Source organism: Coturnix japonica, chromosome 6, assembly GCF_054131305.1.
Source record: "Coturnix japonica strain WE chromosome 6, WE-NBRP24, whole genome shotgun sequence".
Classification (NCBI taxonomy): domain Eukaryota; kingdom Metazoa; phylum Chordata; class Aves; order Galliformes; family Phasianidae; genus Coturnix; species Coturnix japonica.
This window is the reverse complement of record NC_140668.1, coordinates 5,862,102-6,006,280: the sequence shown is the minus strand read 5'-3', so window position 1 is coordinate 6,006,280 and position 144,179 is coordinate 5,862,102. Positions and strand designations below refer to the sequence as shown.

Genomic DNA, 144,179 nt, shown 5'->3' with positions numbered 1-144,179 from the left:
AGGTTTCTAAGCAGTGAGGATTCTTCGCTAAGCACTGAGGATGCTAAGTATTGAGGTTTCTAAGCATTAAGGACTGTGCATTGAGGTTTCTAAGCATTGAGGATTCTAAGCATTGTGGATTCTAAGCATTGAGGATTCTAAGCATTGAGGATTCTCAGCATTGAGGATTCTAAGCATTGAGGATTCTCAGCATTGAGGATCCTAAGCTAGGCATTGTGGATTCTAAGCATTGAGGATTCTAAGCATTGAGGATTCTAAGCTATGTAATGAGGATGCTACGCATTGAGGATTCTAACTATTGAGGATTCTAAGCAATGCATGGAGGATGCTAAGCATTGAGGATTCTAAGCATTGGGGATTCTAAGCATTGAGGATTCTAACCCAAGCATTGATTTTTCTAATCTTTGAAGATTCTAAGCATTAAGGCCTCTATGCATTAAGGTTTGTAAGCATTTGGGATGCTAAGCAATGAGGTTTCAAATAATAAAATTTCTCAGCATTGAGGTTTGTAAGCATTGAGGATTCTAAGCACTGAGGATTCTAAGCTAAGCATAGAGCATACTAAGGATTGAGGATGCTAAACATTGAGGTTTCTAAGCATTGGGCTTTCAACGCGTTGAGGATGCTATGCACTGAGGATTCTAAGCATTGAGGTTTCTAAGCAAAGGATTCTAAGCTAAGCACTGAGGATGCTAAGTATTGATGTTTCTAAGCATTAAGGACTCTGTGCATTGAGGTTTCTAAGCAATGAGGATGCTAAGCATTGAGGATGCTAAGCATTGAGGATGCTAAGCATTGAGTTTTCTAAGCTAAGCATTGAGGATGCTAAGCATTGAGGCTGTTAAGCATTGAGGATGCTAATCATTGAGTTTTCTAAGCTAAGCATTGAGGATGCTAAGCATTGAGGATTCTAAGCATTGAGGATTCTAAGCATTGAGGATTCTAAGCATTGAGGTTTCTAAGCTAAGCATTGAGGATTCTAGGCATTGATGATGGTAAGCATTGAGGATGCTAAGCATTGAGGATTCTAAGCATTGAGGATTCTAAGCTAAGCATTGAGGATGCTATGTATTGAGGTTTCTAAGCATTAAGGACTCTGTGAATTGAGGTTTCTAAGCATTGAGGACTCTGTGCATTGAGGTTTCTAAGCATTGAGGATTCTAAGCTAAGCATTGAGGATTCTAAGCATTCAGGTTTCTAAGCAGTGAGGATTCTAAGCTAAGCATTGAGGATGCTAAGTATTGAGGTTTCTAAGCATTAAGGACTCTGTGCATTGAGGTTTCTAAGCATTGAGGATTCTAAGCATTGAGTTTTCTAAGCTATGCATTGAGGATGCTAAGCATTGAGGATTCTAAGCATTGAGGATTCTAAGCATTGAGGATTCTAAGCATTGAGGATTCTAATCTAGGCATTGAGGATTCTAAGCATTGAGGATTCTAAGCATTGAGGATTCTAAGCATTGAGGTTTCTAAGCTAAGCATTGAGGATTCTAAGCATTGAGGATGCTAAGCATTGAGGATGCTAAGCATTGAGGATTCTAAGCATTGAGGTTTCTAAGCATTGAGGTTTCTAAGCAAAGCACTGAGGTTTCTAAGCATTGAGGATGCTAAGCATTGAGGATTTTAAGCATTGAGGATGCTAAGCATTGAGGATGCTAAGTATTGAGGATTCTAAGCATTGAGGATTCTAAGCTATGTAATGAGGATGCTAAGCACTGAGGATTCTAAGTATTGAGGTTTCTAAGCTAAGCATTGAGGACGCGAAGCATTGAGGATTCTAACTATTGAGGATTCTAAGCAATGCATGGAGGATTCTAAGCATTGAGAATTCTAAGCGTTGAGGATTCTAAGCATTGTGGTTTCTAAGGAAAGCATTGACGATTCTAAGCATTGAGGATTCTAAGCATTGAGGATGCTAAGCATTGGGGATGCTAAGCATTGAGGATTCTAAGATTTGAGGATGCTAAGCATTGAGGATTCTAAGCATTGACGATTGTAAGCATTGAGGATGCTAAGCATTGAGGATTCTAAGCATTGAGGATGCTAAGCTTTGAGGATTCTAAGCATTGAGGATTCTAAGCATTGAGGATTCTAAGCATTGAGGATTCTAAGCCAAGCATTGGGTTTTCTAATCTTTGTTGTTTCTAAACATTAAGGCCTCTATGCAATGAGGTTTGTAAGCATTAGGGTTGCTAAGCATTGAGGTTTCAGAGCAATAAAATTTCTAAGCAATGAGGATTCTAAGCATTGAGGTTTCTAAGCAATGCATGGAGGATGCTAAGCATTGTGGTTCCTAAGCAGTGAGGATTCTGAGCTTTGAGGATTCTAAGCTAAGTAATGAGGATGCTAAGCAATGAGTATGCTAAGCATTGAGGATGCTAAACATTGAGGATTCTAATCATTGAGGATTCTAAGCATTGAGGTTTCTAAGCAAAGCATTGAGGATGCTATGCATTGAGGATGCTCAGCATTGAGGATTCTAAGCATTGAGGATGCTAAGCTTTGAGGATGCTAAGCATTGAGGATTCTAAGCATTGAGGATTCTAAGCTATGTAATGAGGATGCTAAGCATTGCGGATTCTAAGTATTGAGGTTTCTAAGCTAAGCATTGAGGACACGAAGCATTGAGGATTCTAACTATTGAGGATTCTAAGCAATGCATGGAGGATTGTAAGCATTGAGGATTCTAAGCGTTGAGGATTCTAAGCATTGAGGTTTCTAAGCAAAGCATTGATGATTCTAAGCATTGAGGATTCTAAGCATAGAGAATGCTAAGCATTGAGGATGCTAAGCATTGAGGATTCTAAGATTTGAGGATGCTAAGCATTGAGGATTCTAAGCATTGAGGATGCTAAGCATTGAGGATGCTAAGCATTGAGGATTTTAAGCATTGAGGATTCTAAGCATTGAGGATTCTAAGCATTGAGGTTTCTAAGCTTAGCATTGAGGATTCTAATCATTGAGGATTCTAAGCATTCAGGTTTCTAAGCAGTGAGGATTCTAAGCTAAGCACTGAGGATGCTATGTATTGAAATTTCTAAGCATTAAGGACTCTGTGCTTTGAGGATTCTAAGCACTGATGATTCTAAGCATTGAGGATTCTAAGCATTGAGGATTCTAAGCTATGTAATGAGGATGCTAAGCATTGCGGATTCTAAGTATTGAGGTTTCTAAGCTAAGCATTGAGGACACGAAGCATTGAGGATTCTAACTATTGAGGATTCTAAGCAATGCATGGAGGATTGTAAGCATTGAGGATTCTAAGCGTTGAGGATTCTAAGCATTGAGGTTTCTAAGCAAAGCATTGATGATTCTAAGCATTGAGGATTCTAAGCATAGAGAATGCTAAGCATTGAGGATGCTAAGCATTGAGGATTCTAAGATTTGAGGATGCTAAGCATTGAGGATTCTAAGCATTGAGGATGCTAAGCATTGAGGATGCTAAGCATTGAGGATTCTAAGCATTGAGGATTCTAAGCATTGAGGATTCTAAGCATTGAGGTTTCTAAGCTTAGCATTGAGGATTCTAATCATTGAGGATTCTAAGCATTCAGGTTTCTAAGCAGTGAGGATTCTAAGCTAAGCACTGAGGATGCTATGTATTGAAATTTCTAAGCATTAAGGACTCTGTGCTTTGAGGATTCTAAGCACTGATGATTCTAAGCATTGAGGATTCTAAGCATTGAGGATTCTAAGCTATGCATTGAGGATTCTAAACATTGAGGATGTTAAGCATTGAGAATTCTAAGCATTGAGGATTCTAAGCTAAGCATTGAGGATTCTAAGCATTGAGGATTCTAAGAATTCAGGTTTCTAAGCAGTGAGGATTCCAATCTAAGCACTTAGGATGCTAAGTATCGAGGTTTCTAAGCATTAAGGATTCTGTGCATTGAGGTTTCTAAGCATTGAGGATTCTAAGCATTGAGTTTTCTAAGCTAAGCATTGAGGATGCTAAGCATTGAGGATTCTAAGCATTGAGGATTCTAAGCATTGAGGATTCTAATCATTGAGGATTCTAAACATTGAGGATTCTAATCTAGGCATTGAGGATTCTAAGCATTGAGGATTCTAAGCATTGAGGATTCTAAGCATTGAGGTTTCTAAGCTAAGCATCGAGGATGCTAAGCTTTGAGGATGCTAAGCATTGAGGACGCTAAGCATTGAGGATGCTAAGCATTGAGGATTCTAAGCATTGAGGATGCTAAGCATTGAGGATGCTAAGCTTTGAGGATGCTAAGCATTGAGGATTCTAAGCATTGAGGATGCTAAGCATTGAGGATGCTAAGCATTGAGGATTCTAAGCATTGAGGATTCTAAGCTATGTAATGGGGATGCTACGCATTGAGGATTCTAAGTATTGAGGTTTCTAAGCTAAGCATTGAGGATGCGAAGCATTGAGGATTCTAACTATTGAGGATTCTAAGCAATGCATAGAGGATTCTAAGCATTGAGGATTCTAAGCATTGAGGATTCTAAGCATTGAGGTTTCTAAGCTTAGCTTTGAGGATTCTAATCATTGAGGATTCTAAGCATTCAGGTTTCTAAGCAGTGAGGATTCTAAGCTATGCACTGAGGATGCTAAGTATTGAGGTTTCTAAGCATTAAGGATTCTGTGCATTGAGGTTTCTAAGCATTGAGGATTCTAAGCATTGAGTTTTCTAAGCTAAGCATTGACGATGCAAAGCATTGAGGTTTCTAAGCATTGAGGATTCTAAGCATTGAGGATTCTAATCATTGAGGATTCTAAACATTGAGGATTCTAATCTAGGCATTGAGGATTCTAAGCATTGAGGATTCTAAGCATTGAGGTTTCTAAGCTAAGCATTGAGGATGCTAAGCTTTGAGGATGCTAAGCATTGAGGACGCTAAGCATTGAGGATGCTAAGCATTGAGGATTCTAAGCATTGAGGATGCTAAGCATTGAGGATGCTAAGCTTTGAGGATGCTAAGCATTGAGGATTCTAAGCATTGAGGATGCTAAGCATTGAGGATGCTAAGCATTGAGGATTCTAAGCATTGAGGATTCTAAGCTATGTAATGGGGATGCTACGCATTGAGGATTCTAAGTATTGAGGTTTCTAAGCTAAGCATTGAGGATGCGAAGCATTGAGGATTCTAACTATTGAGGATTCTAAGCAATGCATAGAGGATTCTAAGCATTGAGGATTCTAAGCATTGAGGATTCTAAGCATTGAGGTTTCTAAGCTTAGCTTTGAGGATTCTAATCATTGAGGATTCTAAGCATTCAGGTTTCTAAGCAGTGAGGATTCTAAGCTAAAGCACTGAGGATGCTAAGTATTGAGGTTTCTAAGCATTAAGGACTCTGTGCATTGAGCTTTCTAAGCATTGAGGATTCTAAGCATTGAGGATTCTAAGCATTGAGGATTCTCAGCATTGAGGATTCTAAGCATTGAGGTTTCTAAGGTAAGCATTTAGGATTCTAAGCATTGAGGATTCTAAGCATTGAGGTTTCTAAGCTAGGCATTGAGGATGCGAAGCATTGAGTATTCTAACTATTGAGGATTCTAAGCGATGCATGGAGGATGCTAAGCATTGAAGATTCTAAGCATTGAGGATTCTAAGCATTGAGGATTCTAAGCCAAGCATTGAGTTTTCTAATCTTTGTGGTTTCTAAGCATTAAGGCCTCTATGCATTGAGGTTTGTAAGCATTTGGGATGCTAAGCAATGAGGTTTCAAACAATAAAATTTCTCAGCATTGAGGTTTGTAAGCATTGAGGATTCTAAGCATGGAGGATTCTAAGCTAAGCATAGAGCATACTAAGGATTGAGGATGCTAAGCATTGAGGTTTCTAAGCATTGGGGATTCTACGCGTTGAGGATGCTAAGCACTGAGGATTCTAAGTATTGAGGTTTCTAAGCATTAAGGACTCTGTGCATTGAGGTTTCTAAGCATTGAGGATCCTGAGCTTTGAGGATTCTAAGATATGCATTGAGGATGCTAAGGATTGAGGATGCTAAGCATTGAGGATGCTAAGCATTGAGGTTTCTAAGCGTAGCATTGAGGATTCTAAGCATTCAGGTTTCTAAGCAGTGAGGATTCTAAGCTATGTATTGAGGATTCTAAACATTGAGGATGTTAAGCATTGAGAATTTTAAGCATTGAGGATTCTAAGCTAAGCATTGAGGATTCTAAGCATTGAGGATTCTAAGAATTCAGGTTTCTAAGCAGTGAGGATTCTAATCTAAGCACTTAGGATGCTAAGTATCGAGGTTTCTAAGCATTAAGGATTCTGTGCATTGAGGTTTCTAAGCATTGAGGATTCTAAGCATTGAGTTTTCTAAGCTAAGCATTGAGGATGCTAAGCAGTGAGGATTCTAAGCATTGAGGATTCTAATCATTGAGGATTCTAAACATTGAGGATTCTAATCTAGGCATTGAGGATTCTAAGCATTGAGGATTCTAAGCATTGAGGATTCTAAGCATTGAGGTTTCTAAGCTAAGCATTGAGGATGCTAAGCTTTGAGGATGCTAAGCATTGAGGACGCTAAGCATTGAGGATGCTAAGCATTGAGGATTCTAAGCATTGAGGATGCTAAGCATTGAGGATGCTAAGCTTTGAGGATGCTAAGCATTGAGGATTCTAAGCATTGAGGATGCTAAGCATTGAGGATGCTAAGCATTGAGGATTCTAAGAATTGAGGATTCTAAGCTATGTAATGGGGATGCTACGCATTGAGGATTCTAAGTATTGAGGTTTCTAAGCTAAGCATTGAGGATGCGAAGCATTGAGGATTCTAACTATTGAGGATTCTAAGCAATGCATAGAGGATTCTAAGCATTGAGGATTCTAAGCATTGAGGTTTCTAAGCTTAGCTTTGAGGATTCTAATCATTGAGGATTCTAAGCATTCAGGTTTCTAAGCAGTGAGGATTCTAAGCTAAGCACTGAGGATGCTAAGTATTGAGGTTTCTAAGCATTAAGGATTCTGTGCATTGAGGTTTCTAAGCATTGAGGATTCTAAGCATTGAGTTTTCTAAGCTAAGCATTGAGGATTCTAAGCATTGAGGATTCTAAGCATTGAGGATTCTAATCATTGAGGATTCTAAACATTGAGGATTCTAATCTAGGCATTGAGGATTCTAAGCATTGAGGATTCTAAGCATTGAGGATTCTAAGCATTGAGGTTTCTAAGCTAAGCATTGAGGATGCTAAGCTTTGAGGATGCTAAGCATTGAGGACGCTAAGCATTGAGGATGCTAAGCATTGAGGATTCTAAGCATTGAGGATGCTAAGCATTGAGGATGCTAAGCTTTGAGGATGCTAAGCATTGAGGATTCTAAGCATTGAGGATGCTAAGCATTGAGGATGCTAAGCATTGAGGATTCTAAGCATTGAGGATTCTAAGCTATGTAATGGGGATGCTACGCATTGAGTATTCTAAGTATTGAGGTTTCTAAGCTAAGCATTGAGGATGCGAAGCATTGAGGATTCTAACTATTGAGGATTCTAAGCAATGCATAGAGGATTCTAAGCATTGAGGATTCTAAGCATTGAGGATTCTAAGCATTGAGGTTTCTAAGCTTAGCTTTGAGGATTCTAATCATTGAGGATTCTAAGCATTCAGGTTTCTATGCAGTGAGGATTCTAAGCTAAGCACTGAGGATGCTAAGTATTGAGGTTTCTAAGCATTGAGGACTCTGTACATTGAGGATTCTAAGCATTGAGGATTCTAAGCATTGAGGATTCTAAGCATTGAGGATACTAAGCAGTTAGGATTCTAAGCATTGAGGTTTCTAAGGTAAGCATTGAGGATTCTAAGCATTGAGAATTCTAAGCATTGAGGTTTCTAAGCTAGGCATTGAGGATGCGAAGCATTGAGGATTCTAACTATTGAGGATTCTAAGCGATGCATGGAGGATGCTAAGCATTGAAGATTCTAAGCATTGAGGATTCTAAGCATTGAGGATTCTAAGCCAAGCATTGAGTTTTCTAATCTTTGTGGTTTCTAAGCATTAAGGCCTCTATGCATTGAGGTTTGTAAGCATTTGGGATGCTAAGCAATGAGGTTTCAAACAATAAAATTTCTCAGCATTGAGGTTTGTAAGCATTGAGGATTCTAAGCATGGAGGATTCAAAGCTAAGCATAGAGCATACTAAGGATTGAGGATGCTAAGCATTGAGGTTTCTAAGCATTGGGGATTCTACGCGTTGAGGATGCTAAGCACTGAGGATTCTAAGTATTGAGGTTTCTAAGCATTAAGGACTCTGTGCATTGAGGTTTCTAAGCATTGAGGATCCTGAGCTTTGAGGATTCTAAGATATGCATTGAGGATGCTAAGGATTGAGGATGCTAAGCATTGAGGATGCTAAGCATTGAGGTTTCTAAGCGTAGCATTGAGGATTCTAAGCATTCAGGTTTCTAAGCAGTGAGGATTCTAAGCTAAGCACTGAGGATGCTAAGTATTGAGGTTTCTAAGCATTAAGGACTCTGTGCATTGAGCTTTCTAAGCATTGAGGATTCTAAGCATTGAGGATTCTAAGCTAGGCATTGAGGATTCTATGCATTGAGGATTCTAAGCATTGAGGATTCTAAGCATTGAGGTTTCTAAGCATTGAGGATGCTAAGCATTGAGGTTTCTAAGCTTAGCATTGAGGATTCTAAGCATTGAGGATTCTAAGCATTCAGGTTTCTAAGCAGTGAGGATTCTAAGCTAAGCACTGAGGATGCTAAGTATTGAGGTTTCTAAGCATTGAGGATTCTGTGCATTGAGCATTCTAAGCATGGAGGATTCTAAGCTAGGCATTGAGGATTCTAAGCATTGAGGATTCTAAGCATTGAGGATTCTAAGCATTGAGGTTTCTAAGCTAAGCATTGAGGATTCTAAGCATTGAGGATGCTAAGCATTGAGGTTTCTAAGCATTGAGGATACTAAGCATTGAGGATTCTAAGCATTGAGGATTCCAAACACTGAGGATGCTAAGCATTGAGGATTCTAAGCATTGAGGATTCTAAGCTATGTAATGAGGATGCTAAGCATTGAGGATGCTAAGCATTGAGGATTCTATGCATTGAGGATTCTAAGCATTGAGGATTCTAAGCCAAGCATTGAGTTTTCTAATCTTTGTTGTTTCTAAACATTAAGGCCTCTATGCAATGAGGTTTGTAAGCATTAGGGTTGCTAAGCATTGAGGTTTCTAAGCAATAAAATTTCTAAGCAATGAGGATTCTGCGCATTGAGGTTTCTAAGCAATGCATGGAGGATGCTAAGCATTGAGGTTCCTAAGCAGTGAGGATTCTGAGCTTTGAGGATTCTAAGCTAAGCAATGAGGATGCTAAGCAATGAGGATGCTAAGCAATGAGGATGCTAAGCATTGAGGATGCTAAGCATTGAGGATTCTAAGCATTGATGTTTCTAAGCTAAGCATTGAGGATGCGAAGCATTGAGGATTCTAACTATTGAGGATTCTAAGCAATGCATGGAGGATGCTAAGCATTGAGGATTCTAAGCATTGAGGATTCTAAGCATTGAGGATTCTAAGCATTGAGGATTCTAAGCTATGCATGGAGGATTCTAAGCACTGAGGATTCTAAGCATTGAGAATTCTAAGCCAAGCATTGAGTTTTCTTATCTTTGAGGTTTCTAAGCATTAAGGCCTCTATGCATTGAGGTTTGTAAGCATTTGGGATGCTAAGCAATGAGGTTGCAAACAATAAAATTTCTCAGCATTGAGGTTTGTAAGCATTGAGGATTCTAAGCATTGAGGATTCTAAGCCAGGCATTGAGTTTTCTTATCTTTGAGGTTCCTAACCATTAAGGCCTCTATGCACTGAGGTTTGTAAGCATTATGGATGCTAAGCATTGAGGTTACAGAGCAATAAAATTTCTAAGCAATGAGGATTCTACGCATTGAGGTTTCTAAGCAATGCATTGAGGATGCTAAGCATTGAGGTTCCTAAGCAGTGAGGATTCTGAGCTTTGAGGATTCGAAGCTAAGAAATGAGGATGCTAAGCAATGAGGATGCTAAGCATTGAGGATTCTAAGCTATGTAATGGGGATGCTAAGCATTGAGGATGCTAAGCATTGAGGATTCTAAGATAAGCATAGAGCATACTAAGGATTGAGGATGCTAAGCATTGAGGTTTCTAAGCATTGGGGATTCTACGCATTGAGGATGCTAAGCACTGAGGGTTATTAGCATTGAGGTTTCTAAGCAGAGAGGATTCTAAGCTAAGCACTGAGGATGCTAAGTATTGAGGTTTCTAAGCATTAAGGACTCTGTGCATTGAGGTTCCTAAGCATTGAGGATTCTAAGCATTGACGATTCTAAGCATTGACGATTCTAAGCATTGAGGATTCTAAGCATTGAGGATTCTAAGCTAGGCATTGTGGATGCTAAGCATTGAGGATGCTAAGCATTGAGGATTCTAAGCATTGAGGATTCTAAGCTAAGCATAGAGCATACTAAGGATTGAGGTTTCTAAGTATTGGGGATTCTACGCATTGAGGATGCTAAGCATTGAGGATTCTAAGCATTGAGGTTTCTAAGTAGTGAGGATTCTAAGCTAAGCATTGAGGATGCTAAGTATTGAGTTTTCTAAGCATTAAGGACTCTGTGCATTGAGGATTCTAAGCATTGAGGATTCTAAGCAATCATGTTTCTAAGCAGTGAAGATTCTAAGCGAAGCACTGAGGATGCTAAGTATTGAGGTTTCTAAGCATTAAGGACTCTGTGCATTGAGGATTCTAAGCATTGAGGATTCTAAGCATTGAGCATTCTATGCATTGAGGATGTTAAGCATTGAGGATTCTAAGCATTGAGGTTTCTAAGCTAAGCATTGAGGATTCTAAGCATCGAGGAATCTAAGCATTGATGATTCTAAGCATTCAGGTTTCTAAGCAGTGAGGATTCTACGCTAAGCACTGAGGATGCTAAGTATTGAGGTTTCTAAGCATTAAGGACTCTGTGCATTGAGGTTTCTAAGCATTGAGGATTCTAAGCATTGAGGATTCTCAGCATTGAGGATTCTAAGCTAGGCATTGTGGATTCTAAGCATTGAGGATTCTAAGCGTTGAGGATGCTAAGCGTTGAGGATTCTAAGCATTGAGGATGCTAAGCATTGGGGATGCTAAGTATTGAGGATGCTAAGCATTGAGGATTCTAAGCATTGAGGATTCTAAGCATTGAGGATGCTAAGCGTTGAGGATGCTAAGCGTTGAGGATTCTAAGCATTGAGGATGCTAAGCATTGAGGATTCTAAGCATTGAGGATTCTAAGCAATGAGGATGATAAGCTAAGCATAGAGCATACTAAGGATTGAGGATGCTAAGCACTGAGGTTTCTAAGCATTGGGGATTCTACGCGTTGAGGATGCTAAGCACTGAGGATTCTAAGCATTGAGGATTCTAAGCATTGAGGATTCTAAGCCAAGCATTGAGTTTTCTAATCTTTGTTGTTTCTAAACATTAAGGCCTCTATGCAATGAGGTTTGTAAGCATTAGGGTTGCTAAGCATTGAGGTTTCAGAGCAATAAAATTTCTAAGCAATGAGGATTCTGCGCATTGAGGTTTCTAAGCAATGCATGGAGGATGCTAAGCATTGAGGTTCCTAAGCAGTGAGGATTCTGAGCTTTGAGGATTCTAAGCTAAGCAATGAGGATGCTAAGCAATGAGGATGCTAAGCATTGAGGATGCTAAGCATTGAGGATTCTAAGTATTGAGGTTTCTAAGCTAAGCATTGAGGATGCGAAGCATTGAGGATTCTAACTATTGAGGATTCTAAGCAATGCATGGAGGATGCTAAGCATTGAGGATTCTAAGCATTGAGGATTCTAAGCATTGAGGATTCTAAGCTATGCATGGAGAATTCTAAGCACTGAGGATTCTAAGCATTGAGAATTCTAAGCCACGCATTGAGTTTTCTAATCTTTTAGGTTTCTAAGCATTAAGGCCTCTATGCATTGAGGTTTGTAAGCATTTGGGATGCTAAGCAATGAGGTTGCAAACAATAAAATTTCTCAGCATTGAGGTTTGTAAGCATTGAGGATTCTAAGCATTGAGGATTCTAAGCTAAGCATAGAGCATACTAAGGATTGAGGATGCTAAGCATTGAGGTTTCTAAGCATTAAGGACTCTGTGCATTGAGCTTTCTAAGCATTGAGGATTCTAAGCATTGAGGATTCTAAGCTAGGCATTGAGGATTCTATGCATTGAGGATTCTAAGCATTGAGGATTCTAAGCATTGAGGTTTCTAAGCATTGAGGATGCTAAGCATTGAGGTTTCTAAGCATCGAGGATGCTAAGCATTGAGGTTTCTAAGCTTAGCATTGAGGATTCTAAGCATTGAGGATTCTAAGCATTCAGGTTTCTAAGCAGTGAGGATTCTAAGCTAAGCACTGAAAATGCTAAGTATTGAGGTTTCTAAGCATTAAGGACTCTGTGCATTGAGTATTCTAAGCATTGAGGATTCTAAGCATTGAGGATTCTAAGCTAGGCATTGAGGATTCTAAGCATTGAGGATTCTAAGCATTGAGGATTCTAAGCATTGAGGATGCTAAGTATTGAGGATGCTAAGCATTGAGGATTCTAAGCATTGAGGATTCTAAGCATGGAGGATTCTAAGCATTGAGGATTCTAAGCCAAGCATTGAGTTTTCTAATCTTTGAGTTTTCTAAGCATTAAGGCCTCTATGCATTGAGGTTTGTAAGCATTTGGGATGCTAAGCAATGAGGTTTCAAACAATAAAATTTCTAAGCATTCAGGTTTGTAAGCATTGAGGACTCTAAGCATTGAGGATTCTAAGCTAAGCATAGAGCATACTAAGGATTGAGGATGCTAAGCATTGAGGTTTCGAAGCATTGGGGATTCTACGCGTTGAGGATGCTAAGCACTGAGGATTCTAAGCATTGAGGTTTCTAAGCAGTGAGGATTCTAAGATAAGCACTGAGGATGCTAAGTATTGAGGTTTCTAAACATTAAGAACTCTGTGCATTGAGGTTTCTAAGCAATGAGGATGCTAAGCATTGAGGATGCTAAGCATTGAGGCTGTTAAGCATTGAGGATGCTAAGCATTGAGGATTCTAAGCATTGAGGATTCTAAGCATTGAGGATTCTAAGCATTGAGGTTTCTAAGCATTGAGGATTCTAGGCATTGAGGATGCTAAGCATTGAGGATGCTAAGCACTGAGGATTCTAAGCATTGAGGATTCTAAGCATTGAGGATTCTAAGCTAAGCATTGAGGATGCTAAGTAATGAGGTTTCTAAGCATTAAGGACTCTGTGCATTGAGGTTTCTAAGCATTGAGGATTCTAAGCATTGCGTTTTCTAAGCTAAGCATTGAGGATGCTAAGCATTGAGGATTCTAAGCATTGAGGATTCTAAGCATTTCGGATTCTAAGCATTGAGGATTCTAATCTAGGCATTGAGGATTCTAAGCATTGAGGATTCTAAGCATTGAGGATTCTAAGCATTGAGGTTTCTAAGCTAAGCATTGAGGATTCTAAGCATTGAGGATGCTAAGCATTGAGGATGCTAAGCTTTGAGGATGCTAAGCATTGAGGATTCTAAGCATTGAGGATTCTAAGCATTGAGGTTTCTAAGCAAAGCATTGAGGTTTCTAAGCATTGAGGATGCTAAGCATTGAGGATGCTAAGCATTGAGGATGCTAAGCATTGAGGTTGCTAAGCATTGAGGATGCTAAGCTTTGAGGATGCTAAGCATTGAGGATTCTAAGCATTGAGGATGCTAAGCATTGAGTATTCTAAGCATTGAGGATGTTAAGCATTGAGGATGCTAAGCATTGAGGATTCTAAGCATTGAGGATTCTAAGCTATGTAATGAGGATGCTAAGCATTGAGGATTCTAAGTATTGAGGTTTCTAAGCTAAGCATTGAGGACGCGAAGCATTGAGGATTCTAACTATTGAGGATTCTAAGCAATGCATGGAGGATTCTAAGCATTGAGGATTCTAAGCGTTGAGGATTCTAAGCATTGAGGTTTCTAAGCGAAGCATTGAGGATTCTAAGCATTGAGGATTCTAAGCATTGAGGATGCTAAGCATTGAGGATGCTAAGCATTGAGGATTCTAAGATTTGAGGATGCTAAGCATTGAGGATTCTAAGCATTGAGGATGCTAAGCATTGAGGATGCTAAGCATTGAGGATTCTAAGCATTGAGGATGCTAAGCATTGAGGATGCTAAGCATTGAGGATTCTAAGCATTGAGGATTATAAGCATTGAGGTTTCTAAGCTAAGCATTGAGGATACGAAGCATTGAGGATTCTAACTAGTGAGGATTCTAAGCAATGCATGGAGGATGCTAAGCATTGAGGATTCTAAGCATTGAGGATTCTAAACTATGCATGGAGGATTCTAAGCATTGAGGATTCTAAGCATTGAGGATTCTAAGCCAAGCATTGAGTTTTCTAATCTTTGAGGTTTCTAAGCATTAAGGTCTCTATGCATTGAGGTTTGTAAGCATTTGGGATGCTAAGCAATGAGGTTTCAAACAATAAAATTTCTCAGCAGTGAGGTTTATAAGCATTGAGGATTCTAAGCATTGAGGATTCTAAGCTAAGCATAGAGCATACTAAGGATTGAGGATGCTAAGCATTGAGGTTCGAAGCATTGGGGATTCTACGCGTTGAGGATACTAAGCACTGAGGATTCTAAGCATTGAGGTTTCTAAGCGGTGAGGATTCTAAGCTAAGCACTGAGGATGCTACGTATTGAGGTTTCTAAGCATTAAGGACTCTGTGCATTGAGGTTTCTAAGCATTGAGGATCCTGAGCTTTGAGGATTCTAAGATATGCATTGAGGATGCTAAGCATTGAGGCTGTTAAGCATTGAGGATTCTAAGCATTGAGTTTTCTAAGCTAAGCATTGAGGATGCTAAGCATTGAGGATTCTAAGCATTGAGGATGATAAGCATTGAGCATTCTAAGCATTGAGGATTTTAAGCATTGAGGTTTCTAAGCAAAGCATTGAGGATTCTAAGCATTGAGGATTCTACGCATTGAGGATGCTAAGCATTGAGGATTCTAGGCATTGAGGATGCTAAGCATTGAGGATGCTAAGCATTGAGGATGCTAAGCCAAGCATTGAGTTTTCTAATCTTTGTTGTTTCTAAACATTAAGCCCTCTATGCAATGAGGTTTGTAAGCATTAGGGTTGCTAAGCATTGAGGTTTCAGAGCAATAAAATTTCTAAGCAATGAGGATTCTGCGCATTGAGGTTTCTAAGCAATGCATGGAGGATGCTAAGCATTGAGGTTCCTAAGCAGTGAGGATTCTGAGCTTTGAGGATTCTAAGCTAAGCAATGAGGATGCTAAGCAATGAGGATGCTAAGCATTGAGGATGCTAAGCATTGAGGATTCTAAGCATTGAGGTTTCTAAGCTAAGCATTGAGGATGCGAAGCATTGAGGATTCTAACTATTGAGGATTCTAAGCAATGCATGGAGGATGCTAAGCATTGAGGATTCTAAGCATTGAGGATTCTAAGCTATGCATGGAGGATTCTAAGCATTGAGGATTCTAAGCATTGAGGATTCTAAGCCAAGCATTGAGTTTTCTAATCTGTGAGGTTTCTAAGCATTAAGGCCTCTATGCATTGAGGTTTGTAAGCATTTAGGATGCTAAACAATGAGGTTTCAAACAATAAAATTTCTCAGCATTGAGGTTTGTAAGCATTGAGGATTCTAAGCATTGAGGATTCTAAGCACTGAGGATTCTAAGCATTGAGGATTCTAAGCATTGAGGATTCTAATCTAGGCACTGAGGATTCTAAGCATTGAGGATGCTAAGCATTGAGGATTCTAAGCATTGAGGATTCTAAGCATTGAGGTTTCTAAGCTAAGCATGGAAGATTCTAAGCATTGAGGATGCTAAGCATTGAGGATGCTAAGCATTGAGGATGCTAAGCATTGAGGATTCTAAGTATTGAGGATTCTAAGCATTGAGGATTCTAAGCATTGAGGTTTCTAAGCAAAGCATTGAGGATGCTAAGCATTGAGGATGCTAAGCATTGAGGATGCTAAGCATTGAGGATTCTAAGCTAAGCATAGAGCATACTAAGGATTGAGGATGCTAAGCATTGAGGTTTCGAAGCATTGGGGATTCTACGCGTTGAGGATGCTAAGCACTGAGGATTCTAAGCATTGAGGTTTCTAAGCAGTCAGGATTCTAAGATAAGCACTGAGGATGCTAAGTATTGAGGTTTCTAAGCATTAAGGACTCTGTGCATTGAGGTTTCTAAGTAATGAGGATGATAAGCAATGAGTATGCTAAGCATTGAGGATGCTAAGCATTCTAAGCATTGAGGATTCTAAGCATTGAGGATTCTAAGCATTGAGGATTCTAACCATTGAGGATTCTAAGCATTGAGGTTTCTAAGCAAAGCATTGAGGATGCTAAGCATTGAGGATGCTAAGCATTGAGGACGCTAAGCATTGAGGACGCTAAGCATTGAGGACGCTAAGCATTGAGGACGCTAAGCATTGAGGATGTTAAGCATTGAGGATGCTAAGCATTGAGGATTCCAAGCTAAGCAATGATGATGCTAAGCAATGAGGATTCTAAGCAATGAGGATGCTAAGCATTGAGGATTCTAAGCTATGTAATGAGGATGCTAAGCATTGAGGATTCTAAGCATTGAGTTTTCTAAGCTAAGCATTGAGGATGCTAAGCATTGAGGATTCTAAGCATTGAGTATTCTAAGCATTGAGGATTCTAAGCATTGACGTTTCTAAGCTAAGCATTGAGGATTCTAGGCATTGAGGATTCTAAGCATTGAGGTTGCTAAGCATTGAGGATTCTAAGCATTGAGGATTCTAAGCATTGAGGATTCTAAGCATTGAGGATGCTAAGCATTGAGGATGCTAAGCATTGAGGATTCTAAGCATTGAGGATGCTAAGCATTGAGAATTCTAAGCGTTGAGGTTTCTAAGCTAAGCAATGAGGATGCTAAGTATTGAGGTTTCTAAGCATTAAGGACCCTGTACATTGAGGTTTCTAAGCATTGAGGATTCTAAGCATTGAGTTTTCTAAGCTAAGCATTGAGGATTCTAAGCATTGAGGATGCTAAGCATTGAGGATGCTAAGCATTGAGGTTTCTATGCACCGAGGATTCTGAGCTTTGAGGATTCTAAGCTAAGCAATGAGGATGCTAAGCAATGAGGATGCTAAGCATTGAGGATGCAAAGCATTGAGGATGCTAAGCATTGAGGATTCTAAGCATTGAGGATTCTAAGCTATGTAATGAGGATGCGAACCATTGAGGATTCTAAGCATTGAGGATTGTAAGCCAAGCATTCAGTTTTCTAATCTTTGAGGTTTCTAAGCATTAAGGCCTCTATGCATTGAGGTTTGTAAGCATTGAGGATCCTGAGCTTTGAGGATTCTAAGCTAAGCATTGAGGATTCTAAGCATTGAGGATGCTAAGAATTGAGGATTCTAAGCATTGAGGATTCTAAGCCAAGCATTCAGTTTTCTAATCTTTGAGGTTTCTAAGCATTAAGGCCTCTATGCATTGAGGTTTGTAAGCATTGAGGATCCTGAGCATTGAGGATTCTAAGCTAAGCATTGAGGATTCTAAACATTGAGGATGTTAAGCATTGAGAATTCAAAGCATTGAGGTTTCTAAGCTAAGCATTGAGGATTCTAAGCATTGAGGATTCTAAGCATTCAGGTTTCTAAGCAGTGAGGATTCTAATCTAAGCACTGAGGATGCTAAGTATTGAGGTTTCTAAGCATCAAGGACTCTGTGCTTTGAGGTTTCTAAGCTAAGCATTGAGGATTCTAAGCATTGAGGATTCTTAGCTAGGCATTGAGGATTCTAAGCATTGAGGATTCTAAGCCAAGCATTGAGTTTTCTAATATTTGAGGTTTCTAAACATTAAGGCCTCTATGCACTGAGGTTTGTAAGCATTAGGGATGATAAGCATTGAGGTTTCAGAGCAATAAAATTTCTAAGCAATGGGGATTCTACGCATTGAGGTTACTAAGCAATGCATGGAGGATGCTAAGCATTGAGGTTCCTAAGCAGTGAGGATTCTGAGCTTTGAGGATTCTAAGCTAAGCAATGAGGATGCTAAGCATTGAGGATGCTAAGCAATGAGGATGCTAAGCATTGAGGATTCTAAGCATTGAGGATTCTAAGCATTGAGGATTCTATGCTAGGCATTGAGGATTCTAAGCATTGAGGATTCTAAGCATTGAGGATTCTAAGCAAAGCATTGAGGATGCTAAGCATTGAGGATGCTAAGCATTGAGGATTCTAAGCATTGAGGATTCTTAGCATTGAGGATGCTAAGCATTGAGGATTATAAGCTTTGAGGATGCTAAGCATTGAGAATTCTAAGCATTGAGGATGCTAAGCATTGAGGTTTCTAAGCACCGAGGATTCTAAGCTAAGCAATTAGGATGCTAAGCATTGAGGATGCTAAGCATTGAGGTTTCTAAGCATTGAGGATTCTAAGCTATGTAATGAGGATGCTAAGCATTGAGGATTCTAAGTAATGAGGTTTCTAAGCTAAGCACTGAGGATGCGAAGCATTGAGGATTCTAACTATTGAGGATTCTAAGCAATGCATGGAGGATTCTAAGCATTGAGGATACTAAGCATTTTGGATGCTAAGCATTGAGGATTCTAAGCATTGAGGATGCTAAGCATTGAGGATGCTAAGCATTGAGGTTTCTAAGCACCGAGGATTGTAAGCTAAGCAATGAGGATGCTAAGCATTGAGGATGCTAAGCATTGAGGATGCTAAGCATTGAGGATGCTAAGCGTTGAGGATGCTAAGCATTGAGGATGCTAAGCATTGAGGATTCTAAGCATTGAGGAATCTAAGCTATGTAATGAGGATGCTAAGCATTGAGGATTCTAAGTATTGAGGTTTCTAAGCTAAGCACTGAGGATGCGAAGCATTGAGGATTCTAACTATTGAGGATTCTAAGCAATGCATGGAAGATTCTAAGCATTGAGGATTCTAAGCATTGAGGATTCTAAGCCAAACATTGAATTTTCTAATCTTTGAGGTTTCTAAGCATTGAGGTTTCTAAGCACCGAGGATTCTAAGCTAAGCAATGAGGATGCTAAGCATTGAGGATGCTAAGCATTGAGGATTCTAAGCATTGAGGATTCTATGCTATGTAATGAGGATGCTAAGCATTGAGGATTCTATGTATTGAGGTTTCTAAGCTAAGCACTGAGGATGCGAAGCATTGAGGATTCTAACTATTGAGGATTCTAAGCAATGCATGGAGGATTCTAAGCATTGAGGATACTAAGCATTGAGGATTCTAAGCATTGAGGATTCTAAGCATTGAGGATGCTAAGCATTGAGGATGCTAAGCATTGAGGTTTCTAAGCACCGAGGATTCTAAGCTAAGCAATGAGGATGCTAAGCATTGAGGATGCTAAGCATTGAGGATGCTAAGCATTGAGGATGCTAAGCGTTGAGGATGCTAAGCATTGAGGATGCTAAGCATTGAGGATTCTAAGCATTGAGGAATCTAAGCTATGTAATGAGGATGCTAAGCATTGAGGATTCTATGTATTGAGGTTTCTAAGCTAAGCACTGAGGATGCGAAGCATTGAGGATTTTAACTATTGAGGATTCTAAGCAATGCATGTAAGATTCTAAGCATTGAGGATTCTAAGCATTGAGGATTCTAAGCCAAGCATTGAATTTTCTAATCTTTGAGGTTACTAAGCATTAAGGCCTCTATGCATTGAGGTTTGTAAGCATTGAGGATTCTAAGCAATGAGGTTTCAAACAATAAAATTTCTAAGCAATGGGGATTCTACGCGTTGAGGATGCTAAGCATTGAGGATTCTAAGCATTGAGGTTTCTAAGCAGTGAGGATTCTAAGCTAAGCACTGAGGATGCTAAGTATTGAGGTTTCTAAGCATTAAGGACTCTGTGCAATGAGGTTTCTAAGCATTGAGGATCCTGAGCTTTGAGGATTCTAAGCTAAGCATTGAGGATGCTAAGCATTGAGGATTCAAAGCATTGAGGATGCTAAGCATTGAGGATTCTAAGCATTGAGGATTCTAAGCATTGAGGATTCTAAGCTATGCATTGAGGATTCTAAACATTGAGGATGTTAAGCATTGAGGTTTCTAAGCATTCAGGTTTCTAAGCAGTGAGGATTCTAAGCTAAGCACTGAGGATGCTAAGTATTGAGGTTTCTAAGCATTAAGGACTCTGTGCATTGAGGATTCTAAGCATTGAGGATTCTAAGCATTGAGGATTCTAAGCATTCAGGATTCTAAGCGTTGAGGATTCTAAGCATTGAGGATTCTAAGCATTGAGGATGCTAAGCATTGAGGATTCTAAGCTTTGAGGATGCTAAGCATTGAGGATGCTAAGCATTGAGGATTCTAAGCATTGAGGATGCTAAGCATTGAGGATTCTAAGCTTTGAGGATGCTAAGCATTGAGGATTCTTAGCATTGAGGATGCTAAGCATTGAGGATTCTATGCATTGAGGATGCTAAGCATTGAGGATGCTAAGCATTGAGGATTCTAAGCATTGAGGATTCTAAGCATTGAGGATTCTAAGAATTGAGGATTCTAAGCTATGCATTGAGGATTCTAAGCATTGAGGATGCTAAGCATTGAGGACTCTAAGCATTGTGGTTTCTAAGCTAAGCATTGAGGATTCTAAGCATTGAGGATTCTAAGCATTCAAGTTTCTAAGCAGTGAGGATTCTAAGCTAAGCACTGAGGAAGCTAAGTATTGAGGTTTCTAAGCATTAAGGACTCTGTGCATTGAGGTTTCTAAGCATTGAGGATTCTAAGCATTGAGGATTCTAAGCACTGAGGATGCTAATCATTGAGGATTCTAAGCGAGGCATTGAGGATTCTAAGCATTGGGGATTCTAAGCCAAGCATTGAGTTTTCTAATCTTTGAGGTTTCTAAACATTAAGGCCTCTATGCACTGAGGTTTGTAAGCATTAGGGATGCTAAGCATTGAGGTTTCAGAGCAATAAAATTTCTAAGCAATGGGGATTCTACGCATGAGTTTTCTAAGCAATGCATGGAGGATGATAAGCATTGAGGTTCCTAAGCAGTGAGGATTCTGAGCTTTGAGGATTCTAAGCTAAGCAATGAGGATGATAAGCAATGAGTATGCTAAGCATTGAGGATGCTAAGCATTCTAAGCATTGAGGATTCTAAGCATTGAGGATTCTAAGCATTGAGGATTCTAACCATTGAGGATTCTAAGCATTGAGGTTTCTAAGCAAAGCATTGAGGATTCTAAGCATTGAGGATTCTAAGCATTGAGGACGCTAAGCATTGAGGACGCTAAGCATTGAGGACGCTAAGCATTGAGGACGCTAAGCATTGAGGATGTTAAGCATTGAGGATGCTAAGCATTGAGGATTCCAAGCTAAGCAATGATGATGCTAAGCAATGAGGATTCTAAGCAATGAGGATGCTAAGCATTGAGGATTCTAAGCCATGTAATGAGGATGCTAAGCATTGAGGATTCTAAGTATTGAGGTTTCTAAGCTAAGCATTGAGGATGCGAAGCATTGAGGATTCTAACTATTGAGGATTCTAAGCAATGCATGGAGGATTCTAAGCACTGAGGATTCTAAGCTATGAGGATTCTAAGCCAAGCATTGAATTTTCTAATCTTTGAGGTTTCTAAGCATTGAGGATCCTGAGCTTTGAGGATTCTAAGCGAAGCATTGAGGATGCCAAACATTGAGGATTCTAAGCATTGAGGATGCTAAGCATTGAGGATTCTAAGCATTGAGGATTCTAAGCATTGAGGGTTCTAATCTAGGCATTGAGGATTCTAAGCATTGAGGATTCTAAGCATTGAGGTTTCTAAGCATTGAGGTTTCTAAGCTAAGCATTGAGGATGCTAAGCATTGAGGATGCTAAGTATTGGGGATGCTAAGCATTGAGGATGCTAAGCATTGAGGATGCTAAGCATTGAGGATTCTAAGCATTGAGGATTCTAAGCATTGAGGATTCTAAGCATTGAGGATTCTAAGCATTGAGGATTCTAAGCATTGAGGTTTCTAAGCAATACATTGAGGATGCTAAGCATTGAGGATGCTAAGCATTGAGGATGCAAAGCATTGAGGATGCTAAGCATTGAGGATTCTAAGCATTGAGGATTCTAAGCATTGAGGATGCTAAGCATTGAGGATGCTAAGCATTGAGGATTCTAAGCTTTGAGGATGCTAAGCATTGAGGATTCTAAGTATTGAGGATGCTAAGCATTGAGGATTCTAAGCATTGAGGATTCTAAGCTAAGCATTGAGGATGCGAAGCATTGAGGATTCTAACTATTGAGGATTCTAAGCAATGCATGGAGGATTCTAAGCATTAAGGAATCTAAGCATTGAGGATTCTAAGCATTGAGGTTTCTAAGCAAAGCATTGAGGATTCTAAGCATTGAGGATGCTAAGCATTGAGGATGCTAAGCATTGAGGATGCTAAGCTTTTAGGATGCTAAGCATTGAGGATGCTAAGCATTGAGGATTCTAAGATTTGAGGATGCTAAGCATTGAGGATTCTAAGCATTGAGGATGCTAAGCATTGAGGATTCTAAGCATTGAGGATTCTAAGCTATGTAATGAGGATGCTAAACATTGAGGATTCTAAGTATTGAGGTTTCTAAGGTAAGCACTGAGGATGCGAAGCATTGAAGATTCTAAGCATTGAGGATTCTAAGCCAAGCATTCAGTTTTCTAATCTTTGAGGTTTCTAAGCATTAAGGCCTCTATGCATTGAGGTTTGTAAGCATTGAGGATCCTGAGCTTTGAGGATTCAAAGCTAAGCATTGAGGATGTTAAGCATTGAGGATTCTAAGCATTGAGGATTCTAAGCATTGAGAATTCTAAACTATGCATTGAGGATTCTAATCATTGAGGATGTTAAGCATTGAGGATTCTAAGCATTGAGGTTTCTAAGCTAAGCATTGATGATTCTAAGCATTGAGGATTCTAAGCATTCAGGTTTCTATGCAGTGAGGATTCTAAGCTAAGCACTGAGGATGCTAAGTATTGAGGTTTCTAAGCATTAAGGACTCTGTGCATTGAGGTTTCTAAGCATTGAGGATTCTAAGCATTGTGGATTCTAAGCATTGAGGATTCTTAGGTAGGCATTGAGGATTCTAAGCATTGAGGATTCTAAGCCAAGCATTGACTTTTCTAATCTTTGAGGTTTCTAAACATTAAGGCCTCTATGCACTGAGGTTTGAAAGCATTAGGGATGCTAAGCATTGAGGTTTCAGAGCAATAAAATTTCTAAGCAATGGGGATTCTACGCATTGAGGTTTCTAAGCAATGCATGGAGGATGCTAAGCATTGAGGTTCCTAAGCAGTGAGGATTCTGAGCTTTGAGGATTCTAAGCTAAGCAATGAGGATGCTAAGCAATGAGGATGCTAAGCATTGAGGATTCAAAGAGTGGCATGGAGGATGCTAAGCATTGAGGATTCTAAGCATTGAGGATTCTAAGCAAAGCATTCAGGATGCTAAGCATTGAGGATGCTAAGCATTGAGGATGCTAACCATTAAGGATTCTAAGCATTGAGGATGCTAAGCATTGAGGATTCTAAGCATTGAGGATGCTAAGCATTGAGGATGCTAAGCATTGAGGATTATAAGCATTGAGGATTATAAGCTTTGAGGATGCTAAGCACTGAGGATTGTAAGCATTGAGGATGCTAAGCATTGAGGATTCTAAGCATTGAGAATGCTGAGCATTGAGGATGCTAAGCATTGAGGATTCTAATCACCGAGGATTCTAAGCTAAGCAATGAGGATGCTAAGCATTGAGGATGCTAAGCATTGAGGATGCTAAGCATTGAGGATTCTAATCATTGAGGATTCTAAGCATTGAGGATTCTAAGCTATGTAATGAGGATGCTAAGCATTGAGGATTCTAACTATTGAGGATTCTAAGCAATGCATGGAGGATTCTAAGCATTGAGGATTCTAAGCATTGAGGATGCTAAGCATTGAGGATGCTAAGCATTGAGGATTCTAAGCTATGTAATGAGGATGCTAAGCATTGAGGATTCTAAGTATTGAGGTTTCTAAGCTAAGCACTGAGGATGCGAAGCATTGAGGATTCTAAGCTATGTAATGAGGATGCTAAGCATTGAGGATTCTAAGTATTGAGGTTTCTAAGCTAAGCATTGAGGATGCGAAGCATTGAGGATTCTAACTACTGAGGATTCTAAGCAATGCATGGAGGATTCTAAGCATTGAGGATTCTAAGCTATGAGGATTCTAAGCCAAGCATTGAATTTTCTAATGTTTGAGGTTTCTAAGCATTCAGGCCTCTATGCATTGAGGTATGTAAGCATTGAGGATTCTAAGCAATGAGGTTTCAAACAATAAAATTTCTCAGCATTGAGGTTTGTAAGCATTGAGGATTCTCTTTTAAGCATTGGAATTCTAAGCATTGAGGATTCTATGCATTGATTGTTCTAAGCCATTGAGGGATCTAAACATTGAGTGTTCTAAGCATTGAGGATTCTAAGTAAAGCATTGAGGCTTCTTATCATTGAGGATTCTTTGCAGACTTGTTTCCCTATCCTTCGCTATAGGTATGCTTTTGTTTCATCAGGTATTAGTTCACTTGGTTGTTTTTTAGTTGCATCATATGGAATATTAGTCAAATGTTTGTAGAATTTCCATCTGCCTTCAGAATTTGGGATTTTGGGATCTGCCCCAAAATGATTTATAGAACCTGACATTCTAATTTCTTGGAGTTAAGGGGCTGGGGGAATAACCCAGAAAAAGAATAACGAGAATATCCATCTTTAGTAGGATGTTAAACTGTACTATGTCTGGATGCTTTGTACATGTATTGGTCTCTGCAGTCATTTCTAATCATTCTGATTCATTGGTGAGTGAATTCATAAAACTCATCCACTAAGGGATGTTTCCAAGCAACTTGGAGCCTGGAATACCTTCACCCAGCTTTGATGGTAGAAAGCAGTTAACCAAGGTGATTTGTAACATTCACTTCTTTGCCATGAGGACCATTGATAACGCATATCGTGTAAGTGTATTTAAGGGAGGGTTATCTCTCTGATAATTCTGGAAAACAGCAGTGGGCCCTGTCAGACTAGGTAAGCTGCCTCTGCATTAAGATGTGTCTCTTTGAGTAGGATTTTGCCAAATGCAGGGTCAGGAAATAAGGAGGAGGTGGGGTAAATGGAGGAGCATAGTATTACATCGTGGAGTAACTGAAAATGTGACAACTTGGGGAAAGATTTTGGGTGGGGAGCGGAGGAAAGTGACCAACACAGGTTCTGCCTCAGAGCAGTCTCAAGTTTTCTGTGATCTCAGTATTTGAAGTTGGTTTTTTTTTTCCTTCTCCTTGAATATATTTGATGTACATCACACCATATCCTGTCTTTGTCAGACTTTGTTTAACTAGGCAGCCTTGGGCAGTTCAGATGTATCCAAGGCAGGATGCAGCCGTGATACACGCAGCAGAACTGCGTTTGATGCTCTTTTTTACACATCATTTGACTCTCAGAATATGCTGTAGAGGTCACACATAATGAAGTTGGGTGGGAATGTTGGCTTTCTTTGTTTATCTCTTATGTCCAGGGGGTAAACTTGAACCTTTGATCTGTGCAGCTCTCATGATAAAGTCATGTTGTATTTAGGAATAAGGGGGAGTGGAGGGAAGGCCTATGTTTTGTGGGCTCTGGCTTGGGGCTGATAGGATGAGAGGTATGCAGAGGCACAGCCAGAATCATTCCAGTCAAGACCTGGATCTAGGTTGAATTTGTCACACGCTCTTTATGATTCCCTTTGACTCCTAATGAAATCCCAGTCTTGTGTCATTTCAAAACCTTGTTCCCTTTCAAACGCTGTGGCCCAAATAGCAGCTTGACAATGCATAGAATTTTAACCCATGTCAGGGCATCTGGAAGTGCACTTCATTTCCCTTCTGTGCCTCTTTTTATGAGGCGAGACATTGATTTGTTAACGGGGTTTCATTCTTTTATTTCAGATTGATCTTTCCCCAACTGATGTCATGATTTCTAACTTCCAAATCAGATAAAATCAAGAGGAAGATCCCTGCAATAGGCAGGAGATTAAGCAACAAGTTAGCAGTACTGTAGGAACAAAGCTCTTATTTTCATGCATATATCCACAGTTAAAATGAATAAAGAGAAGGGAAGGTGGGAGGTGGTTGATACGTTAGATTTATTACTCAAAGGGTTTTTGCTCCATGTTTTGCAAGAGGCATCAGTGCCTTTAATCTCTCATCTCTGGTTTTGTTAGTGGCACGTTATATCCTGGCCATGTCAGAATGTAGCACAGAGTAATGAGACAAGATCTGTTGGATGGGGCTTTATGTAGCACGAAAAGGTTCCTCTGCTCACTCTTTTTATTATTTACATTCCCAGTGAAGGTTACGTGTCATGTGGGCTTTGCAGAGATAAATGGGTAACCTGAGCTTTCTGGCAGCTTCCCCAGGACTTGGGGAGGATTCAGTGTAAGGACTGACTTGGGGATTTTGAAGCATCAAACTCAGTTCTGGGACCTGAAGGAAACATAGAAGAACATGTGTCTCGGTGTCCTGAGGAGGTGCAGTGTAGCACAAGGTGGTATCAAGGGGCTCTGGACCAAAATTACACTTCAGAACAGTAGGTGTGTCCCAGAGCAGATCAGCAGCACTGGGGTGGCTTCATCAGCACTGCTGTTATGGGGCATAGTGAATCAAGAATGAAGTGTAGCAGCTCAGCTAAGTGCAGAAATCTTGACTATTGCCGGCCAGTTGGTGCCCGGAGATGTGATTTTGGCATTGCAAATATACCTGTCAGGAGGGGAGTGAAGCTTAGAAAGGGAGTTTTAAGTGGAATAGAGATGTTTCCCCACCTGGATCCTATGGATCCACTATTTCCTGGGGTTTAAAATCAGGACTCTCTAGAAGCTTTTGTCACGTTGAATGTTAGACAGAGGTTTATCAGTCTTGAGTAGAGCAGAATTCACATCTCTGCCAGTCTCACAGTATCCTCAATTAGCTGAATTGTGGCAAACCTTCCATTTCTGAGATGTGAAGACCCTTTCTTGTGGTTTCGTTTTCTCATAGAGTAACTGAAGAAAGAATCGCTCAATTAACATGCTGCATGCTTTCCCAATGTATAGAAGAGACAGGAGTTAAAGCCGTTTTCATCAGTTGCAAGGGAGCATGTTTTATTTTGCTTTGTGCTATTTACAGCTGTTGTCCATTAGGAGTCCTCAAGAGCCTCATTCTCAACTACAACAACACAGTCCCATAAGTTTAGCTCAGCAATGAGCCTGCAAAACAGCACTAAATCATGATGATGGGAGAAAGAAGAAAATGTTTGGAAATAGCAAAATGCAACTGATGCCTTTGTGAAAAGTAGTTTTTGCTTGTTGCTGTTTTAAAGCATTACTAAGGTAGACTGTAATGCACAGCATCTAGCTGGAGCTGAATAGAGGTTGTTTTCTAATATATATATGTTTTTGTAATAAAAAGTAAGCAGAACTCCTAGTATGTCTCTATTGGCTGAAGGGATCTTTTACAGTCCATTAGCGCCTTGGGCACTAATGTATACACAGCAGTGAAAATATACTAATCTCAGGGTAAGGTGCAAGAATGATAAAGGAAAAATAAAGATTAGTACACGGCTATTGAATAGCAGAGTTCTGGTTGCTTTACTGGACCACAGTATGATTGCTCTGTATGAATTCGAGTGGAGACTCTGGTCATGCCCATCAAATGCCTATGAATGGGAAGGGGTGAATGTGGGATTGTTTCCAGACCTGTCTACATCCTTGCAGAGGAGTTGGACCAAGTGACCTTTAAGGATCCTTTCCAACTCAAAAGGTTCTGTGATTCCACCTCTGTGTTTCACATTAATTGAGTAATGATTTGTAAAGCTGTTAGAAAACTGAACGACTTTAGTACAGCTTTGGGAGCTGAGGACATAGAAGCATAACTTGCTAAATCAGCGTTTGCTTACAAGGATGCTCAGATGATACCTTTGATTGTTTTCTGTCCCTTTACTAGAGAGCCTGTGCTCTGACAGAGCTGCAAAAAACATCATGGCATCGTTGTGATTCCCTGTCAGATAGTGGCTTCCACTAAAGCAAATGTGTCAGGTTGATTTGTGACAGCAGCCTGAGATTGTGAACATTCACAGAAGGATAATTTTAAGACACATCATTGCTTTGTCCTTTTCTTTTATTCTCTATGCTTGGCAGGTGTCTACCTCTGTCTTCTTCCCTTGGCCCATCTGTGGATTTTGCTCAACACAGATGGGATTTTCAAACAATCTGCTGTCAAATTTGGTCTCTTCTGAGCATGTGTATACAGAGAGCTTTTGGAGACGTGTAACTAGGCCAAATGAGGGTGCTTTTTCATGGGAATGGCAAATAACGTATCTGATAGCAAGACAATTTTCTCTGCCAAATTGCTAGTCTGCTTTGCAACAGGGGTTCATTAGGCTCTGTCCATGAACTGTTTAGTAAGATTCTCTCTTAAAAAAAAAAGTTGGCATCGTATCTCTGCAGCTTCTGTGCATAACATCTCCATGCCTTTGCTTTGTTTTACAGACAGTCGTCCTTATGTCTTTCTGATGGCCCGTGTTCATCCTGGTGAAAGCAACGCCAGCTGGGTGATGAAGGGGACCCTGGAGTTCCTTGTGAGCAGTGATCCCATTGCTGATCTCCTGAGGAAATGTTTCATTTTCAAGATTGTCCCCATGCTCAACCCTGATGGAGTCATCAATGGCAAGTGCGTTGTAGTAACATACTTATTGTGAATTTTCACTGGGTTTACCTGCAGGCTTTACTGCTGTATACTTAGCAGGCCTAGTCTTCAGTGTTTTGGGCCAGAATTCCTGTTGCCTTTTGCCTTGTGTTTTATTCATCCTGTGATCAGTCCTGTAAGGAGAATGTAAGTCCTGGATACAGCCCAGTGTGCTGTCTCGTGTGCATCAGATATTCATGGTTCTGTACTGTGTGGGGCCGTAAGGTGTCCCAACTGACTGGGTGAAGTATTAGCGATAGCAGACAAACTGAATCTTACTTGCTGAATGGAAAGTTATCTATTCTGCCAAATCAGCAGGGCAAACTTTATCTGCAAGCTGATATATCTGGGAATAACTGGCTTTAATTAATGCTTTATATAACCTGAATGGGGGAAAGATGTAAGGATCTATTAAATGCTCGTATCTTTATGGAAATGTTTCCGTATAATGAAACTCCCTCCTTCTCCTATCTCCTTTACTCTGTTTCCTCCCACATGCTTCTGAAGAGATTCCAAGTCTTTCTGAGCTTATGAATATACCAGTTTCTTTTTGCATTCTTCAGAGCTGCCTTTACATTGCTCCTACCCACATCATCACTACAACCATTCATCTGGTTTCAGGTCAGGTTGTGCTGATCCGGTGCTGAAGAAACAGGGTAAAGACCTTAAGCAAATCTTGAGCTTATTTGGTCCTAATCTAATTCCTTTCTGTTGTGGTCTGGGCTTCAGCAGAGGGCAGCTTGGAGTGTTCTTAGCCTCTGGTCTGCGACTATGAGCATAGTTTTTTGTGTTCCTGTTCTCCCCAGGACATGAGTGTGTTGTAGTTTAGGCTGTTCAGGGGAGCTGGATGCTGCCCCCGAGTATTGGAAGCTTCTGCTGGCACCAAATGTTTCCTTGATTCTTCCAGACAGCAGAAGCAAAAATGAAAGATTGTGGCTTTCTGTTTTTCCTTTCACTCTGCTTAATTAAAGTTTCCAGCAGATGGAGGGCTGGAGGGAATGTCTGACCTTTTTTCTCCAGCTGTCAGGAGTGAGCATAGCAGAGGAAGGGTCCTCAGGAGGGACAGTGTGGCTTTTGGTGACACCTGGAATGAAGGGTACTGTCTGAGCTCATATCACACAGGAACGTGTGGAGCTTCCACTGTAGTTCAACCTGGTGATGAGTAGGAAAGTTTGGTGTGGGATAGGAGCAGAGGTCCAAGGACTTGGCTATGGCTCTGTAGCTAAGCATGAAGCCTGGGGAAGGGAGAGAACCATTCCATCATGCTCCAATTTAAATGCTGTGCTGTGGGGCCTCCCATGGCTCTGTTGCTCTTGCTTCTTCCCATGTGCTTTTTCAGTGGACTGAGGTGTTCCTGCACAGAAAGAAAAGCTTCTTTTCTTGGCCTAGAGTTTATTGGCAGCTTTTTGGAGATGACTTTTAGTCCCTTGCTGCATGTGGAAGCACATGCAGGTTTCTTTGTCCATTAATGTTCTACTTCATCTAGGTTTAAGTGCTGTATTAAACTCTGTTGTCATTCAAATCACTGCCACAAAGGGAAGCTCTTTTTCCAGGAAAAGGGTCTGTAGGCCATTATTGACTGAGTAGCTGTAAACAGGTCCATACTACTTACTTTTAGGTCTCTGTAGCACATTTCAGGAAGCCACTTATTTGCCTTGAGATTTACAATCACGACTGAATGTGTCAAATCCACTGTTTATTTTGAATCATCACTCATTTCGAATCTTCATGCTTTGAAAGTGCATCTTCTGTACTACCCATCCATCCTTCTGTTATCTGGTATTAATCCTGCTCTAGTCTCGTTACCTCGGTATCTTTATATTTAAAAAAGGGTTGAATTCTTTTCTGTTGGCAGTTCTTTTGAAGCTCCTCACTCTCTCCCTCCTCCCCAGTCCTGTGTGCTGGGGTGTGCATAATGCTTCCCTGCCCGTCACAAAGATGAATGCCATCGCAGGGTTACAAAGGATTTCTTCCAGCAGCCCAGCTGTGCCCCTTCCCCAGCTGACTCCCTGCTGCAGGCACAGCTCAGTGGAAGAGTGCTCATCCCAGCAGGATACCGTGCAATCACACTTCGAGAGCCTTGTGCAGCAACAAGACGATCAGGGCCTTGGTATTTGCTTTGGTTAATGTGATCTGAAAGTTGCATGCAGAGAATGTTCCTCTGTCACAGATATGATGGCAGTAATGTGATTATGCTCTGACTGTGTGTGGCTGAGCTAGGAAACAGCCTTCCCTTTCACTCCCTTTCACATCAGTCAGTACTATGAGGATTTATTCCTGTCTGTCAGTGATGGAGAGAGTTGAGTCCTGTTGCTGATGCTAAATGAAGGTAGTGGTGATGCAAGCATGTCTGTATGAGTAAGGCTGTCATCACATAAAAATAAAAATCACTACCCAATATCACATATAATTTGAGTTTGTTCAATCCAGAGAGTACTGATGAGCAGTTGTGTTCTGTGCGACTGTTCTCATGGAATCATTAAGGTTGGAAAAGAAGTCTGTCATCTGGTCCAACCGTCCGCCTACAACCAGTATTGCCCAGTAAACCGTGTCCTGAAGTACCACATCTCCATGTTTCTTTAAGGTCTCCAATGGATGGTGACTCCACCTCCCTGGGCAGCCTTTGCTCTGTCCTGAATAGCAGTCAGATGTAGGGTTTGTCAAATAAATTTCAGCTGATCTGGTAGTGGCTATATATTTTAATGTTAGACACTACTTTTTATTAAGTGCATCCTGTGTGTTGTCACACAGTAGTGTTTGACCACTGCTGGAAATGGGATGCTGCCTCTGATAGATGTATGGTCTGACCTGATATAGTTATTTGTGTGTTTTTTTTCTTCTTTACAAGTAAAAGTAGTCTTAATCTCCAAGAACGGTGCTATAAGATGGTCCAAAGTGACAGGCATTAAATTACTAAAGGGAAAGTGTCCTTGTAGGCTGATTATCTTGCGAAGGCTGTTCTGTGAAAACCCAAGGTATTGGTTGGTGTTCAGCTGACTGTTTTCTCTCATCCCTTTATCGTCTTTTTAAATTAAATCACGGATTAACAGGAAAGCTAGAGAAGGAATTCCATTCTACACAGCGGTGGAGAATCCATGAAGGAGCACAGCACTTTGATTAGGAAACTGCTGAGTTATACTGGGTGAGTGAGAGACCCGTGCTTTGTTCCTGGCTCTGCTGTTGATGAAGTATGTGACCTTGAGCATTTCCCCCTCCTTTTTTTTTCTTTCCCCTGAGTTTTCTTCCTGGGAGGATGAAATAATGACACACCACAACCTTCACACAGCTTGAAATGAGTGAAATATGTGTACCAGGAGCATTTTCTCTTCAATCTAGTTCTTCTGATTCATCCACTAAAACCAGGGTCAGGAAAGGAACTTGTAAAAGCTTATGACAGCACAAACAGTTCTGTTACAAAGAAATACCCAGCACTGTTGGCTGTTCACACTGTTCCACATAAGCTCATTACCACACAGTGGAGCAACAAGTTGCCTGTGCACCAACACTTCTCCATGCAGTTGTGTACCATCTTGTGACCTGCTTTTAGGCTGTCTTCTCTGTGCACATGCTACATACCCTTCTGTCAACAGCTTGTGTATGCAGCCATTCCTCAGTGTCTGCTCACACCTGCATATCTTCTGCACCCACGTACCTGGTGCTCCCATGTGTATGTTAGCAGTCACAACGTGGTAGTCAGCATTTTGTGGGGATTTTTTTGGCTGGACTTCTTCAGAGTCTGCAGTTTCATATAAATATTGCTATTTATTACCCCTGAATTTAGGGTTATTAATTATATCAGTATAACCTAATTTATATCACCATAAACAGCAATAATAAATAGTGCCAAATGCTAACGCGCAGTGCTTGCCAACCGTGCCCGTGTTTAATGAGTGCTTCCCCCCCACTTCCCAGAAGTATTAAATTAAAAATGATTCGGCCTTGCGATATGATTGATCAAACAAGAGGTGGAACTCCTAGATAAGTGCTTTTGTTTTAAAGAATATTTCATCTTCAGACTGCCCATGCACTGTCTATTATGAGCATCCACAGGTCTTGAACTGCCCAATCTCTCTCTTCCAAGTTCATGTCTCTCTCCTCCATTGCCACCTTCTTCCTTTTTCTTTACTCCCTTTCATGTTTCCTCTTTCTTCCCTTCTGTCTGCCCTTTTCTCGCTTTCCTTTCCCTACTGTTGAATCAAAGAAGCTTTTCAATGAGAGGAACTTGATGTGTTTTTGTAAATGAATTGAACCAATCAGTGGAGATGGGAGCCGGTGAGTCTATTTTGGTAAAGGAAGATTAATTTTTTTGGAAGCAGTGTGACTTCTTCGAAGGCATGGGGTAACCATAGTAGCTGTTAGGAAGAGGAAATCCTGATTTGCATTTTGGATTATAGCCATGGACTATTCTTTATCTGGTTTAAAAACACCCTGTTCCCTTCTGCACCTGCCTTCCCACAACACAGGCTGAGTAAGCTTTGCTGCTGCTTATAGGTAAGGCAGGTGAGCTGGGCTTTTTGTTTGTTTCTCTTTATTGATATTCACTCTCACTTTAGTCAGGCTGTTTGTTCCATCCTGTTTTACTTACAGGGCTTTGTTTATTGCGCCCTGGAATCCAGCAGAGAAAAGCTTTAACTCTGACAATTACAGAAATGGAGAGATAGAAACGTCCTCTGAAAGCCCTTTCAGAACACATTTCTATTGCATGCTCTCAGAAGGGAAACTATTAACTATTAATGTTTCCCACTTACTTTTTGAAACAAGGGCCTTTTTTTTTTTCTTTTCTTTTTTTTTTTGAAGGATACTTGTAGGAAGAACAGAAGCAAGCTAGTTCTTCTACCCAAAAGCATTATCTGTGTATATAACTTCTATTTCCTCCTATATTATTGTGCACTCTCCTGCACTGAGACATTTTGTTCTCCACGTAGTCAGAGGCAGAGCTGGACATAGACAGCAAACAAGCTAAGGGCCGCACTTGAGGACTCACTTGATGACCTAGAACTGCATCCTTGAGGATTAAATCTTGAAGTAGAGGCACACAAAGCCATGTGGCTGTAGACATCCCTCCTACTCTCCCTTCCCTTCTCTTGTTTGCTTCTCTCTGATCAGAGGGTTAAAGAGGAGTTGAATTCTCAGAATCTAGTCTTGCATATCTAAATGGATGCCATGCACTTTGCAAGCACAATTTAAGGGGTCTCTCCAGACTAGCTGATGTGTGATGCGTGCATTTCTTTAAGGATAGTGCCAACGGTAGTTGGGTAGATGCGTGTGGAAGAACATTTTTGCATAAGATTCAGTCCTTACTCATTTAGAATGGCTGTGCTCTGAGCTCTGTGTTATAAGGTGGTCTATTTGCAAGCGCTGACTCGGGACCTCAGAGCAGATGAAAATGCCATGTCTGAGGAATGCTTGTACTGCATCTGGAATGTGGCTCAGGGAAGTGCTATGAACTGTGGGTGAACTTTCTTTAAGTGCAGTAGATGGTTCTTATCTAAGTGCTGCTCTCTTGCCTCTGGTGTTGCCTCAGCTGTCCCCATAAAGAGGACAGTGATCTTGCACTGGTGGTGAGGCATAACTGGTGAAAATGTGCTTCTTGTTGGCCATCACGGTCTTCTCAGCAGGCCGTCCTGAGAATTTTGGGTGCTTGTTCTTTAGTTCTAGTGAAGAGGGTCTAAGACCACTTATACTTCTTCAAGGCAAGCAGCCTTATTGTTCCTGATAGTCTCAGCAGATTCCCTATAGCAGAAGCCCATGATTTGGAAGGTTAGATCTATAGGATGTGAGGTAATGGCCTCAATTTGCACCAGGGTAGGTTCAGGTTGGATATTAGGCAAAATTTCTTTTTAGAAGGAATGGTGGTGTGTTGGAACAGCTGCCCAGGGAGGTGGTGGAGTCACTGTCCCTTGAGGTGTGCAGGAACCGTGGAGATGTGGCGCTGAGGGATGTCACTGGGCATGGTGGGGATGGGCTGATAGCTTGGCTAAATGGTCTTTCCAACCTTAATGAGTCTATGATGCTATGAAATCTGGCTAGTACATGAACAACATAAGATAAAATATGGGTATGTGATTCTTTAAGTCTTTGCAGCTTCTCCCTTGGTGGACCCAGAACCAGAGTCTGATCCTCCACCAAACTCTTCTCAGTACATCAGTATGCTGTGGGAGATGACCCTATTTCAGACAAAGCCTTTGCCCTGTGCTAACATGGCAGTCCATCCTTGGCTCTCCTATGGTAAACCTCTGTTGGCACGCAGCTACACCCCAGGACTCCTGACAGCACTTCTAATGCAGTATTGTTTATTCCTTCCTTTATCAGCTGGAGCTGTTGGGCTCCCCTGAGTTATTAGATCTATTCGCTCATTGTCAGTGTTTCCTCCTTTGTAAATATGTCCCCATATGTCTCTGCTCCTGAGGAATATGCTTTCTTTTCTATTTACTGCTTTTCCCAGGCACCCACCTCCTCATTGTTCTATCCACCCAGTGGCCCAATAACAGCCACAGAGATAAATAAGCAACATAACTCTTCCTAGCTATTGTTGTTATTGTTGTTGTTGCCGCCCTGCATAGTAATACATATAATAACAAGGAAACAAATCTTATTACTAAAGTAATTACAATAAATAAAAAGCTGAGAAGGGAGATGAAGGAAGGGTCTGTCAGGGGAGTGATTGCAGTAGGGGTTTTTAAAATTTAATTTACTCGAGATGTTCTTTGCTGCTTTATTGATACCCTGCTGAGGGGGCTGCGACTAATTAGCAACCAGCTGTTGTTCTAACACACCCTCACCTAATTTATTGTTTCGTCAAGTCTCTAAAATAGGAGTCTGTCTGCTATCATTGTCTGTGGGACTCGGCACCAGTCTCATGTCAGCAGTTGGTTTTATTGCTTGGTGCTTCTGTTTTCTGAAAGCTGAGTAGCTGAGACTTTGGGTGCTTTGCTGCCTTTCCTTTTATTTTCCAGCACTTTCCATGCGCTTTCAGGAGGTCGGGCAGGAGAATACGCTCAGTCTCTTGAATTATAAGAGCTTGTCCCAGAGTCCAGAGGCCTGTTATTATAACAGGCCAACACAATGCTAGATTCTGGTAAATTGCCCAGAGGGCTGTGCCACTGTTTGTATGCCTTGGTAGAGACCAAAAAAGACCTCACAGAGGAGGTCTGGCATAGATAGGGCCAAAGGTTTCTTAATATGTAATGTCTATGATCTTGTTCTCTTGCTTGTCAATATCCTATGGAAGTGCTGTACTATTGTTTGCCTTTGGAGAAAACAGTATCATGTCTAAACATCCACAAAAACGAATTAGTTAATGGTCATTTTAAGAACAGGGGGGACCAAATGCATTGTCTCTTGTTTCTTTGGTCTTCCAGTCCCAAAAGCATGCACAGTGTTTGCTCTGAAACAGTAAAGGTTCCCCCCATGAGGTGCCTGCAGCTCCCTCGATGCTTTCATACCCAATCTGTTCAGATTAGTCAAGGTCACTTGGGAATTTCACTGCACTTGAAGATTACTTGATATGAGCTCAGTGATATTAATGTCTTGGACTACTAAACAATTCAGCTTTAAGCCTCAGAAATTATTCCATTTTATATGGCTACTACCTTGTATTTTCAAGGTAGCATGAATATTAGATATGAACACGATGTTCCGTGGGCTCAGAAAGGAATTATTTTTGTTCAGCATTCATGTCTAGTCTCCTGACTGACAACGGGAGTTCATAATCAGATGTCTGCGCTCCTTTGACAGTTCTAAGAGCCAGGAGGCTGATGTACAAAGCTAGCTTTTAGTAAAGTTAATGAGTTGATTGAATTATATTCTTATTTGCATTAGTTTGAGTGTGTATGATTATCTTTTGTTTGTTATTATGCTCATTTAAGTCCATTTGGTAATATATTATTCCCATAGCAATTGTGCCTGTGCTAGGCTCTGTGCAGACAGGCAAGGACCAGCTTGTCTCTTGTTAGGAGCTGATCCAATACTGGCACAGCGTGCTTTAGAATTGGCAAGAACAAAGAGGATACTGGGGTGCTGGCTAATGGATCTGTTGTGAAGGCTAATCCATTTTCTCATGATGTACTTTATGGAGGTGGAAGCTTTTGTAGTTACTGCTTTCCTTCACTGTTTCTTCTTAGGATGGGGGGGAGAATCTCACTGCCGTGACTTCTTCAGCCACCCAGGGAAGATTTGTGAGGTTCAGTATCATCAGTGAAGGGACTGGAGAACGCTGTAAGATGAGGGATTTCTTTATGCTTTCTTGAAATTGTCAGGATGCACCTGCAAACCCTGAACCCAGTTCACCCCATAGTTAAACACTACAATGAGATGTCACACAGATACTAACGAACTTGGATTTTGCATCTGATTCCTGGTTGTGGTAGGCATGGAGTACCGACATAAATGCTGAATGTACTGGGTAGAAGCTCATGTCATGAGTGCAAGGGCTAGTTTTGATCACTTATCTCAAGACCAACTCATCTTACCCAAGTTAATGCCTTTTGGAAGCTACAGATTCAGACTTGGAGTTGTTATTCATGGGATGGGAAAAAAGTCCACAAAATGAAATTGTAAAAACTTCACTTTTATAGATGCAATGAAGAATGTCCAATACTTTACTGCAATATCCACACTACCTGGAAAGCTGAAATTGCCTGGGAATGAAGATTATTGTCTCTCATAATATACCTTCATATATTACTGTGTAATAAATCGAGCAGTATTTCTTTCACCCTGCAAACTGGACATCCCTGGAGTTCCAAGTGACATTTCAAATTTTATACGACCATTCAGTCCCTTTTAAGTATTAAAACACATCATTTTTTGTGATATATGCACAGAAGTTCTTTCTAAAAGCATATGAATAAAAAAACTTGGAGCTTAGTTATGCAAAGGTAGAGCTGCCTTACTGCGTGTTGGCTTTTAAATGTCTCTGTTTAGTTAGCTCGGTATTTTAGCTACTACTGTTCTTTAACATCTCTGTTTCTGTGTTTCTTTTCCGCTCTTCCCTGCCCTCTGTTTCATTTGAATAACAGATTCAATTGAATAACAGCTGGCAAAGTACAGTGGTAGGAGAGCAGATATGTGACTGCCTTGGGTTGGAGAAATGGGCTGGCAATTGGAAAATGGTGTTTTAAAAAATGGGACAAAGAGGCATAACAACAAAAATAAGCTTCATCTGGAAGCCTGTATTTTCAAAATTGCTTGTTCAAAAATGCACCCACAGAGGACCAGCTGAGGTTGAATAGTTCACCTGTGTACATGGTTCATATGATTGCACATGCAATTAGGGTAATTACACGGGCAAATTTTACCCCAGTAGTTTGAGCAAATTGTCACCTTAATTTCTGAAACCAGCTGCATGTCCCAGGGAAGCAGCAAGAGAATGAAAAACAGAAAATTAAGTTGATGCTGGAATGACAAAGAGTGGGAAATCAAAACCTCTCCTGTGACCTGAAAGACAGCACTGCTGGGAGTCAGGGAAAAAAAAGTCAGCCACACTTCTAATGCTGTAAAGCGTTGGAGTCTTAAAGGGATAGAAAAATGAAGAGCTTTTTGAAGTCATCTGGCCCAGAATTTGAGCTGGAGGAAACAATATGAAACAAAAAGAAGAGGGTGAGATGGGCAGCAAAGGGGGCTTCAGTAATGATGACCTTGTGTCTGTATGCACTGTAGAACTACAAAGTTGGTATTTGAACACACCCCAGCTCGGTGATGTTGTGATCCTGTTAGGAACCTTCAGATTAGCACGGTGATACTTCATTGCATGGGAATAGTGATTATTTTGGCATTAAGTTGCTGTAGAGATCTTGCTGTGTTCAGAGCTCAGCCACTCTTCCTTGTACTGTTAGAACTGGCTTGTAAATTCCACAGGTGGATGTGTCCCTGTACGAGGTGCTTAAATATTCCATTACATTCGATAGAGCCTCTTCTGCGTTGTTTGCTTGAGGAAGTAGAGCACAGTGAGGAAGTGGTAGTGGACAATACAGTCTAGATCCTAAACCACCTTTTGGGTCGCTTTGATTTGTCTCCAAAAATGATAAGTACTTAAGGTATAGTTATTATAGTTGAAGAAGTCCTATTACTCCTACTCCTGTAAAGTTATTATGCAGTGACAACGTTCTGGGTGAGTACAGGGGTTCTTTCTATGTATATCACATGGCATCTCAGATGGTAATGTTTCTTTATCTCCCATATCTCTAATTTTTCTCCCCTACATGTTCAGAAGCTCAGCTTTTGATTAAAAAAAATCTATCCTCCATTTAAGGGGCACCTGGTCCCACTGAGCACCATCTAAAGCAAAACTTGCTTCCCAGGTCTATCTCTGGTCTGTGACATTTCTACCAGTAGATAACAATGATAACAGTAATGTAAACTTTGAGGAACATTTTGCATATTCATTGTCTGGTAGTTTAAAGGCTTTTGTATTTTTTTTTAATGTAATTTAAAATATACATTAAAATTTTAAATTATATTAAAAAAAAAAAAAAGATTTAAAAAAAAGTGTCTATTTTTCTGTCATCCCCCAAATGGTTATGACACATAAGAGGATGTAAAGTGCAGAGCAGCTGAACAATCATAAACTATTTTAATACCACTTAAAAATGAGAAGAAGCAGGAAAAGAGGTTTGGGTATTAATGAAGTTTATTGCACTCGTCTGTCACTTCTACAGAGCATGATTGGGGTTTTAAATCCTTGCTCCAGTGACGTGGAAAAAAACGTGGTGGTCTTTCATCCAAGTCCCTTATAGATGTTATTCTGTCACAGAAATCTCTAGTACCACATTTGAGCTCACGGTGAATTCTATGCTACAGTGGATGTAATGTTAAGCAAAGCAGTTCTGGATTATATTTGTGGTAGCAGAGCTGTAAAGCAGAGCCTGAAAGTGAAGTCAAGAGTTATAGGAGATTATGGCTGTTACATTTTATTTGAACTTTTTTAGGTGATTCAAGGTAAGCTCCTTGGATTTAGGCTGAGATATCTGGGGAGTCAAGGCTGGAAAGACAGGCCATACTCTGTGGGTTAAACCATTTGCAAGGAATACCCAAACCTCTTTCTAGTTGACCTGTTTAGTGTCTCACTATAAACATATATTAACATTCAGTGTAGAAAGCTCACTGCTGAAGGCAGCAGAGGGGTGACTGTTCCCCACCCCCTCCAAAACATGTCAGGGAAGAAAGCTTGCTTTGGAAGACCTCCATGCCTGGGTGATGCATTGCATGTTTTTGTGTGTGTGCTAGTTTTCAAGTGAAGAGCACCAAAGAACTGCACTAACTGAATTAGCTGTAATTTGTCTCTTTCTGTGATGTGCAGGTGAGGGCACCCTTGAACTGTTCTAGTTCTCTGTCTATCTTTAGACTGATTCGAGCAGCACAGGATCTCATCAAGCATGTAGTCTGTTCAGAGGCAGTGGCTTTGAGCCTCCCAACTCATAATACTAATACAACTGGGAATCTAAATAAAAAGGAGAATGTTAAGAAAAAGTCTCTGTTGCTGTAAGCAGAAATAATCAGAATCAAGTCTATCTTTCCATTATGTGGTTTCTTACAGAAACAAAAGCCCAGCTCGGGGCTGTTACTTATAATGAACTGGTTTGGCCAGTGTTCGTGCCTTTCCCTTTTTTTTGTTGCCATGTGTCAATTCTGACTGTGTGTACTGCTATGACAGCAATTTATTTCTTATATCTTTTGTCCCAAAGGGTGTCAAAGAGCCATAACAAAACTGTATGTACTTTAATGTCAGGCATTGCTTAGTGTGCTACCTTTGGGCTGCTACAGAGTAGCTCTTTATAACCTCTGAACCTGTTGCCTATGATTACAGGACGTTGCTGGATTTAAGCCATCGGGCAAAAGTCACAGCAACTGGGTGTGCAGCAGTTATTGTGAGCTACAGAGTGACTGAAAGAAATCCCTTAGATGCAATCAGACAGTGTCCGTATTCTGTTTTTGTTTTCCCCCAGCATTTTATCCATCTTTGAGAAACACCTGGCAGCTCTGAAACCACAATTGTACTTGCATGATCTCAAGTGGAATGGCTGGTCCCTAAACAGCATGTGTCTACCAAGCACTATGTCTCCACAAACTACCTGCAGGGCATGGTTTCTTGCTTAAGCCTGATGTGAGCTTAAATAAGGAGTTTGCTTTGAGGTTTGCCAAGAAGCGTTCTTTGTGTGTAAATGTGTATGCAGCCATAGAGTAATGGAGACCATTTTGACACAGGCTATCAGGATTGAAAGGCTGCAGTTTTGCTTGGAGGTTACGTATACGTTTTTATATGCAATTAGTTAAGTTGGGGTTTAGGCATTTAAATGGCCATTTGTGCTCTCACTTTTGAATATTATGCTCATCCTTTGGGAATGAGCTTGTGCAAATTAGGCATGAAAATAAGCATACGTTTTGTGTGCTGTACTGTCAGCATTTTGCTGTATTTGGTAATAAACTCGTATTGATTTATCAGGTTTTTTTTTCCCTCTCTTGATATTTCTGCTGTAATCTGAAGAATGTGAGCTGGTGGCTACAAAGCAGCAGTACAGCAGTGTTTTCCTTTTCCTAGTGACTGACTCCTTTAATTGTTCCTGTAGCATAAGCTCATATTTCCATCTAACTCTTATTTAGGATACTCTCATGGTGAGTTGGAATTCATCCCTGCTTTGCCTTGTGGTTGAGTAGTGACCAAGACTTGCCCCTAGCTGATTTATCCTTCTTTTATCTTCTTTCCCTTCATACCCACACAAAAAAAGTCTGTCTGTGTACCGAACTGTGAAATACATGGGAATACAGAATTGATATTGTTGGTTCAGAGCTCCATCCTGGAAGCTTCAGAGAAAAAACTGCTTACAGGGGGATGAAGGCCTTTGAAGGGCTTATTAGTGACTTGGCCTATGGGCTTCCTGGGGGCTTGCTAGACTCTGCTGTATCACAACTTTAATGTCTCCACATAAAGTTATCTACTGTGAATACTTAATAAGGGGGATGAAAAGATCAGATCAGTTGATGAAAAGAACAGTTCGAGCTGATGCTAAGTTGCTGCCCCAAAACCTTGAGGATACTGAAATTTGCAATGAAATTTGGAACCTTTGAGTCAGCTGACTTATGATCCATTGTAGCATAATAATATACACTGTTGTTTAATATACCTTCCATGATTCTACTGTTAGAGTAGGCATCAAGACATGAGAGCAGCATTGTGAGTGCCACAAAGGGTAAGAATTTTGTCAGTTAATGTTCATTGAGGAAGAAATTAATCTTTGGTTCTTTCACATTAATAATCCTATTAAGGGTTGGCTTAATGAAGTTTTACTGACTAATTTTCGAGCTGTAATTTGCCTGTGATTCTTTTGAAAATTTTTTAATGAAATGGAAATTTACATAGACTGCACAACAATAACCTAATGAAGTGGCAAATCATATTTTAAAATCACTTGTGATTCCAAATGGCATCTTAATTCTTGGAATTGAAGACCATTCACACTGAGAGGTTCTGAATCATTGAAAGTAAGATGGAGCTTTTTCTAACCCAGGAAATGCTAACGAGTACAAAATGAGTCTGTGAAATGGTTCATGCAAGCTTGGACCAGTTCTGTGTGTTGCTGAAAGAAAATGAAATAGAGAAGATCTGAAAGGAAGCCCTCATCTTCTTGAATGAATGCTATGGAGAGTCTGTGCTTGGGTAGCACAAACATGATACTGTCAGTGAATGCAGCCAGTACCGAGATGGGGCTGCATTCCTACAGACTAATGGCAAAAGAGCCTGGATGGATCATGGTCTGATTGTCATCTCTTAACACTTGAGAGGGAGCGCAAAGAGTGATGAATGTATGTGAGTGTTACAGAGAGCAGAGCTGAGGCCCCAGCAGTGGCTCCAGTCTCCTCTTATGTTTTCACAAATCACCTGGGAACTGACTCAGTGAAATTTTTCATTATAGAGTGATTTCTGATTACTGTAGGTAGCCCAAAACAGGGCCTACTGGGTAATCTCTAGAGGCTTTCCTGGGTGTTTTAACTCCATTCCTTGCCCTTGAAGAGCTGAGATATGCCTCCATTAAGCAGCCGAGTTCAGGAGCTTATCTGCATTGCTTTAAGCTTTCTAGTTTCGCATCAGCCCATTAGAGAACCTCTTTCCTGGGTTGGAAAGGAGAAGGAATTCTTTAGATCTGCCAGTATTTTTCTAATACCTGATGCTCATAGGCTGCTCTTTTTACACTTTAAAATGTCACATTGGATTCCTGATGGAACTGGAGATTTTTATCTTCCTCTTTTCTGCCAGACCTGACATTTTTCTGGTTTTCTTCTACACTGAAGGCTTAATTTCTCACATGTGTGAGACAGAGTGAAAATTAAACAAACAAGCTGGCAGATAGATAGAATGGTTCTTCATGTCTGGAAAGCTGCAATGAGCTGTGACTTAGGAATTACAATGCTTCATATTCAAACTTTTCTTTTTGATGCATTGGGGTGGCACAAGAGCTGACAGTGACATATGGAGAAGGCCCTGTTAGGAGGATTGAGGCTGTTATGTGATAAATGACACAGTATGTCAAAGGACTTCTATTATCCATCATGCTGGCTTCCTCTGAACACGGTCTCATTGAAAAGAGAAGTAGCTGCACGTACAACTGGGGGATGCTGTAATAGGGTCAGTGGTATGCTCCAGAGAAAATAAGAAAGCTGGCAAGTACATGTTTGCGTGGGAATTGATGACTCTGGAGCTTTGAGTTCAGAATTTTCAAGTCAAATTTAATTCAAATATCTGAGGTATCCCCACTGTACATTTGTGTCAAGGATGAGCCCTACCTTCAAAAGAAGCTTTCTCAAAGCTCGCTCACGTATTCAGAAGGCTTCAAAAACCCACCAAGTTTTCAGTGTTGAGAAGCTAAGCTTTCTTAGGAAAAAAAAAGAAAGCTATTTATTATCAAGTTCTGGACTGATGGCATGATTCTGGCTGCTAATAAATCCCCAGAGTTCTCTTATTGCGTTTTTTTAACCTCTGTTGACTGCTTTGACTCTGAAATGCAGTGGAGTAAAGGTTGTGATCTGCGCTTTCCTATATGCAGGAGACATGTAAGTACTGTTGCCCTTATAAATACAAGGGATAAAAAGTACTGCTGACGGAACAAGACTTTGTCTCTCGTGACCTGATACAGAAATATCCTCTGTAAGGCGCCTTCCACCCTTCTTGACCATACAAGTTAAGAATCAGAGCAGGCTTTCACAGCTCTGTGCCTCACACTGGTGGAGAGTCTGTCAACATTTTCCTCTCTCTCATCACCCTTAACCCAACAGTGCCTCCTTGTTTGTATAATCTATGTCAGAATGACGCACGAACTGGGGGCTGTTCAAGAGAAGCGAGGAATGTATGGCACGGCACAGGCACTCATCCTTTTCAACCTCCTTTAGACCATCTCTTTTTGCAGTACCCATAATAGCTGTTTTTTTCCCTGCTTGATTAATGGACCCTCAATAGCTATGTAGTCTATAAACCCAGACAAGACAAGTAGCCTGTCTCTTTTGATCCCTGCACCCTAATAGCCTGATTTTGACTCCGCTTAAGTGGTGTTTATGTGCCCACATGAGCGGTAGTAATTGGTGCAGAATATCAAATGTCACTATTTGACATTTCATTCGTAACAGTAGTATTTAAAGTAAAGGCTTTAACTTGATGATTCATCAGTAGCCAGTGTCAAATGATCTGGGACGGTCGATATTTTAAAAGTGTCAATCAACAGATGGATCACTCTGGAGATAATTTAATCAGAGCCCATCAGTGAACTGGCCTTAAAAAACAATCCTTCAGGATTATTGTCACAGCCGTATTGTTTAGAAGATGAGAGTGGTGCTTCCTTGGGAGCAGGCTTGGTAGCAGAGTGGCTCCTTCCATAGCTCCTCTAACAAGCCTGTTTCCTGAGAGGATGGAGTTGCAACTTCCTCAGTTGACTCTGCCCTGTAGTTAAATACAGGACTTCAGGCTCTGTTGCTGTTGAGCTGAAAGCTCTGCTTCTTCAGAACAAAATCTGCAAAACACAAACCAGCCTAAATATATAGATAACTTCACCCCCTCCAACTCCTAGCACTGCTGTGCTCTGTTTTATTTGACAGTACAGCTTTTTCTTCACCAACTCTTCATGTGATGAGACGCTTATTTCAGCTGTTGACCCCTATCAGTGACCCCTCACTGGGAGATCAGGTGTAGAGAACCGGGCTATTATCTACCTTCCACTCCTGTGTTTCTAATCAAAGCAGCCGATTTTGCTAATGCATACAGCTGAAGTCACAGTGAGGAAGACCTGGCTGAGTACAGAGAAAAGAAGTGCTTGGAACGGTAGAGCAAGGGGTAAGAAATCCTAAGAGTAAGAAAAATCAAGCTGGGAGAAAAGATGAACAAGCAAAGCAGGGAGAAATGTTAAATTCAGTTTCATATAGAATGTACAGCCATGGCAATCAGTTCGTGGAGTGAGGCAGAGCATCACCCTCCATGCACCTGTCCATCCATGTTCCTTTAGCTTTCATACTCACTGAGGTGTCAGCAGCACGCAAGCGTTGTATTAGATTTTCAGTTTATATATTTAAGATAAAGCAGGTTAAAAAAATGAAATCCAGAGCGGATCTGAGAGGGTTTAGTCCAGGTGAAACACATACTGTGCTCTTCTGACCCAGGCATTGAATTCTTTGACATCTCAGATGCACAGAGTTCTGAGCCCCAATGCATTGGGTTCACAGAAGAGGAGATGGCAGGACTGTCACTTAGCATCTTCTGTTTCAGAACTTACGGTCCGTGCTACTACTGGCAATCACTGTTTACGGTTATTACCTGTAACCAGGTAAACCTTGTTAGAAAGGGCAGTGATGCTTGATAATGTATCAGGCATTGCTGCTGTTCCCTTCCTTGCAGTATTAGCATTGGTTCAATCATTTGAAACTCAGTTCCTTTTCACCATGATGTAGAGCTGTTACTGTTGTCACGTTTGAATGTTTTAACTGCACTTCAGTAATAGGCGAGTGATCCCAGTATCTTATAACCTGGCAGAGCAGGTTGTCAAAGGTTTACAATCAGAAATGATTGGCTGGCAGCCCAGGCTGGAAACTGACACTGCCTTTATCTGCCATGGTCTTTGATTTTCTTTTTTTTTTTTCTGGTTTAAAGGTCCTGTAGTCTGTAATTGCTTTTTTTGGGCTGATAAGGTTGTATTGTTAGCCATGAATTTGAGACCAGCTGTTGTCTTCAGTAGTTGGATGTTTCACTGCCTGAGTTATAATTATAGTCCATAAATTGTGTTAGAATACTTGGTAGCAAGGAGCATACTGAAAATGAGATTCTTTTCAATATTTGTGTCACTTTGCAGAAGACAGAGAAAGAAGTATTGTCAAAGTGTGTGCTGTTTTTCTTATCTTTCTGGGGCTTTGAGGTGAACGAGAGTTTGTCTGGCATTTTCTCTTGGATTGTACTCGGATAAGCATGTGGCACTACTTGGATTTACAGCATGAACTTTAAGCCAGAACCACCATGCTGCAGAAACTTCACAGCCATAGGAGTGCAGTGTGAATATCTTTTCCACTGAAAGACCCGATTCCTTGTTTGTAACCCTGCAGTGAAGCTGATGGAAGAAGCTCTAAGCAAAGTGCTGGCTCTCTATGTGTAAACAAAACAGCACTGAGAAATCCCCCAAGGTCCAAGCTGTTGGTTTTTCTTATGATTTATACCTTCTCAGTTATGTGAATAGAAACGTAAATATTTACCCTATCTTTGATTGTTTTCTTCACTATCTCAGCATACATTTTCTTTCCTTGAGGTGCCCCCAAAGGGAGTGAAATCCCAATTTCTTTGCAGTTCAGAGTCTCTTTTATTTTTGTCTTTTATTTCTTAGCAGAAGTCTTTCTTTCTGTTTGCACTTCAGCTTCTGCCCTTTGTGTGCTGCTTTCCTGCTCTTCCTTTTTTACTCATTTTTTGTTTTGCTAATCCACTGAGATTATTGAAGCATCACATGTCGTTACTGGTAGGTACTGTCCAGAACTCTTTCCAACCCTTTACTTTGTTCTTTGCCAAATATAGCTCGATATTGGCCTATGGTCACAGTTTTATCTCTATGGAATCCATCCATGCTGTCAACTATAGAATCTCTGTCCTAGTAGTTCTTTAATATTTGGAAAATAATTCATCTTCATTCCTATTCAATGCAATGGACTGTATCGTATTTCTTGAGTAGCTTTGTTCCCCATTGGCCTATTCTGTTACAATATTTTCCCTATTACTTATGTAGGACTGTTTTATATTAAATAATAGAGAGCGTTAAGTGGTTTTGTTATTAGTGTTCAGAAATCGTTAGTGTAGCTTATGCTCTCCTCAGACCCGAGTTTAGAAGATATAATCTGTAGTTTTCATTGCTGTGGCAGTTTCCCTTCATCAGCAAGGAAAAAACAAGTGGTGCTTGTAAATTCTCTGTCTAATAATTCAGTGATTACGATATTAGTAACATGTTGTGCAAAACAGGTGGTGGTGGGAGGAAGAACTAGAAGAGAAGAGAAACTGTCAGTCTTGAAAACGGCAGTAGATTTCTTTGTTTCTCCTCCTTGAAACTCATTTGGTTAAGTGAAGTGGGATTGGGTTTGATCGCTTGTTTGAAAAATCACGTTAAATAATCCATTTATCTGCGGGATGTGTGGAAAGGCCTCTGGATTCCATGACTTACTGTAAAGAGCTGTGGGGTTTCACTCTTGGCAACTGCATTTGATGCCACTCATCCCAAATAGGTAAAATGTACCTCAGTGGGGTAGGAAAAGATCTTGATATCATTTAAAAGCCACACTGTGGGGTTTATTTAGATAAAATTAACCAGTATATGCCTTTTTTTTTTCCCCTCTTTCTTTCTATTTTTTCTTCCAGTCGTGCGATATGAATAAAACATTTGCCTGTGTGGAGCTGATTGTAACGCAGTGTTCCTATTGCTTCCAGTAGGAATTTGAGAAGGAAGTTGCTTTTCATATACAGTCCTATCTGGTGGTTAAAAAGATAAACGTCTGGTAGGGAAGATGAATTGTTTCCATATATTTTTCGGTTATATTTCTTAATGGGGCACATTTAAGAAAGAGATGATTGTGTTTATGTAGAATGATGTGTGTCCTATCTGTGGTACATCCAGGTGTTTGAAGGTCATTGATGGATCAACCCCCTAAATGTGAGGCTTCTCTTTGAGCAATACTTTTCACAGTCCATAAGCGTTTCTTCACTGTGGCTTTGAAGTGTACTGAAGATGGTTATTGTTGTTGGAAAGAAGGCATCTTTTCTTTAAAAACGTACAATGTAATGGAAGTTGAAAGGAAGGTAGAAAAGCACAGTGAGGAATTGACAGGCAGCTCTATCTATCACATGACAGTTGTACTCTAACAGGACAAAAGTTGACATTTGCTACAGTCATATTCAATAGGCGACACTGAGTGTCAATATGGAGCTCTGGGCAGTCGTTATAATGGCTATGAGTGGTAAGGGAGAATGACATTTTTGATCTGTTTACTGAGATCATCTTATATCCAGAAACTGAAGGAATAAGAATCTCTACGACTTGGCTCTAAGTAATTTATTTTCATTTGCTCCTCTTATTAATAGAAATCACTTCTTTTAACATGCACCATAATGCATTGAATGACAACAGTGATATCTTTGGCAGATTCTGAGCCTACAAATGTACTGGAAATGCGTGTTCTGCTGGAAAATCAGACAAAATAGGAAGATACTGAGTTGGTGAACTTTCTTGTTTGCGTTGTTACAGGAAATGATTAAGGAAAACCAACTGATGGCCTTTTGAGTCGCATTCTGTGAAGCATCTCTAGTGCCATCAGCATGATGGGGAAATTGGTCAATAAAGGGGCAGTGGCTTATGGTTGCATTCTGCTTCCCCTGCATTCTGCTGTAGATCTACCATTGCTCTGCTGTAGTAAGTGAAATTAGTTTGCAGGCTGGTAGCGTTACTGGTAGTGTAACCCAATTGTGGTGTGTAAATTCCCCCATTTCCTTTTTTATCTTCCTTAAGAAACTGTAAACTTTGTCAACCAGTCAGAATCTCTCAGTGAAACATCTGGCTGAAACAACTGCTAGCAGATAAAACAAAAACTTCATCACTGCTAAAAACAAGTAGCAAATGTTGTGTATGTGAGGATAGTGATGATAAGGGACCATTTCCTTTGGGAACAACAGAAATGAGGGATGTACCGATGCTTTCTTGCCATTCCAACTTTTGCTAGGACCTGATGTGTACACAAGTGTGCTCTGTTAGAGGATATTAGAGGATATATATTTGCTGTTCAGGAAACCTTCTCTGATAATCTGGCTTAGCCCAAGCCTGGGGTGAGTTTCCCTGCTCCATTTTTTGTTTGTGCTGATGCTTTTTTGACTCAGGGTAAATGGCAGATGAACTGACCCTTCCACTCTATGGCACTATGGTTTTGGTTGTGCATGAGTCATCTACTGGTATTCAGTACTTGGTGGGATGTGACCAGAGTCCTTCCTTACAGTGCTAGCTGATTTTTAGCCCAGGTTAAGTATCCATTAAAATGTAGCCCATGATCTCATGCATAAATGCAAGGCACATCTTCTCCAAATGTAGTGTGGATATTTTCTGTGTGGACATTCTGAGTGTAGTTTGAAACATAGATAAGTGATCAGGTTAATGGAGCAGCAAAGGGATATTTGCAGTTGCAAGCAGAGAGCTAGATAATAATAATAAATCAGTAAGAAACTAAAATTCAAACATCTCTCTTCTTTGATTGCCATTAAGGGATTGTGGCCATTCAATCAGTGGATATACTTTGCATTTGATGAAATCCTGGGATGTGCGTGTAAATAATACTTTGAAAACGTAGTTGACTAAACTACAACTTAAAAGACACATGATTTGACTGTACTGATTTCTATTATTCCTTTGTTCAAATGGCATCTCCCATATTACTGCTGCAGCAAAGCTCTCTCTTCAGAGAGCTTGTCAGTGGTATCATTGCTTCGAGTGCCTCAAGGGTTCTTCTCCTTGCTCTTCCCTTTGCCAACTTTCAGTCACATCTATGACCTCAGCAGGAATGTTATTTGAAGCAATGGCAGTGCTTCAGTTCTTCTAACAACCCTCTGCTAAATCATTTCCCTGAACTCAAAATGGCAATGCATCTGAACCACCGATGGACTTAGTGAAGGGAAAGTATGGGAGAGTTGGGAAGGGCTCAGCCAGATGCCACAGTGAAGCAAAGCTATTGAATATGTGATCATGCAAAATTATCTTAGCTTCTTCCACCTTTGCCAGCATCTTCAGATGGAATTATCTTAGACATAAGCTAGATGAAGGAGGTGCATGCACCCTAAAGGGTATATTCAGAAGTATTTCTCATCAAGTATGACATAATATTGAGGAAGAAGACATAAGTCTGTACTTTTGCATGTAACTGTCAGGCTGTTAATTTGTCCCTAGTATCTGTGAACCATCCAACACAGCTACTCTTTTAGACAGCAATCAGTACTCAATGCCACATAGACAGGAAAACCCTAACAGATAAACAAGAGAAAAAGGCACCTGCTTGTTCTGTAATCATTGGAAACTTGCTCAAAGTTGGAGTCATGAGGATTTCCTCTGAGATGTGTCTACTCTGAAATTCAGCTATTATCTTTCTGTTTGAAACCATTATGCTTAGGAGGTCACCTCATCACCTCTTCCAGTGGCGTAAAACCACGTTCTTGTGATATCTTCCAAGCAAGTCCTATTCACCTGACTGAGCTGGGAAGCGCTAGAATGAAATAATGCTCAGCAATTTTGAACCATTCCAACACCCACAAAATTTGTGTTTTCCTAACGTTTGCACACAATTGCAGTTACTGCCTTTTTTGCGAGGCAGCAGCTGGGGGCTGAGAGCAGGCAGCTGCAGCCTGCCACAGCCACCGCTGGAGTGCCTGCACATATAAAAATGATGGAACATCCAGCCCCGCAGTTCCTTAATTGCAGCTGGGATTTTGCAGCTGTGGAGTCATACCATGAGAAATACATTCAGTGCTGCCATTCAATGAGCATAATTTTGGGGCCAACAGATTTGCTGTGTGAGAAACGAGCTCTATAAGGCCTAGTTCTTCCTCTTTCTTTTTACCTTGTTGCTATCTCTGTTAGCTTTCTGTTCCTGGTATTTTGCAGCACTCAGGGCTAGAGATAAGCGTCTATCACGCTATCCACCACTAAGGAACTGCTGCTCAGACTGTGAGGAGGTTAAAAAAGTGTTACACCTTAAGAAGAATTAAAGATATTTAGCATTTCACAGCACTATATAGCACTATTAATTATATATATTTGGAATTAAGTTGTTCAAGAAAGGTGGAAGGCTGAAGTTTTTTTCTAGGTCTTCTACTTCAGGCAATCAATGACTTTGCTTACAAATACACTATAAAGATAAGAAGCTGAGAAAGCACTAATTTACCTAAATTCAAACAGTAACAGCTGAACTACGTTGTTTATATATATAGGAGAAAGATAACTTAGATCTTAAGGTCTTTCCTTTGTTGGTGTTTATTCCTCAGTGTTTTTACAGCCACCGTCAAAATAATTTGCAACATTTATTCCAGTTGATCAGAATGGCCTACTTGAATTTGCACATTGATTTTTGTAGAGGATATTTCTATGAGCTTATCGGTATTGATTAAATGTTATGCAGCTGAGTCTTTAATCTCTCCTGGGTCTGAGAGGGGCGGGATAGCTCAAAGTACAAGGAGTCCTGGAGAAATTCAGAAAAGAAAAACACTATCAGATAACATCAGAAATATTCCAGAGCCTCGTTAGCCTTCCTGCCTCTATTTATGATTCTAAGCACATGGCGTGTTTCTGTTTCAAATCCGTCTTCAAACAGAGAATTTTATTCCCCTGTACTTCCCTTCCATGTCATTCTGTGGATAGAAATGCTATGGATGCCCTCCACTGAAAAATATGGTTGGAAGTTGCGTCTAAGGTTGTTTCTTTGCAGTGATGAAATATTGGTCTTTAGAAGGCAGTTTTGAAGCTCTTTTGGTTTAAAGTTGGTGCTTAGCACAATTTCTCCTTCGTGGCATAAGTAGTATTGCCCTGTATGATGCACTTAGCAATAAATCAGTACTGTTATTCACCTGTTAGGTCTGGAAGGTCCATCAAGAATTAAAACATAGAATCATGGGCAAACCCTGCTTTACCCATGAGGTGATGAAAACTGTTTCTCGTATTAGAGAGAAGAAAACTGTAGTGCTCGGTCGTTAACTTAAGTAAAGGTAGACAGTATGGTCCTACTCCTTGTTTAGTGACTGAGCATGTAGAGCAGCCAGCAGACACATGTTGTTTAGTGGCACTGTATCAGCTTTTAAACATAGACCTTTGAAGTAGAAGAGCTATAATGATCCAGTGGTCCTATTAGTGTTCTTATCTTGTACCCTTTTCTCCATGTCTAAATGAGAGAGCTTACTGTGCTGCCCTTTGCTATGTCGTGAGTTATTTCAGCTTTTGATCAGAACCTGAGGTTTTGACTCACTGACGCAGGACAGTGCTTCTAATCTGAAAGTTTTTTAAGTGCTTTATTACCAGAATTGGATGCCGATCATTGATTTTCTTCATAAGTGTCTTCAAACCCATTGATGCCCAAATATCCTTAATTCATTACCCTTCAAGAGATTTTTCCTCTACTTCAATACATTAAAAACAAGGGAAGGGAAGGAAGAGCTATGCAGAAACTCACCAAAATACTTGGAAAAGTTCTGTGTCCTCCATTCTAGAATATTGCTGATATATTCTGATACGTAAAGCTTCCTGATTCAATTGAAGAACAGAGATAAAAACGAATAGTAAGGACCATAAATTAGTTGCCCTGATCCAATATGTTTTAGGAAGCTAGTTAAGAATTTCCTGACTTTGGAAGATGCTGAGTGCTTGCAATTCTATTGAACTTCAATAGGCAGTGATGAGTAGCTCCATATTTTGAAAAATCAGGTCATTTATTTCAGAATTCAAGTAACTTCACTTTACAAATCTGTTTCAAGAGGGATTTTTTTTTGATCGTACGAGCCCCCAATTAAAATTTGCCAATTGCTATGGAAAAAAAAAAAACAGCTTAGATTTCTGCTCACATAAGTATATAAGAACCGCTTACATTTGTTCCTATCTACTGTCCTAGTTTTTCTTTGACTTTTGTTTTTTTCCACTAGAATCTTCCAGCAAAACTGCTGCACTTAATGTGTTTGCCCTGGTTCCTAAGGCAGATCTCCCCTCAAATTCAAATCCTTTTTCTTAGGAGTCTTCATTTTTCTCTATGCGCCCTCACTTTTCTGTGCCAGCTTTACTTACCACTTGCGTGGCATCTCTTAAACACTTGGCCCAATCTCACCATTATGTGAGTTTCCCTGGAGAATTGGGTCTGTTTTGTTTTGTTTTATAGCGATTTTATCAGTTACTGCATTTTATATGGATATTTTAATTTTTTTTTTTTCCTGAATGTTTTGCAGACATTTACAAGCCCATCAGGTTTCTCCAGTGAATACTTTATTTTAATAAGTGGGTATTGAATGCTTCGTTTAACTTTACTATTGTGCAGTGCCCAGAGACACTGTGCTTGGATGAGCAGTTACGTAAGTGCAATTTGTTTTAGTGCATCTTTTCGTATCAGAATTAGCATTCAGTTGAGCTTTGAAGTCATGTAGTGCATAAGCATAGGGGGAAAGTAAATAAAACAACTTAGTGCATCTGCAGATATAACCCCAAACTGATTTACTTATCTGTGCCTGCTCACTCTGCTCAGTGACAGATCAGTCCCTCAGATGCTTTTCTAGTGATGGTAGAGCAGCGGTTGCCTGATCTCTGAGGATGCATGGAATGCGTGTCTAGTTCAATAGAAGACATGCATTTCCCTTCAGAGTCAGGTGGAATGCATAACTTGAAAATAAGTCTTTTGTTGTTTTTTCAGTGTTTTGCTCTGGCTTTTTTTCCTATTTTGACATGGAAACTGTATTGCAAACAGACCTGATCTGTAACTATTGCTTATCTCTACAGAAAGGAACACTTATTGCAAAGAAATCAAATTGTTTCATAGGAATTCGTGACTGTTCAGTGGACTAGGCAGGCAGAGCTGGAAATTCTGTGTTCAGAAAGGGGAAAAGCTTGCATTCATGTATATGATTGCTGAGTAACCTGTGAGGAATTATTACTTCATTGCGGGGAGATTGTATTTGTCATGCAAGTAGCCTGTGAAGTTAGTAGGCATCGTCACACAACAGTGTATATATCCTGTTATAGCGGGCATTTCCAGTGGAGCTGTAGGCATCAGTAGCAATATGATCACAATCATATTGGTTTTAAGGCGTGACTGTAAAAAGAAAGGGAGAAAAGTAGGAAGAAAGAAGGGAAAGCTCCTCCAATGTGAGTGATTAGCAAAGTCTAGTGTTACTTTCTTTAACTGTGCCTGCCATGGAGAGGGTGGTTGACAAACTGTGTTCTTGGGTTTGTGTTATTTCATAAGCTACCGCTCAGCATATTTCTGGTAATGGTGCTTTGTCAGTACTCTAATTTACTGACGGAGGAAGTATAGTATGTCTTCATATATGTCAACCTGCAGTCAGTTCCAGCATAAATCACATCACAGTCTCATGTACTGAGATCTCTGCTCGTGCTGCTGTCAGTTTGCTGAAACAAGTCTGATACACAGATCTTTGCAGGCCCCAAACTGAAAAGGGACTCTAGGTTTCCAAAATTGGTTTGTCTTCTGAGGTAGGCGCACAATGTCCTGATCAATGACTAGCAGGAAGCGGGATGTTACAAGCTGGACAAAACCTTTTAGATGATGCTGAACATGATTAGACCAGGATGATGTTAGTGATGGTCCAGAAGGGAACTGTATCATAATATCTTGGACCACAGTCCTTGTGCAGTGTTTGTTTCATTACTCTCATTACTAAAACAAAAGTGCAACGGTTCTTCAGCACTCACTGACAATGTTTTTGGATTACTCCAATTATTCTATAACTTATTAGCAGAATATTTCTGATTCGTAGCATCTGTTCTGAGGTCTTTTCCTCCCATTCTAATTAACATCTTCAGTTCGCTCTTGCCTGTAGGAATGAGTGCTACCTACTGGACTATGGGGCTGCATAAGGATCCTAGGAAAATTGAACAGATCTGAAGGTATCTCTGCACATTCTATTTATTTTTTATTCTTGGCCTCTACGCAAGGCTCTGCTTGTAGTTCTTATTATTGATCTATGATGCCACACTTTGCTCTTATGTGTCACTTAGTTGGGTTTAAATTTTAGAACAGTCATCTGGAAAATGTATTTCTTAGTGTTCATTTGTATATGGAGATTGCACTGATATAACTACCCGATATTTAAATCAACTCAATTAATGCAATCCATATGTGAGCAATTAGCTTAAGTCAGTTAAGAACCTTTCTTCAGGTATATGAATGTAAACCATATTTAAATTAAGAAAGTGAACAATGCAAGACTTAGAAGCAGGCTGAAGGACATTACTTCAAAAGTAAAATGTTAGTTATTCAGTCCTTTGTCTTGAAACCTCTGGTTCTGGTCTTAATTTTTCACTGATTTGCTACCTTGTTGCATGAGTGTCTTCACTTTTCAATATTTGTGCCTGCAAAATTAGGATCTGCTGAAAGAGTTTGTAGGAGGATGAGGCTGTCTTAAAGAACTGTTTTCTCCCCATGGTAAACTTAAGCTTTTCAATGAGTAATAGTCAAAATTGGAGCCAAATCTTCCCATTTAAAAACATCATTTCCATTTGGAAATGTCATTGCAGTGCCATTTGGGAGTTGCTTGGCTGTCCCGTTGTCCTGGCTTCACCTGCCTCCCCTGCTGCATCTTAATTTGTGCATCTTACTGAATTAGTGTTGTCAGCGCTTTAAGTTGTGTTGTAGGACACGTGGCCCAGACAAAGAGGCGCTTTGGCAGAGAAGAATGAGTACCTTAGAATCCTTAAGTGCACATATTCTGCTGAGGGCATCTCTTAAACAGTTTAACATTCTGAACTGGCCAATTTGAAGTTTTGATGGAAAACTCCAAGTTTTGAAGAGAATGAGCTGAGGAAAAGCTATGATTTCCAGCAGGAAGCAGGTACTTGTTAAAAGAAAAATCTTGAGTTGAAAATTACTTTTTCCAGTCAGAACTAGTGACTAAAAATTCTGTTTTGGGCTTTCTTACCAGTGAGAAAGTATTTGAAGTTGTTGCAAAAAGGGTCTAAAGATGACTCAATCTCATGGTAGGTGTCAAGAAACTTTCAGTTTTTAGGTGCTTCCTGAATCCTTATTTACTCCTCCACAAAACAGTACAGATCATCATAACTTGCATTTTCCTCATAAATGACAGTGCAAAGTGTCACCAACTGCAGGTGAATTTGTTCTCATATTTGATAGTTACTGTTGTTGCAGCTAAAATAGTAGAAATCTGATGAGCGTCCTTTCATGTGGAACTGAGGAGGTAGTTTAGCTGTGATAAGGCTGTTAACTCACCTTTTCAGTAGGTCATGTGAACTTCTTGTCTCATTTGATTATGACATTGACAGTGTTAGCTGGGAATGATGCAGATCTCATTCTGTGTCTAACTGGTTTGTGACAAAGTGCGGCTTAATGAAATGTGTCCGCTGAGAGAAAAGGAACTCTCCTATCAGAACAAGGACAGAGACACAGTTACACGGACCAAAAGGAGAAAGCACAGACTAAATCATTTATCTTGGGAAGGAAGAATTGTCCACTGTAAAAAAAATCAGTCAGATGTAGAAGGTGAAACTCTGAAGGCTCGTTATGCTAATTAGCATCAATGCTCTGATGTGGGTAGGCAAGAAGAAGCTGATGGAGTGGTGCTTTAGAACACCATTTGCTCAAGAGGAAGTACAACACATCATGGATTCATTAATCTGTGCTGAAATGGAAAAGTCTTTGAGCAGCAGTGGTCTAAAGTGGTCAGGATCTTTCCAGTGGCCTTGTTCAGTTGGTTGGCAGCCAGATAGTACGAGTGTCATCTAAGAGATAAGCTATGATCAGTAGTGAATTGTTAGCTGCAGTAATGTGGATGGAAACTGCTTTGGTCATTGGTGCCTGTATATATGCCTTGCAGATATTCACCTATATTTCACTGTGAACAAATGAAAATCTGGTAACTTCAATCCCTGAACAAAGAAAGAACATTGCCCCCTTTGTTTCTTGAAGTAAATGGGGAAGGGATCACATTTCTTCAGTGAAACCCCGTGGCTTGCCAAGATGCCCAAGTGAGGTATCCCAGAGGGAACTTTAAGCAGCTCACTTAAATGATGGGAAAGAAGTTTCACTATGAAATTAATGATGCAGCCCAGAGCACAGTAGGAAAACACCTTGCCCTCTTTTTCCCCATCTTTGATTCCAGCTGTAGAGTCCTGTAGTGCTTATCTGTATATTTATCTGCTATAAAATGAAATGGATTATATGAAGAGCTCTACGAAGCAGTACTCAGTACTTCAACATTTCTCTAATGCAATTAAGGCAGATATTTCAGAAAATGGAAGACTGTTAGTTGCCATAAGCTGGTGTTTCATTGGATTGCACACAGTTTAAAGCCTCCAATATTGCTGTTGTTGTGGGGGCTTCCTGTTTCTAGAATGACCATAGACATCACAGGGCAATGCTGTAATGCAACGACTAGATGGCATTGGATGAGCATCTCCATGGAATAAATGTATGGTGAATGTAGTCAGTTCCAGCGCATGGACTTCAGGCTGTAAAAAAATAATTCTATTTCTGTCACATCTTCCTTTTAATTATGAGGGAGGGCTTTACTGGTTCTGCTGCTTTCCAACATCACTGCCTTGTTCTCTGAAAAGGTTAACAATCAAGAAAATTCACGATTCCACCTGCCCTCTCCACATGTACTCACATCTCAGGTTGATCTGAGCTTTCTTAATTGCAAGACCAAAACACCTTAATGCAAATATTCCTCTTGCTTCCATCCTGGGTAAGCAGTAGTTATTTATAAGTCCAGCATGCTGTGTCTGTCTGAGGCTGCCACATGCTGTTCAACGGCATCCTGATGTTTACTTGTGCCTACTTTCCTTTATAGATATTCTTATCCTGTGCTGGTACTGCTGTCTGCTTTTAAGATGCACAGTGAATGGTGATGTTGCTCTCTACATATCAAACACAATGCATCCCTTTAGATTTCATAGTTCACTGTGCCCCAGGTGCTGTTATTATCAGTCCTGACATCATTCATTTGATATGATGGGCCCTGTCTTTCCATTTATCTGTAATGGACAGGAGATTTTGAATCATTTTATCTTCCAAGCACAGCAACATCTTTTCTTTAAAAAGTGACTTTCCTCTCTTTCCACTTCTCGCTTTCTTCCTGGTCTAATATCTTGTGCATTACATTTATCCCCCCCATGTCTTTATTTCATATTTCCTTTTCCCTTTTGTTTTAGTGTTTTTTTTTTGTTTTGGTTTGTTTTGTTTTTTGGTGTTTGTTTTCTTTTTTCCCCTCTCCTCCCCATGTGTTCCCTTCTCTCTTTTTCCCCTCTCATTTTTCTTTCCATGCAGGGCATCGAACCAGTCTTACAGCAGCCAACTGAAGGGTTCTGTTGACAATATCAGCCTTGGGTTAGGACTAGTTCATGTCTCCCAGTCCAAAGACATTTCAGAATTCAGTACAGTTGGAAGCTGAGGCGCTCAGGGATCTTTTGCTTTGCTCTTAAACCAAGCAGACCTAAGGGTGAGAGAAAAAAAGAGGATGAATCTTCATTAAAACTTGATGTCAGACTTCGAGGTACAAGATTAAAAGCAAGGTCTTAAAATTGCAAACAGACTTAAAATATCATTCTTTTTTTAACTGAATAGGTCCGTGCTTTAGCAACTTAACCTCTTTCTCATTAACTCTCTGTGAGGTGTCCCTGCCTTCAGAGCAAGGTCTAATGCTTCTCTTAGAAGTGCATTTACTGCCTGTGTATTCAGAAGAGAAAACTCAACCTCATCTTTATGACTGTGGTGTATCAATTTGAGATTTTAAGGATCTGGCTTTTTTAGAGTAGTTCTCCCATTTGCAGTTCAGAATGACTACCTGCCTTTATACATCTTTAGAGGTGCGGCTTGCAGAGGTGCAGGAGTATTACTGATGATGTGTACTGATATTTGAAACCAACAGTCATCAACAAATTCACCTGTGGTTGAGTTTTCTTTGCTCACAGCCAGTCACAGGAGAGCTGAGCGTGTTCCATCAAATCTTTGCTTCAGGGTGTGGGCTTGACTACTTTCTGTTCATTTTCCAGGGCTGCATGGCACTAGTATATCTGAAAGGCAGACAACCCAAGCGTTTCTTTCCTCAGACAGTTGTGAGTGCTGGGTGCTTTGCTGTGGATCACTGTGGCAGTGTTTTCTGGCTACGTACGTTTTTAGAACACCTTAGTTATGCTTTGAGGGTCCCATCTTCTACCAGCTCTGTGGCTTTTCCTGAGTTATTCTAGAACTACTTACAGAAACGTTACAGCCCCAGAGTCTGCTTGGAGGAGAAGGTCAAAAGTGTTTGGTCTTGATTGGTGGGAGAGATGTGTGATATTTACACAAACTACTTCAAATTGTGGAACTGATCCTTTCTACAGTAGCACTAATGGATCGTGTATCTCAAAGGTTGTGGCCGAACGTTTAATGGAGCCACTTCAGTTCTTATGTAGAACAAAGGAGCAAATAGTTTCCTTTTTTCTGTGCTCTGGTAGTCAAGCAGTACCCCAGGAGGCAGCTAACAGCTGTCCCACATGCTGACCCCCGTCAAAGAACTGTTTAAAGGTAGAAAAGGAGGTAGAGCTATAACAGAAGTTCAATCCAAAGCATCAGACTTGTGAGCAAGAGAAATACAATTTAATTACGGGTAATCTGTTTAGAGGTAGAGGTGGGGTTTCCTTTACTCTATTGGAATTCCTTGTGGCAAACATTTTCATCACTTGGTTTGAGCTGCTGGGAGTCCCATCCAGGCTGTCACGTAGTCTCACTAATGCTGCAAAGGAGAGAAGACATAAAGCACTTAAAGCAAATACAGTAGCTTGGAACTACGTTGTGAGAAATGCCTTTGGTTTGAGAAGTGAATTTCATTAAATCTTGCCAAATGTAGAAAGCCAGTCTCAGCTTTCCAGTCTCTTTATTTGCTATCAGCACTTGAGATCAGCTTAATATTTTACCTTCACCCTTGGATGCAGAGCATAACGGACAAAACCATTATCTGCGAATGTCATCGCTATTAGGAGAGGAAGAGAAGGAGGAAAGGAGCAAGGGAACAGAGCTGGTGGGGATCTCCAAAAATAAACAGCCTGTAACAGTATGGTCAGAGGGAGTGAGCGAGGTTGGAAAAATCAGTGTCTCATAATTTAATTAAAGTTCTGCATCTCCTTCAGAGCTATGGCTACAGGCTGCCAGGCAGAGGGCTAATATCTAAAGGTCATTCGAATGAGCGAAGATACTAATCACTGGAGGACAAAACTGAACTCTGCCTCCCAGTTCTTGCCTTCTTGGTGAGATTTTACCTTCCTTCCATTATAAATTAGCCTGTGAATGTCATGGGGCAATTGAACTGTCATAGAGTCTCCTCTAGGAAGAACCTCCTTTTGTATCAGAATGATGGAATTGGTAAATTGCAACATGGGCAGAGTAAAGACTGAAGAGTGAGGGTACTGTGACCTATGAACATGTCAGCATGCTGTGTACAAGATGTGCTTGTGAACCAGCCCTACATTCCAGACCACAGTCCATAGCAGAATCTAATGCTGCAATGAGAAACACTGCAATGCAACAGGATCAATTAGTTTTTCTTGCCTCCTTTTCTAAGAGAACATCTAATTTCTTCTTGTGTTCAGAAAGAAGAATAATTTATATATATATTTACAAACTGGCTTTTTGTTTAGTGACTTTTAGAATGGAGTTACGCCTGCTGGAAGGAAACTGTGTATGCACACAAGTTCTTGGCAGAAATACACTTGTAAATCTCAGCTGAGCATCTGTTCTCTTGCAGGTCAGGAAAGGTGAGCCTGCAGGTAACTTTGCCTGAAGGGCTATTAAGAAACATAACAGAAACGGTCATGTTTTTACATAGAATATTTGGTAGAAGCATTCAGTGACTTCTCATGCTTTTGTTACTGGCAATATTTTTCAGCTTTCAGAATGAGCAATGTAGCAGCTGTGGGTTATGAGGAAAAAAGGGAATTCAGGTAACACTGAAACTAGAGTAAAGTCAGAATGAGTCTTGTGATGTTGCCAGAAACCCCAAGATGGCATCAGAGACCTTGTTTTTCTCCATTAGAAACGTATGACATTTTTAGTGGATTTTATTGTTTCTTTGTTTTCCTTTCTTAACCAGTTCTCCATTGTATCTAGTATTTTTTGAAGTATTCCAGCCTTAAGACCTTTTTTCTGCAAGCATTATTTGCAAGGCTCACTGATAACGCTGGATGCAATGCACCCCAGTTGCAATGCGAGATTCTATCTTCAGACCGCCAGATTGTGTCCCCAGGAATACATCTGTACTTATTCTGTGACTAGGAGGCTGGAACAGCAAAGCTGGATGTAACTCTGTAGCTAGAAATTTGTCCAGTACTTACAATAATTAGGCTCTGCAGTGCACACAATCACTAATGAGGGAAATTAGTCAGATTCTGCAAAATTGTACAATGATGTGCTGCTCCTTACAATCAAATATCCTGCAGATTTTTTCACTGATCACTGAGTCAGGAGCAGAATATTTTCAATCCAACTAATGAAAACACTTTCTCAGTGCAAATCTAGGATCCTTATTTAGCTTTTTATCCAGTCTTTGCAGTGAATCTAGGTAATTGTTCCACATAATGATGTAGCATGCATCAAGATCTTCTTGATGTGCTTCAGATAGCTACATTTCTCATGAGCGGAGGAGCTTAAATGAGATATCCAGCTCATCTCATTTAAGTGCATACATATTTCAGGCTGGTCGAAGAGATTCAAGCACCTGTCTTCAATGAGAATGAGTAGGAGTTGGATGTACTTATTTGCTGTGGAGGTTTTGAGAAGCCTTTGCTGTGCACGTAAGCTGGGTGAGTTTTGTAGATAGCGCAGAATTTAGAGCGTTTCCGAAGGTAATTTTGTTTGTAAGTGGTCCTGATTGTGTATGTACTTAAGTAAAGGAAAATCTGCATTTATTTTCAGGGCTGTAACTGTCTGAATTCTGGAAGGAAAGGGGATGATAAAATCTGCATGGTGGTACGCACCTCTGAAATGTACCGACTGTTGATTCATTCCAACCCAGTGTTAAAAGTCTTTGATCTGTGTTTTAATTGGCATTCCCCATCTTTGTGCCAGGTCTTGCCAGAATCAGGAACTCTTTGGAATCAACTTTTGTTTGTGATGTGTTGCTTTGTGATTTCAGCCACCGTTGTTCCTTGAGTGGAGATGATCTGAACAGGCAGTGGCTGACTCCCAGTTCTCAGCTCCATCCAACAATTTACCACACCAAAGGTCTTCTGTATTATCTGCGCAGCATCAACCGGGCCCCTGTGGTGAGTAACTCCCTGTATCTTCTATGGGTTATTGCACGCAGATGGATTATTGCAGTTGTGTCAACAGCCCTGTTTTATGGTTAGAGATGTGGAAAGCATACTATACCGCTATACTTTCATCATTGTGGGGTGTTTTTGAAAGTCTTGGGTTATCTACTGAATCTTCTAACCAACTCCAAACTTCAGAGTCTTCGTGCACCTGCAGAGTGAATACAAATTCCTTACAGCTCCTTAGTATCCTCAAAGTACTTCAGCTAAACTAGATATTGTTAGTAAGTTATTGTTATCTTTCTGGCAATGACAGGAGAAATTCTGTGAAGACATAGTCTGAATGGATCATGCAAAAGCCCAAACTGGAGCAATCTGTGCAATCAGAGAAACACAAGTTAGCTTTCAAAATGGTTGAACTTTTCTGCTGCTTCAGTGAGAAGAAAATGACTTTTTGGGGGAACTACCGGAAGTTCATGAGGGGTGATACTACTGGCATATGTCTGGGATCTGTCCCCATCTGTTCGGTCTTGATGCCCAACAGAATGAATAGTTCTGAGACCTCAGGATAAAAAAAAAACACTGATGGTTTCAAATGTTGATGAACAGAATGGAAGTGGATGGAACAGCAAGTTGGCTTCTTATAGCCCCAGTTAGGCAGGAAATGTCCTAAGATGCACTGTTCACTCTGGTCTTGATGAGAAAATCCTCAGACAAGGTGAAAATGTCTGTGAGTTTCTTTAAGTGAATATTTGTGGAAATATGCTATTTTTGGCCTAAATGACAGCCCTGACATCGAGCTCTGCACTCCAAGGAATCTACTGGAAGTTCAGCTTGTATCTGAGAGTTTATTCCACCTACATTTTCTTTGGGTTTTGAGCTACATCTGATCAGTTTTGTTTTATTGTGCTAATCGTATTGGGCCTTTTTAATTTAAATTTATCATAACCATCCCTGTCACATCCAGATGCATGAAGTTGAACATGCGCCCAGTGGAAGTTTTCATCTTGCTGAGTGAAGTAAGACTATTGATCGTATCATGTCTCTCACTCACAGGCAGTATGTCAGACGTGGTAAACTGATTTTTTCTTTGCCTTTGAAGAGTACATTGATTTTGGTTTATACATGCTCGCAAATGTCTTTTCCCAACTCCAGAAGAAGCTGGATTTCTTCTGCCCTGCACTCACTGCCAAGATGCCATGAAGGCAATTTCACTGATAGCCAAATGATTTCTGTGGAGTGAATTAGTTTAATTTATCTTGGGGATGCGCAAGCAGTTTCTTCAAAGGAAAGGAAAGCTTCTTGAAAGTGAAAAGGAAATAACTTTAAAGTTAGCGGCCTTTCAAACCAAACCCATTTTAATTGGTAACTTCAGCCATAGAAAACAGCCATCTAAGTGCTTTATTTGTTTATTTATTTTTGCTTCTCTTGTTGGTTTTGGAAACCCTAGTAAAAGAAGGGGCTGGATATGCTGTAGTATTGCAACTCTCCACTGAGGGTGGTTTCTTTTCAACTGAGAGCAGCGGGAGTATCAGAGAGCTAAGCTTGGGAGCAGCTAGGACTGAAGGGGAAAGAGATGTTGCTTTTTCCCCTTGAGCATTCGTGGTGAGGAAATGTGCAGTTTGTGAATTACAGTTGACAGTGCACTTGCAGGATGCAACAGGAAAAGTGTAGCTCTTACAGAGGGATCAAGCTGCAGCAAAGAGCAAGTTACTTTTGGAGGGGACAGGAAGATGCTGTTAGGGACCAGGAGACACAAAGCGGTGTTTGCTTTTTGAGATATTCTATCAAGGTTGGAAACAGAATCTGACTGCAAGTACATAGCTTTTTGTGAGCAAAGCATCCTAAACGTGTCTACCTCAGCAGTCTGAGATTGGGTCCTCTCACGAAGCTACTAAGGAAAAAAAAGAGTATTTGCATCCATTTTCTGTCTTGCTTTTCCTTTGTTTTAAAAGCTTCCTGATTCTGTGAGTCATGAGGGGGATTGTTTTTGAGTTTGAAAGCAGTCCTTACCTTTGTGGTGCTCAGTGCTGGCACATTACTTTAAATAGATAAAAATTTGCATGTGTGTCTTGAGTCATACCCCAGTGAACACCAGACTTGGAATTTGACTGTGTGTTGGTGTCACAGCTGTACAAGAAGGATAGAGAGAAAAAAGGGGTGGGTAGGTCTCAAGTTTACCTTGTGGTTGCCCAGGCTTAACCCAAGGAAAGTTCTTCATTGGGTGCTGCAACTATAAAATACAGTTTTGTCTTGGCTGAGTGGTGAGGCTTGAGCTACTCTGTAGAATAAAAATAGAGCAGAAGAATGCATTGTAAAAACAAAAACAAAACGATTTGTCATAAACATTGAGAATAACTGCAGTGCTCAGTAAAATTAATTAAAATGTAGGTATATATGATACACAAATGGAATGGAAACATTTCCAGTAGTGTTGACTTCTCTGCTGTGGAGGTGGGTGGCAGTCATGGATTCATCCCATGGCATGAAATAGTGGTGTTACAGAGCCTGGCTTTTACAATGCTTTACTAATATGGAAGGCTTGTTCCAGACTTGTCACTTAAGGATTCACTCTTGAGATGCAGAATTATGGACCTCCTGCTTATCAGGCAGCACAGCTATCTGAGCAGCTGATCATCCCTGTGTGGTTTCTGATAAGTAATCTTTTAGGTAATAATATATGCATCTTGCATGTTAGTAATTCTGTAAATTGGCAGGTAATTGATACCTGGTTGAGCTGGGATCTCTGCCTCAAAATAGAACCACAGCTATAAAACCTTCTTTGATATTCATAGGAGTAAATTCTAGTTGGTACCTGTGGTTAAACTAATCTATGACTGTATTGCTGGAAGCATAGATGGAACGCTAACTGGAAAAATGCCTGTCATTAAAAGAACCAATAAATGCAGCTGTTTAGAAGGGGGCTTTATGGGATAATTCCCTGTTTTTCAGGCAGTTGCTTGAAGTGTAGGACTGCATAAGCCCCATGTGTTGGACTGGGTGATCCTTTTACAGGTCCTGTCCAACTCAGGATGTTCTGTGGCTATAGCAGTCCTGTTAACTAGGACTTGTGGGATGAATCTGCGTGTGAGTGTCTTAGCATCTCCAATCAACGTGCAGCTTGTCAGAGCAGCTGGAGGAATTTAAATGCTCAGTTCCTTAGGTAATTAAACTTCCTGACTGGCTGCAGCTAAACTGAGTTACTGTATAACTACTAAACAAGCATACTAGGGTAAAACTTGCCTTAACAGTTGGTGGAAGAAGTTGATCTATTCCATCTGTTTCTCTCCTCCTGTCTATGTTTATATAAGAATATGTATCTTTCTTCCTCATCTTTTTAATTGATCCACAGTGCTTCCCTACCTTATGACACCTGTCCCTTTGTCTCTGATAGATGCCTCAGAAAACTATTTAAATGATATCACGATGTTCCTTTCTAATCGGCAATGAATATTGCCTTAAAACAAACCAATTTCTTCTCTTTAGAAATCCTTGTCTTTTCACTGCTGGATTTCTGAATGTTTCTGATAAAGACATGGAGAATATATGTAACAGCAGTGTCTATATTGACTTCATATTCCGGAGGGCAATGAGATTGATTATTATTTAACACTTGGGTCAATATTTTCCTCTTGGGTCATTAAATCGTGATTTTCATTTTTATCAAAGTTGATATGTGCCTATGAAGGCAATCAAAACTTCCATTAAAACCTGGAATGTACCTTGTACCTAGTTTATATGATAGCTGACATGAGAGATGGATTAAATAGATACATTACGTTGTGTGGAATCAGATTATTTGTCTGACAAAGATAATGTCCCGTGCTTTATGTCCAGGAATTCATGTAAGTATCTGACCACATACAATACATTTTTACACAACTGCACAATTACATTTTCCTAAACATTGTGTAGCACAGTTTTTGTGTTTAAAGAAGCCAAGGTGATTAATTGCTGGCAAAAGGTGCAGTTTTAAAATCTCCTGAGGCTAATGCTAGAGTTGAGAAGTCAGAGGAGCCCAACAAATTGCTCCGTTGTATCATAAGTTACCATGAACTCTCAGGTTCCTCGGTTGGCATGGAATCTTGCACAGATGTCATGTTTATTTCTGCTGTGGACAGAAATGCACCGGTGTTGACACTGGATTCATGAGATCATGTCAGTTCCAATAGGTAAAACGAGGTACGGCTGACTAACAAAGTTTGACACTGATTATAGGCTTGGCCCAGAGCTCTGCTCTGAGTTTGTCTGAAGAGCACTGACAAAGGTGTAATTCCTCACATACAATCCTCTAGTATTTATAGTGTCTGTTGTGAAGAACCACAAAGCTTACTTCAGTATTACAGATTTTGCCTTTCTTTCCTCCCTAGGTGTTCTGTGACTACCATGGACACTCCCAGAAAAAGAATGTGTTCCTCTATGGTTGCAGTATCAAAGAGACCTTGTGGCAAGCAGGTTGCGTGGTCGACACAGCAGTTATCACAGAAGATGTTGGCTACAGGGTAGGTCTGCTTTGTTCCTTTCTACAGTTGTTGGCATATATGTGCACCTACATCCCTCTTTAAGATGAGGTCAGATCACAAGTTCTGTTGGTAGGTGCAAACTTGTCTTGCAGCAGAGGAGTAGAGATCCAGAAAAGTTTAAATGATTCCTACTATCTTCATGCACCAGATATCTGCGAGAATATTGTCAATAGGTGGATCTCTAATTCATTTCATTAAGATGCTGTTTTGTTGTCACTGCCGCTGACTAATAGAAATGTTGTATTTTTGTGTTTTATAAGTTCCAAGTATACATGTGCTTCTCTCACCCTCAACTCACGAGAAGTCCCCGTGGAAACACTTGTTTCACAAGGAAAAGCAGGAAGGGTGCTTACAGTCAGAACATCGCTTGTTGTATTTGAAATCAGTGGGCTTGAAAAGGCTGAGGATAGTTCACTGTTACACAAACAGAATTCAAATGCTGCTTTCAGCATCTGGTGCCTGTCTTGAATCTGCAATGAAGAAACCAAGAGCAAGCCTCCAACGGTGTCCAAGAATCTGCAGTGGCCTAGATGAAAGGCTTTGTGATTGCAAAATATGGGAAGTTTCTCTCCTTCCTCCCATGAGTAATTGGGGACGATCCTGCTCTCCATGTATTTACTTCCCAAAAACATGAGCAAAATACCTCAAGAAAATTGTGATTTTTGAACAGCCTTTGCTGTAGCCCTTGATTCGTGGGAGAAAGAGGCATTGTTACTTCCTAATACTTGGCCTCAGATGACATGCGTAGCATTGACATTGGAAAACCCAACTTCAGGATTTCTCCTTTTAATCACCATTCCAGGCCCCTTTGACAGTAATCTCTGAAGGGACCTCAGTAAAGAATCCTAATTCCATTCTGACCAAATGGGAACGGAGGTTTATGGACATGGGCAGCACCCCCGTTTTTGTGCATGCTAAATCCAGCTGTATGAGAGACAGGGAGCATGGTTAAAGTAATGTGTTGTCATAAAAGAATCCTTTGAAAAGATGCGTTTTCACCCTCCCAGAAATACAATTGAAAGGTAATTAATGAGAAAAGCAGAGGGGAAAGAACTATTAGTGTGAAATCCAGTGAAAGCTGGTAAAATGAAAGGAATATTAAATTCAGATTTGATAATGCTTCTAAATGAGTCCTGACTACAGAGACATTACTGTTACCTGCCAGCGTTTTTATTTAATCAAATATAGAAGACTGATTATGCATATAATTTCAATTGTTTTAAAAACTAAACTGGATTAGAGATCTGATTATGGTACTTCATAGCATATATTTACAAAAATCTGTGTGCTGTTTCAGATAAGGACAGAATGAAAACTATCTGAACCTTCACACGCAGTTTAGCTGGATCTCATGATTGTGTTCAGGATTATAATTGTTTGGGTGACTGTGCTTTATTTTTAACCCAGCTCCAGGAAAACCTGGATGTGTTGCTCGGAATCATAATATTTTGCAGCAAATTGTACTTTGAGGGCAATTCAGAAGCAGTGGATGTTTAGTTCAGAGCAAGTAATCAATTTTAAAGATTCCTCTGTTCGGTATTCTCCCAGGAAAAGGAATGCTGTAGTTCTTAATAGCACACTGTAGATCTTGACTTAAGAGTTAGGCTCATGCTGGTCTCAGGTTTGAAATGTAATCTCTCACTTTGTTCCAGTTATCTGTTCACAAGGTTTTTTTCTGCTGATGAATGGACCTTATAGATCTTTATGTCTGTACCTTACAGAACTGGTAGGGTCCATTCATAGCTATAGATTGGATATGCTGAAAATAACATTTACTTTCTTATTACAGAGGTATGTATGATTATGATGTTTGCAGTGGATATCGCAGAACAGTTTAGGCCAAAGATTTTATCTTCTGCGTCAGTCATCCTTTAAGAGAAGACCAGCTATTAAATGTTATTTTCTCAATTTTGATGAAACCAAGCAGTCCTGTACAGAACTGTGATGTAAAGCTCAACAGAGTGGAACTAGAATTGCTTAGAATCAATCAGTTTCACTGATTGTTATTGGAAAGTGAAATTAGCTGGTTGGCTTTCACTGCCCAAACTGAATGAAATTTGAGGGTCAATGCCATTAGCAATGAGCAGAAACTCCTTCTGTATGATTCCATTCCATTCAGAAGTTTAAGAAAGCTGTCATCAAAGAAATAATGAACGTTCTTATTTTACAAGCTCTTCACTGGATGGTCTTTGGGCATGTACTGGGATGCAAGCACAAAGGTTTATATGCACATATGTGCTTTTGTATGTAAATGCCCAATTTCTACACCGAGTACACCTAGTGTTAAGGTATCTAGTATATACTTTTACAGTTAGCATGAAGAAGTGTTGCATCCACACTGATAGAAATATTTGATAGCGCTGTGTATTAGCAGTGTTTATAGGCTGCTGTTGAGAAAAATGATTTCTAGAATAAGAAAATCACTCAGAGCTAAGAGGTAATTTTACTGAATTTTCATATTTACTCTTTATTGCCGCTTTCTATACAGAGTGCATTCAATGTACCATTTGATCCCAGATGAGAATAGTTTGGTTTATTTCACAATGCAAGATAGTTAAATGCTAAGCTCTATTTTCCTATAATTATCTGTGACCTTCAGTGGGATTATGCATTCCCCTTCTTTGCTGTGTGCTGTGTTCAAACAAAATTCCTCCTATAGCTGAATCCCTTGTCAAATTGTGAGGAGGAGCTGGAAAGGAAAGAATGGAAACATTGTGCGCTGAGCTATGACTGCAGCCCTCTAGGCAGAACAGGAAAATGTAGTTAATGTTGAAGCAGCTTAAAAAATAAAGCTTCATAAGTGACTTCAGCAGTCCAAAACTATAGGATGTGCAAAGACATCATTTTGGATGGGATGTACCAAATGTACTTACAGCATTTTTGTCTGTGACTGGGGACAAAAAAACAAACAAACACAACAAAACATTAGAATATGAAGATTTCACTTGGGATGAAGATGAGTCCAGTTTGGCACTAACTGGAACTATCACAGTGACAGTTTCTACAGGTAGCTTTGGTGATACGCGCTTTAAACAGCATAGGCCTCTTGTAGATGTATTTGTGATATAAATGCATGTACATCTGTTTGATTCATTTTCTCATTGCTGATACTTTCTTATAGACTCTTCCTAAAATCCTGGACAAAGTGGCCCCTGCATTTGTCATGAACAGCTGCAGCTTCCTTGTAGAAAAGTCCCGCGAGTCAACAGCCCGGGTGGTGGTATGGCAAGAAATGGGTGTGCTGAGGAGCTACACCATGGAGAGCACGTACTGCGGCTGCAGCCATGGTCTCTACAAAGTAAGTACCTCTTCCAAAGAACTACATGGCACACTCCTTCTAATGTGTGTCTAATGAGCTTGGGAGAATAGAGAGTGCTGTTTTTATGCTGTTTGGTATTGCCAGCTTCCTTCTATAATATAAGTGTAGCCATTCTACTGAGTTTCTTCTCAGTTAAATCCTTCCACGATCCTTCACTTTTAATCTTCCATGCCAGGGAAGTAGGTTCCTTGCTACGAGGTTTCATTTGACAGTGAAATAAAAAGAAATTCCAGTCTAATGCCAAAAATATTGAGCTGAATGAAGGAGTGTTTTTGAGATGATACAGACTGTGTCTTTATAATGGTATTCACAGTAGATCTGAGGTAATTAACATGAATATTAGGAGTCGTACACTTCCTGTTGCAGTCTATCTGGGCATTTGCTTGGCTAAACTTAAGAGCCTGCACTGAGAATTCTGCACTTGGAGTTTGTTACTGACAGCCAAAGGTAGCTCATCTATGAGCTGAAGCCACAGCTTTAACTGTGAACTAAATGGAGCTAAATTTCTTACCAAATGATGTTCCAGATACTGTGGGAAGGGCTGTACTTGTGCTGAGTGCATCAGAGACAGGAGCCTCTTGGCACTTTTTAAGTGCATGGTTTGAGCTCTGGTAATTGTATTTAGCTGTACATAATTCTCCACTTGCTCAGTTGGTGAATTCTTTTTGTTCCTTTCCCAAACCTGTTGCTTTCCATGGAAGGGATTCTGTGCTCCACCTTATTTCTCCCACTAGGGAGCAATCCTTATCTATACAGCATTAATATGTGGTTAAGGATCCGAAAAGACCCTTAAGGAAAAAGCCATTGTTACAAATAACAATTAATAAGACGTTCAAATTATTCTTTGCAAGTTCTATGTTAATCCTTTTACATTCCATAGAATGTGGCCAGCAAGTACTCAGCTACTGTTTTAACAGTGCTCTACTATACTCACATCATTTCTTAGATAGAAAAGGCAGAAGAAATATCTGAAGATGGTTTAAAGAAAGAGAATATAACTGCCCTGAGCATTACACCTAGTGCTCCCTACTCTGAGAAGTGCTGATGGGGTGCAATAGGTACCACAGGTTGTGGTGGGGTTTTAAATTTCCTTCAGACAGTGGGGAGAAATTCTACCTTGACTAATGTCAGTGGCAAAACTCCTAGTGATCTCCATGGAGAATTTAACTCATTTCCTAGATAATCTGAGTAACATCTAAAAGCAGTTGGACATCAGGTTATATCAGTGTCTAATGATTTGTTCTCTACTTCCTTCAGTATTTTCAACCCAAGTTTGCATAAGTTGTGCCAGCAGATCTAAAATGTTTTATGCAACGTTCTCCCAAGTGCACCACCACTCAGTAAGCTGGTGGTCAGGCTTCTAATGGTGTTGGTAGCAGTTCTGGATCCTGATCTTTGACTTTCTTCCTTCTTGAAAATGGTGAAAATAATGGTGAATGTAGCTGCTTTGCTGACTGTAAACTGAGATACAAACTTCTTGTGCTTGAAGTTGCACATATCTGATAGGGAGTTTGCAAAGGATTTAGGAAAAAACAGAGGAAGGCTTTGTAGAGACTGTAAGAAGCTTAAATATTAAATACACAGGGCTGTCAGGTAAGCCCCCTCTCACCACAGAGCAATGTTGTAGGAGGGCTGAGGTAACCTGTCTGATAGAGAGGCCCAGAAAAGAAGTTCCTAAAGTTTTTCGATTGCACGGTGTGTGGCATATCATGTATAGAAATGTGACTTTCATTTCTAAAGCAGTTTAGTGAGTGAAAAATAAGGCATGAATTTGTTACTAGTGATATGTAAATGAGAAACAGTTGTGACCCCAGCCTCGATTAAAAGTCATTTGATTTCAAATGGGTATGGGGGGAGGGCAGAAATGAGAGCAAAAGAAAAGATGACTTGTCTCTGTTGAATCTCCCTGTCTGTGTGATCAATGGAAATGCAATAAGCCATCTACCCTTAAGGAAGAGAAACATAAAACTAAAGAAACTATTGATCTTATCTAAGGTTTTATTCAACATAAAGAAGAAGAAAAGAAGGGGAAAAAAAATCCAGACTCTCTTTGATTTTGTCTGGATTGTCCAATTGAGTCTTAGAACAGCAGTGTCTCCATTTGAAAGCTGCCTAAAACAAAGCAGTCCATTTCAACAAGGAATTCTCCTTCCTACTTCTACCAGTTTACAATCTCACAATCAAAAAGTAATCAGAAACTGCCTATCATTTCTCTCCCAGTGTGAATGCAGTCTGTATTAACTCCCTCACTGGACCTATTGCCCTCCAGGTTTGTATTACTGTCCTCCTTTTGCAGGATTTTGTTGAGCCATCTTGTCTTATTTGGTTTGCAGAATACTGAATATAAGGCTGTGCCATAGAAAGCTCTATTCAGTACAGTCGGGAGCAAATATTGGCCCAAAAGAATCAAATCTGCACTGACGCATATGGATATTCTCCTAAGTTTCTTCAGTGTGATTCATTTTTAAACTGGCATAGCTCTTTGTTTTACCATATCCTATTGTACTACACTTTATTCTTCTTGATTCTTGGCTGACTAGTTAAGACGCCTGTAGTAACGTACTACACTGGGATGTTCAGATTACTAACTGTATTCACCATCCTACGAGTTTGATGTATTTTGAGCCATGTATACATTTGCGTTCCAAAACAGATATAGTAGAAACATGGCAAATCTCAAAACTCAGCTCCGTGCTCTCTCAGTACATGTGGTGTTGGAAAGGCATTTTCCTTGACATGTTGTGCCTGGTAGAGGAGATGAAGTACTGATGTAAATAGACTTCAGCTTCTTGCTTCAAAGGGATACACGCAACAAGGAGTAACAAATGAGTTTTTAAATTATTCCAGATATTTTGACAGTACCCTTTGAAGGAGATTTTACTGGTGACGTGGATCCCTTTTTGAAGAAAGTCTTTGGGAGAGTCAAGAGAAAAAATTAATTCTGTCCAGTCTAATGCTTCTGAATGAGGGGAATTGAATGCCCCAACTTTTATTATCCGACTTGATGAGAGGGAAAAGCCATCCATTTGCAGAGATGATGGAATCAGGGAGAGCAGCACCGAGCAGAGTGGCCATACGTTCATAAGAAATTGTTGATAGTTGTTCAAAACACCTTTGAAAGGAGGATTTGGGGAATTTCAGGAACGCTCTTCCATAGAACCCATCTTCATGTTGGAAAAGTTTTTCTTCTTTTGAGTCCAACTACTCAATTCACTGAACTGGTAAAGCAAGCTAGAGGTGAGGAAAAACTGATGTTGTTTTGTTGGTTGGTTGGTTGGTTTGATTTGATTTTGCTTGCATTCTCTCCAGTCATTTACAGTAGGAGAAATTAGAGGTAAAATTGTGCCTGATGTAACGGCAGCAATTGGCAGGTGGAGCCTGGCCAGAGTAACTGTCAAAAGTCATGGCCTGTCTAACAATTAGAAGCCCCCATCTCTACAAAACTCACCCCAGATAAATTGTGAGAGTGAATGTCCCTGAAGGTTCTGTGAGCCATCTTCGTGTGAGCGAGGATGTGACATTAGTCATGTAACGTGTGTTCCACAAATCATGTGCCATCTTGCTGAAGTCTGTCTCGTTCTGTTTAGAAGGTTAATAAATTGCATTTTTTTGTTTTTCCTATGCTATACTGGCATAAAACCAAGATAACTTTCTTGTTAGATAAGAGCCAATAGTTTGTATTTCGGAGATGGAAGTACTTAAATGCTGAGGGATAAAAGGACGGAGCTGCTGATAAACGGGTAGCAGAACTGGATGAAAAGCTCTGCATCCTGGCCCCTTATACAGTAACTGCAGAGATGAGAGTCTAATAAATGGGAAGAGCTACCATTATCCATCCCCTGTAACCTGGCTAGCATTTACTGAATTATTTTATACAAGTAATGAACCAGTGAATTGCCGTGAAAGTGTGGCAGAAATAAAGCAGTATGCCAAGATGAAAGCCTTTCCTCTTGCTACTCTTTCAGAGGTGGACTGCTCTGGTTTGACCCATTTCTGTCCAAAATAACCAAATTGTTACTAATACATCATTTGTCCCTGAAATTGCAGTTCTGTTTCTTTATAGTTATCTATAGGCAATGAAAGATTTTCTTTATCTTCCTTATTATTGCGTATCACATATTATATTTCTGTGGAATTTTTATGTATGCCTTATTCATAAGCAGTTTATTACAGTCGATAGTCAGAAATTGGGTTGTTTTGAGGGAGTTTGCAGTCGCATAACGTTGTCTTACTGGCATACAGAAGCAATGATATTCTTGTATATCATTCTTGTAATTGGATGCCTAGTGCACAAACTTGCAAATAATTTTAATTTGGACTCATGCCAGTATTCAGGCACCAACAGAAATGGTTGCAGCAATGTTCTTGCCACAGAGCGTATTTGATAAGTACTTGCAGAAGGGAAATGAAAAGAGATGGAGTTTATTCTGGGCTTTCTGATGAGCATTCCAGTAAATTGTTTACATCATCTTTGAAATCTGAGGCTTTTCCTATTTCTGGTTTCCATTGTCTCCCACGTTTTACACTTTTCCTAAGTATGAGTAAGTTTCACAAGCATCCAGAAGTTTCTATCCAAAAAATCATCTCTAAAACGTGCATCTAGTGAACCCTCTGAGGCCTGGGCACGTCATTCAAAAGCAGATGCTAAGAAATATAGAAGAATGTTTTTTTGTTTTTTTTTTTCTAAATAGTTCTGCTTCCAGTTCTGGTCCAAAATGATTCAAATTGGAAGCAGCTGTAATTGTAAGAGAAGTATAAGAGAAAAACAAATAGTTATCTTGTAGTAATCTAAGGAGTGAAGGATTAAATTAAGGTTTTCTGCTCATTGTGTTTTCTTTAGTTGTTGCCCATTGCAAACGTTTGCATCCTGTTTTCCGTATTTTCATGCTCCTTTTGTGCCCACCAATCCTTTTCAGTAAATTGTGATTCAGTTTTCAAGATATTCTAATGGTACCTTTTAGTCTTGATGATTTCACTTAATGCAACGATATAAAGGTTAATGGCATTTAGGAAATGAGCAAAGGCACATGGGAAAGAGCAAACCAACCAGGAGACGGTGAGCATTCATCTTCCTTGGATGGCCAGAGCAACATAATGATTAGTCTGCAAGCACAGCACCAGGGCTTGTGGCTTGCAGCCACAAACCTGTATTTTCTGGTCCTCTTAGGCTGGATTGAGTCAGATGAGCAAAGTCTTGGATGAGAACTCTCCACGGACTTGGCAGAAAAAATGAGTGTTATATCCTAACTCGGATTTTGTTGATATAAACAAAAGGAGAAATGTATATGGCCTTGAACTACAGAGAAATGAAAAATCAGCTGACTTCTCAGCCTTTTGGAACCAATTTCAAAGCTGATCAAATAGGATCTCGACTTCTCCAACTCCTAAATAAACAGAGTAGCACAATCTGAGCCCTTTGGAAGTAATAGCATCTTAAATCAGTTCCTTTGTCTCTGTTGTTGATAGATTATCGAGGGCTGTCTGTCAGTGTAACTGGAGAACAGGTTCCCTCCCTTGTTGTGGTTTGTAATTGCTTTGTGTTTTGTTGTTAGTGGTGTTTTTTAGGTTTTGTTTTTTTTTTTTTCTTCAGCACAACAGAAAGTAATGATGGGATGAGGTCATTGTAGATCTGACTTTGCAGAGTTGGAAGCATCTAGTTCTGTGGAGGTACACTAGACATGGATGTATTTGGAACAGCAAAGCAGAGCCATCATGTGCTCCCCTCTTTCTCTCAACTCTTTTCCACTACTGTATATAATCGATCAGTTGCTGTAGCTCTGATGTTTACCACTTCTGTTTGGGGCTTAGTCTTAAAGGGCTTGTTCCAACAAATCCCTGCGTTTCTTTCCTTTTACTTGCAAATGATGTGAGCATCTCCTAGTTAGCAGCTGGTTTATTTGTTAAACCAAGGAACACAGCAGATTCTGTGGGACCCAGGAAAGGAAAACAGATGTTACCTTGATTCTGTACATTTCTGAATGCTGATATTTCTCTTTTTTCCCCTTCCAATATACCATAAACAGCTGATACCTGTTTTGTTTGTTTGTTTTCTCCCTCAACTACTTCTAAACCTTTCTAGATGCTTGGTTGCAGCCCAGTCTTCCCATACTCTTGGGAAGAAAGGTGGTAGTAGGTACAGATTGGAAAGAGTTATCGAGCTGCTTCCCTAGAAGCTTTTTATTTTATTTCCCTAGGAAATAAAAAGCCAGACTACATGGAATCAGAAATGCAAGTATTCAGTCATACCCATTTTCTGGGAGTTGTGGATGGGATTAGATCGAAGATTCCCAGGTGCTGACATTGCAAACCCAGACAACTTAGATGTTAGAATCAAAAAATTCATTTGCAATTAATTAATTTATGGTTGCATGGAAAAGATGCTGCACTTTGGATGAAATGTTACTCTTTCTGAAGCCCACTGAACAGTTCTGAACGGTGCAGCCTTGAATATAAGTGGGATTTAAGTCTGCTAATGAAAAGAACTCTTGGGAAGGATGTGAGACAGAAAAGCAAAATTCCTAATGAAAACTAGCTGTAGTATTCTGGCAGTGTCTCTTTAAAAGTCTAAATATCATTGCACATCATCCTTTCAAGTTTTCAGTGGAATTACAGCGGCTAGGTTTTTGATTTCTGATGTCTCTCTTGCTTGTTAATCTGGTCCCATGTGGATTTATTGTACAAATCTATTTGGCAGCTGAAAATTGCCCTTTGATGAAGCTCATAGTCTAATCATGAACTCCTCAGGCATGGCAAATAAGAATGGGAGGTTGCAAAAGCACAGGCTAGAGGAGCCACGTTTGTCTTTTACTCTGCATGGATTTTAGAAGCATCTAAATTTCAAAGTCTTTTATACACAGGATTTTCTGCGAAGATTGATTTTTACCCCTCTTAGCATCATAACATTTGCCATGCTGGATCAGACCATTGGTCCATATGATCAGGTATCCTGTCTCATACAGTGTTTGGTTCCTCGTGGCTCCTAAGAGAACAAAACCAGGCTGTAGTGCAACTGATTCAATTACACTAAGACATGGAAAAGAAGAAATAATCCTACCGGCCCACCTGACCTGCCTCCTTTCTGCTTCATATGCTGCAGCATGAGGCCTGATTATTTCGAGGGTGTGGTAATGATAATGAGCAACTTTCTCTGTTGATAATTATGGCACTTTTCTGTCCCCTTTCGTAATATTTTCCCACACGGGATTTCCTGCAGCAGTGAACTCCACTAGTTCATACTAGTGATATTAGTGGTATTGGATATGCTGTCCAATATTGAATGTAAACTATATATTGAAATTTAATCTCACTTCCTCCTCCATTCTGTCCCTCCACTGATTTCTGCACTGTACTTCTCACAGCTGCTGTAGCTCCCAGGTTCTTTAATCTGCTGTTCTCTGCCACATCCACTGTTGTCTTTATTCATGGATGATCCAATCGTAGGTCCCTTGGTCTTGTCAAAAAGAAATCAAACTAACTCTATTCATTCTTGCCAACTTTGAAATCTGTAGGTGCATCCTTTCTTCTTCTTTTTTTTTCTCATCCAGTTCTTGTCTCTTTGGTCTTTCCTTTTTTATGTTCCCAATTGAGATTTATATTTTTTTTTCATATGTGCTAAGCTCCTGTACTGATAGCATTGTCTTTCCTCTTTCCCTTCTTCCACAACACTTATTTCAGCTTATGGTCCCAGAAAGAACCATCAGCTCTTCTGGTTTTGACCTCCTATACTACATAGGCAGCTTTGTACCAAACCCTCGTGTTTGTGTAAGATTTTTCATAGAAGAAAGAATTCAGACTGGATTTGAGAGCATCACATGATTGGAAATCCATCTGGTCCCCTGATATTTTGTTCCAGGGATCAGAAAGTGCTAAATATTATTTCCTTGTACGAATTTGAATTCGTCTGCCTGCTATTTTCAGATGTACTCTAGTTTTTTCTCTGTTGGTTTAAAGAGAGATTTAGTAACTTGCAGGTTCTTCTCTTAAAAATACTTACAATGCAACCAAGTTACCTTTCTGTTTTGATAATTAATTAAAACAGGCTGAATTCTATAATAGTTTGTATGAGAATGTGCAGGTAAGTACCTCTGAATTAGCTAAAGGAGCAAGTGGAAAGTCCTGTGCTAAACCACATTAAGCCACATGTCAACACTCTGAAGCAGAATTAAGGTGGCCTTAATTAAATTTGGCTTAACTCATTTCCAAAGTAAATTAAACCAAACTGAATTGCAAACACTTTAATTCTGAATAACGGAGGAGAAATATGTGTTTCTGAATGTGATAAACTTACAGATGAAAGAGGTTGCTTGTGCTGGGTAATCTATGAGGCAGAGAAGGCAATATGTTTAGACATGATATTTCTGGAGCTTCATGGCTTATCTTTAGGTAAGAGGCTCTGTTGTATACCACATATGGATGACAAAGAGAAACCTGCTATATTCTAATTTTTGTCCAAGGAAGAAATTTTTGATGCATGTGATGCCAGATGGTGGCTATCTGCAAGTGAAGATGCATGGTCAGAAAAGAGAAATTACAGCACACAGCCTATGGAAATGCAGACATTAGGGACAATTAAAAAGTGATTCACATACATACTATAAGTGGGGACAGATGAGAGGTGAACGAGCTGAAGACAGTAGAGATCAAAGAAGTTGTTGGCTACTCATAGTTGTGAGAGAAGGAGAATTTGGAGACATCCAAGTGCTGATGTTTTGCAGTATTTCTTTTACTCTCAGACACTCAAGACAGGCAGCTTCTGGAGTATAGAATATTAATCTTTGATGAATAGCTGCTGAAGTGAGACAAGGAATCGTTAAAATATTTTCAACCAAGTAATTATCATAAGCGAGTTCCACTTAGAAAAATGGACAAAGGAATAAACAAGTGTAAGTGTGATTTGGCGTCACACTTTCTTCTTAAAGCAAACAAATATGATACCAAGAGGAGCTTAGATGATGCATGTGGAAATGAGTGCAGTTGTGTGTCATGGGATACGTACGGTTCTTGGTGAAAAGGAAAGATGTATTATTGTTATTATCTAACAACTTTTTAGAGCTGAAATTGAGAGAAGGAAGAAAAGATGGAAAGGTAATGGTTGTGTAAATGATGGATAAACCGAACTGCTTTCCAGTGGTCATAGAGGAGAGTGGTCATAGAGACTTCTGTCTAGGTGTTATGTACCTGAGATTTTGTGTAGGCAGCAGTAAATTCTATTACAGATTCCGAACATTACAGATGATTATTTTCTAGTACAAAAGATGTTGTATCCAATATAGCTCTATTCTGGACCACACTATGATAGGAAAGGGTGAAATAATCTTCGGTGTGAGAGTTGGTGGTTACCTAGACACCAGTGATCATGACCCAATTACGTTTAATAAGGGCAGAGCGCATCATTTCTATTAACATGTGTTCATGTATGTTTTTCCCTTAATATGGGATAATAGTCCAGGACTGAGGATGTATTATAAATAAAGCAGACCACAAGAGGAAGAAAAAAAAGATTACGGAGGTATTATAAATTTTAAAACCAATGTTTTTAAAATAGTTTCTGTTACATATCACAAAAAAAGCTTAATCAAGAATTGAGAACACATTTAGTTAAACCCAACTTGGTATAATAGTAAAGAGAAGGTGATAATTAGAGCATAGAGGACAGTGAATCATAACACTGATGAAGAATCTATGTAATAGATGGATTGTCAAGAGGTGGATTTCACTTCTTTTAGTCTGTTTCCTTTTTGCCAGTACTAATTGTTTACTAGAGATTCTGACAGATACGAGTAAACAGTGGTAGAGGCCATTTACCTAATCATGATCAAGATATTCTGAGGTGAAAAATGCATAGGTTAATTCTCTGTGAACAAAAGAAAAAGGGGAAAAAGGGTATCAGCCAAAGTAATGTAGGAATTAGATGTGGGAAGCTAAGAAAGTAACTGAAAATTCATGGCAATTGCTACTAAAGACAGTAAAAAAGAATTCAATGCAATGACTGGAAAAGAAAAAGCTATTCTTCTTATGACGTCTGATCAGAAATGTAACCTAAAACCCAAGGAGTTCTTTCTGAGAAGAGCCGCCTGAAGCCTGGTGTACTTCACAATTAAGTTCTGCCTTGGATTAAATAAGTTTTTCCCAAAGTATTCCTAACCAAATCTCTTACTGCGTGCCACCTCTTCTTGGCTATTGCGAAAAGTTTCCTTTGGTGGTGCTGGAAGTAGCAGGTGAACTTACACAAGAATATTAAATCAGAGATTCACTCAGAAACAAAATGAGAAAGGCGATTTTCAATGAGTTTGAAAACGATATTGCAAATGAGTCTGTGAGAGGAGTACAGCTACATACAATGGGAATAAAAAGCCCTGAAACACTGTCCATTTTGCAGTAGCTTATTCCTGGTAGAGATGACTTCTTTTACTAAGTAGGGTTTTAAGTATGTGTATGTTTTTGCCACATGATCAGAAGGACGGTTAGCATCTCAGTGGGAAGTATTCCTTTAAAAGCTGATGGCCAGCAGGCTACAAGTGGAAAGACTTGTTCTGACTTGGAGATAAATATAAAATGCTGTTAGCTTGTGAGGGAGCTGAGAATTGAATTAAGTAGTTTATTTGATTTGAAATGCTAATTCTGTGTGAAAACAATGGAGGACCAGCACTTGTTAAGATATTTCCTCTGCCACTTTCTTTTTCTGTTATATTATGCCTTCAATTCCATTGTATTATTGTCTGTCTTGTGTTCTTTTTCCCAGCATTGAGAAGTAATAGAGTTGGATCTGACTTGTCATCTGGGTTGGGGAGAATGGGCTGTACAGCCATGTTGTGATGGCCCAGGGCATGCATGCATGCATCGCCAATTGGCAGTGATGGGAAAAAGGGAGACAGCTCTGTAACGCAGCATAAACACGCTTGAGCAACACAATACCTTGCTCACAACCTTCAGATGTCCTGCACCTGGGTGAACAGGCACCTAAAGTCAACACCGTGGCCAATACTACTGCTTTCCACCAAAGATGAAAGCACTGGATGAGCTATGTGATGGGCTTTATGTTCCCTGCAGTCTGATGGCGCATAGGAAGTTTGCAGCAGGCAGCTGGACACCATTTTCCCAGTGACCTTTTGCGAGCAGCCCTCTTGTCTTTTCTAGTGAGGGAGAATGAAGTAAATGGAGTCTGAAAACAGCTCAGACTGGCTCTGAAATAGTGACCGAAAGGTCGCTTTTCTGATCAAGCCATTGTCTTTGGTGATTGGAAGGGCTTCCAGAGGTCAAAGTGCTGAAGTTTTTCTAAATCAGGAATGCTTTCATGAGCCCCCGTGTGCACTGAAATGGCTGGAATTTCTGCTGGTTCATCAGTTGTAGGTAAATGTATTACATAGGCTGAATATCTGCAGCAAGCTACAGCACTGGTTCTGTGGTTTCATGTATTTGATCATCCCTCGCTCACATCAAATCCTTTAATTTGTGAAGCCTGATGTATGATTATGCTGGGGAGTGATATTAAATGTCAGCTTTGAAAATGGGCCTTGTCACGACTAATACGAAATTCACTCCTGTTGTTAATTTAATGAGATAGAGTGACATGCATCATACATTTATTAAATGACCATAATTATATTTATATTAATGCCAATCTCTGCCCAGGAGAGATTCAGGCCTGGCGTAATGGGACGTGTTCATAATGCAGAAGATCTCTGAATATAGATACAGTGAGAAACTCAGGACTGTAAAACCAAGGCCATGTTGTAGGCTGAGACCGAGTAGCTCTGAGATGCTTGGACAGCATTTTGGGTGGGTGAGGCTGTGAGCTTTGATGGAGGTACATGATTAGAGCTCGTGTCAGACCAACAGCTTTTTGGTTATTCCACATGCTGCAGGATTGGTTGAAATTCATTGAGGTATTGACTTGCTCTTAAATGTAATGCATTTGTATGTTCATTCCCTTTAAAAGGTCAACGAAGCAACTTGACAATTTTTAAAGGTAGCCTGCTGTGTCTGAAGTATATTTAGTTTCATGCTGTCTTCTCTGCAGGATATGATATCGAGTTGTTCTGGTGTTATACCGAGCATGTTGTGCATCGTTATGTAGACAAGATCATTGCTCAGACCTAGGAAACAAATAAGAATTGAATTTTTTTTCCGAATCTTTTTTTTTGTACAATTATGTTGTTTTAGGAAAATGGCCCTCGGTTATTGCTCTGGTTTCTTCTATCTGGTTGCATCAATTTCCTGGGAATAAACCAGATTTCTGGGACAGCGGCAGCTCTGCTTGTTGCAGGAGGCAAGAGCAGCCACTACTGAATTCAGTAGCTCCTGTCTGTTGCTTATGCTGATAGTGTCCACTTCTCCTACGCTGCATACTGATGTGTCCCCTGTCTTCACTCTTCTTGTCTGTCACTATAAACAGAGGGGAACAAAGTTGACAGTGTTGGATTGAAGGGCTGTAAGTGGTTATTGATTCCCAGCCTTCTCGCATGCATAGAGGTAGGGTATGTGTTAGAATACAGACACGAGCACACAAGTGGCAATGGCATGTTACTGCCACTGAGTTATGGGATGTGCATAATTGTTCTTTTCAATGCAGTAGCTAGGGGAACATCTGTATGCACACTAGAGGATGTGTTTGTGTGCTGCACTTGGAAGAAGTTGTGCCCAAAGATGTTTGTATGCATGCATTTATTTCTGGTTTTAGGCAGAACACAAAAGGTGTGCAACTGACATGCATATTTATTGCTTTAAATACATGTCTGTATTTTGTGCATCTATGCATAGCACATGTGGCTACCTTAAGGTCTATATTTTCTACGTACAGCTAGAATTATGTTGTGCTGTGTGTCATTCCTCTGTCGTATGACACTGTTTCATGGCTGTCAGTGGAAAGAGAAAAAGGAAGGGATGCATAACTCACCCTTTTGGCCAAACCATTCTTGCAAAGCACTTGTGGGAGCCTGGATTATCTCGTGAAGGGGAAAGGAAGTTCATTTCTAAATGAAAACTGAAAAGAAAAGGTACACAGCAATGATGAAGTTCAGGTTTCATTAGCTTTTGATGTCTGTTCACAGGAAAAAAATCATGTTTCCTTGGTGACCTTTTAATAAATGCAAAGCTAGGTGGGAAATCTGTCCTTCAGTTCCTTTGCATTTGTAACTAATTAAAGGTGTGGAGTGTGGTGTATAGGATTGCAATGAAGCCTGATGTCAGGCAGCACACTCGCAGTGCTGGGGTCTATGGATGTGTGCCTTGCTGTCCTGTGGGCTTCCACGTGCAGAGGAGATGGATGTCTTCTAAGGCTGTTTCGCATCTCCTCTTCTAGCTGAGATTGGAGCAGAAGGGTAAGGTGGGCTCCTCACACTGCGCAGCTCAGTTCTTATATGTATTGACACAAAGGGTGCTAAGGTGGTGGAAAGCAAAACAAAGCAGGCAATTGCTGTCAGTACAGGCTGTCTAAGCTGGTGTGACCTACTGCATTGTAAAGTGAGGGGAAGTGCCTTATTCCTTGTAAAGTATTTTCACTTCTGTTCATCCAGTGTTCATCAAGGTGTTGGAAGGAACGCAGCACATGTTCCTTGACTCTTCTACAGCTTTTTAGTAATATCTTTCTCAGCGTAGGTGTTGCAGAAATTAAACCAATCTGGTTACGTTTTGTGGCATAGGAAGACAGGATAAGCAAGGTTTGCCACAGCAGTGGGTGTTAGAGAAGCTGCTGACAGAAAGCAGAAAAGATAACAGACAGAAGTCAAGTCAGCTTCCATTTAAATACCTTCAACCTCTTGATTCAGAGATACAGTGTGTAAATGGTGAATTGTTTGTCATGTTTTTGATACTCACTGCTTCTGGACAGACATTTGATCTCAGGGTATTCAGGTAACGTTTTAGTGTCTGCCCTTAGTTGGTGTAGCATGAATGATGTCTTCTGTGAATTCATTGGTAGAGAGGAGGAGGAATATTAGCAGAATTTTCTGTGTCTTTTTGGAATAATCTTTAGTGATGCTCTCTGGAAGAGAAAACCTTAGATTTCTGAGTCTGTGTGAAAACATTCAGAGATGAGGGACAGCCCAAAGAGGTGTTGGTTTCATACTGATAAGATCTGGTGTGTTACATGCTGACATGCATCATAAGAATGAGTAGCACCTGACACTTCTGGGCTCACTCCAGATATATAAATGCAGTCCACTTAAGGCCAGGTTGCCTTTGCTTGAGATTCTGACTGGTTGGAATAAATGGGAGTGAAATTTTGTTTATTTCATGTACATTTAATAACACACATTTCAATCCCCAAGGTGCTTCATCAAGTACCCTACTCTTCTCAGTCAGTTCCCCTGATTTCACATGAGGATGTACAGCTGTGATAAGCTGAACTGAATGTGAGGTCTCATAACTCTACAATTTAAACAGTAAGAAGCTTCCAGAAAGGCCAAATCAGTCACTGAAGACCTTCTTTTTAAGACAACCAGAGCAGTCCCAATACAAATCATGTTTTACCCATATTATTTCTGTGTCCATGTTACAGAGACTTGGCACAAGCCCCAAATACATCTCATTTATATATACACGCTTGACATTAACTGGAAGGGGGAGACTGTGGAAGTGGAGAAAAGACTCATAAAACCTTTAATTCTTGCAATGGCACGTTGGCACTTTTGTGTGCCACAGCTCAGCTACTTGTTGTATAGAGAGAACTCAGCCTATAGGACTGTGTAGGATTTGCATCCTGTTTAGAGGGGAAAGCCAGCAGCAGAGTGCATGGAGAGTACATGCCTATGGTTTTTGAATTACACATTAAATGAGTGTTTGTTCCGCTGGGCTGGGTTTGTGCAGTTAGTATTCGTGGGTGCAAACTACAGACTGTGGAAGACTACAATATAAACATGAATGTGGATACACGTGGGTGTGGAAGACAGTCCAATGCATGTTCAAGTGTGCACCAGTGTGTCTGATGAACGTGTAACTTTAATTGTGTCTTTATGGATGGTTGTTGTTTGTTGTAATGCTAGAGTCTTAGAAATGTGTCCCTGTACATCTGTGATCATGTAAATGTGTGTGTATGCACAGATCTATATAAATGCCTGATGAGAAGTGCTCAGGGTTTCCAAGTAGGAGATAACACAGTGTACCAAAATCAGCGGGAAACTCCAGTGCATTCACATTCAGCCATCATTTTGTTCTAAGAAAATGGGGATTTTCCTTCATGAAAGAAGAGGCACAAGTGCAAAAGGGCTTTTGTGGCACTGACTGTGCAGCTGATTGTCAATCTGAGACGGAGGACTTTCCATACGTGCCTTTTTCTTTCACTTACCCTCACAGATGTGACCTCTGGAAAGAAAAGCTAATAAAGCCTTTTTCCCCCCACAGAGAAACACACATAAGAGCTTGGCAGAAACTGCCATTTCTTCAAAGTCATGTCTAACAATTTTTCCACCAGCACCAGCTCTTCCTTTTAGTCTCTGAAAAGAAGGCTTGCCAGTAAAAGTCCAGAAATAACTTCTCTCACTAGAACCCGTGTTTGCCAACAATAGCTAAGGAAAGGGAATCTATTTTTGTATCTGGATTGTAGTGTGAGATAGTTCTGGTGGCCTAATCTAATTGTGGTTTAGGATGTTGTAATCTCTGTATTGAGGTATATGGGAGAAAAATAGTATGTGTGCCTCTTCTGAGAAAAGAATTAGGGTCAGTGCTAGCAGTAGGAGAAATTGAGATAATACCAGATAGTCTCCGTTTGGCAGCCAAGGCCAAGTCTCACTGTCTCCAAGCAAGGTAAGCAGACCAGGCTTCTGAAGAGTACTTGGATTCAGCCACGAGTCCACATTATTAGGCAAGTCCATGGTAGTGTAGCAGATCCAAAGTGAAAACACACGTTAGTAATTCAGGGTGATGTTTGTGGGATCAAACAGCTCAGAAACCACTTGGCAGGTCCACAGTGACAAGGTGATGCTGGGAAGTCAGTTCTGTGAGTCAGAGTCTCACCATAGGGTACACCATATACACACCATAGGGTGTGCTCAGGTAAAAGCATGTAAGCGTTGCTACAGGAGCTACAGACCTGCAGTTTTACAGCAGAGCCCTAAGCTGAAGTGGGGCTCTTAGAATAGGTAGAGGGTATGGGTAAAGGCCCCAGGCGGGTCTGGCTGAGGACCTTTATGGCCTGTTAGTGCTTTCAGAGCTCTGAAAGAATGATTCATTTCACCATCAGAGTATCATGTCTGGGTTGTCTCTGTTCTGTATCAGAACTGTGGAACAGCTGCTAAAAATAAACCTTAGAAAATCTATTCCAGACTTTATACGAGACCCTGTCTGTGTTGAGCAGGAGATCTGGGGTTCATTCAGACAAGTATCTGAAAACCTCACAACCAGCTGGGTGTACTCAACATGTGTGTTAGCTGTTCTGAGTTTTGTAACTTAAGCTATTAATTTAAGGCTTCTGTTCACTCTGACTAGCTAAGATCCTGACAGGGACTTTAATTCACAGGCATAAAGCTCTGACAGTCTCTGCTTCTAACTGCCATAATGGACAAACTTGATGGGCAAATGCGTTTGTTATTTTTCTTAGGAGACAAAAACTGATTCAGGTATTCAGTTGCTGTGATAATAGCTATTCTAATAGAAGCAGACGTCTCCTAGTGTTGTTTCTATCTCTTGCCAATCTTGAGCTTCACCACTCTCCTGAATGTGTAGCTTTTTAGTCCTTCTATTTACTGAAGGTCTGTAGTTGTACACTGCCTTTCTGAGAGAGCTCAGATTCCACTTGTCTGTCCCTAGTGGGCAGGATAGAAGGTACTCCCCTCCCATATGTTCAGGGGCACAACTGCATCTGCAGAGCTTTGAGGTTCTTTGTCAGAGAGTAGTGCTTGCTAGTTACTCTAGAAGCTGCAGGTGACCCAAAACACTGAGCAAGGGACTCCACACTCTCTACGAGTGTGGGATTGGCAGCACATCTGCCTGATAGAAGGTCTTTATCTCACAAGAAAAGAGAGAAGAGGGAAGCAACTGCTGCCGTGATCTCTGCAGCTGCCTGTCATCCTGCCTGAGTGAGTTTGATGTGGTGCTGTTGCTTCTTTACAGAAAAAGACGCAAGTTATTTTAAGACACTCTTATTATTTTTCTTATTTTTTGGAAATCTTAATCTTTTAAAATATGGCAGGATCTCGAATTAGATGCTTCAAACAATTTTGCTTCCAGCAGTGAGGGGTGAAGTGTAGGAGGTAAAGAGAACTGTGGGTTACCTCCCCATCTCTGCTGATGTCCTTCACTAGGTGCCCTTCACTAGGTCACTCCTCCTCTGATTCAGCATCCCTGTTGGCAGCTTGCAGTACTGCTCTCCTATCTCCCAGAGGATATCCTGCGATTAATTGAGGGATGTATCTAAATCGCTTTAGCATGCAAGCCAAAAGTCATCGGGGACAAAGCTGTTACTAGGGCAGGAATAAAGGTCAGACCCTTGCTGACATGGTTGTCTTGATTAATTACTACACTAATCTCTATAACTCCTCTTCAGCAATATAATTTGGCCTCATCCCTTGCTTGTTTGTTGGTTGTTGTGGTTTTTTTTCCTTCCATTTTCTGCAACTTAGTGGTGAGAGAATTACTGAATAAACCCACATGGAAAATGCTACTTCTCTCTTTCCCACCTCTTGGCCAAACCTATGCCTCATTCCCCCTTAGTGTCCTGGGGGAATGTGTCTTAGTGTCCTGGGCAGCCTTAGCTGGTGGGGGCAACCAGCCCATGGCAGACAGTTGGAACTCTGTGATCTTTAAGGACCCTTCCAACCTAAGCTAAGAATCTATAATTCCACGATTCTTAGGGATTTGAGGAGTGATAGACAATTACTTGAATTACTAGGAACATGATGCATGGAACTGGCAAAATCAGTTCATTTGATACTATTTTCCTGCAGCTTTTTTTATGTAGGAAAGTACGAGGTCGGTGCAAGAAATCCTTAGCGTCCCTGTTCTCTGGGTGAAGTGTATTGAAGGGCTGAGCAGCCAACCATGGCTGAGGGCAGGAGGTGCTGGTAGTTTGGATTCTGCGACTAATACAGCTCTGGGGCTCATTGTTTTGGGACAAACACTTTTGAACACAGAGACTGTGCAGAGTCCATTAAGGATCACCAGCAGCATCAGAAGAAGATACAGAGGGGCTTGGAGAGGAGCAGAAGGCAGACTGAGTGAACGTGTGTAGTGAAGGGTAGTGAACCGAACCTGCTTTGGATGAACAAGAGGGAAGATTCCCTCCAGGTTACTGCCCAGTGGGAAATCAAAGAAATGAAGAAAATCACTCCGTGTTTCCTATTCAGCTCCTCATTCGGATCTGTTGTATTTTCCACTCCTCTGTGATTACGTCCGTGTCTCAGTCAGGTATTGTTTTCTGCTTGAGTTGGGAATGTTCCCTAAAGCTGTTCCGAGTGCGCAATACTCTCTCATTCTCTTTCCCAGGCCAATTTTGGAGTGAATTTTGGCAGATTACACAAGTGCAGAGTGTTTACTGTCCTGTCTTACATCATCATTTTCCCGTATCGTTTATTTTTCCTTTGACAGATTTTTAACACTGCCAGTCTAATATGCATCAGAGATTGTCGAGTATTACCATAATGCAGTGTATTGTGGGTAATCCCATGCAAATTGTTCTGTGGAAAGTCATGCTAAATTATCTTCTTGGGGGGAGAAAGAAAAAGGCTTTTGCTTTCATTTATTTTAACCGTTTGTTCTTTGGATTTCAGAGCAGCTGCCAGTGGCAATGATTTAGAACAGTTGTTTGACACTCGGCACCATGTGAGGCGATGCTCCTCCTCAAAAGACATGGTGCTAAATGCATGGCGTTGTGTACTGTGCTAGGTTTATTGTATACGTGTCTCCAGTGTTCACATTTAAAACGTTGGTAGGTTTTCTAAGGAAAAATCTGAGTGTATGTTGGGTTGGCACAGTGAAGGTAGGCATTGCCAATTTTTCCAGCTCCATTGTATGAACATATTGAGGAAATACCAGTTCTTGTGAGCCTGAAGTGCATCAGATGTCTCTTGGAAGAGGCAGATCTGATCATACACGCTCTTGTTTTCTTTTTTTCTTTATTATCAAGGTCATTTGCTTGTAAACTGGCTGCTTTGTTCTTTCTGAGGTCCATATTACTTCCCCAAACCGAGACAGTAATCCTCCTTCTGGATGGAACACTTGATTGTAGTAGAAATGATTGCAGTGTCACAAACAGAGGATTATCGTTTTAAGTGGAAATCATAAAAACAGGTTGAAAAAGACTTCTAAGAAAGAGGCAGCTTGTTCTTATGCAAATTTTCTCAGGTAGTACAGCTGCAAGATAAGAAGTCTTGAAAGCCTATAATCTGGAGTCAGCATCTTCTCTGTTAATACAGGTTTGCCTGCGTCACACTGTGAACGGTCAGTAGGTCTCCAAAGACTCAGAGAAACTTAGTTTATTCTTCTGAGGCCTACATGTCTTTCTCTTTTTGCATGATGCTCTGGAGGTTGAGGCATTACTCAGCTGCTGTGCATTTGCTTCTGGCTGGTCTCCTCTGAAAAAGACAAAGTGGAAATATTCATTGCAGAACAAGAGGAAATATAAGCTGCTTTTGTGTGAGTCACATCAGTTATCCCACTTGATAGAGATAGTTGCCTCCCCCTCACCCTACTTCTGTCTCTCTGATCTTGTTTCCCTTTCTTCAGTCTGTTCCTTACAGCCTTCAAACACCTGATTTCTTTTTCTCTTTCTTTCCAAAAGCACAGTAAGTGGAGAAGTTAAAGTAAGCCTTTGCTGGTGGGATTATAAGAGCAGTAAAGGCTTATAGGTGGTTTGAAGAAGTTTGTGTCTAATTGACACTCATCCTTGGTAAACAAGTCCAAACGTCTGAGCTCATGCTGCTGGTAGGTTCCTTGTGGGCAAGCAACAGGGGCTCATATCTGCTGTAATAATGTAGAATATTCAGTTTTGATCTCTGTTGTTTTTGTTTGCTGGTTCCTTTCTTTTGATACTAATCGTATTCTCAGCCAAAAGAGTGGTTTAAAAAAACCCCATCAGCCATCAGACTACTTGTACCAGCGGACATCTGGGTTGGCAATAAAGTGAGCCTTTGGACTCCGCAGACCTATAAATCCTGGTTAGCAGCTGGTGGCAACTGTTTCACCTGGAGGAACTTATCTTGATGTCTGGCATCTGGTTGTGTGGTCTGTATTCCCAAGACCCTTCACAGGATGTCCCTCCTAACCCAACCTTCTTGTAAAAAGATCATTCTTTCTCCCTGGGCCTTTTGGTAAAATACGTCTGTTAAGGTAACTTTCTGACATATTCAAGCTGCAAGAAGCATCCTGTATCAGAATAATTATGCTAACACCCATTAGAACACAGCCAACAAGCCCCTTCTTTGTACTCCCATCCTTCACCTTCAAAGGGAGCAGTTACCAGGCTGGATTCCTCACCAAACAGTGTGTCTCTTTCCTCTCTGATCTGAACTGGGCACGTATGCCTTTTGTGCTTTCCTGTGTATCCTTGGCTTGGGAAATCAATGGTTCCTTTGTTGCTTTAGAAGTGCTAATACAATGAATTCTGGAATTGTAGTTGCTTACTGTCACTGATCACTTGGAAGTGTGTTAGGTGGGGAAACCAGCTTTGGCAGCTGGCTGAAGATAACCAAAGAGAACTTGTGAAATGAAAAAAGATAGAAAATTGACATGAGGAATCCTTCATAATATAGGGGAAAAGGCGCAGTGTAAGGGGACAGCCATACAATATATGTGAAATTTGAGAAACGAGAAAGGAAGGCTCAGAGCTGCAGATGGCTCTGTGCCCTTACCTCTCACTCATGAGTCTCTTTATGAAGACGTGTTTAAAGTAAATGTTTAAGGAGACCAACAAAGAGAAGGTCTTGGGCTGATCTGTGAATATGTGCATGGCAATTTAACTGCAGGAGCTGGCGTGTGGCGTGGCCCAGGCAAGGGGACTGCCATCGGGTAGAAGTTTTGCTCTGGTGCCAATGGAAGCAGGAGTCAGAGGAAATGAGGGATTTAGTATAGAACAGACTTAGATCTGGAAAAAAGAAGCATGCTCCAAGGCATAATCAAAAGGCTCTGGAAGGAAACAGTGGACCCTCAGGACTGGAATAATAAGGAATTGTGAAGGCTGAGATTTGGATGCATGCTGGAGCTATTTATGCTGTCCTGGGGCCACAGGCATGTTGGCAGAGCTGGTAGGCAGCCAGGACAGGCACAGAGCAGAATGCTGTGGGACCACTCTGGCTGTTTTATGCAGGAAGACAATGTCTGCACGTTATCTGTCGGTGTTATTTTATATTCAACCAAGGCTACAACACACAGAATCAGGTAAACCTCAGGTTTTATTGCTGTAAGAGTTATAAGGGAACAAAGGAACTGAAGATTCAAACTGGTAAAATCATTAATAATGGCCAGTGGGGTAGATAGCAGACATCTCAAACATGCTAAACAATGTGCTCATTCTGATTCCTTATGTTTTAAAATTTACTCCAGAGGTTGAGAACCACCAAAAAAAGAAAAAACCTACGAGAAACACAAGGGCAGGGAAGCACAGTGACTGAGTTAATTGCCTTGATGGCATGAGTGAAGGGAGATGCAGTATACAAAGTTTGTCATTTGTTAAGACTCATATTTAAGTGAGCAGCATTGGTGGACATCCTAGTTAAGTCAGAACTAAGGAGAAGAGAGTTTCCCTCACCCAAAAGAAATCCCAAAGGGATTGGAGTTTTGGGGTGAGGCACAAAAGGGCCATTTGTATAGTGAAAATCTACTTAAAAGTCTGGAAAAATAGGTGGGATGTATTAATCATCACTGGGGTGGGAAGAAATGGATAGTAAGGTGACTCCAGCTACCACTCTGTTTTGGTCTGTATTTCTTTAATGACTGAGAAATGAGGAGAACAGTAAAATGCTAAGATTTACTGTTTGCAGCTGATATGAATTATACAGTAGGAAGGAGGACAGCAAGACTGTGGTTACGGGAATGGAAGATAAAATACAGACGGTGGCGGGGTAAAGCATGTTTGAAGGAATAGTTTAAAGCATTCAAACACATGGTTGGGTTCTGAATTAGCTCTGACTGTTCAGGAAAACATAAGTAGCGATTAGAAAGACAGCTCAATAAAGATATCTGTGCCATGTGCAGCAGCAACAATAAAGAAGAAAGTGAGTAAGATGCTTGTGTATGTGAGAAAATGTAGGCTTGGAAGATGCTATAATATCCCTATAGACGTGAATGGTAGTACCTCCTTTGGACTGCTTTGTCTGTTATGAGTTATTTTCTTTGTAAGGCAAAAGAGATAATGAAAGGGGGGGCTAGAGGAAGCACACAGTGGCCTGGAAGGCAGATTCGATATGGGAGAGTATTAGTGATACTTGAGCTATTGAGAGAGAAAGGGAAAGAGTGCAGAGAGCTCAGCAGTAACACTCAGCACTGTGCTGGGGAGAGGCTTCACAGTGATGTGGATATTTGGTGGCAGCATAGCAGGAAGCAAACTCGCCACCCCATTAAATTCCACTCCATGTAACGTTGCTATCAGGCCAACATGCAGCTTTGCCGGTCTGCTTGTGTCTGTAATGTGCTAGCATGGGAACAGAGCACCAGAGATCCTGTGGGGCAGACAGCTATCAGGCTGGAGCATGCTGTGATGTCTGGGTCATGCTGTGCTGGCTTCTTTCTAAATGCACTCTAGTGCCTAAATCATTATGTTGGTGCAAAAGTGATACCATGATCCATCATGGGGTCTTATTTTGTATGGGGAAGAAAAGCGTACTAGTGTTGCTGTGTCATTTTGGTCAATACATATTTTCATCACCTCTGGGATGGGCAGAATGGCATATGTTTTATCAGAGTAAGAGGGAAAGGCTTCAAAGCTTTCTATATTGCAGATTATAGTATAGTGAATTTCAAAATAAAATCTACTTTGTAATTTCCCAGTAACTATAAATACTTGCTCTGCTTTAAAGCCACACAGAAAAATAACAAGGTGTTGTGTAACATAGAACAATATGGAGGGCATTTCATGAAAAGATACAATTGGTTCTTTATATAACACATAATTAACCAGGAGAACCTGATAGTGAATGACATTATGGAGACAAATACTGTACTAAGAATGTTCAAAACAGGTTAGACGCTTTCTGAATAGCATCTGTATTTACGTTAGCCAGAATAAACATCATAAATCCTTTTGTTGCCAAGCATGTGGTGATCACCAGCCAGGATTAGGAAGTTATTTAACTCCCACGGTGAAATATGGCCAAATGAGTTAAACTCATAGCTGAAAATGCTTGGGTGGGCCTGGAGTCTGCTCACTTTTCTGTATGCTGAAGTTATTCATACAAGCAGAGAAGTGGAAGTAGAGAGGGAGGAAAAGTGATCCAGGGATTAAACTGCCAATTTAGGACTTGCAAAAATTCAACTTCTTGCTTTCCCAGACTGCTTTTATGAGCTAATTCATTTGACACAGACTCTCAGATGTACTTAGAGCTCCACCTCACATTTAATCTTCAGGCACCTCAGGCTATAACCTGGCTGTGACTTGTTCCAGGTTCCATAGAGTTCACACAGCAGAAGGTGTACGAGTGAGAGAAAGCCGTGGGTAGACTACAGATGAATGTTGAAGGCACAGTCAGATGGGGTAACAGCAGTTAACCTGTTGCCAGTACTGGAACCTGCATTAAAGACAGAAATGTTCTTGAACAAAGCACTTGGTTGTCACCAGTGTAAAGTAGTTTTCTTTTCTTACACTGCCCCAGAATCACTGTATGACCTTGAACAGTTTCCCCATTTCTTCTTCTTGTCTGCCAAGTAGGAGAGTTAATTATCTGGAGCACTATTTGTTTTCTTTCAAGAATTAGCACTTATTTTTTCTATTTATTTTCTGTTTTGTTGTTGTTGTTGTTTTTCCTGACAAACAAACAATGACAACAACAAAAACATACTGACAATTCCCACTACTTTTGTTCTTTGCCCTCTGGACCTTCTTTATGGCTCATCTACGTTGGTTTTGCTTTCTATTTTTGTCCATCTTTTATTCCTGATTCAGCCACTTTTCACAGTTATGCCCCACATAAATGTATGCATTGGTCCCAGTGATACCCAAGAAGTGATCTGGCAAAACTGGACCTTCTGGTACCATGTACTACCTTCCATCTCAGGAAGCAATGCGAAAGAGGTGCACCAGCATCCAGCAAGTATGGAAGCATTCCATACCCAACCACTACTGCTCTGTGTGAGTGTGCAGTCTCTGGGGGAGGGTGATGAGAATATATCCCCATCTTTATGCTTACTTTGGTTGGCTATCTATGCTATCTGAATAAGTAGAACTTGACAACCAGTTTTACCATTTGCTAAATCCTCAGTTCTCTTACAAACAGGCCTTTCAGGCCTCTTTCTGCTCTCTGATCTGCTTTCCTCCATCCCTTGAACAATCTAGCCTGTAGCATCTTTAGCCAGGGAAAGAGTCCATTTGAATGACAAATCAATAACCCATCTTGTGACGAAACAAAGAAGTTTGCTCAGTCCCAGCTGAATCAGAGCATCAGCTAAATTCAGCAGATTTTCAGGGAGGGTTGACAGCAAGCTGGGCCTTGTTTCCTCACCTAGTAGCCAAAGTACTGAGGAAAGCGAGGATGGGCATTCATAACGAAGCACACCTCTCCAACAGTGAGATGGGGATTGAGGTTTCCATTAGTTTTCCTCTTGTTATCATTCCTCCACATCAGCATCCACTGACCTCAACCACCCCTCCCTCTTTCTCATCCTTTTATCTCTCCAGTCCTTTTATCTTCTGTCTTTAACTCAACCCCTCTCATCTTTCTAGAAATTCAAGCTACCCAATTTTTTTTCTCCATCTTCAGCCTTTTCTGCTTGCTTAATCCCTTTGAAATCTTTTGGCCCAAATTTCTATCCCCTAAACTTTGTCTGTTTAGAATGTCATACCTACTGCTTAGGGATCTCTGGGCCATGAGAAAAACTGGCTTGTTCCCTACTGTCCTCATCTCAATAGCTGGTTCCCCATTGTGCATCAGCATGTTTTCTTTCACAGGGGTTTAAAGGACACTATCTTTTGGGGCTGGCCCAGGCTAAAATTTCATCTGCAGGCACCAAATGTTTCATTCAGCTGTGTGGTTTGTCCTGTGCAGCCTCGAAGTAGTTTCTATTAGTATTCCAATGGAGAGCTCACTGATGGAATTAGTGGGAAACCAGACTGCCAATTTATTTATACCCAGCCTTAGGGCATAACCATTGTGCATGTGTAAAGCTGTTGAGATGCAGAGTATACTCTGCATGTGTGTGTGTATGTGTTGACTGGAAGTAAGTTTGCAGGGAAAAATATTGCCTCAAGGATTGAACAGTGCCCAAAAGTGACCGTACTGTGTGCCAAAGATCCCTTTTCTCTGAACGCAAGAGAAAAATGATGGCTCTGAAATCTGTTGTCTACTTGTGTTTATTAATATCTTTCAACTCCAGTTTAACTGCAGCTCTTGTTACCCTGGTGGAGAGAGAAAATTCTAATTTAACTTCTGGAGTCCTTCCACCTTCAACAATATCTGTGTTATGAAACTATCGCTGCCTTTGGCTTGTGGGGTTGTTTAAAGCATATGAGTAATGAATAACGAAGTTTTCCCATTACATTGTCTCTTAGCCTGTGATGTGTTTTTAGGTAAATTGAGAGACGTTGGAAGCATTTAGTTGTGAATATATAGTTGATGCATCAGTGCTGAATGCGAATGAACTCTTTTTCCGGTATAATTTCATCAACTTTCATTAGGAGAATTTTTATTGCCATTATCTTGGCCAAATGATAAATCACGGAATAGCTTTCTTATTTTTCCCCCTCCTTCCGTGTTTCCTATTACTGTGACACAGTGTCATTTAGGAGATGCAGATGAACACCTCACTGCCCTGTTATGATAAAAACAGTTTGGGCAGAGAACAAATGTACTGGTTTAACTAGACCAAGAGCTAATAGGTTGTGTTCATTTAATTCATCTGATTAGCCATGTTGAGTTCCTCTGGAATGTTTCTTCCCACCAAATCATATATACAGATACATCCAGATATTAGAGCATGGTGATGTCTCTTACCATACTGTCTGCTGTGGTATGAAAAAATGAGAAGAGATTAGCAAATAATGTCTAGTTCCATTATTCTTTATAACAGCCAGGAAACTATAAACCTGTTATCCTTTAACATTATGTCTTCAAAAGACATGCATGAGGGGGCCCAGGGGACCAGTGGGCATATTTGTATTGCGCAGCAATGTGTGTATTGAGCCAATGCTGATCCAGACTGGCACTTTCATGTTATGAAGAGCAGAAACTATGCAAAGATATGAGCTGATCATCAAAGAAGAATACCTTTGTTAGCATATCCATGAGGCTAAACTAATTAAGACTGATGATCTTGTCTGCAGCTTTCTGGTACAGTTTTCTGATTCAGACTTTGCTTAGATTTTGCTGGCTTGGAAGACTGCACTGCACTCCGCTTCTCATACAGATGCCTCCAGAGGAGGATGGAGCCATGTAGGATTGTGATGGGGAAAGATAGGGTCTCTGAGAGTTCAGGACATTGCAGAGGACCTGATGGCAGGTAGAACAGCTTCCTCCTGCATGGTAGTGGCAAACGGGTTATATATTGTCACTGTGAGTAGAAACAATCCAGCTTGACTGCTGTGGAGCTTCTTAACCAAAATCAAAAGTTCACCACTTCTCTTTCTTTATCTCTTGTAGAATTTCAAGAATTTCAAGCAAGGCAGGAGGGGCTGGTTTCTACCCAGAGCACCAGCTCTTGGCACTGCTGGCAGATATCATTAATGCTGTTAGTTTGATGCATCAGTTCTGTCAGCATCTTCACTTTAATGGTAGTCACCAATGCAGCTCCAGCTCCTGCCTCTGCTGAGAGCTGAGGAAGAAGAGGGAGAGCATTGTCTGAGTTGGAAAATAAAAGACTGCCTGTGTTTGAAGTGAATTAAATGTGTTAACTTGTAATGTTCTAGCTGAGGTTTCCAGCTGTTATTCCCGAGCTGTCTGTTCTCGAAGCAATATGGGTCCATCATAAAGCAGCTAACTTCAGAGCATGAGCACTTACTGTCTGAGGCTTCTCAGGTGTATTATACTTTTATTATTATTATTTCTCTGTTCATAGTTTCCTAAGGCCTCTTCATATCCTGAATAAAACCCTGGGGAATTGTAAGCCCACAGGCTGAGTTTTAGCACTGTCACTATTCGCATCTCCTGGATTGATAGGTATTTAGTGTGCTGCCTGGATCCTGGAAACAGGACCCTAAGATACACCCCAGGGAAAGCCCCAAGATGTTCCTTGTATTTTTTACCCCTGAGAGAATAATTCCTTTGCTGTGGAAGTGACTTATTTTTGCTCAGAAATGTCACCATTTCCACCTGCCAATTGTAACTGCCACACTAAAATGTCTTCTGAAGTAAAATAATGGAAGTGAGGAATCTATGTAGAGCTGCTAGGCCCTCGTTGTTTTGTATTAATGACCATTGGTTCCTCTAAGCCTCTTCATCTATTTTCTTCCCATTATTAATAATTACTATAGTTCATTGCACCTGGCTCTTACTTAGCAAAGCTTGCAGTGATTAGGATGGGAGAAGAAATGGTGTTAGAGATTTGCTGACTGCTTTAAAGATATTTAAGAGACTTTCTGAGAGCAGAAGTCAGATCTCCAGAGTCCTTTGTCTACGCCTGGCAGGGAGGCTCTGTTTTCTCATATTGTTTGTGTGCTCTTCTAGGCACGTCCTCTGCTTATCTAGCTGTCCAACCACTCAGTATATGTACAAGCTCAAAATAATGCATTATTTGTTCATTATTCATTATTATAATTACCTATTCATATTTATTCATATAGTTTGAGAAAACAAGCAGAATTTCAATGTGGTTACTATAGGAAAATGTGTTTGTTATCAGATAGGGCTGCTTTAATGTTAGATTTTATTTGTACATGCTGGACTTGCTGGAGTTGAAGTGAAGGCATTCGCCTTGTAAGACATTTTGTGGCCTCTAACAAACATGAACCAAAAAAAAGCATTACAAGGGAGCTGTAGATGGTCACTTGGGAAGCCTCTTTTTTCCATCCACCTCCATGCTGTTGGCTCCCAATTTCTCTCAGCTGTGCAGAAGATCCTAGAGAAATTATAAGTGCAACCTTACATAGGAAACATAAACAAATTAAAGAAGGCAAAACAAAACTAACTACTAAGAAACAGGAGACTGGAGCTCAGCCCCCTGTTATCAGTTACTGGTATATTATATATATATAATATATAATATATATAATATATGGGCTCTGTTACCTGTAAGATGTGCAGTAACAAACACCGAGTGAAGGGTCAAGAGCAGGCCATGCTGGTGTGGAGCACACACTGTGCTTGTGGCTGGTGCCAGGGCTGTGAGCACGGACTTATGGCAGTTGCTAAGGAAACAGTCTTGGAAATGGGATTGGAGTTCTTGTCAGAAGGTTGGCTGCAGAAATGGTTTGTGCTTCAAAAGCACACGGGGCTGATACTGACAAAGGCTGCAATTGTTCAGCAATTGATTCAACCCCTGGTGTGATAGCATTAAGGAGTAACACATGATGTGATCACTAAATGCCAAAGATGAGGGATTTTGCAGTTTCTTTGGGTTATTTTCGGTGACTCTTTTGTGGTTTTGGAGGTTTTTTTTGGTCTCTTGCCATCTCACTGCTTGTGAGAAACTACCAGTAATTACACCGGATTACTCCTATGTAGGCCCTTGATGTGTTACTTTTTTGTTGGGTCTTTATTTTTTTAAGTAGTGAAAAAGCATGCACAGACAATTCAAAGTCAGGGCTCTTCCATGTGAGGATCCACAGCTTGAAGGAGTCCTCTTGGAAAGGTGATGTTGATAATCCCAGTCCTGTTTTTGCATTTCTTTGCCTGCACGTCCCTACTAGAGACATAGGCTTTTAATACACTGAGAAATTCCTCAGAGTTATTTGTTATTTTGCAATTACTTTGTAATTGATTTTCTTAAAAAGCAATTCATAACTTGTTAAAGATGTTCCCTCCTTCCCCTCTTCACTGTTTTTTCTCTAATCTCTGCCACTGTCCAGTATTTACAGTCATAAAACCTATTTGTTTCCCATTGCTTAGGGAGATGACGCTTCTAGAGAGAGAAAAAAGATGAGACCTAATGATTTGTAAGAGTGTATTTAGTCAGATCCTCTTGGGGTATGAGTCTAATTTGTACAGTGACAACTTCAGTGTAAGTAACCAGAGCAGTTACACTACTTGCCTCTGTTGCCTCTGTAAAATAGAAGCTATTTTAGAATAGATCCTGTAGAACAAATGCTATCATTGAATTCATGATTGACTGTATGGGAACCTGAATGAGGTGATACTGTAATACTAAGAGCTGTCCTTCTGAAAAACAGTCTCCCAACACCTGCGCTTTGTACACTCAGCAATGAAACTTCCTCCTTTTTTCCACCAGGGCCTGCAGCTGGGAACTCAAGAGCTGGAGGAGATGGGAAGCAAGTTTTGCCTTGCTCTGCTCATTCTGCACCTCAAATCCTTGCCCTGCAGCAAGAAGGTGATGGCTCAGGCAGCGCTACTCCTAGATCTGGAGGAAGAGATAACAATAACAGACCGGGCACAAAGGTCAGTGACAGTTTCCTTACAAATTTCATTTTCCTCTCAAAATATTACTTGAGCATATGGATGGCACTGTCTCAGTGAATTCATCAACAGGAAACTGAAGTTTCAGGTGATACTCTGTCCACCTCAGATCTCCTCTGTGGAGTCAATCTCCTACAGGGAAGATGTTCTCTAGGTGAAGGACTTTGATGGTATGATTTAGAAACAGTATGCCTGATTCTGCAAGGATTCGCACAGTTATTCCTCTTTTCCTCACAGCATTGTATCCTACAGACATATGAAGCATAGGTTTGTGATTTTTGGTGCGTGTGATGAAGTCATTATCCAAACAACCATATGGGAGGTGTTTTTTCCTAATTGCAAAATTCATTTCTTAGCTTCCTGTGTTCAATGGGATGTATGCAAGTGAGGTTGCCTCATATGTGGGGAATTTGGCCTGGGTAAAGGTCAGAATATGGGATGCTTCAGCTGTGATGAAGCAGAAATGTATGTGCTCTTTCTAAACCATGCTATTCCTAGTTCTACATGCAAGCACTTACTCTTGCAATATTGTTTTTCCAAGACAAATGGAGGAAAAAATAACTGAGTGATGTGATATGATTTGAAGTTCCCAGTGGGTTTGTTATCAAAGAGTGCTTCCAGCTTCATCAATGAAAAGCCAATTTTTTCTGTTGCAGAAATGCCCCCATAATTTACAGCAAACTTCCAGTCTTCCCCCTGCAGGAATACTTAACTGACATTCGCACCACCTGTTCCTCATGCCTGAAACCATTCTTACAAGCTTGTTCGTGGTTTTTAATGTTTATGGGGAACAATGAAAAAAAGAGAACTAAAATATAGAGACATTCCTTTTGTATAGCTGTGCTCACTTGTACATATGAACACATAAATGAAGCAATTAACATGTATCCTAAATGGTTTCAGTACTGGGGACAGCCATCCGAGAAATCGTTGGTGTCTCATTAGAGAGAGCTACTGAAGCCTGGCCAGGTGGATGAATTTGAGATATAAATCAGATTTTCCAATTCTGAATTAGAGCTGGAGGAGTTTTTGCATGAAAGTAACTTCAGGGAAGGAAAATATTGAACTCTGACTTGTCCCAGACACTGAAAATAAGTTGGTCATACCAACTCCATGAGCACTTTCTCTCATTTGTGTGGTTTTCCATTACCTTTTTCTTTGGTTGGTTTCATGTTAGTGAGCATTCATTTCATTTTTCCTGATGTTGTGTGGGCGATGAACCTTTACCAATATAGCAGCTCTCTAATGACAAATACTTTTAAAGAAGTTAAGAATTAAAGAAAAATCCCTTACCTTGTACAGCTCCCATGCCATTCCATATCTGTTTGTGGTGGTCAAAAGCAAAGCGCTCTGTCCCTTCAAGGTTCTGTGTCATCTGGGGATGGGATGTCACTGCTGAAGGCAGTGTGATGGTTACTTGTTCATTTTCACTCCAGTGGGTGGAATTGCAGATTTATGGAGTTCTGATGGGTTAGGTGCAATTAGTTGGCATTTGTAGTACAAGTAAACATTACATTGTTTGCTCCTGTCTAAAGATTTGCCATATTACAGGAGCTTTTTGCAAAAGATCAGGAAAAGGGAGATGTGGGGACCAAGGGGCTTGGCTTGTAAGTGTATTCTATTTTATGATAAATAATTCATTGAAAAGGATTGTGCAGCTTATTGATTCTGATTCAGAAAATTAATATTTTGCTTCTGGGTTTCTTTGAGTCTCGCCAAGAGAACTGCATAATTTGATTTTAGAGGGAATAAGAGGCCTAAAGCAACCAAAGGAAGAATGCAGAATAAAGAGAGCACACTGCTATGGGCAGGAGAGCAGCTGTATCCAGGCCTCTCCCCTAGCTCAGACTTTGAAATAAAATAATGCATAGACTATGAAATAAAAAACTGATTATCCATCAGAACTGGAGGTTGCAGTGTGGGGTTCCACTCGGTCTAATCTTACTCTGTAAAGATGAAATCCAGTCTTTCTCCATTTAGGTAGCACAGGGAGCTCAGCAGAGTCTTTCTGCTTACTGGTGGTGTGTCACTACATCAATGGTAATTATAGTCTACTTTTGCCAAGACTAGAGCTGTCTTTCATGGTTTAAGGAGCAGGAAGTGTTTATAGCTTAGAACCAGTGCTGTTGTCTTCTGTAGTTACCACAAAAAACACTTGAACACTTTCTATGCTTTCCTCTTGTGAGGATGGAAATAACCCAAATTATTTTTGTACCTTTGCCAAAGCAGAGTTGAACTCGGGGCCTGCAGGTGCTACACAGGAGCGACCTAAATGGTTACACTGTGGGATGTCTTTCTTGTGTGCTTTACACTGTGAGCAGAGGTGGTTTAAACACCTTGCAGGCAATCCCTTTTCCAGACCTCTGTACTGTGTAATGAATAGTGGGTGTTTAAGTGGGAGCCAATGGGTCTGACTGCAGCTTAAGTTTGTTTTTGGTAGAGCGTGTTGCAGAAGACTGTCTTGACTGACTTTCTCACCTAGAGAAAGATACACATATGGATGTTTCCTATCAGAGCAGGATTAACAGTGTCAGAAGAAAACGATGACTGTCACTCGACCTTGATGAAAATACGATCTTTATTTAGTTGATAAGGTTCTATTTTGCAGAAAACATGCTGAAATTGCTCTGACCACTCCAGCTGTGATCAGTGAGATTAATTGCACAGTGCTTATGTTCAATACATCTATCTAATTTTCTAAATGTGCATTTCTGAGTGCCCGTCTCTATAGTACTCCGGGTGACAGGTCAAGCCATGGAAAGAGAAGTTAATCCAGTACTGGACAGATCTGACTTCCAGGTGATATGTCTCATGGCAAAGGTACATAGATCACAAGCCAGAGGTCTTTTATGTTACGAAACTCCTACGGTTCATGTTCTGCGTTTGTGTCTTTTTTTTTGTCATGGTGTCTGGTGTGCGTGGCATTGACTTGGCATCTCAGCATCTCCCTCCAACAGCGAACATTTTCACCTGTCAACGTTTATAACTGGATGTGTCTTTTAATTTTCCTCTTAGAGCTCTCTCTGCTCAGGGCATTTTGCAGCCTTACTTTTCCGCTACTGCTGTGAGGAGGATGAAGGAGCAGGCTGGACACTGGCTACTTCTCTAGAATAAACTATTTGCTCTGTCAGAGTCAGTGAGCGGTAGATCGAAGCAAGGTAATAGCTACTGGGGAAATGACTGGTCTAATGGAGGCATCTTGTGTGAATGGGGGATTTCTCCTACCTGATTTCATAGTGTTCAGTGTACAGTCTCCAGTGAGCCGAAGAAAGGTGTGCTAAACCTTTAGTGGTCCTAACAAAATGTATTTTGGTACACAGGCAAGAATTCCTTCTTGACCTCAGTCTAGCACATACAGTATATGAAGTCATTCAGGAGCATTAACTGTGTAGTAAGTTCCCAGCAGAGGCAGGGTAACAAAGTAGCTATATCTGAAAATAAGCAAAAAGGGAGTTGAATTTTTGTCTCTGGGGCTACATTACTAATAGAACAGTAGAGTATTTCCCCCAGAACCTGGAAATCCTTGGAGAACATGAAATTCACATAACAACTCTTCATCTCTGGTTCTCTAAGGGCAGCTGTCTTAAAGACCAACAGGTAACTACTGAGATTATTGCCATGAGATGCAGTGAGATCATAGGATTCTGGATTACCTGAAAGTGCTTGACTGTGTGGAAATAGTTTAACTCTGAAATCTCTACAGTACACTGCAAGTTCCTTACTCAGATATTCTCTCTCCACAAAAACCTCCTATTTACTTCCTACTCAATGCTCTACTCAATGCTGTACCTTTCTAAAACTGGGGAAAGTCTAGTAAGGGGACTTTTGTTTTAGCTCTGTTTAAATGGTATGTAAATGATGTGCTAGCAGAGTCCTGGAACCAGTACTCCAAAGGTTGTTGGTACCTAATATATTGCTTCCCATGATTATTAGTTGAAGACAAAAACAAGTGATTCTTTAAATGTTTCCAAAAAGAATATCATCCAGAGAACATCCTGCAAACTTCAGAAGCATAGATGCATCTGGGGATGGAACAAACTCTTGATCATCCTAATACAATTCTCATAACTGCCTGTCTAGTGGTTAAATTGTTCAAGGTATCAGCCAGCTTTTAGTTAGCATCCTGTGCCCCTGGGGCATTTCTCCTTAACTCTCACACTTGTTTAGGTGCCGTCACCCTCATATTGCACAAGACCTACTAAAGAACTTAGTAGTTTGTGGGTTTTTCTTTTCAGAAACTTTTTATAGGTGTTTTTCTGCATCAAAAGGCTATTCCTCTACCAGCAGGCCAGTTTTAAGGACCATTCTGCCAAGTCAAATGTCAAATATGTGGAGGGTTAACTGCATTTTGCAGCCATCTTCTGAAAAACAAGGTAATGTATCAGTTGATTGTAGAGGCATTTTACTCTCTTATCTCACAAAGATACAGTGCTGTAGATGTTGGCCTCACAACTCTGCTTTTGCTCAAGAAGAGCCACTAATTCTTGTATTTCCAGCCATGTCTTGCAGTCAGTTCAGGCATTCAGAAGCTGTCTTCTGGGAAAACAAAATGACAGCATGTACTTCAGACATCATGTTTTTTGATAATAAGTTTCATGCCTCATTTGCTATGAAACAATTGGGTTTTAAGTCAGTGCTGCCCAGGTAACTTCACATTTTTCATGACCACAAAGAGGATGAGAAGTGACTGCTCACTAAGAGCAGGTTTCAGAAAGCATTACCTTGTTAAGGGTGTTTTCCCCTTTTTCCTCATGTTTTGAACGGATGGCACTTCTGTTCATTCTCTTTTTGCATTTGTGCCTTTGAGTGTTTTGCAAACACTGCAGCAGTTGTAGCCCTTTGTTTGGGAGGTGTTTCTTACATACTGAGGCAGACCCTTGCAAAGTCATTAAGTGTTTTCTGCTGACTCAGATATTATTCATCTCTTGTGTTTCTTTATCATTTCTTATGTTTCTTGAACAGAGATAAATTTCTCTCCTCCCCAGATGGTAAATATACCTTACTGTGATATTAATCAGAAGCAGAATGTTTAATCACTACCATGGCCCTTTGTCCAAGTGCAATCTATTCATCTTCCATACAGTGAGCAGTTAAAATGGTCAGTGAGTGGATGGCAAATCCAATAATATACAAGAAGGATTTGTAGATCATTTGGAACTGTGCTTGCTCTTCTCCTATACTTCATTGATGCACCATCACAATCCTAGATAGTATTGAACTGTTGGATTTCCCATCTCTTCTCTGTAATGCATCCTCGCCTGATTATGGCTGTGCAAGCAATTCTGCTCATCTTTTAAGCTATGTGGCCAAAATGCCATTCAGATCAAAATAGAGTGAAGCAGACCCAAAGGTGGGAAGTTCAAAGAGCAAAAGAACAAAGAAGGAACGAGGCGTGTTGGTTTCAATTCATGCATCTTTAACACATATTTAAACAGCAGAATTACGACATGATAGTTCTGTGCAGTGATGGCAAATGGCTCCCTTGCTTCCTGGTTTGTGTCTTCCTCTGCTTACAGGTGAATGTGGGTTTCGTTTGTTGTTACAGTTTTTTGTTTGTTCGTTTAAATTATATGAACTGGAACTAATTTTGGCTGAAGTGTTTGAGTGCAAGACAGTGCTTCACCCTCCCAAATGCCCCATCTCCTCATGGTTCCAACAGGCTGAGTACCTGATCCACTGGGGCAGTCTGTACGGTTGGACTCTGGGGAGTCCTCTGACACATGCATGGAGATGAAAGGGCTCTTTCATCATTTTGTGAATCTAATTCCCTGGAAAACATCAGCAGGAATCATCTGGTAGTTTTGATTCAGATTTCTGTTTGATTGAACGTTCATTTTTCTTTAAGTAAAGATTTGGAACATTTTTAACCTTGATCATCTGTAGACATTAAATATCTTGGGGCAGCTTTCAGAAGGAGAGGTTATTTATTGATTCCATTTTTTAGCTTGGTCACAAGTTATGTAGCTGTTAGAGGAATTTGAAGTTTCTACTGCTTTGTGAACATCTATGAATGTGATATTCCTGTGTTTGGATGCCTGAGCAAAAAGGGCATGGTGATGGTGATAGCTTATTAGGTAAATCCAAGTTTCGTGTTTGCCATACTGTGTCATGTTAGTGGTGTAGAACATGGAGCAAAAGGAGCTGCTAATGTATTTCATATAACTCTTCAAGGGCACCGCCTAACTTTTAACAGTAAAGGAGTGTGTCAGCTATGAGAGCAGCTGCAGAGTTCTGGGGTAGACTCACATTACTGTAAGGAGTCAGAATCAGTTTATGACTACCAGGAGGTATTGCTTAAATACATATATACTCTACAGTGCTCTTTCATACAGATGCTGCAAAAGGGGAGTATCTTCTTTCTGTCCAGGGTCTGACGTAAAACCTTGATGTGCCTGCTCATGAGAGGAAACACCTCCAACTTTGGATTTAGATCTATTACTGGATTCAGATTTTACTCTCAGTACATATATATTGATAATTGTGTTTTGTAAATAAGAACATGAACTTTCTTCCATCCCTCCCTCCCTTCATCCTTCTCATCCAGCACTCTTCAGCGTCTCTCCTTTGTTAGTGTGAGAATACAAGCCCAATGAATTCTGTGGAGGTTCAGCCGAGCAATGCAGTCTATAATTAATGTATTTGGTATTCAGAAGGCTTTTATGTAGCTGTGCACAGGTGAGCCACTGTAATTCAGCAACTTTTCATTAACACTTTCTGGAGCTGTCCCTGTTTTCTTCCTATTGATTTTTATTATTATTATGAAATAACCTTGGGAGCCACACAGATCTTGTTGACTGTTACCAAATACCAGTCCAAGCCTATCTCAGGCTGGGAACAATTATTCATGCTTACTTCAGAGGTAATTCATTTATCATTTAATAGCTAATAATAGCAATTTAAACAGCAGTAGGAAGGGATGAGATGAAAAGAGCAAATGGCAGAAAAAGGAATCACAGAAGGACTGCATGCTATCATATCGAAGGTTATTCAAATTACTGTACACGTACAGATCTGACTGGAGTACCGATAATGAACTTGTATATATCCAGCAGAACAAATGGGCTCTGCATTGCCCTTTCTGTGAGGCACATTGCTACTGCCTGGTATTAGACATTTTCGTATTGATTAGGAGCATCTGTATTTCTGTGGTACAGTCCTTTTCCCTTAAAATCGTACTTGAAATGTGGAAGTCATTGGGTCCCTTCACATGCTGGGATAAAAATTTACTTCTAAAGCAATCAACATTAATTTATGAAGTTATGAAATATCTCCCAAAAGACTGGATTATGAGGGATATGCACTTCCGTCTGAGGTGATCTTTATAGACCAGGATAGTGCTGACACTGGAACGGGATAGAGTCTTTCCTAGAAGTCACAAAGGATAATGAGAGGATTGATATGTTTAGACTTACAGTCATTTTGAATGCAGCCAGATGCGACAATTTTGGGTTGACCATGGATCAGGTGTTTAAGAGGCAGTGTTAGGACACTCCATATAACATTATTGCAGAGCTAGGTGGTGAAGGCTTTACCACACATCAGTCCTGCACAGCATTGATGGCGGCAGGGTTACGTGTGCTGCTACTGTTTAAAACATTAGTGTTTAAAATGGATGTCTTCTGTCGTGGGCAAAATATGATAGAAGGAGCTGCATCCTCAGTGAAACCATCAGTGGGATCCACGTTTTCCTCAGGTCAGAATTTTATATGTATTTAAGTTTCTCAGGCAATAAGAGCAAAGGAAAGCATTGTGGTTCTGATACAGTGATGCTCATCAGCACACTGTGTCCCCATCTCTCTGTTCTTTCTCTGCAGAGGGAACACATGAGATTTGTGCTTTCGAGGCAAACAGCTTATTGCAGGTTTTGGTCTGATGCCCAGCCTGCAAATGAGAGTCTGACCAGGCCACTTGTACTGTGGTGACAGTATACAGCTGCTATCTAGGAGCATATCAAAAATCTTAGCAAGACAAATGAGAGACTGAACAGTTATAGGGATAGAAAAAGACAGATAAATTCATAATTAAAGCTGTCGAGTTGCAGTAAAAGGAACATTTAACTTGGAACGAAAGTGGGTGGGCGAACAAAGTGTCGTATTTGGAGGTGAAAGTTGGCACTTGAACAGCATTTTTAAAGTACTCCAAAGCCACCTCCACTGACATCTCAGCTCTATTGTATATTCTGTCAGAGGCTCTGGCTGTGCAGTGTATTGTGGCTGTGACTCATGCGCAGCCCCTGCTGCTTGCTGCCATATGAGATATTAGAGAGACAGACATGGCAGGAGTATTGTGTGAGACTGAGGTAAATACGTGCAGGTTGGTGTTTTTAGACCCAGCACACACATGTACATGGACATATATGCATAGAGGCATAAACATGTAAGCCAGCTGCTGTAGCCTGTGGCGATTCATTATATCGTCTCAGAAACAGTGGGGGTTTATTAAGATGTATAAGCTAAATGAGATATTAGCAGGAAGAATTTGTGAGAATTTGGCTGGAGCTGGGCCTGCAAAGATGTGATGATAAGATCATGTGATGTTAATACTTCATACGGATCTTCACAGAGGGTTGGAACTTGATGATCCTTGAGGTCCCTTTCAACCTGAGTATGGTTCTGTGAATACTTAACATCTGAAGAACACACACACACAAAAATAAAGCCTAAAATCTCAAATCCAATTCCCATGAATACTGGGGGAGTTCACTCACAAGATGAAGACCTGTGCCATTTTGGCCACGGCCAGTCTGTAGATAACAGTAGTTCAGGCTGAGCAAAGACAACATGCCAAGCACTGGCCACCACCAGAGCAGGAAGGAGAAGCAGGGTATGTACACTGTAAGAGGATAGAAGAAAAAACAGCTGTTTCCAGCTATTAGAGCGTGTTCTTTCCATGTTTCTCCCCTGATGCAGTCGGAGTCCCTTGCTGAATATGTCTCTCAATCCTGCATCCATTTCTTCTTGGTAAAACTTGTGTTTTTCGGATGGATGTGAAGCTAATTTCTGGAAGGATGAGTTTCATTTTTAAAGTAACAGAAGCAGGCTTTGTGTGGTTACGCTTTCAAGTACATCCTTAACCATTTAAAAGTGCATTACCAGCAGTGTTATTTATGGTATCTTATTACCTGTTAAACTATAATGGCTTCCTATTAAGCATTAACAATTAGTTACTACCTTAAATCCCTCTTTCAAAAAAGAGTTAGAGGAATTGGAGCTTGGAGGGAGAGTAAGCAATGGAAGAAACTAAATTCAAGAAGAGCTATCAGGGCAGTATCATTAGAAATAAGGAATAAAGGGAGGAATAGAAAGCATCTATTCCTGTCTATTCTGTCTATTCCTGTGTAATCTGTTTGTTCTGTCTGGGCTGCTCAACAAGTTTTTACATTACACTGTGTACTTCAGAATTGTTTCTGAAGATGCCATTCTACAGTATCTTCCATAAAGCATCAGCATCTCATTAAAAGATAAAAGTCCAAGGTATTCAAATAGCAAGCAAACTCCCAGTATCAAACAACAAAACAGTGTTTGATCTCCTTTGAACTGCAGGGGGCAGCCAAGAATTTGGGTATTGCTACCTGGATTTGTCTTGTCAGGCTTTCCATCGCATTAATACTTATTTTTCATTGTAACACACAACCTGTATTTTCATCTGTGAAGATGTGAATCATGAGACAGGATCCATTGTACGATGTTCAGCCAGTCAGGAGTCCTTCCTGACAGTGCCCAGCATTAGAGATTTCAGAGAGATGCAAGAAATTGCCATCGTGGACAATTACAAACTATTCCCACCATATGGGGGAATGCCTTTCTATCTTCAGACAGTTATTTATTTATACTTGGAAATGTGAGAAATTATAGCCTTTCCAAGTAATTATAATAACAATAATCCTTTCTAATGAAATGTTCCAATGTTCTTATTTTCTGTACGAGTGGTTAATGCTTTTTGAGTCTATCAGTTGAGTTTCATAGATCAGATGTGTGTTGCTCAGAAAATGTTTCCTCTCTTCAGCTGCGCTTTCACCTTTGCAAATGCATTTTTGTCCTCTGCTGTAAGAGAGAATAATTGGGAGTGCCCAAATTGCCAGTTATTTTGTAAACAATGATTGTCTCTCTTGTGCATCTGGTCACGAAAGACACTCATATTTTTTAGCCTTCCTATTGCTCTAATGACTTTAATCACCTTCTCTGGAACCGTCCTTATTTATCTACTCAGACATACAATCTGATTTTTGGGTGGTCCAGTATGGACTCAGTAATCTCTATGGGTCCCTTCCAAATTGGGTTGTTCTGTGATTCTATGTGTTATCCTTTAACATGTAGGAAGACAGGAATTCAGGATGGCTTCGATAGAGAAAGCAGAGCATTTCTTAAAATAAGTTTTGTAATATTTTCCATCCTGTTGTCTGTAGGCCTTGCAGTTTATTGTTTTCAGGAAGGATGGAGGTTCCTGGATTAATCAGCCTTATCATCACCTGATTTGATGAATGTGTTGGAGAAACCATTTTATCTTTAAGTAATAATCTTGGAAGATTGCTGGCCACAAAGAGGGGTTGTGAAGGAAACCAGAGTCTCTCAGGTGGGAATGCATGCCCGTAAGAAATGATGTCACTTTTTATATTTAGATCTTTTAGATTTCAGCATTATGTCTGACTTGAAGACGGTTCTCACCTAATTAGTCCAGAAAGGATGAAATGGAAAAGAGAGAGTTGAGTGGATGAGGATGTCATGCTGGCAGCTTGTGGGCAGCACAGGAGCAGTGAATAAGATAGAGGGTCCCCATAAGAAGCTGGGACCTAAGATCCCTCCCTGCTTTCATGGAAGTGAAAAACTGCCTTAATTTCAAGAATTTTCTGTATATACATATATATATATATATTATTTTTTCATGGAGATACAAAGAATGGATTAGGCTGAAAAATTAGTTGGGTCCTTTGACAATATGTCTGAGATGTCTTTGCCATTTTCAAGGAGCAGATTGGAGACATAAGATGCAGAAGCAAAGCTTGTGTTCACTTTTCTCTCTCTCTCTCTTTAAAATCATACCCAGGTTCTTTTTGTGCAAATGTACTACTCAGGATCAAAGCCTCTGCTCCAAGTGGAGGAAGTCCCTGGAGAGCAAGGCCTGAAAGCTAAGCCTCTAATACTGCTGCTGCTGGCCATACACCAGGTACTGCTTGGGAAATCTAGTCATGCATGACCCAGCACCTGGAGATAGAGAGAAACTGGGAGCAGTGTACTCAGCATCCCTGCATAACTTCTGATCTTTGTTCTCTTTGCTAGCTCATGTCCTTCTTTTGGTCGTGGTCCATCAGGAGTTTATTCCCAGCAGTGTCAGATATCTGAAAGACTCTTCTGTAATGCAGCATCCACTGATTCCTTAGGCTTCTCAGAAGTGTAGTTTCTGTCATATGGACTGGGGTTTATCAGAAAGTGGATAATGGATAGGCTCACTACAGGTCTCTGCTTATTTTGGTGTATTTTTCCTCATTTCTGGCATTTCCATCTCCTTACTGAGTGGCTCTAAGTTAACGGCTGTTGGGGAAGGATCAATAGAAAGATGCTCTCTGCAACATCTGAGATTATTTCCCCTGCAGGTATGACAGGAACAGCCTTGCAAGCAGGATACTTCTTTGCCTTGTGGTGCTTTCCTGCCTCTCTTGTGAGGTGCTGGGTTTGCATGCTAAGAAAGCCACAGTTAGCACAGCTTAAACAAGATGACTCTCAAGAAGCAGTGTCCTTGATCCCTCATTAAAAATGTCCTTGACACGTTGTGCCATCAGAAGGAAGGTTTGCGATTCTGATCACCGGCAGCGTTTCTTCTCCTATGGATGTTATACAGCCTCAGAACATTTTGTTTAATTCATGGAAGAAGGAAGCTCTTTGGGTTTTGCTTCTCTTTACTTTTTCTTTTTTTAATGCTTCCCTGAAGGCTGCATGAGAGCTATGGGGGTAGGAACGCAATTGCGGGAAGGTAACCTTTCCCATCCCTCAGCCTCTCAAGAGATGCATGCAACAGCAAGATACATGTAAATCCATCAGAGCTGATAGTGTGGTTTAATGCTAACAGATGTAAAGCATTAAAGGAAATAAACAGCCTGGCCCTGAATGGGATCCAGAGGTATAAAGCTGCAGCCTTGTGCTCACTCCCCGTGTTATTCCAGGTAGTTATTAGTCGTTTAGCTTAACTAAGAAAATGTCAGCCTTACTGCTGCTTTCTGTCATGTCTGTACGCTGCTAACAGTAATGCAGGTTGATTTTGGTTTGTTGTTCTTTTATTAGTTTAAACAGCAGATTATGTTCGTTTTTCAGCAAAGAGGACTTCATTCTAAGACTTAGATGCTGAAAGAGTAACTGTTACCTCAGCAGACAGGTAAACAGGCCAAATTTCCTTCTATTTCCCAAGAGTGCTGGAGGCAGAGGTAGACAGAGAAGTCTGTGCATTCTCCAGTTAAGATCTTCTCTTCCACACCAGTAAAATATCTTTGGAAATATATGAGGGAGCCTTGGAACTTCAGGAATAACAAAACCCAGATCCCTGCTATGTTTCCCTCAACAGATTTTATCTTCTTGGTGTTTGGGCTTGGCTATTTATCTGATCCTTTACATCCGAATGACATTCCTATGCAGTGTGTAGCCTTGCTGTTCTTTCCTCTCTGTTAGATGTGTGGTTGATGTAACTGGGCAGAATTTTCAATTAATCGACAGTCTTTATTCCACCTTTTCTTACAGTAGTGGCATGATGTGCCTGCAGAATTTCCCTACTTCCTTCCACCTTACGTTGCTAGAAATCACTTGGCTCAGAAAATAAAAGCATGGAGCCATTTACCCTTGTTTAGTCCCCTACTGATGGGTCAGAAGTGGAGATTAATAGGGTAGGAAGTGTGTTTCTACTCTGCAGTCAGTAAAGGAAATTCACTGGAACTAAATTAATCATGAAACGGACACAAAGAGGAGAATAGATTAGCAGGGAATTAACTCATTAATTAGATTCATGCCGAAGTTCAGAAGAGGCTTTCCTTCAAGATAACAGCCGAGTTCAAAGATCAGCAAGGGCTGATCATGAGAGGCAGGCACACCGTTTTCCTTCTGAACTCTGTCAGGCTTTACCTTAGCCCAACATCTGGCTGGTTATTATAGGATATCAGACATATGGCTGGCAGGAATTCAGCAGCTGGCAAAGCCTAACCACTTAGTGCCCAGCGATGGAGGCTATTATCAGCCCTTTCAGCTCCCTGGGCTCTGGATCCTGGTGTTGGTGTGAATGCAGGAGCTCTCTCTGTTGTGCCACTTGGCTATTTTTAGAGCTCCATCACAAGTCCTTGTGTGAGCAGCAACAGCTTGTTGGAGAATGGGTTTATTTCCAGCGTTAGGGTGAGCAGAAACCAATACAAGCTTAAGATAGGTAAAGTGCTAAAGCACTTCATTGTGGTAGGGTAGAATAGGTAAATCATTGCATGTTTCTAAGGAGATGGGGTTTGGTTGCCGTCTTCTTACTGTTCTAATGGGACACTTCTCTACAGGGAAACTTATGAGAGAAGCAAAGAACTGTCTCTGCAGTTACTTCTGTGCTGCACAAAGCCCCTGCCAGCTCCCTTCAGGCTCTGTATGACCCCTTGCTGCTCACATGCCAGAAGGCCCCATTACTGAGTAGTGCATTGTAATAAATGCCACGCTGTTGCACGATGGAGCTGGTGAGAAGCATGGAGAGACTGATTTCTAACACACTCCTAATGAACTAACAAACCAGTGCTAAACACCGAGAGCAGATCCATGTGAGAAGGGCCCCCTGCCTTCTGACTTAAGCTTTCCCTCCCTTTGCTTTTGCTGCCTCACAGCATGGATGCAATCAAACCATATTCAGGAACATCTGAGCTGTGTATTTGCCACTTAGGTCTTTCTGGGTAGTGAAGTTTCCACATTGTTTATTTAGAGTTAAGTGTTCTGCTGGGTCTCTTATCACTTTCAGTAAATAACAACTGTCCTCTAAATTCTTCAGGCTGATTACTGAGACTGACAATCTGTGTGTTTTGAGTTGCTGAGCTGTATTAATCTCTAATATACCCTGGTCTGTGGATGGAAAGGGTAATGTATTGAGGATGTCACAAGAGGTATAAGCCAAAGGACTTGGTCTTCTTGGGAATGTGAAGTGCTTTGGTTGTGACATGAATAAATCTCCCAGCAGTAGCAGTGCTATTTCTGTTGGGAATAAAGATGTAAGAGGAGTCTGTCTTTTAATCCAACTTGTTAGAGATTTTATAGCACCAGAGCTAATTCATTTCTAGAAAAGAGATTGCAGACGTTATTTTTACCTGCCTGTAGTTTGCCCTGATATAGTTTATTCCACTTGCTTAATGGTGGAGTTGATAAGAATCCCAACCCCAAAAGAAAAATCGTACTGCAATTATAAGTTAAATAAGGTATCATACTGGGGAGTGGAGATGAGGGTGGAAGAGAAGGCATAGTTTATGGCTGTAATCTGTTCTTTGTATTGTAGAGTCTAACCTTCCTATCAGTACGAGACCTGGAAACGTGTCTATTGAAACCCTACTGAATGACACCTACCTGCAGCCTTTGCTAAAATGCAGGTAGGAAAGTGAAAGGAGATATCAGGTCCATGGACTATATAAAATGCAATCCAGAATTTATGCTGAGATAATTCAGTCCTCTGTAATCCATACCAGACTGATGAAATATTGACTTGTACTGTGAATGTGACCCAAGGCAACTGAAGACTTTACTGTGCTTTGGATCAGAACAGTTAAGAATGCAGAGTGCACATTCAGTCAACAAAACATTCCATCTTTGTGCTTTTAATACAGCAAAATGCTTTCCTGCTTCTTTTGTTTCCTTCCTTCAGTCACAACAAAGGAGTGTTATAAGTGGCCCCAGAGAAACAAAGCCTGGAATAGAAAAGGGATTTAGAGAGAAGAGATCAGATGAAATTGGTAAGAGAAAGAATTCCCAATACGATGTTCCCAGCTCAGCCTTCTGAAGGGAAGCCCTGTGCTCCTGATCTGTTATGATTCACTTGGCAGCTCTGCCCAGATGGCCTCTCCCCTTCATCTATACCTCTATAAACTAAGACCCAGCGATAACAGCCCTGCCAAACCTGGTTGCTGCTGATAAAATGTACACAGCTTTCAGTAATCTGTTTGTTCCTAACGGCTCATCAATGAAAGCTCATTCTAATTCTGTTCATTTTGATCTTCTCTGGAGTTTCTGTGAGGAGGAGTGAGGTTGCAAGGAGTGACCTGTAATCCTCCTAGGTTTAACAGTACCATAGGCAAGTTTTATTCAAGCTTTCATTTTATACTGCCTGATTCCATTGGTGCATATTGATACAGGATTATACTTTCTCATCTTTTTGTTTTCTGACCTTACAGTGATTTGGTTTTAAATACTGCTGTGTCCAATAGCGATTGATTTTCCAGTCTTGGGTATCTTACCAACACATCTCATTCCCAATCAAAGTTGTCCTGTGCTGTTCTAGCAGAAGTGTCCTCTAAATGTCCTGTTACTCCTTTGCCTTTTCTCTGCCAGTTAATGTTGGAATTATTGTTCCTACATATTAGTTGTGGTTGCATAAAATTAATGAAGCTAATGGCTGGCGGTGACCTCCACCAGCCATCTTTTTTCTTCAACTTAGCTGCATCATTTCTGATAGGTTAGTCTAAGTTTTCTGTAGAGATCTCTAATATTGGGATTACCAGACTCTGTAAGTAATCTGTTCCAGCTCATACAACTCTCATGTTTAGAACTGTCTGTCTGTCTTAAGTCCTATCTTGCCATAGGAAGTCCTTGCCATATATATTCTTTGTCTTACCTAGACTAGCCATAGGAAGAAGCTTATTTGCTTTTCAGTGATGTCCTCTGGACCTTTTTCAGTTGTGCCAAGTCTCCCTGTGAATTGCTTCCTGAGTCTGGAAACAGAATTCTAACAGAGAGATTAACAGTGCAGAGAGAACAGATTAATTTGTGTGTCCTGCCAGCGTACAGGTTTTTTTTAATACCCAGCCAGAATTGTATCTGCACTTTGGTACATGAGTGGCTGGCTCACATGCAGCTTGCAGTCTTCAGCAGTGCAGAATGTTGTCGTTTTCCAGTAGAAATGCTACCTTGTCATTGCTCCTCGTTCATGTGTCTAGCATTGATTATTCCTGCCTGACTGTAGTAGCTTGTAGTTGACCCTATTGAATTGCAGTTGTTTACTTCAGGCTGCTTTTCCAGTTTGTCAAAATGATTTTGAATTCCAATGCAAACTTGTCTTACATTGGTTTCATCCACAAATCAAATTAACATACTTTCTATTTCATCTAAATCTTTAATAAAAATATTGGATTGTACCAATTCTGTGACCAGGTCCTGCAGAAGATCATTTAGAACAGCTATGCATTTTGACAGCGAGACTGAGAGCTACTTTCAGAGTACTTTTTCTAAGCAATTTTTATAAGAGCTGCTCTGAAAGTAAAGCCTCCTATTTTATTATGTTGGTTGAGGATGTCAGAGGCAGATGTTGGTGGTATGGCAGTAGAGTTTGAACCTTCCCACCAGGATCCCCTTCTGTTTTGTTGCTGTGTGATAAGTGGCAGCAGAGGCAAAATAGCGTCTGTCATGGAAGTGCACATGAAGCAAAGGAATGGAACTGAATTTCTCTGTGCAGAAAAAATGGCATCCATTGACGTTTGCTGGACATGTACAGTGACCAGTCAGTGGATGTGAGTACAGTGAGGCAGTGAATGGTACATTTCAGCACTGGTGACAGTGATGTGAAAGACAAGCTGTGTTCCAGATGGCCATGCAGATTTTTTAAGTGCGACCTGCAGGCTCTTGTTCACTGCTGGTGAAAATGCATAGCTAATGCTAGCATCTGAGTTGAGAAATAGTGTTTAGTAGCTGAGAATTTACTCTATCAAGCAGTGTTATTGTGCTCTTTGTATCTACTGTGATGTCCGTGGAAATAAATAGGAGGCATTATTTTTGGAGCAACCTACAGATGTTCATCCTTCTATAGCTCATCTAAACCATGCTGCTTATCTGGCCTGAGAATTTAGTAAAGTTTTGGAAACTCTCTTGGCATCTCGTCCACTCTGTGTTGCTCTGACACCTTCTCACAGGGGTAAATTAGAATCATTAATAGTAATTTGTTCCTGACAAAGGTGTGTTGAATGATACCTATCTCTTCTAAGTTGTTCTAAACTGTTTCTTTCTTCTGAGGACCTGGAGTTAAGCTGACAGGTCTATCATTTTTCATCATCTCCCCCCCCTTTTTTTTTTCCTCTCTTCAAAAGAAGTCTGTACATTGTATCAGTTATCTGGTTCATCACCAGGCTTTCCTAAGTTCTAAAAACATAATCGTTAACAGCTTTGAGATTGATTGAGTCAGTCCCTTAGAAATGCAGTAGGAATATAGCAGATTCAGCTCATTCGGAGAGATCTAAGCTATGTATCTTCTCTACCCTATTACTTTTGTATTCTAGGCCTTTTTTTTTTTTTTTACTTCTTTGTTAGTTCTTAACAACCTTAATTCATCACAGTTGACCTTTTTATGAAAACTGATGCAAAATCTCTCCTCACAACCTTATCAATAGGATTTGCTTCTCTGATGAGGAGCAAACTAGGACTTATTATGCAGCTTTTTGCTACTAATAAATTGAAAGAATTGCATCCTTTTCTGTGTGATATTTTTGCCAGACTCGTCTCACTTTGTGCCTTCATTTCTCCACCTTTATTCCTAGTTGTTCTTTCTGTACATTTGTACTCATTCATATTAATCTATTTAAATCTTTTTCTGCGTATTGATGACTGCGTTTACAGTCATCAAAAGCTTGTGATATGATCGGGTTGGTCTCCTAACCCTTTGGATATATTTATTTGTAGTAACAGAATTAGTGTTTATATTCTTTATATATATATATTGACAGTTCTTAAGTCTCTTAGAAGAAAATTCTTAAGGATTCTTATTCATAAACCCACCCACCCCAATCTCCATTGAGTTGTGTGGAAGATTTTCATAAGGCCTTGCCCACTTGAACTTATGTTTTTGCATAAGTTTTGATGGAGCTCTTCCGTGGCATCACTTTTACTGGGGCCAAAATGGTTCTGAAATGTGTGTTGTCTTTCTCTTCCGACATTGCTTACAAGGAAAATACAAACTTGTTCTTTAATGCTAGCAAACTGCATGTCCTGTGCTGGGTTGACAGGGTCTTTAGAAGTAAGAAAAGCTGTTCGCTACCAGGGTTCACTGCTTCTAAAGGAAACAGAGTTCCTGCTAAGAGTCAGCTTTACGTGGAAATCATGCTTGTAGTCAAGCACATTACGACCACATTATTCTATCAAAATGTAGCTCAAACAAAAATTACGAATTTCATCACAGTTACGAAATGACAAGCAAAATCTTTTCTCATTTTTATCTAAAGACCTTGGCTTTATCTCTCAGCCTGCAAGTTCTGTTTCCCAAAGCATCATTTTCCTTTGAAGGTATTGACAGTAGATTTTGATCGAATGAAGGTATTAAAAGTAGATTGGAGATAAATTCCAGGTTGAAGCCTTCATTCATCCCATCCCTACTGAAGCTGCTGACCTGAGCCCACCAGACACCTCAGGCACCAGCCTGGACTCAATGTCTCTGCAGTGCAGCCCAGCCCAAGCACAGCCTGAGTGCCCCGACAGCAGCACCACCATGCAGGCTCAGGTCAGCATCACCGAGGAGAAGCTGAGCATCTCGCAGGGGGGCACAGAATCAGGACACGAGTCCCAGGCTCCGGGCAACAGCACGGTCTCTGAGCAGCTCTCATGATTACAAGAGAGGATGAGTCCCATCTTTCCTCCAGACCTCACACCCCCTCCTTTCTCCTATTGAATAAAGGCACGCTCGTGCTCAATCAACGCCTTGACTGAATTCCGAGTTTTCATTCGCAGAGATTGGGATGAGTGCAAGAAACATCAAGGCAGCTCAGCTTACAACACTCTGGCTGTGGGGTTTGTGCGGCCGAGCTCTGGGTGTGTTCCCATTTTGCCTGACTTTGGGATGCCTGCAGCGAGAGCTCTGCTGCCGTTGTGTATGGCAGCAAATAGTCTCTAGCATCCTGGATGCTGCTCATGAAAACCCCAAGCTTCCTGGCTGTGGCTCTGTGATGCTTTTCAGGGCCTTTTGATGCTCTTTGTTGCCGTGGCTGCTCCCTAACACCTCTGTCCTCCCGCCGTGTCCATTCCTGGCTCCCACCTGTGAGCTGTCCCTGCAGATCATCTCCAGCCCTGCCATCATCGTGATGCGGCAGGAGGAGCTCGCCCTGACCAACATCAGGCAGTGCTGCCTGCCTCTCTCACTCTCTAGACCAAGTGTAACTACGCTGTCATGGAGACAAATGCTTTCTGTCACATCCTCCATCCCCGCAGACATTTACCGGTAGGCGGCTCTTGCAGAAGAAGATTCAAGCAGCAGAACCTTTTGCTCAGCTACAGCACACAAATGCTACAAAAGCAGGAACAACCCGCAAGCTCTGGGTCTGTTTGTCTTGCACAGGCATGCACTAACTGCGTTTGATGGTACCCCCCATCCTTGATTTCCTTCCCTGCTCCTTGTCTGATGGCGCTGCTGAGCCAGGAACAAGCTGCCCAGTGTGGCAGAGCATGGTGCAGAGCTGTGCTGGGACCTCCTCCCCTTCATCTGCTGCAGATCAGTGCCCCACACGTGCCATTGGGATGCTCTGGCACGGGATGTGCCTCCAACCCAAAGCTCCTTCCCACCTCCCAAGGAAAAACAAAGCAACCCAAGCATCTCCAGCAAAGCTGCCCAGCAGACAGCAGGGAATGCAAACAGCTTCTGGCTGCTCCCCTGCACTCCTGTCCTAAGTAATAGACCCCATGAGGACTGGCTGGGAAATCAGTGCATGACACATGTGAGTGTGCACAGGATTGTGCAAAGCAGTGGGGTTCCATGAGTTTGTGTGTGTGTGTATCTCGGCTGTTATGAAAGCATGGGAAGACTTACTGAGTCCCAGATAATTACTTATCCTCAAATGATTTTTCCTGGCCAAATTTAAAGCCTCTTACAGGTAATCGAGACCAACAGGCTGTTGTTGCACAATCAACAGGCACAATCTAGATGAATAGCTGAGGAAAATAAAGCATCATGCCAAGGGTACTAGATAAGTGAGCAGCTTGAGATCTGCACATTTATGTGATACTCATGGTCTTAGACAATATTTGCTTAGTGAGGTCACATAGAATGAAAGTAAAATAGAAGAAGTGCAATTGGTCTCAGTTCACAGCTGGCTGGTTTGTCTCAGGCTAATCCTGAACTGCCTCAAGCGACTGCTTTGGGGCTCTACAGAACAGCAACTTCAGAGATCTCTTTCTATTACTAAGTGTTTGAAAGAGCAATTTGCTCTGTTAATTATCCATCATTTCTGTGCAGTCTGTTTTGTCAGACTTGTCTTTAGCTTCCAAGTTGTATGTGAAGAATTGTTTCCGTTGTAATGCACAATGTACTAAAAATTGAGAGATGAAAATGTGAAGAGTTTTTCCAGCTTTGATTTCATGTCTGGAATTTTGGAACCCACTACTTGCAGTTGTTAATCTGTCCAATCTGGTCTGGTTTGGGATGCCCTCATCCTTCTTGAATCGCTCTGCTGTTAAAGGCGGAGCAATTCCTACAAGTGCCATGGCCCCACTGTTGTTCTAATTCTTATTTCTTTGTTTTCCACACACTGCTTTTCAAGCCTCCTTTTTCTTTACAGTCCAAGTGAGAATTGCACTGTGAGGTGTCTGAACCTTGTTGTGCCTCTACATAAAGAGAACAGCAGCAAAGCCTGACAGGTGACTGTGCTGACAGCTCTCGTAGCCAGTAACACGTAACTGTGCTAAATCCCTTGTGATGGCTTTGATTTAATTTTTGCCAGTGAAATCCTTGTAAAAGGAACTGCAGCAGTGTGATGAGCTAAGGTGAAGGTGCTGGTTTTAGTAGTGCTCTAAGCTGAGTGGAAGGGCAATTGAATGAGGGTTATATGCTTTCTCTGGGACGATAAGGTTTTTTTTTTCCTGAGGGAAAGAGCCAGCTTTTCATGGGCTATATGTGGGCTTTGGCAAGGGCAGACAATCCAGTCTGTCAGGAAGCCATTTGAGGTGCTTCAGGTTTGTAAGCTTGTCTTTTTGTTTTTCAGGCGGATATTTGGAGCATGGGTGTACTGCTGTATGCTCTGCTGTGTGGGTTTTCCCTTTGGATGATGACAATATGATGGCACTCTACAGGAGGATACCAGTGGGTATCAGTGGTGCTAGAATACACTGAGAAGGGAAATAGCTGAGCTTGACAAGAGGCCTTGCTTTTCGGATGGCAGAACATGCTGAGCTGTGGGTAGAAAGGCCACAGTCTGCTGAATATTGTCCTTGTTTTTGCTGCTTTGTCTACCAGTATTTTGTGGATTTGGTTCTACGCTTGGTTGGCCTATGTGGCACTGTAGCCTAATTCTGTACCATGATAGCATACAGAATTTAAGGAGAAGTATTTTCCTGCCAATGGGCTGGATTTTTTTGTATCTGGTTCTTCAACTGGCTGCTCCCTATACTATCTGTAGTAAAAATATAGACACATCATTTGATTTCCCTGAAATGAATGTTCCTAAATGCCAGCTCTTCTCATGTCTACAAAGATCAAAGTTCTGCATTTGCTATTAGAATTTCCTCTTCCAGAATCAGGAGGAAATGTAGGACCCCACAGATTGCCTTCAGAATCCAACAGTTAGTTCTGTTTCCTTTCGGAGTGCATAACAACCTGAGCACATGAATTGAATGACGTGGCTTGTTAGTCTGGTACAAACTCTGCTGTACACTGAAACCTGGTCCATTTGTAAGCAGGACTTTGTCCATCTCTGCAGGACAGCAGAAAACCCTTTGTGCTAATCATGATGCCAAGAAGCATAATGCGGCAAATGGCAGATGATCCAACTGCTTCAGGTGTTCATTTCCTTAAAACTGTGAATAGTTTTGGACTGAGAGTTTGTAAGCAGAACAGAGCTCTTAAAGCTGTCAGAGACTATTTCTGCACTGTTCAATTCTATCTGCCTAACATACACCGGATCTCAGAACTGCATTGCTTGAACTGGTGGAACTTGTTGAAGTGAACTGGGATGAGCAAGTTTTAGAACTTAGTCAGAATGCAGTAAAAAATGGATAATCTCATGAGTATTAAGGTACAGGCTTGCTATTTCTGCACTGAATTTGTTTTTATTTTACATGGCTGTGATCTGAAAGTTGCTTGAAACGCAGGCACCTAGGCACTGTTGTGTAACTGAATTTCACACGATAGGTCCTGAAATATCCTGGAATCAAAAACTCTGACTTGTTTTAAGTCTGCTGCTTGAGTCTAATCAGGGTCATAGTGTCTGTGTGCAGTGTTTCTTTCCCTGTAATGCTCCACATCATTTCATTTTGGGAATATTGAAGGAAATGGACTATGTGCCATAACTGTTGTTAGAACAAAGTATGTCTGGTGTGATCTTATGCATAGGTTCTGTAACTGCTCTTCACAGCTCAGGTGTTTGACCTTCCTTTTGGTGAAGTGATGAAATACTGCTGGTTTCTATTTGTGCTTCTAGGCACCTTGAAGCTCTTAGGAATAGAACAATTGTCTCCAGTTCTTTTCAATGATATCAGTAACAGCTCGAGTGTTGCTGCCCACTAGGTAGACCCAAAGAAGCAGATTATAGTGAAACAACACACGAGCTGGACCTGAATGAGGATCACTTTCAAGACAGTGGCTATGCTGCTTCAAGCCTACTTGCTTCTTCCTGCCGCCACTCTATTACCAAGTATCAACAACCTTTCATGATTCAACTTGCAAATGTTTGAAACTAACCCTTGTGTTTCTATGCCTTCCTAGGTGATTCGAGCCCTTGTCAACCCCAAAGATCCAAACCAAGCAGTGTCTTTCCATCAATGGAGAGTTCTTATTAAGCATGAATCGCTGCAATTCGGATGACAGCCTTCCACATGGTAACAGTGATGGACACAAGGGGCTCATCCACGTTCATGCTCTCATATCTCCTGGCTCTGCTGAAGCTCGTGACCTGAGCCTGCCAGACACAGCAGTCACCTGCCTGGATTGTGACCCAGCGCCTTTGCAGTGCTGCCCATCCCAAGCACAGCCCGAGTGTCCCAGCAGCAGCACCACCATGGAGGAGCAGGGCAGCATCAGTGAGGTGAAGCTGAGCATCTTAGATGGGGACTTAGAGTCAGGCTGCCAGTCCCAGGCACCAGGCAGCAGCACCAGCTCTGAGCCACTCTCATCTTGACAAGAGGAGTCCCATCTTCACCCTTGACCTCTCAAGCCCTCCTGTCTTTTATTGAATAAAGTCACTCTCATGCTCAGTCATCGCCTCGACTGCATTCTGAGTCTTCAATCACAGGGATTGGGATGAATGCAACAAACAGCAAGGCAGCTCAGCTTGCAATGCTATGGCTGTGGGGTTCGTGCAGGCAGAGCTCTGGGTTCCCATTTTGCCTGGCTTTGGGATGTCTGCAGCAAGATCTCTACCATTTTGTATGGGAGCAAATAATCTCTAGCATCCAGGTTGCTGCTCATGATATATCCCAGTCTTCCTGGCTGTCACTTTGTGATACTTTTCAAAGCCTTCTAATACTCTTTGATGCCTTGGCTGCTCCCTAACACCTCTGTCCTCCTGCCATGTTGACTCACGTCTCCCACTTTTAAGCTGGCTTTGCAGATCATCTCCAGCCCTGTCATCATCACGCTGCAGCAGGAGGTGCTCACCTGGCCCAATGTCTGGCAGTACTGCTTGTTCTGCAGATGAGCAGCTGCCTCCTCATCTCTTCAGCTACAGTAGTTTTTCTCAGGGCAGTTAGATGCAGTCATGCTCCTCTGGATTTGGTGTGTTAAATCCATGCTGCATGGCAGCAGTCAGTGCAATACAAAGGTGTTCTGTGTGCCATAGCATTTCTCCAGGGGCTGCCAAAGGTAGAAGCACAACACAGCACCATCCTTCTGACAGTAATGTCTGTGAGTGTTAGACATGTGAGCACTGCATCATCCCCAGCGTGTCGGTGCTTTTCCACACCAACCTGACTCTCACACTCTGCACTGAATGTAACTCTGCTCTTGTGGAGACAAATGCTTTCTGTCACATCCTCCATCCCTGCAACCATTTGCCGGTAGGCAGCTCTTGCAGAAGAATCAAGCAGCAGAACCTTGTGCTCACCCTACAGCATGCAAATGCTATGAAAGCAGAAATAACCTGGCATGCTCTGGGTCTGCAAGGCTGCACAGATGGGAGAGGTAGATTGTGTTTTTGCAGTGGAAGTTTCCAGTATTTTCAGTACATAGTGTAGGCCCTAACTGAATGTATAACCCTCTTGTAAAACAGCTGTATAAGTAGTTTTTCCACCAAGAAAGTTGCTGAACAGAATTAAGTTCAGACTGGGGGCATTCTGACATGGGGAGAATTGAGACAAGCACAAGATAAATACAGGGTGGGTAGAGCCCAGCACAGGACAGAATGAATGTACTGACTTTTGGAAACATTGCCCTTCTCTGTCCGCAGAAAAGTACAAGGCAGACCTAAAAACAAGAGGTTGGTAATTGACCTTCTATGGAAATGAATCCTAGCCACAGTCTCGAGGAGTCTGTGAGCCTGAGATGCTCAACCAATGAGAGCCATGAGAGCATCACCTGCATTGGGTTTAGGGCACAGAACAGAATTGATTTCACTGACTGGTGTGCAGTTTCTCCCTTGCCAATAGGGGATGTGCGCGCAGTATTGCAATAATGAATAAGCACTGCTGCTATCGCTGCCAGCTTTGCCTAACTAGAAATCTTTGACTTTGAGAGTTTCTCACACAAGGGGAGAGGGTAAGAAAGTAAAGAGGCACAGAAAACTAAGGGAAACTGCTCTTCTTTATCTTATCTATAAAAATTGATACGATGCTGTTGTGCATTTTTTTTAATTTTATTTTTAATTTTTTGCTAATGTCAGTTAGATTGTTTTAAAATATCCACACACCAAAATCTGACTACCAAGCAAATGTAATGAAAATGAAATGAAGGTGAGTTAGCGGAAAGCACAAGGCCATATTATATTAGGCTCCAGCAAATTTACAGGCAGTCACTGCACGAAGAGGTAGATCTGAGTTGCACATTATATGATTCCCACAAAGATTAAGGAAATCTGAAGCTTTCAATATATTTTTTTAATTCTTTTTTCATTTCATTTTTAAACACCTGACCCAGACCCCAACCCTCACAGGAGCTGTAAAGATAACAGCATTAACCAGCAATGTAACTCTAATCCTAACCCTTACCCTGATTCTAAAATCGTCCCTAACTCCAAATGCAACAACAAAAATGATGCTAGAAGTTTGTAGCAAAAGGAACCTTAACCCTGATCATAATCCAAAAAAAAAATCATTATGGTAACAATAATCTTTACCTTAAGAGTAATATTAATCAGAGCCCAGATGATGCCTGCATCCAATCAGAAGCATGCTTTGCATTATTTAAGAGTTGTATTTTTTCCAATGAACTCTCTCTATTATCACGTTTATAAAGTAACAGAGTCTGTTCTTTTTCTCCTGACACTGTGCCTTACTCCTGACATCCCCTGGAAATGACCCAGATAGGGCACCATCAAAGTAATGCTAATAGTAATGTCAATCCTAAGGGTATCTCTAGCCTCAGTGTTAATGGGACGCTAACAACAATCCCAACAGCCTTAAACATTCTGGTGGTGTGAAAGAGGTGCTGCCTTGCACATGCTGGGCAGTCCCATTGCCTGTTCAATGCAGGCGGCAGCGTAGAAACATGATGCCCGTGGTCAGAATGCCCTGTGGCAGATCCTGGCACCGGAGAACTGACCGGAGAACCATGAGAGAACTGACAACAAATCACGCGACATCAGAACCGACCCAGTGGTTATTTACAAGCCTTGGGAGACCCAGACAGGATCTCAGAGTGGTGAATGTAGGTACAGAAGTTGTTACTACTCTGTTTTCTTCTAAAAGAAGTGTTTTTTTTTCATCTCAGAAGTTGGGGGGGGGGGGGGGGGCGGGAAAGGGATATCAATTTAATTACTCATTAATTTATTGACAGACATTCACGTTTGCTACGTTTGGAGAAGTTTTTATTTGTTTGCTGTGGTTTGATTTTTTTTTTTTTCTTTTTTTTTCCCCCCTTCCCTCCTCTTCCATCTTTGTGTTCTTCCCCTATAATCAAAAGAACGGATCCCCAGGGTCTGTCCCGCAGACGTTCTTTCCGTGGTCTCTGCTGCCACCTGCTGGCCAATAAGCGGAACTGCCACTGTTGGGCGTTTGGTGCCGCAGGAAGCACAACGCAGATCTGAGTTCTGACCGGTCTACGCAGCAAATCCGCCAATCTTTATTGCGATAAGCCCTCCAGACAAGAGCATAAAGTCTTTGCCTGAGGGCAGGGTTAGTAGTAATGGATGTCAGTTTTGAAATTTCCAGTCCATTCACCATAGCACTTTCTGCCTCCATGTCCCATAACCAGAGCAGCTATGCTGGCATGCTCTCTTGGTTTCTGTCTAAACCACTGTACTATATCCATCAGTTCAGCTGCTGTATTATGGGCAGCAGGGTTTGGGGGGTGGACACTGGTCAGGGCACTCCCACCAGCCTATCCTGCATTTTTTTTTTTATTTTTTTTTTCATTTTTGGGTTACAATCAGTCAGATCTCAAATAGATCTAGTCCAAATGGAACCTCAAAATCTGACCTTTTAGTGCCTTCATTTACAGAGTCCATTTTATACAGATTCCCTTGTACAGGGCCCCCATGGTCCTCCAGACAGTTGTTACTGATCTTCCATAGGAGAATGATTGAATTAGGTTTTTTCCCATCAAAACTGCCACCTGTCTTTCCAATTTTTCAACACTATCATTCAATAGCTGATTTGCATCAGCCTGAGCCTCTTCAGTTATGTTCAGACAGTTCAAGGCCATTAAAAGTGGCCATGCCACCATGAACACAGCTAACTGTCATTTTCAAGTTGTAAGTATGTCTTTGCTAAGACCATGGAAATACTCAGTCAGGTGGGCCAGGGACTCATGGACCCTCCCTCCGTCCCACACAGGGGCCCATTTTTCAGTGACAGAAGCAGTGCTGCATTTTGAGGATCCTAGGAATCCCAGGACATGCCCTGACAAAAGGTCATTCAAAGGGGTAGTCTTTCCCCATCCAAACAACTCCATGATATTCACAGAATCACAGAATTGTAGGGGTTGGAAGGGACCTCCAGAGACCACTGAGTCCAGCCCCCTGCCAAAGCAGGTTCCCTACACCACGTTGCACAGCTCAGCATCCAGGCAGGTCTTGAATATCTCCAGAGAAGGAGATTCCACAACCACCCTAGGCAGCCTGTTCCAGTGCTCTGTCACTCTCACCATAAAGAAGTTATTGCACACATTACTGCAGAATTTCCTATGGTGCAGTTTCTGTCTGTTTCCCCTTGTCCCTCCTCCACACACTGCTGAAAAGAGTCTGGCCTCACCTTTTTGCCCCCCACACCTCAAATATTTATAGACCTGGATCAGGTCCCCTCTCAGCCTTCTTTTCTCAAGGCTAAACAGACCCAGTTCCCTAAGTCTCTCCTCATAGGGGAGATGCTCCAGGCCCTTCACCATCTTTGTGGTCCTCCACTGGACTCTTTCTAAGAGATCCCTGTCTTTTTTGTACTGGGGAGCCCAGAACTGGACACAATATTCCAGATGAGGCCTCACCAGGGCAGAGTAGAGGGGGAGGATCACCTCCTTCGACCTGCTGGACACGCTCTTTTTAATGCACCCCAGGATGCCATTGGCTTTTTTGGCTACAAGGGCACACTGCTGGCTCATGGTCAATCTGTCGTCCACCAGGACGCCCAGATCCCTCTCAGCAGAGCTCCTCTCCAGCAGCTCTTCCCCCAGCCTGTACTGGTGCATGCAATTATTTCTACCCAGGTGCAAGACTCTACACTTGCTTTTGTTAAACCTCATCCGGTGTCTTACTGCCCAGCTCTCCAGCCTGTCCAGGTCTCGCTGAATGGCAGCACAGCCTTCAGGCGTGTCAGCCAATCCTCCCAACTTCGTGTCATCAGCAAACTTGCTGAGGGTGGTCATTGATGAAGATGTTGAACAAGACCGGACCCAGCACAGACCCCTGGGGGACGCCGCTAGTTACAGCCCTGCAGCCAGACACTGCACCGCCAACGACAACCCTCTGCACTCTGCCAGTCAGCCAATTCTCGACCCACTTCACTGTCCACTCACCTATCCCATACTTCCTCAACTCTGGTATAAGTATGTCATGGGAGACTGTATCAGTTATAGAGGTTATAGAGTTCAATTCCTGTAGTCAATGTGGCGGCCCAGGTGGGACCAGCTCTGTTCGCTGCAGGACCAGCTGAGAGGGAGACACTTTTGGCGCACCCTGAGATTTCTCTGAAGGACTCCCTTCCTCACCTGATCACTGCAGGGACAGACAAGGACCACCCATAGGTGGACCAGGTATGTGTATGGTAAGTGGAGCCCATATGTCTTGAGGAGACATCCTACACAGTTTACAGCCATTCGTGCTGCTCCCAGGGAGGTGAGCTCATGGCTTTGGTTGCCAGCTGGGGTAGGAAGACTCCTTGGGTGAGTTCCTATGAAAGGGAACTGTATGTCATATGAATGGAAACAAGAACAAATACTCTCTCCCAGGTAGTTGACAATAGGAGGGGCCTAGGTTGGTCTCTCCTACAGGTATGGGATATAGTGGATAGCCTGTCAAATGGTAGCCTGGGTTCTCCAAGTTGTAATCACGGGGCTTATAGGTTGTATGTTCAATATTATCATCTGCTTTAAGTGTTTGGTACCGTGTGTCAAGCCGACTCTGGGAAAAACATTAACGTTTGCAACTGGTCGACCAGAGTATGAGTGTTATTAAGATTCCAGCTAGAAAACGTTGTCAGCATTGTGTAGTATGAATAAACCATGGTTTTTGATCTAAATGTCAGAGTGAGTGTGGTGTGAGTGAGACACAGAACAGCTGCAGGGTGAGTGCCGAGTCCCGATCCATGTTTCCTTCCTCCTGTGAGGGAAATGGCCGGACACGGACAAAGTGAAAGACTGTGTTGTCTGTCCACTCATATGTACTTTCTGCTTGTATGTAAGAAGACAGGAGTTTGTACTCTGTAGATTAGTAAGATTGTCCTGAGGAGAGGTGTACATTCCACCTGACCAATGAATGTCAACCCATTTATGTAATACTATGTACTTCTTGTGAGGAAGTGTGTGAGGGAGGTGGTTCAATCAGTGCTGGTTCTGTGGCACAGTGTTTATAACTGAAGAATACAGACTGTATTAAGGGAGTTTATGTGAACTGAAGAACTGTACTGTTTGACAAACTGTTTTGATGGTATAAGAAAGTGTAATTGTTAATGATGTTTGCCTTTTGGTACCATGGCAATCACCTAACAGACTATAACTAGTGATTGAAGGGAAAATGAAGGAAAAAGGGTTGATGGATAGGATGGCAGAAAGTCCTTAAATACACTGTCGGTCAGGTTGCACCTTCAGGAAATAAAAATGCAGAGAGGCTTTTATTGTAAAAGTGAGGCTGTAGGGATAATATAACAGAAACTATCAGTGCCTTGATTTGTTTCCTTTGTACTTGCTGTGCTGGAGTCATTTCTGAAAAAAAAAAAATGATGTCTTTTATTTTTATAGCATTCCCTTCCCTTGTAGCCTGGTGTAAAAGGTGCAGCCAACACCAAGGTCATCCCTTCCCCTTCTTGACCAGCAGGAGACAGGGTAGACTGTAACAAGATTAGTGTCTCAGCTGCTCTGTCATTTTGTAGTGTTGCAGGTCACCCCATCGGAGCTGGGGAATTTGTATTGCGGCAGAGTAGGAGTGTGTTTGGTAGAGCAGGCGTTGAAGGCCGTTCTTGAAACGCAGTCCTGTAAATCCTGGCCTCTGGCAGCCCAAGCTGTTTAGTTATGTTTTATGAATCAGGTCATATCGTGTCTGTCACAGCTTCCAGATGCCGAACTCCTTCTGTGACAGCTTTGTCAAGTGTTTTGAAAGGGCAAAAAAAAAAAAAACAGCTCGAGGGTCACCGTGGAGGGTAATGCAACGTGCAGGAATTGTTTTTCACAAAGAGCGACTGGCCAGGGGCAAAAGAAGAGTGAGAAATATGAAGAAAGAGGGGGCCTCGGTGGCTGTGGTGCCCTCACTATCCATCATCTCCCGTGTTTAGCACTAACAGACTGTGAATGAGCAATCCACGTAGTGACGTGGAGTCTCTGTACTAACATAGGTGGCGGGCCTGCAAGCAATGCAGAATGTGGATAGACTTGAAACAGCATCCCTGCTCTTAAGTGGTGACTTGCTGCTTAATTTCCTTTACATCTTCCCCTTGCAATCAGAACGCTCTCTGGGCCCACCTTCAAGCTTGTCAAGTGTCTTTCCCACCAGTTGGGATATTACTTGCAATGCAGATACTGTGACCTTATTTGTTAGCTTGTCAAGATATAACTTGAAATTGGGCTCAGCTAAGGTACAATAATTGCTGTTTGCACAGGGGGTGATGCTGGCGAGATGCTCCCCATGAGGCCATCTGCTAACCTGTCTCAAATGTAATTTAATAGAAGTCAAATAAAATAAATCAAATTAAAGCATGCAGCTAATGCATGCAAGCTCTGAAATGAATTTGGATTACAAGCAGGCAGTGAGACTAAATAGTTGGTTTCTTCATCCATGAAGAAGGCATGCTGGATAAGACAGTAAACAGAAATAATTGAAGGAGACTCTCAGATTTTGAGGTTGATGGGATATTAGATGACAGGGAGAGATTACTGATATAAGAAGGTTTTTGTTACTAGTATATTCTTGTAGTTAGAAATCGTGAGTTAGAAGTCTTTACAAACAATGTGTTGATGTGCGAAGCTTTGTTAGATGTAGCAGGAAGATAAATCATCTTTGCAGTGCTTGCTGTTAGCTTGTCACGACTGTGATTTACAGGGATTTTCTTTTATTTAAATAAGTGTTTCCTTTAAAAGCATTCCGATAGTTTACAGAGCGGAAGATGAAGTGGCAGCGAATGCTCTGAAATAGAACTGTTTCATTGCAAGTGCTTCATTTCAAGTAAGGATTTGTTCAGACTGTGAAGAATGGCTGAGCTGCAGTGGAAGGATTCCTTGGCAACATAAATTGGAAGAGTTCTGCTAGGAAAATGTTGGGTTGAATATACAAGGAGGCACCAGAATTGGAGAAACATATCAGGCAGTATCAGCTTCACAAACATATAGTGTAAGTCTGCATTGTTTGTAGTAGGCATCAGAAATTCAAACTGATCAGCAGCCATCATTCATGCTGTTAAATTATTTGACAAAAAAGAACCTTCTGGAGATTGTATTCAAAACAGAATATCACTTATGAAGATAGGAATTAAAGAACAAACTGATCTCTTGTGTGAAAACTCCCACTTTAATGATACATAGCGTGTTATTAAGGAAAAGCAATTGGGTGCTGGACATTGTGTTCACTTCTGTTAGTTTTCCTTCTGGAGCTGATAAGACTGTTTCACAACCTGACTCCTTTATTCAGGTATACCTTTATTCCATGCTTTGTAGCAACTTCTGGGGCAAAAAATTATATATATATATATATATATTTCATTTGTCCAACCTTCCTACTAGTAGACCTAAGAGGAGACAGTTTTCCTCTGCCCAGTAGTCTTCCTGGCTTGATGTTCCACTCCCAATAGTGATTGATGTAGAAAGGTGTGATTCATCAGAAATCTCTTCACTGAATGGAAGATCTTCCTGATCTCATGGTGGCTGCACAGTGTCTTGGCATACACGCACTGGTTGAAATTTCCTCATGCTATCTACTTTATTGCAATGGCGAATCTTGCTTTATCTATCTTTCTGCCAAGTATGCTGAGATTCTGATTATGCCATAGGATCTCAGTTGCCTGATCATCTTGATGATATGTAAGTATTGCTTAGTTCTGAGCTTGCCTGTGAGCTCCAAGGTTCATCCGTGTTCTCTTGGAAAACTGATGTTCTGTCCATGATCTAAACAGCTACTGAGGAGACTTTGATTTGAGGGTTTGAACACAAGCTGTTAAAACACTGCAGTGTTTCCAAGTCGCTCTTTAGCCAGGGGAATACAGATTAGGAGCAGCCACTAACATTGAATTGACAGTTCTCCTAAACACTTTTTTTTTTTACGTGCGTGATCAAGTTCCATTAATCATGTTTTAGACACAAACACTGGCTCATTCCACTTAATTCTTTATCAAGACAACACTGTATATCTAGAAGTAAGCTTGTCCAGGCTGAAGGATACATCAGTCCTCACCATTGGAGGGTGGGCAGCAGGACTCCCTGAAAGACCTTCTATGTTATTCCCCTACTTTCAATTTCTTACTCAATTCTCTGAGTTCATCTGAGCTCTTGCTGTCAAGATAAGATTAATTGTTATGAACTGGGAGACAGTTCTTGCTTATTAGTCTCTTTATATGGGAAGAGAGAATTGCTTTTGGGATATTCTACAATATGGGGTAGGTAGACTTGGACAGCAGTGATTCCCCAATTGAGGTCCTTTATTGAGAAGCTCTTGGTGAAATGAAGTGTTAGAAGGTGTATTTTCTAGACTTTGTTTTCTTTCCTTTTTCTCTTTTCCTATGAGTTTTTTAGGTGTAACAAGACACACAAGTTCATACTCTCCCAGCTTGCTAACTGAGGAGAAATGCAGGATAATATTTTAAGAAACATTCCCTGTCAGAATATTTCTAGAGCGGTGGAGTGATAAATATCAAATCAACTGAAGACCAAGAATTTAATTTTTCCCATCTGAGCCAATCTACGATGCTTTTTATCTTGACAAAAAATTGATATTTTATCCCTTTGATAATGGGAGGCTCTGATTTCACTTCCTTTTAATATATCTCATTTCTTATGAGCCATTCCCTGAGGAAGACCTCAAGTCAGAGGCAGAGATGGATCTGTACCTCTTAAAGACACAACCCATGTTTAAGAATGAGCACTGCTTTATGCTGCTGGTGGGATTAGGTGGGTTTAAATTCTTCTCTTTACTACAGAATGTGTCTCACGTAGAGCAGAAGAGCTCGAGGGACTACACAACACAGCTTGTTTCCCTGTTAAATTTGGCTGGTAGTCCCAATGGTGAAAGAAATAGTGACAGGTGCTCTGTTTTCCACGCCCATCGTAGGGCCAACAGGTATCATTTCATGTCCCACGCTGATCTTAGCTTCATGGAGTAAAGAAACACTGGGCAAAACATTGAATCATTTGCACACCGTTCCTCACCTGCCCAGATTCCCACAAGGTGCTTTTCCAGAAAAAATAAGGGCTTCAGGGGTAGATCCATAGGAATGAGTAAGAAAACAAATGCCTGTCGGGTTATCTCTGTCTCCAGCCTCTGTGAGGCTGTTATGTACAGAATGGCTTCTAGTGCTCAGGGCAATGTATATTTAATGTTAACTTCTACTTCTCCACGGGGGAAACTCTTCCATATAATTCACTGATATTCAACTTCTGCAAAGTTTCGTCCTGTTAACCCTGGCTTCGCCATAGTTGAGTGTTCTAAGCAACTACTTTTGGTACTGTGCCTGTTCTCTGAGTGATGGCAATGAAGGGCAGGGGAATGCTGCACTGGGGTGAAGGCTGTCTCTCATAAGGAGAAGAAATGGGTTGAGGTGTAAGTCAGCGTGAGAGACGTTTACTCCTGGAGTGTGCCCTGGGTGCATCCTATTGTTTGTGATCGCTACTGCAGACTGTCCATCTGCTACCCTTGATTTCTACAGAGAAGCTATTAATGACATCCACAGAGCTGGGGATGTGGCCCATGGGCAGCTTATGGCTCAGAATTCAAAGCTCTGCTGCTCTGCCCTGAAGATGCAAAGTCAGCTTGATCCCTTTAGGGATCTCAGATAGTCAGAGGTTTCTCTAGCTGAGAATGTCACCAGAAAGTGCAGAGGAGTTGTTGTTCTCACAATATAGAAATATGCCCTGCAAATGAGATAGATGGGCTATGAGTGAGCAGTGTATGTGTAGGATAAAATGCAAAATAAAGGGTGAAAATATTGCTGTTTTGAGGCTGAAACCTTATTAAAGTCCTGTCTGTCCGATTTGGGCAAATTCTTTCTAAAGTATCATGTGTCACCAAAATCCCATTAAACTGTCACATAAATTATCAGAGTTTCCTTTTCCCATCAGCGTGGATTACCCAGGGAGATATTTTTATGACAATGGAAACTTTCTCAGTCTGCTTCTCCTGCCTGATTTCATTTCAGATGAAATCCTTCTCTCAGAAAATAGCCAGTGGATTTCATAGCTCTGTGGATTTCTTTGCTTTGCCTTTGCAGCACTTATCCTGCAGGTCTCTGCTGCTCTCGTGTCCTGCCTATACTTCATTTTACGTATGGGACAGTTTAGGGCAATGGTTCCACTGCTTTGCTCATCCTGAATGAGCATATTGTTGCAGTCTGTTTTATGGATCTCCAGTGTCTTCTGCATCTGCTGACTGCATCTTCTACTGTTTCTACAAGGCAATCTATGTTTTTCTCACATAGACTGAAAAACATATGGACTGATGATTAGTAGTAGAAAATACATGCTAGTAGGAAATACTTGGATACCTGAAATTACCTGGTGCTGCAGGAAAAAAAATAATCTCAAGCCAATCTCAGGATCCAAGAGTTGGTTTCAGTGGTATAGAGGGCATTCTTGGACCTAATTTCTAAACCTGTAGCTAGGATGACCTATGTGATAATAGACTTAGCACTGATTCTACTCTGAGCTCTGTGGTGGAGTATCTTCATACAGAACTTTTATAGACAAAGACTAGCGGGAGGGTAGTGTAAATATGGAGGCACACATGAATGCAGTAAAGTTACTGTAGATAGGTTTAGCAGATAGACAATAACACTGTTGTTTCTTCTCTGTTCATCTTTCCTTTTCTAGCTTAAAATCCATTTTCCCTAATTTTCTTAATACATTGTTAACACCAAACATGTTATCGTTCCTTAATGGCTTTTTCACCAGTTTAAATTTTTAAACTTTGGTGGCCAGCAGTAGACACCATACTTAAGCAAGTTGTTTTTGTTCATTGGGTTGAACAAGGTGGGGAAAAAAAGACCAATAGAACAGCATTACTTGTGTTAGCTGAGACATTGATGTTAGTGTGTCCCAGAAGGAGAAATGTCATTTTTGGGAATTTATTTACATCATCAGCTCATCCAGTATAATCCCCAGTTGTTTTTGGCAGTAATCCTTGCTAGCCAGCTGTCCTCCGTCTTAATTTGATTCCGATGGAATTTGTCTCAATACTCTGTCTCTGGATATTGCCGCCAGGCTAGACTGAGAATGTGTGGCATACAATCGTGGATGGGAACGTTCTTACCCTACAGTAAATGCAAGGTTAGTTTGTGATGAGTACCTGTGAAGCTAACATTAGCAGCAATATAATAGGTATGCAGTTTAAATTTTGAAACTCAGTTGTATATGCATAGCTCAGAGGACTGGCAGAGTGAGATAAAGAATGCCAATGAATGTTGAGTTGCATATCTGGTTCAAAATGCAGTGGTTGTAATATCATGCTATACTAATGCAGATGCAACTGCTTAGATGGAGATGTTAGTTAAAAACTTAAACAGTATTCAAAGCATTGAGGACTTTAAGCACTGTGGTTTCTCAGCAATGAGGTTCCTAAGCATTGAGGTTTCTAACCAATGAGGATTCTAAGCTAAGCATTGAGGATTCTACGCATTGTGGTTTCTAAGCATTGAGGATTCTAAGTTAAGCATTGAGTATGCTGAGCATTGAGTATGCTAAGCATTGAGGATTCTAAGTATTGAGGTTTCTAAGTGTTGAGGATTCTAAGCTAAACATTGAGGAATCTAAGTACTGAGTATTCTAATCATTAAGGATTCTAAACATTGAGGATTCTAAGCTAAGCATAGAGAATGCTAAGCGTTGAGGTTTCTAAGCATTGAGGATTTGAAGCTAAGCATTGAGGATGCTAAGCATTGAGGATGCAAAGCACTGAAGATTCTAAGCTAAGCATTGAGGATTCTAAGTATTCTGTATTCTAATCATTAAGGTTCCTAACCATTGAGGATTTTAACCACATAGGTTTCTAAGCAATGAGGTTCCTAAGCATTGAGAATTCTAAGCAAAGCATTGAAGATTTTAAGCATTGAGGTTTCTAAGCAATGAGGATTCTAAGCATTGAGGTTTCTAAGAATTAAGGTTTCTAAGCAAGGAGGATGCTAAGCATTAATGTTTGTAAGCATTGAGGATGCAAATCATTGAGGATGCAAAGCATTGCGGTTTCTAAGCAGGGAAGTTTCTAAGCATTGAGGTTTTTTAGCTAAGAAAACAGGATGCTAAGCATTGAGCTTTCTAAGCATTAAGGATTCTAAGCATTGAGGATTCTAAGCTAAGCATTGAGGATGTTAAGCATTGAGGTTTCTAAACTTTGAGTATGCTAAGCATTGAGGATTCTAAGCACTGAGTAAGCAAGGAGATTTCTAAGCATGGAGGAATCTGAGCATTGTGGATTCTGAGCTAAGCAATGACGATTCTAGGCATTGAGGTTTCTAAGCATTAAGGAATCTAAGCATTGAGGTTTCTAAGCATTGAGGTTTCTAAGCTTTAAGGACTTTATGCATTGAGATTTCTAAACATTAAGGACGCTAAGCATTGAGGATTCTAATCATCAAAGGTTTCTAAGCATTGATGTTTCTAAGCATTGAGGATGCTAAGCATTGAGGATTCTAAGCATTGAGGATGATAAGAAATAAGGACTCTATGCCTTGAGGATTCTACGCCTTGGGGATTCTACGCCTTGAGGATTCTACGCCTTGGGGATTCTACGCCTTGGGGATTCTACGCCTTGGGGATTCTACGCCCTGAGGATTCTACGCCTTGAGGATTCTACGCTAAGCATTGAGGACTCTAAGCATTGACGTTTCCAATCATTAAGGATACTAAGCATTGAGGTATCTAAGCCATGAGGATTCTAAGCATTGATGATTCTAATCTAAGCATTGAGGATGCTAAGCATTAAGGATGCTAAGCATTGAGGATTCTAAGCATTGAGGATTCTAAGCATTGAGTATTCTAAGCACTCAGGTTTCTAAGCAGTGAGGATTCTAAGCTAAGCACTGAGGATGCTAAGTTTTGAGGTTTCTAAGTTTTAAGGACTCTGTGCATTGAGGTTGCTAAGCACCGAGGATTCTAAGCATTGAGTATTCTAAGCTAAGCATTGAGGATGCTAAGGATTGTGTTGTTTAAGCATTGAGGATTGTAAGCAAAGCATTGAGGATTCAAAGCTTTAAGGTTTCTAAGCATTGAGGATTCTACCCAAAGCATTGAGGATGCTAAACATTGAGGATGCTAAGGATTAAGGATTCTAAGCATTGAGGTTTCTAAGCATTGAGGATTCTAATCTAAGCATTGTGGATGCTAAGCATTGAGGATGCTAAGCATTGCGGATTCTAAGCATTGAGGATGCTAAGTATTGAGGCTGCTGAGCTTTGAGAATGGAAAGCAATGAAGATTCTAAGCATTGAGGGTTCTAAGCATTGATGATTCTATGCTATGCATTGAGCATGCTATGCCATGAGGTTTCTAAGCATTGAGGTTTCTAAGCTGAGCATTGAGGATTCTAAGCATTGAGGTTTCTATGCATTAACGACTCTATGCATTGAGCTTTCTAAGCAGTGAGGTTTCTAAGCATTGAGGATTCTAAACATTGACGTTTCTATGCTTTAAGTTTTCTATGCATTGAGGTTGCTAAGCATTAAGGACTCTATGCATTGTGGTTTCTAAGCTTTGTGGTTTCTATGCAATAAGGTTTCTCATCGTTGAGGATTCTAAGCAATGAGGTTTCTAAGCATTGAGGTTTCTAAGCTTTGAGGTTTGTAAGCCTTGAGGATGGTACACATTGAGGATTCTAAGCTAAGCACAGAGGACTCTATGCATTGAAGTTTCTAAGCATTGAGTTTTCTAAGCATTGAGGATTCTAAGCATTGAGGGTTCTAAGCATTGAGGGTTCTAAGCATTGAGGACTCTATGCATTGACGTTTCTAAGCATTGAGCTTTCTAAGCATTAAGGACTCTTTTCATTGAGGATTCTAAGCATTGGGGATTCTATGCATTGAGGATACTAAGCATTCAAGATGCTAAGCATTGAGGATTCTAAGGTAAACATTGAGGGTTCTAAGCATTGACGATTCTAAGCACTGAGGATACTAGGTTAAGCATTGTGGGTTCTATGAATTGAGGTTTCTAAGCATAAATGTTTCAAGCATTAAGGACTCTGTGCATTGAGGTTTCTAATCATTAAGGATGCTAAGCATTGAGGATGCTAAGCATTACGGATTCTAAGACATAAAGATTCTATGCATTGAGGATTGCAAGGTTTGAGAATGCTAAGCACTGAGGATTCTAAGCATTGAGGTTTCTAAGCATTAAGGACTCTAATCTTTGGGGATTCTAAGCATTGAGGATTTTAGGCATTGAGGATTCTGAGCATAGCATTGTGGATTCCAAGTATTGAGGATTCTAAGCATTAACGACTCAATGCATTGAGGTTTCAAAGCATTGAGGGTGCTGAGCAATGAGGATGCTAAGCAATGAGGATTCTAAGCTTTGAGGTTTCTAAGCCTTAAGAAGTCTAAGTACTGAGCTTTCTAAGCATTGAGGATTCTAAGCATTAAGGACGCTATGCAGTGAGGTTTCTTAGCATTAAGGATGCTAAGGATTGAGGTTTCAAAGCAAGAAAGTTTCTCAGCGTTGAGGATTCTAAGGAATGCGGATTCTACGCATTGAGAATTCTATGCATTGAGGTTTATAAGCTAAGCATTGAGGATGCTGTGCATTGAGGATTCTAAGCACTGAGGATTCTAAGCTATGCACTGAGGTTTCTAAGCATTAGGGATGCTAAGCATTGAGGTTTCAAAGCAATAAGTTTTCTCAGCGTTGAGGATTCTACGCATTGAGGATTCTATGGAATGAGGTTTCAAAGCAAAGAATGGAGGATGCTAAGCAATGAGGTTTCTAATCATTGAGTATTCTAAGCTAAGCATTGAGCATACTAAGGATTGAGGATGCTAAGCATTACGGTTTCTAAGCATTGAGGATTCTAAGCTATGCAGTGACGATGCTAAGTATTGAGGTTTCTAAGCTTTAAGGGCTCTAATCATTGGGGGGATTCTAAGCATTGAGGATTCTAGGCATTGAAGGTTCTAAGTTGAGCATTGAGGATGCTAAGCGTTGAGGATTCTAAGCATTGAGGATTCTAAGCATTGAGGATTCTAAGCTATGCATGGAGGATTCTAAGCATTGAGGATTCTAAGCATTGAGGATTCTAAGCCAAGCATTGAGTTTTCTAATCTTTGAGGTTTCTAAGCATTAAGGCCTCTATGCATTGAGGTTTGCAAGCATTTGGGATGCAAAGCAATGAGGTTTCAAACAATAAAATTTCTCAGCATTGACGTTTGTAACCATTGAGGATTCTAAGCATTGAGGATTCTAAGCTAAGCATAGAGCATACTAAGGATTGAGGATGCTAAGCATTCAGGTTTCTAAGTATTGGGGATTCTACGCGTTGAGGATGCTAAGCACTGAGGATTATAAGCATTGAGGTTTTTAAGCAGTGAGGATTCTATGCTAAGCACTGAGGATGCTAAGTATTGAGGTTTCTAAGCATTAAGGACTGTGTGCATTGAGGTTTCTAAGCATTGAGGATTCTCGGCGTTGAGGATTCTAGGCATTGAGGATTCTAAGCATTGAGGATTCTAAGCCAGACATTGAGGATTCTAAGCATTGAGGATTCTAAGCATTGAGGATTCTAAGCATTGAGGTTTTTAAGCAGTGAGGATTCTAAGCTAAGCACTGAGGATGCTAAGTATTGAGGTTTCTAAGCATTAAGGACTCTGTGCATTGAGGTTTCTAAGCATTGAGGTTTCTAAGCATTGAGGTTTCTAAGCATTGAGGATTCTAGGCATTGAGGATTCTAAGAATTGAGGATTCTAAGCTAGACATTGAGGATTCTAAGCATTGAGGATTCTAAGCATTGAAGATTCTAAGCATTGAGGATTCTAAGCATTGAGGATTCTAAGCCAAGCATTGAGTTTTCTAATCTTTGAGGTTTCTAAACATTAAGGCCTCTATGCACTCAGGTTTGTAAGCATTAGGGATGCTAAGCATTGAGGATTCAAAGCAATAAAATTTCTAAGCAATGAGGATTCTACGCATTGAGGTTTCTAAGCAATGCATGGAGGATGCTAAGCATTGAGGTTCCTAAGCTGTGAGGATTCTGAGCTTTGAGGATTCGAAGCTAAGCAATGAGGATGCTAAGCAATGAGGATGCTAAGCATTGAGGATTCTAAGCTATGTAATGGGGATGCTAAGCATTGAGGATTCTAAGCATTGAGGATTCTAATCTAAGCATAGAGCATACTAAGGATTGTGGATGCTAAGCATTGAGGTTTCTAAGCATTGGGGATTCTACTCATTGAGGATGCTAAGCACTGAGGATTATAAGCTTTCTGGTTTGTAAGCAGTGAGGATTCTATGGTAAGCACTGAGGATGCTAAGTATTGAGGTTTCTAAGCATTAAGGACTCTGTGCATTGAGGTTTCTAAGCATTGAGGATCCTGAGCTTTGAGGATTCTAAGAATTGAGGATGCTAAGCATTGAGGATGCTAAGCTTTGAGGATTCTAAGCATTGAGGATTCTAAGCATTGAGGATTCTAAGCTAAGCATAGAGCATACTAAGGATTGAGGATGCTAAGCAATGAGGATTCTAAGCATCGAGGAATCTAATCTATGCATTGAGGATTCTAAGCATTGAGGATTCTAAGCATTGAGGATTCTAAGCATTGAGGTTTGTAAGCATTTGGGATGCTAAGCAATGAGGTTTCAAACAATAAAATTTCTCAGCATTGAGGTTTGTAAGCATTGAGGATTCTAAGCTAAGCATCTAGCATACTAAGGATTGAGGATGCTAAGCATTGAGGATGCTAAGCATTGAGGATGCTAAGCATTGAGGATTCTAAGCCAAGCATTGAGTTTTCTAATCTTTGTTGTTTCTAAACATTAAGGCCTCTTTGCAATCAGGATTGTAAGCATTAGTATTGCTAAGCATTAGGTTTCAGAGCAATAAAATTTCTAAGCAATGAGGATTCTGCGCATTGAGGTTTCTAAGCAATGCATGGAGGATGCTAAGCATTGAGGTTCCTATGCAGTGAGGATTCTGAGCTTTGAGGATTCGAAGCTAAGCAATGAGGATGCTAAGCAATGAGGATGCTAAGCAATGAGGATGCTAAGCATTGAGGATGCTAAGCATTGAGGATTCTAATCTAAGCATTGAGGATTCTAAGCATTGAGGATTGTAAGCATTGAGGATTCTAAGCATTGAGGTTTTTAAGCAAAGCTTTGAGGATTCTAAGCATTGATTATTCTAAGCATTGAGGATGCTAAGCATTGAGGATTCTAAGCATTGAGGATTCTAAGCATTGTGGATGCTAAGCATTGAGGATTCTAAGCATTGAGGATTCTAATCTAGGCATTGAGGATTCTAAGCATTGAGGATTCTAAGCATTGAGGTTTCTAAGCAAAGCATTGAGGATTCTAAGCATTGAGGATGCTAAGCATTGAGGATGCTAAGCATTGAGGATTCTAGGCATTGAGGATTCTAGGCATTGAGGATGCTAAGCATTGAGGATGCTAAGCATTGAGGATTCTAAGCCAAGCATTGAGTTTTCTAATCTTTGTTGTTTCTAAACATTAAGGCCTCTTTGCAATCAGGATTGTAAGCATTAGGGTTGCTAAGCATTGAGGTTTCAGAGCAATAAAATTTCTAAGCAATGAGGATTCTGCGCATTGAGGTTTCTAAGCAATGCATGGAGGATGCTAAGCATTGAGGTTCCTATGCAGTGAGGATTCTGAGCTTTGAGGATTCTAAGCTAAGCAATGAGGATGCTAAGCAATGAGGATGCTAAGCATTGAGGATGCTAAGCATTGAGGATTCTAAGCATTGAGGTTTCTAAGCTAAGCATTGAGGATGCGAGGCATTGAGGATGCTAAGCATTGAGGATTCTAAGCATTGAGGATTCTAAGCATTGAGGATTCTAAGCATTGAGGATTCTAGGCATTTAGGATTCTAATCTAGGCATTGAGGATTCTAAGCATTGAGGATTCTAAGCCTTGAGGATTCTAAGCATTGAGGTTTCTAAGCTGAGCATGGAGGATTCTAAGTATTGAGGATGCTAAGCATTGAGGATGCTAAGCATTGAGGATTCTAAGCATTGAGGATTCTAAGTATTGAGGATTCTAAGCTAGGCATTGAGGATTCTAAGCATTGAGGTTTATAAGCAAAGCATTCAGGATTCTAAGCATTGAGGATGCTAAGCATTGAGGATGCTAAGCATTGAGGATGCTAAGCATTGAGGATGCTAAGCAATGAGGATGCTAAGCATTGAGGATGCTAAGCATTGAGGATTCTAAGCATTGAGGTTTCTAAGCTAAGCATTGACGATGCGAGGCATTGAGGATTCTAACTATTGAGGATTCTAAGCAATGCATGGAGGATGCTAAGCATTGAGGATTCTAAGCATTGAGGATTTTAAGCTATGCATGGAAGATTCTAAGCATTGAGGATTCTAAGCATAGAGGATTCTAAGCCAAGCATTGAGTTTTCTAATCTTTGAGGTTTCTAAGCATTAAGGCCTCTATGTATTGAGGTTTGTAAGCATTTGGGATGCTAAGCAATGACGTTTCAAACAATAAAATTTCTCAGCATTGAGGTTTGTAAGCATTGAGGATTCTAAGCATTGAGGATTCTAAGCTAAGCATAGAGCATACTAAGGATTGAGGATGCTAAGCATTGAGGATTCTAAGCATTGAGGATTCTAAGCTATGCATTAAGGATTCTAAACATTGAGGATGTTAAGCATTGAGGATTCTAAGCATTGAGTTTTCTAAGCTAAGCATTGAGGATGCTAAGCATTGAGGATTCTAAGCATTGAGGATTCTAAGCATTGAGGATTCTAAGCATTGAGGATTCTAATCTAGGCATTGGGGATTCTAAGCATTGAGGATTCTAAGCATTGAGGATTCTAAGCATTGTGGTTTCTAAGCTAAGCATGGAGGATTCTAAGCATTGAGGATGCTAAGCATTGAGGATTCTAAGTATTGAGGTTTCTATGCTAAGCATTGAGGATGCGAAGCATTGAGGATTCTAAGCATTGAGGATTCTAAGCATTGAGGATTCTAAGCATTGAAGATTCTAAGCTTTGAGGATTCTAAGCTAGGCATTGAGGATTCTAAGCATTGTGGATTCTATGCATTGAGGTTTCTAAGCAAAGCATTGAGGATGCTAAGCATTGAGGATGCTAAGCATTGAGGATGGTAAGCATTGAGGATGCTAAGCATTGAGGATGCTAAGCATTGAGGATGCTAAGCATTGAGGATGCTAAGTATTGAGGATTCTAAGCTATGTAATGAGGATGCTAAGCATTGAGGATTCTAAGTATTGAGGTTTCTATGCTATGCATTGAGGATGCGAAGCATTGAGGATTCTAACTATTGAGGATTCTAAGCAATGCATGGAGGATTCTAAGCATTGAGGATTCTAAGCATTGAGGATTCTAAGCATTGAGGATTCTTAGCATTGAGGATGCTAAGCATTGAGGATGCGAAGCATTGAGGATGGTAAGCATTGAGGATGCTAAGCATTGAGGATTCTAAGCATAGAGCATACTAAGCATTGAGGATGCTAAGCAGTGAGGATGCTAAGCATTGAGGATGCTAAGCATTGAGGATGCTAAGCATTGAGGATTCTAAGATTTGAGGATGCTAAGCATTGAGGATTCTAAGCATTGAGGATGCTAAGCATTGAGGATTCTAAGCATTGAGGATTCTAAGCATTGAGGATTCTAAGCTATGCATTGAGGATTCTAAACATTGAGGATGTTAAGCATTGAGAATTCTAAGCATTGAGGTTTCTAAGCTAAGCATTGAGGATTCTAAGCATTGAGGATTCTAAGCATTCAGGTTTCTAAGCAGTGAGGATTCTAAGCTAAGCACTTAGGATGCTAAGTATTGAGGTTTCTAAGCATTAAGGATTCTGTGCATTGAGGTTTCTAAGCATTGAGGATTCTAAGCATTGAGTTTTCTAAGCTAAGCATTGAGGATGCTAAGCATTGAGGATTCTAAGCATGGAGGATTCTAACCATTGAGGATTCTAAGCTATGCATTGAGGATTCTAAGCATTGAGGATTCTAAGCATTGAGGATTCTAAGCATTGAGGATTCTAATCTAGGCATTGAGGATTCTAAGCACTGAGGATTCTAAGCATTGAGGATTCTAAGCATTGAGGATTCTTAGCATTGAGGTTTCTAAGCTAAGCATGGAGGATTCTAAGCATTGAGGATGCTAAGCATTGAGGATG

At 40.8% G+C, this 144,179-nt stretch overlaps 1 protein-coding gene and 1 long non-coding RNA gene across 2 annotated transcripts; one reads left to right on the top strand and one right to left on the bottom strand.

Annotated features, from left to right (window-relative positions):
• Window positions 1-28,522: 28,522 nt before the first annotated feature.
• LOC146760311 (cytosolic carboxypeptidase 4-like) lies at window positions 28,523-122,698 on the top strand. The gene is made up of 6 exons (XM_085550805.1): window positions 28,523-28,722; window positions 62,105-62,234; window positions 66,593-66,724; window positions 69,867-70,043; window positions 99,522-99,688; window positions 122,582-122,698. The coding sequence occupies exons 1-6, from the start codon at window positions 28,565-28,567 to the stop codon at window positions 122,583-122,585; spliced, it is 768 nt and encodes a 255-aa protein (XP_085406931.1). The 5' UTR covers window positions 28,523-28,564; the 3' UTR covers window positions 122,586-122,698.
• LOC146760312 (uncharacterized) lies at window positions 94,537-98,655 on the bottom strand. The gene is made up of 3 exons (XR_014947409.1): window positions 98,363-98,655; window positions 98,101-98,192; window positions 94,537-96,950 (listed from the first exon to the last, which is right to left on the bottom strand). It is a non-coding gene; the product is annotated as an uncharacterized LOC146760312 (long non-coding RNA).
• Window positions 122,699-144,179: the final 21,481 nt, after the last annotated feature.

Bases quoted from the DNA above. Each gene is read 5' to 3' on its own strand.
- LOC146760311 (XM_085550805.1), top strand. From the start codon at position 28,565: ATGGCCCGTGTTCATCCTGGTGAAAGCAACGCCAGCTGGGTGATGAAG. The intron at 28,723-62,104 runs GTGCGTTGTAGT...TTGTGATTTCAG, and splicing joins GATGGAGTCATCAATGGCAA to CCACCGTTGTTCCTTGAGTG. The intron at 62,235-66,592 runs GTGAGTAACTCC...TTTCCTCCCTAG, and splicing joins GCATCAACCGGGCCCCTGTG to GTGTTCTGTGACTACCATGG.